General features: G+C 38.8%; 2 protein-coding genes across 4 annotated transcripts; one reads left to right on the top strand and one right to left on the bottom strand.

Moving 5' to 3' along the window:
• The first annotated feature begins 5,168 nt into the window (after positions 1–5,168).
• LOC125101176 (proteolipid protein 2-like) lies at positions 5,169–13,697 on the top strand. The gene is given in 2 exon segments (XM_047731793.1): positions 5,169–5,210; positions 13,194–13,697. Coding segments are annotated over 2 exon segments (546 nt in total).
• Positions 13,698–21,194: 7,497 nt separating this feature from the next.
• Positions 21,195–101,567, bottom strand: GPBP1 (GC-rich promoter binding protein 1). Of its 3 annotated transcripts, none has more exons than XM_047731766.1 (13): positions 101,549–101,567; positions 99,038–99,999; positions 65,211–65,330; positions 52,515–52,638; positions 52,162–52,385; positions 47,449–47,515; positions 46,333–46,392; positions 39,743–39,927; positions 39,004–39,144; positions 37,528–37,695; positions 36,678–36,865; positions 29,200–29,302; positions 21,195–24,008 (listed from the first exon to the last, which is right to left on the bottom strand). In XM_047731766.1, the coding sequence occupies exons 3-13, from the start codon at positions 65,271–65,273 to the stop codon at positions 23,850–23,852; spliced, it is 1,482 nt and encodes a 493-aa protein (XP_047587722.1). In that variant the 5' UTR covers positions 65,274–65,330; positions 99,038–99,999; positions 101,549–101,567; the 3' UTR covers positions 21,195–23,849. The 3 variants fall into 3 exon arrangements, with proteins under 3 accessions (XP_047587722.1, XP_047587721.1, XP_047587723.1); XM_047731765.1 differs by lacking the exon at positions 101,549–101,567 and adding an exon at positions 101,256–101,458; XM_047731767.1 differs by lacking the exons at positions 46,333–46,392; positions 101,549–101,567 and adding an exon at positions 101,256–101,453.
• Positions 101,568–111,335: the final 9,768 nt, after the last annotated feature.

Genomic DNA, 111,335 nt, shown 5'->3' with positions numbered 1-111,335 from the left:
TTTCTGCAAAGAAGAGCTCCAAATGGCCAACAGACACATGAAAAAGTGCTCCACATCACTCAGCAGCAGGGAAGTACAAATCAAAACCACAGTGAGATACCACCTCACATCAGTCAGAATGGCTAAAATTAACAAGTCAGGAAACAATAGGTGTTGGCAAAGATGCGGAGAAAGTGGAATCCTCCTACACTGTTGGTGGGAATGCAAGCTGGTGCAGCCACTCTGGAAAACAGTACGGAGGTTCCTCAAAAAGTTGAAAATTGAGCTAACCTATGACCCAGCAATCGCACTACTGGTATTTACCCTAAAGATACAAATGTAGTGAACCAAAGGGGCACATGCACCGGAATGTTTATAGCAACAATGTCCACAACAGCCAAACTATGGAAAGAACCTAGATGTCCATCTACAGATGAATGGATAAAGAAGACATGGTGTATATATATACAATGGGATACTATGTAGCCATCAGAAGAAATGAAATTTGCCATTTGCAACAACATGGAAGGAACTAGAGGGCATTATGCTAAGCAAAATAATTCAATCAGAGAAAGACAATTATCATATGATCTCTCTGATATGAGGAATTTGAGAGGCAGGGTGGGGGGTTGTGGGGGGTAGGAAGGAAAAATGAAACAAGATGGGATCGGGAGGGAGACAAACCATAAGAGACTCTTAGCCTCAGGAAATAAACTGAGGGTTGCTGGAGAGAAGGGGGTGGGAGGGATGGGGTGGCTGGGAGATGGACATTGAGAAGGGTATGTGCTATGGTGAGTGCTGTGAATGGTGTAAGACTGATGATTCACAGACCTGTACCCCTGAAGCAAATAATATAGTTAATTAAAAAAAAAACTCTCAGCATGGCAGTGTCGGGCTCCTCTTGGCATTCACTCTGTTAGAACTTGAGGAACTAGAGCAGCTGGTAACTCAGGAACAGCAATCCAAGAGCCCCGGACCCCTCCTTCTAGGGACAGCAGGGTGCTGGCCAGTGTGACTAAGTGTCCTCCTGCCACGGCAGCGGTCATGCTACCCTAAGAAGTGGGCATCAGCACCATTCACTTTGCTCCTTCAGAACTCGAGAGCACGTGAGGGGAGCAACACACTCCCACATTTTGTGGGAATCACTACAAGAAAAAAAAATGGAGATCCAGGTGAATTATCTCAGTGTCGTTTATTCACTGTGGTTTATTACTCTGGAGGTGTACAGAGAGCCAGACATCAGTTGTTCATCTGACCGATTTTCCCCCAAGGGTTGAGTGGGACCTTTCAACGCAAAAATATCACACAGTCTTTATTTTGTGCTCAAGTCAAGACACTTCCTGTGAAAAGGAAAGCCAGTGGAGAAACAGGATTCACAACATAAACAGAAATTTCTCACCCCAGTTTTTTGTTGTATTTTAGGGAAAATACAGTATCAACATGAAGCCGAGCTCTGGTAAAATAGAGTAAAATGGTCATTTTCAGTGCTAACGTTACAGATGTCAGCTTTCAGCTGATGACTCGATAAGAATGATTCAGTTGTTTAAAACGTCTTACTAATGTGTTCTGCTCAGAGAACATGTCACAACCTAAAATGTCACCAGAAATAAGATGATCTAGGGGTGCCTGGGTGGCTCAGCGTGTTAAAGTCTCTGCCTTCAGCTCAGGTCATGATCCCAGGGTCCTGGGATCAAGCCCCACACCGGGCTCTCTGTTCAGCAGGGAGCCCACTTCCCCCTCTCTCTGCCTGCTTCTCTGCCTACTGGTGATCTCTGTCTGTCAAATAAATAAATAAAATCTTTAAAAAAAAAAAAGAAAGAAAGAAAGAAGATGATCTATACTAATTAAAAGGAATAGTGCTCTTAGTCTGAGAGAAAATTTAGGATCTCTACAGGGAATAGGTGCATGTACTGAATGCATCCTTCTTGTTTCTTAGTTTTGACCAAAGAGTTTATTTTACATCTAAACATACCCCTGATGTCCTGAGATCTTAAAATTTTCTGTATATTTTAACTAGAAAGAGAAACTAACCAGAAATAAAGAAGAGAAACTCATTGACTCAACAGATTCTTATTTTCCAAGCAAAACTACAGGCAAACTATAAAAAGGCAGAAAAAGCAAAAAGCATGTAACTTTTGCAGTTCCAACTCACCTGAACAAGTACTGGTGAGAGAAGGAAAGTCTTGCCATCGACTGAAATGAGCAGGTGGCTCAAAAGTTCTACCCTGACTTCCAGTTTGGCTGGACAGGACACCAAAAAACCTTCACTGTACCAGGGACACAAAATACCTTCACCGTAAAGAACTGGCTGTCAGTTGGGATTGGCAGCCTTTGGCTCACACTTTCATAATAGCGATGTTTTGTTCTAAGAGGCCTATGTGTACTACACATTTTATCTTCCTGACGATTCCATGAGGTCGGCACTGTCACTGCCCTATTCTATCTGCTGGTTTGGAGACTGAGGCACGGAGTCTGAGGGACTGACTACCACAGCCACACAGTCGTGGGCCCAGGCCTGGAGAATGCCAGTTTTCAAAGTCCTCCAGAGCCCTGCTTCCCAAGGTACTGGCCATACAGGTGTCCTGGGAGGAGAACCAATTCAGGTAGCAATAGAAAGTAAGTCTTCAGAAACATTTATAGAAATCTGACAGAGGAGTGTCATATCTGTTAAAATTGTGAGGGACTAGGAATGTTTTTAAAAGCTGGTCATCCCCCACAGAGGGTATGAGGAAAATTGATCTGTAGCTCAGAAAGCACCCCAAGCTCAGTGCTGATGAGAAGGAACCTGACTCCCCATCTGTCTTCATCTGGGAATCTCTGTTAGTGGCAGAGCAGGTGTCCTAGGAAGGAGACACCCACCCTCTGAGAGTGACCCCCCCACGGAGAAGGCAGGGCCAGGGGAGCTGAGAGTGCAGGGGTACAAAGCTGTTGATCTCCAGAGTTTTCTTGGGTGAGCCCAGAACTTCCCCCCACCACAGCATGCAAAATTAGGAAGAAATCGTGCTGTCTTTAGTGCCTTGCAGAGACTTAATTAGAAATGTAGCATTACAAGAAATCCTGATAAGGTCATCAAATGCCTCCCCTTCCCCCTGAGGAAAGAACTATAAGGGGACAGGTTACCATGTTCCGTAAGAAAAATAGCACTGTGTCACCTCCACACCCGTTTCCCTGGTCCATCTGATTCCAAAACACCTCTCCCAGTAAACAATGTACTCCTTCCCCCTTGTAAAACAGGACACAAATGCACCAACCCCTCTCCTCACTCTACAAATAAAGAAGAAGCATGGAAAAGGACTCTCAATATCTGAAGCAAGAAAGGCTTAACCTGAAGCCCAAGACAGGGATGGGAAAGGCCCCTGCCCCTCAAGGGAGGGACGAGGAGGACAGTGCAAGACATGCCTGTCAGCTCTTAGGCTCACTCAGCTCCGATTTCTGGGAAAGCCCATCCCAAATAAACTAAAATGGAGCTTTTGTATCTCCAAAGCCACAGTTCACCACCAAATCTAACATTTACAAAGAAACTAAAGGATCCAATGGAGGAGGCTTCAGCTGAGGTACTTTGGACCACAGGGCACATTATTCTGGCGGAGGAGATGGAAGCTGTGTGAAGGGAGCTGCAGGGAGGAGTTGCCTGAGGCTGAGTACAAGAAGACCTGGGTTGTTGTGATTCACAGAAAGGAAAGGAGAGAAAACCCAGAGAGATCGCTCACCGTGTACAAGCTAAAAACCTGTCTTTAAGAGATGTGGGTTGACAGGAAAATTCCCACCACTCCTGCTTGAAAGAAGAGGCAATGGCAATATTATTATTAAGGCTTAGGGCTTTTATAGCCTACAAAGTGTGTTTGCACATGTAATCTCATTTTTTTTAAGATTTTTTATTTATTTATATGTCAGAGAGAGAGCGCGCATGAGCGGGAATGCCCAAGGAGGGGGAGAGGCAGGCAGAGGGAGAAGCAGGCTCCCCGCTGAGCAAGGAGCCTGGAGCAGAATTCAATCCCAGGAGCCCAGGATCATGACCTGAGCCAAAGGCAGATGCTGTACCGACTGAGCCACCCAGGCATCCCAACATGTGATCTCATTTAATCCTATCCCTCATCCCAGGCAATAAACAGTAGTTTTTATAATCCCCTTTGGAGAGTAATAATCAATAAAGATAAAGGAACTCAAGACATTTTGCCCATATCACACCACCATGCATCAGCTGCTGAAATCCATGTCACTCATTTCCTGGTTCCTATGTCCTAGGGGGGTTCATTTCATCAGCTACTATTAGGTCACTGAGATTTAAGCAACAAATAATATTGTTACCTAACCAAGTGCCCATTACTATATTTACTGGAACTCTGTGTGTGTGTGCGCGCACATGCACGTGCACACACGCGTGTGTGTGCCCATGTACGCGCCATATAATCTTCCTGGCAATTTTTTAGTGGATCCGAATTTCAAATGGACTCATAAAGACCTTTACATCAGCATATTGGTGCTGAATTTTTGGTGAATAAAGGAACAAGTAAATGAAAGACAGTTGGCTACAAGGAATACTTGGAATGTCCTAGCCCGAAGTTTCCTCCCCTGGGAGTTAACCAGGACCACTTGCAGTTGAGTTCCCACTCTCCCTGACCTCACCAGCCACATACACATGCCAGGGGCCACTTCTGGAGACTGTGATTCTGTGGGAGAAGATGAGGCCTGACGCTCTACATGCTTCAAACCAGACCCAAAAACGCACACTCCTAACGATGAACCACCTTCTAGACTAACTCCTTCCTTTACAAAGAGGGAAATCAAGGTTATGTGACATGGTCAAGGTCACACAGCTCATGGAAGAGAACACCATAACCCAACACTCCAGGCTCTGGCAGAACCTCCACTAGGAGTACTTACTGGAAAACACCATATGGTACCAAGGCCCCTGTGAGGGCTAACTGAAAAGCTTCACCTTTTTACCAAAAATAACCAAATTAAGGCCACTTAAACAATCAAAATGCAGCACATCTTTTTTTTTCTCCTGCTTGAATGGACTATGGAAAGATCTAGTTAGGAAGATAACCTGGGTAACAACTCCTAGAGTTAGCAGAGGAAACAGACTTAAGTGGTATAGAATAAAATAGCTAGCCATACACCATTGAGCTTTTGGCTATACGGAATGTCCCTTAGCACAGTGCAAGGTGTCAGGATCATCCCTGAACATGGACACGCCTGACCTGGTCTCCCCGAGTCCCATCACCTGTGTGAGGGCCTTAGTGACTCTGTTTTGAGAGACCTCCACTTCCTCATTCCTCAGGAGGCAGGCAATGAACACTCCAGCTGCTTCTGTCTGGGAGAGGTGGTGTGTCCTTGGAGGATCAACGTGAGGACCCCTTGGGAAAGGAACTAGGGGGGTTCCCTGTGAGGGCCCCAACGTATGGAAACATGGCAAGCGTCCACTATCATACGGGAATGCGCTTCTTGAAAACATATGGGGATAGCGGGATAATGTGGAGGGAAACCTTGAAAAGGTTGAAACTACCCTTCAGGGAAGAGTGGCTCTGACATCAGGGCCACCTTTCTTAGAAGACCTTTAGCAAACACATCACATTTTTAAGAAAACAATCCTTTTTCCCTGCTCCATTTGGTGCAGATGATCCTCTGAACGGTGCTTTGCTGCCCCCTCGTGTTCATTTTCTTTTATTAAAAACCTAAGGATTTAGGGGCGCCTGGGTGGCTCGTTGGGTTAAGCCTCTGCCTTCGACTCAAGTTATGATCTCAGGGTCCTGGGTCAAGCCCCACATGGGGCTCTCTGCTCAACAGGGAGCCTGCTCTCCACCACCGTCTGCTGCTCTGCCTACTTGTGATCTCTGTCAAATGAATAAAAATAAAATCTTTTAAAAAACAAAAATGTAAGGATTTGTTAATCCTTACAACAATCCTTATTAACTTTTCATTTTCCTTTCCTTCCCAGTCTTTCCAAAGAAAATTATCCCTTGAATGTCACTGAAATAGCCAAATTAAATCACAATTAAGTTAAAGAAAAGGGTCTTCTTACCACATACATGACAGCTGCTTAGAACAGAAACCCGATTTCTGCTTCTCTTCCAGTTGTCACTCATGAACAGGGCCATCAACAGGTTAGGAAGGACTCCAAAGGACCATGTGACAAAGGTCATCACCATGTCACTTCAACAGGGTCTCTTTAAAGAGAGGTTAATTCTCTGCCTGAGAAATGCCAGGAGCTACCCCAGCACTTCCCAAATCAGGCTGGGACTCTGCAGAGCAGTGTTTAGACTCCTGGGCCTCACCTCCCAGGACTTCTGAATAAGTAGAGCAGAGACAGTTGGGTTTTTTAAACTCCCCAACTACTTACACTATATTTTCAGATTTGAGAGCCACTGAACAACTACATGAGTGAGGGCTGACCTTTATAGAAAAGACCTAAAGGACAGGATTTAAAAACAAAACAAAACAAAACAAAAAACACAAGTTTTTTGATAGAGCTGTGTGCAATGACGCACATGGGAGTTTAGAATTTTGTCTGGGGCCAAGAAGGGGTCCCAACAGGGTGATACTGGGATCTGGGAGAGGGCACCCGAGGTGAAAGGGGCCTCATTACAGGAGGGGCGGGGCCCTGGAGACAGAAGCTTCTGTCGCTTGTCTGCCCTGTTCCCTCTTTGATCCTTTCCTCCACAGCCAGGCAGGCATCACGTTCTGCTTGTTGTCCCCTGTCAAGCTCTCCAAAATGTGACCCTTCCCTGTCTATAGTTCCCACTTTAATTCTGGTAACAAAGAAGGGGCAAGGTCAAAAGAGAAGGGGGCCTTTTCTAAAACATCCCCCTTATAAAACCATTTACTTAAAGGTATCCTGCCGGTTCTGTGTTTCGTATTTCCTGCAATGTTTTCCTCAGAGTCACACCAGGCCCTCTTTCAGGAATCCTCTAAAAAGTAAAGGGACAGAAACACTTGGTTGACTGTGGCCAACCTAACACCCATGTTATCTCCTCAGTCTTTTCAGGACTTCACTAAAGTAATAGGAAGTGCATATGAGACCTATAAGACCACAGGGGCAGATTTACGGGGAAGGCTACAACAGCTGATGAAACGAGGGACAGGGGCAGCAAGTGGGAGAGAAAAATATTTTTCACTAAGAATCCTTCTGTACTTTTAAAATCTGTACTTTGAGGTTGTACTATTAAAAAGATACATGTTTAGGGCACCTGGGTGGCTTAGTGGGTTAAAGCCTCTGCCTTCGGCTCAGGTCATGATCCCAGGGTCCTGGGATGGAGCCCCACATCAGGCTCTCTGCTTAGCGGGTAGCCTGCTTTCTCCTCCCTCTCTCTCTCTCTCTCTCTGCCTGCCTCTCTGTCTACTTGTGATCTCTGTCTGTCAAATAAATAAATAAAATCTTAAAAAAAAAAATACACTTTTTTTCCCAAGGCAAAAGAAACAGGAATTGAAAATGGTTGCCCCTGGGCAATAGAACTGGAGACAATGAAAGGGTGGAGAGAGTAGGGATATTCTGTATCATTTTCTATTTTTATATACAATAAGATTTGTTGTTAATGTTTTAGTATTATATTTTTAACAATATGCATATGTTATTCTTTGTATAAAGTTTTAATATCTTTTTTTTTCTTTTCTTCTTCTTCTTCTTTTTTTTTTTTAATTTTTTTATTTTTTCAGCATAACAGTATTCATTATTTTTGCACCACACCCAGTGCTCCATACAATCTGTGCCCTCTACAATACCCACCAGCTGGTGCCCCCAACCTCCCACCCCCCACCCCTTAAGTTTTAATATCTTTAATGAAAGCTGTGGTGTTGCTTCTTGGACACCAAAGTTTAAACACTGTATAGGCGGCACCATCAGGCAAGAAAAGGTGATCCTGACCAGCATTCTGGAGCCAGGGAGCTTCCCAGTCATGGAAAGTTCTTTGGCCCCCTCTGCTGGTAAGTGATACCCTTATTGACAAATATGAAAGTACTTGCATGTCTTTGCTGAGAACCTCTTTCTTGTAAGCTAACAAATTCATTAGCTGAGTGGTTTCATTTCTATTAAAAATCCCATTAAATTATCCAAGTATGTTCTACATTCACTGGCGATGTCACAGAAGGAAATGTTCCCATCTCACACTTTCTGTGAATTCCAAAGAACTTTTTCCCCCCTCAGCCATTTTCACATACTCAAATAAAATTCTCAGGGTGCCTGGCTGCTCAGTGAGTAGAGCATATAATTCTTGATCTCAGGATCATGAGTTCAAGTCCCACATTGGGGGTGGAATTTACTTTAAAATTTTTTTAAATAAGGGGCACCTGGGTGGCTCAGTGGGTTAAAGCTTCTGCCTTTAGCTCAGGTCGTGATCCCAGGGTCCTGAGATCAAGCCCCACATCGGGCTCTCTGCTCAGCCGGGAGCCTGCTTCCCTTCCTCTCTCTCTCTGTCTGCCTCTCTGCCTACTTGTGATCTCTGTCAAATAAATAAAAATAAAAAATCTTAAAAAAAAAAAAAAGAAATCCTTCCATAACTTTCTCTATGCTCATACAAAAATATACAAATACACAGGCACACGCACCTTTTTCTTTTTTTAATTTTCCAAAATAGGGTCAAACTACACATAATAGTCTATAATTGGGTGCCTGGGTGGCTCAGCCAGTTAAGTGTCTGCCTTCAGGTCAGTTCATGCTCCCAGGGTCCTAGGATCCGGCCCCACGTTGGGCTCCTTGCTTCTCCTTGCTTCTCCCCCTGCCTGCGACCTCTCCCTCTCTTTGACAAATAAAATCTTAAGAAAAAAAAAAGTGCAACTCAAATGCCCCCCAATTGCGGTCTTAATTCCCTTTTGCTATGTGAGGTAACATAGCTACAGGTTCGTGGGATTGGGACATGGACATCTTTGGAAGGCATTCTGAGGTTACCACAGAGGGTGTCAGCCTGGACCGCTCTGCATCAGGTTCCTTCACATCCACCCACACCCACTTCCAAAGGAGGAAGCTATCAACAAACAGGACAATAAAGGGTAAACCTCAGGAGACAAGGCAGGGTATGTGTGGGAAAGAAGGGGAAGGAAGGGGAGAGAACCCTCACAAGTCCTGGTGACAATGGGTTGCTGATTACTCCCATTCTTCCTCACTGTTGATCAAATTCCGTTTCTGCTTGACAAGCTTGAATTCAGTTTCTGTCACTTGCCACTAGCAGAATCCTGATTAATGAAACAGTCTTTATTGAGAGTCTACTATATGGCAAGGCATTCTGTGAAACACTTGCACTTTTCTACTCCTCATAACCACATTGTAAAATATTAGCTTTTGTTTTTAAAAATGAAGAACCTGGGACACCTGGGTGGTTCAGACCCTTGGTTTTAGCTCGGGTGATGATCTCAGGTCATGATCTCAGGACCCTGGGATCAAGCCCCCACTCAGGTTCCGTCCTCATCAGGGAGTCTGCTTAAGGATTCTCTCTCCCTCTCCCTCTGCCCCTCACCCTGCTCATGTCCTCTCTCAAATAAATAAATAAATCTTTAAAAATAAATAAATAAAGATAAAAATGAAGGACCTAAGGCTTTATGGATTGAAGTACCCCACCCCAGGTCAGCCCCTACGGATCCAACCTAAGTCTGTCCAACAGTTTATAGACAGAGTTTGGAGCTTTCCTTCTGTGGGTCATTTCCTTCTGGAAGTCACCCCTAACTTTCTGTCATATGGTCCTTCACCCAGAAAGGTTTTCCACTGGTGTTTTAACTGTTCCTAACTAGGTCCTGACTCAGGCTAGAAGGCATCAAAACAGGAAACTGAGTCAGTTCCACTCATTTCTTCCAAGATCAGTCCCCCTCCAGATTTCACTGGCTAGTCTCTCTCTGGTGACCCCTTTCTGAACTCCAAATCTGTATGAATAACTGCTTTCTAGACATTACCAATTGAATTCCTCAAATTCAACATCCAAGGTAGACATTCTTTTTCTCTCAAAATACACTCTTCCTTCTCAATTTCTTTTATTTTGTAAGATTTTTTTATATTTTTTACTTTTTTTTTTTTAAGATTTTATTTATTTATTTGACAGACAGAAATCACAAGTAGGCAGAGAGTCAGGCAGAGAGGGAGGAGGAAGCAGGCTCCCCGCTGAGCAGAGAGCCCGATGCAGGGCTCCATCCCAGGACCCTGGGATCATGACCTGAGCCGAAGGCAGAGGCTTTAACCCACTGAGCCACCCAGACGCCCCTATATTTTTTACTTTTTAATTAAAGATTTGTTTTATTTTTTAATTTTTTTTAATCTCTACACCCACTGTGGCGTTCAAATTCACAATCCCAAAATTAAGCATCACATGTTCTTCCAACTGAGCTAGCCAGGTGCCCCCTCAATTTCTTTTCTTAAGGGATGACACAACCATCGAAGCCAAGCACAGAGCAGATAGCCTTGACCTCTTGACTCCCTTACCAAAAAAATCCTAGCAACTCTCCCCCTTTAACACCTCAATTTCATTCCCACTACACTTGCCCTTAGTTCAATTCTTTTCCATTCTTTGCCAGTATTATTGCAACAGTTTTAACTGTCTCCCTATTTCCCAGTGTATCCCCTTCCCAGCTTTTCTTTACACTGTGGCCAAAGTGATCTTTCTAAAATATATAGATCTGCTCATATGACTTCTCTTCAGTAATTCCTCATTGCCTCCAGGACAACATCTCAGATATTTAGTTTGCTTGTCAAGATCTCCGTCTGCTAGAGTGGCCTTTACTTATTTCTCCTCTAATACTGATCACACACTAGCCCCTCTGTTGAAACACCCTTTCCTCCATCATCCAGCTAACATTTAATTACTTGTCAAAATAAGGAGGAGAATTTTCCGTATTTGCAGGGAATTTTCTGAAATGCCTTTCTGCAGGTCATAATGCTATCTTGGTTTTAACTTCACTCTTTCCTCACTAGGTGAAGAACTTCATGAAGGATGGGACTCCGTTTTCAATATCTGCGTTCCCAGAGCCCGGGACAGTGGCTGATATGTATTAAATTCTCCATAAGTACTTGTTGATATCACGAAACAACATATTTAAATTAAAGAAGAATAGTCATGGGGCACCTGGGTGGCTCAATGGGTTAAGCCTCTGCCTTGGGCTCAGGTTGTGATCTCAGAGTCCTGGGATCGAGCCCCACATCAGGCTCTCTGCACAGCGGGGAGCCCACTTCCCCCTCTGTCTCTGCCTGCCTCTCTGCCTACTTGTGATCTCTGTCTGTCAAATAAATAAATAAAAATCTTTAAAATAAATAAATAAAGAAGAGTAGTCATATTGTAAATATACTTTGGGTATGCCTCTCCCCTAGAGTTTTCCCTAGGCAAAAATTTTAATTCTTCCAACCTTCCTTTTATTCACTTTTATATCTCCAAAAAGAAAACAACAAACAACAACACAAAAAACACTCCAGGTTCTTCACAATGAATTGAACTTGGACTGGGCATTCCTAAAGCAAGTATCTCTCTTCAGGTTCTTTTCACTCCTGGTTCTTTCTACTGCACGAACCATCAGGTAATTGAATGATCTCAAAGTATTTTTAACAATTTTAGTAGTAAAAGGAACACAATACACCTCATGTCATGTCATCAGATTTGCCAAATTCCTTAATAATAACTGGGAAAAGCACCCACATTTTCTATTTACCTAAGAGTTTCCTGTGAATAGGCAACTTTGGATAGAAACTCACGAACCTACAAATTGACAAAGCAAAAATTCATCTGTTTTGGAAGAGACAATAACAAGAAAAAATATAAAGGAAGATACAAAAATACTCTGTACATTCCTAATATGAAATAAATGTCTCTCTCAAAAGAAATGCACAGCCATAAGAAGGTTAAATAGTGAAGAATTGAATCAAAGGCAAAGGTAGCATAAGAATACAACCCAAAAAAAGGACTCAAATATACAACTCACCTCTCTAATGTGAACCACTTGATTTTTCTTGGCCACAGGAGAGCAAGAAATGGTGTGGTATGGTAGATTGGTCAGCTGGATAACTGTACTGAGCAACTACTTAACTGTATCAACATGAAATGGGAAGTGTGGATGGAATATATCCAAATAATTTGTTTGACTTACGCAAGATAATTTGGAGTGGAAGAAAACACTTATTAATACATAGAGGAAGCGAGGGGTGCCTGGGTGGCTCAGTGGGTTAAAGCCTCTGCCTTCAGCTCAGGTCATGATCTTAGGGTTCTGGGATCGAGCCCCGCATCGGGCTCTCTGCTCAGCAGGAAGCCTGCTTCCTCCTCCCCCTCTGCCTGCCTCTCTGCCTACTCATGATCTCTCTGTCAAATAAATAAATAAAATCTTAAAAAAAAATACATAGAGGAAGCGACCTGAACTCAAACTGGGCTCAAGATTAAAAAATACTACTACTGGGGCGCCTGGGTGGCTCAGTGGGTTAAGCCACTGCCTAGGGCTCAGGTCATGATCTCAGGGTCCTGGGATCGAGTCCTGCATCGGGCTCTCTGCTCAGCAGGGAGCCTGCTTCTCTCTCTCTCTTTCTGCCTGCCTCTCCGTCTACTTGTGATCTCTGTCTGTCAAATAAATAAACAAAATCTTTTAAAAAAAAATACTAATACTGCCGCTAATAAAAATAATACATGTAGCATTTTTCTAAATTGCTTTGCAATATTGTGCCACCTGAGGGCACCAAAGACTTAAAAATATTTTCATGTTTTCTGCTGAAATAAAAAATTCCTCAATTTTTTTCAATGAACTTTTATTGAGCATTGTTTGTATTTTAGGAATAAAGAGATGTAATAAGGACACAAATACAAATTAAATATGGTCTGTAGACTTGGTGAATGGGTGGGAGTGGCCTTAGTGCAGGCTGCAAAGGAGAATGTCATGTTTCACGTTAATTACGGTCATCTGGTGTGGTGGGCCCACAATTAATGTCATTTGGTATAAACATATTCAGTCTGTCCTTGACATTGCTTCTCTAATTAGGGCTCAGATTCCTAAGAGTCTCTGAGACTCTTTCAGGGTTGGTCCAGTTCACACTATTTTCATTATAACACCAACATGTTTTTACTTTCATCATTTTCATTTTCTCGTGCATCTGTAGTGTTTTCCACTTCATGACATGATAATGTTATTGCTCTGCTGACTTATAAAATGTGTGTGTATATCGTGTTTTTTAAGAAATTTCTAAGGTAGCAAGGTGATTAGAGCTCACGGTGTGCAGCGTTCCTGAATCCATGAGCAAGTAAGGAGATTCTCTGTGCCCCTAGGGGCCCTGCCCCACCACATGGTACATTCCCAGCACCTCTCAGCAACCCCGCAGTTACCCCTCTGTCATCCCCTCCTCCTGCACCAACTTTTCATACACTGGAAAAGAAGTTCTTCAGTTTGCCGAGATTACATCTTGGCTGGTGATTCTGACCTGCTCCAGCACCTCCACACCAGTATCCTCCTGCCTGCTGGTGGTTGAGATGATCCTTGCCACTATCTTTTTTGCCATCAACATGTGTGACCTACAAACCAAGATAGAAACCATCAACTGGCCTTGGAGTGATTTCTTGCAGACCCTCACAGTGGCCATCCTCTATCTGATCACCTCCACTGTTGTCCTTATGGAGAGAGAAAACCACTCCCAAATTGTCACAGGGTTACTGGGCCTAATCGCTACCTGCTTCTTTGGCTATGCTGCCTATATGATGCCTATGATCACCTTACCCTAGAGACAGTAAAGACATACAGCAGCCCCCACTGACCTTGCAGATGGCGTAGTGTAGCTGAGCTCCATTCATTTCTCTCTGTAGCCTGCCCAAAAAAAAAAAAAAAAAAAAAAAAAAAAAAATTCCATGGAAATAACTCCTTCCTAGCCATATAACACTCCTGGCCAACTCCCAGCCCCTTATTGAAGTAAAAGTACCTTTATCCTGAGACTCTGTCTTCTGACCTGCCTCCTGGCATGGCCATCTTTATATATGGGTGTGCCTATGTCCCTCCCCCTTACCCCCTTCCTTCTGCAGTACCCAAAAGGAGACACCTGTTCTGCCTGGACTATGTACCTGGTTAAGCCACAAAATTATGGAGGGAGCCTTGGATTTCAGATTCTAGGCCCCAGGTTTTGGTTCTGTGGAGGGATAAATAAACAGATTGTTAGAATATATGATAATGAAGAAATGAGTCCTTTGGTCAAAAAAAAAATTCTAAAGTAGCTGCTTTAGACTATAAGTTTGTGCATTTTCAGATATTAACTCTGTTCTCTGGGCTCTTTCTGGCTATATTCAGTTCTTCTTGCTATGGTCTCTGCTCAGTATGCAGTAATCATGATTTTGGAGCCCACAAGGTTTTCTTACACCTCTATGGAAACACCACTACTAAATATATTCTGATATCTTATTTCATGATATTTTTAAATTCTTGGAAACTTTTTCTAGATTTTGTATCTAAAATATTATTTTGTAACTTAATATTTCATCCTAAAATTAACTATGTATTTTTGTCTAAGGGTAGTTGTCTTAAGATAGGGATATTAAGAGACTGGTTTTCACAGTCCACAGCTGCACCATCTACACATAAAGATGTTGAAAGTAATGACCTCAACGGAAGGAAGGAATCTATTCCAGAGAAACTGCACAAAGCTGTAAATAAACGAGAGTATAATGAAAACATCTTCACCTTGGCTTTATGGATGTTCTTAACTTATTGTGCCTTATGCAAGAGAACACTTCCAAATAATTTTAAAGTGTTACTTAAATGGCAGCATCAGTTTGAGACCCCAGTTTAAAGAGTTTAAAGAAAAAGGAATGCAATAGTGTACTGAGTTGAATTGTGTGCCCAAAAATTCATGATCACCCTGAACCTGAGGACATCCCTTTATGGAAACAGAGTCTTTGCAGATGTAATCAGCTAAAATGGATCATACTAGATTTGCCCCTAATCTGATGACTAGTGTCCTCAGAAGAAAAGAACGCAGACATACAGACAAGCACAGGGAAACACCCATGTGAAGATTGAGGCAGGAATTAGGAGTTTTATTGCCACAAACCAAGGGATGCTAAGGATTGTTATAAACCACCCAAACCTAGGAAAACTGAAGGAAGGATCCTTCCCCAGAGACTTCAGAGAGGGTGTGGCCCTGCCAACACATTGACTTAATAGGCTCCTGAAATGTGAAATAACAAAATTTCTGTTGTTCAAAGCATAGTTTGTGGTACTTTATTAAGCAGCCATATGAAACTCATATATTTTAAACATCGAAGTCATGAGCTCTTTAAAAGCCAAAACGGGGACGCCTGGGTGGCTCAGTTGGTTGGACAACTGCCTTCGGCTCAGGTCATGATCCCGGAGTCCCGGGATCGAGTCCCACATCGGGCTCCCAGCTCCATGGGGAGTCTGCTTCTCTCTCTGACCTTCTCCTTGCTCATGCTCTCTCTCACTGTCTCTCTCTCAAATAAATAAATAAAATCTTAAAAAAAAAAAAAAAAGCCAAAACGTGTTGGTCCCTGGTTTTCCCAAGCCAGAAATATGGAAGCCACTGAAGTTTCTTTCAGATATTTCATATTGTGCTGCCTGGAGAAAACAACTGACAGGCTAAGAGGCTAATTTAAAGCCTTGGTACAACTGACACTGCTGAATAACTAAAAATTCAGTATAGAAGTCACAGGAGTGCCATTTTCCAATGTTAAGGTTATTCATCAAGTTAAGAAAAATTTTGTTTATTCATTTGACAGAGACAGGCAGAGGGAGAGGCAGGTTCAGAAGGGAGTTAAAGGCGCCCCTCAAGTTAAAATTTTAATTGTAAAAATTTAATTGTAAAATTTAATTATAAAATTTTAATTTAAATTGTAAAATTTAATTTAATTGTGAAGACTGAATTAACAACTCATCTTCAAAACTGTACTTGCCTGGGGCACTTGGGTGGCTCAGTTGGTTAAGCATCTGCCTTCGGCTCAGGTCATGATCCCAGGGTCCTGGGATGGAGTCCAACATTGGGCTCTCTGCTCGGCAGGAAGTCTGCTTCTCCTTCTCCCTCTCCATTTCCCCCTGCTCCTGCTCTCTCTTAGAAATAAAATATTTTTTAAAAGACTGTACTTGCCTTACAGATGGATGAATCTATAGATGTGAACTTACTATTTTGCTTATATTCATTTGATAATTAGCACCAATTAATTATCAAAGAATATCTTCTTTTTGTGAATACCTGCCAAAAAACACAAGTGATGCTGAAGCAGTCAAAGCGCTGGATAACTTTCTGAATCACAGAGTTTATACTGCAACACTTGTGTTGAACATTTGCACTGATGGTACAAAAGAAATGGGTAAACTACTGGTACTTCACTGTGAATCAAGATGGTGACACCAAAGAGTATTAGTAATTATTCAATTTTTTAAATTCCAGTAATTATTCAATTTTTAAAATCCCATTGCTCAGAATAGCCTGGCCAGAAAGCTGGCCCAGAATCCTTACCTAACAGTAAGGGGGAGAGGGAGCAACAGATTTGCTTAAGAATGTTCTGCTAAAGCAGTAAAAGTTACTGATTCTACTAGATTTCAACCCTTGAGTATATGTCTTTTCAACAGACATGCAATGTCTGTGATGCAATGGGACATATACCTAAGGCAAAATATATCAGGTCATGTTACCCAGATTTTGCCATCAGAAAGTATAAGGCAAATAAATTACACAAAACATCTAAGTCAGAGCAGCTTAAATTATTTATGACTTTGAGATGAGTCACAATGAAAAATAATGAAAGTTTTAAAAAGTATTAACTAACAAATTTAATTAAGACAATACAATCTAAGTCAAAAGGACCATACAATCATCTAGGGCAAGATTCTCCCAAATGCAAGAAGTCCTTCACAGTATCTATGAAAACTGGTCACCAAGCTCTTGTTTGAATACAGCTACTGCTCACTTCCACTTACAAGCCATTTTGTAAACTCTAATAAAAGATTTTTCATTCAGTGACTGAACTCTGCATCCCCCAACACCCTTGGATTAGCCCTAGTTTCCTTATTAGGGTAGCCTGATATAGTAAAAAGCACATCGACTTGGGAACTTAAACCTCATTCAAGTACCAGTGTACTCACATACTCACAGGAAGACTTTGGACAGATTACTACCTTCTTGAGTTTCAGCTTGTACAAATGGGGAGTACTCACGCTTTCACTTCACTCCAGCAAATGGTCTAAGGTTCTATAAGAATATGTTTAAAACTTCTTGATAAATATATGTTTATCCATGAAATACACATTTAAAAAATTATCTTGCTAGAGTTCTTTCCATTGACATACACAGAAAAAAAAAAACAAAAAAACAACAAAAGCTAATATTGCTGAGTGGACTATGTGTCAGGCTCCCGTAAAGGCTTTTCATGTATTTTTTTGAGATCATTCCAAATACTATTCCATTTTACACTTAAGGAAATTGAAGCACATACAAGTTAGGTAATCCAACCAACATCACACAAAAACTAACCAATTAGGGGCGCCTGGGTGGCTCAGTGGGTTAAAGCCTCTGCCTTCGGCTCAGGTCATGATCCCAGGGTCCTGGGATCGAGCCCCACATCGGGCTCTCTGCTCTGCAGGGAGCCTTCTTCCTCCTCTCTCTCTCTCTGACTGCCTCTCTGCCTACTTGTGATCTCTGTCAAATAAATAAATAAAATCTTAAAAAAAAAAACTAACCAATTAATCTCTTTTCCTAATAATACTTTAAATACTTGAAGACAGCTTTCCTACCTGCTCTCTACTTGCCTTATCTTTTAGGCAATCTTGCACACACACACAAAAATCCATTGTTCAGAATAGCCTGGCCAGAAAGCTGGCCCAGAATCCTGGATTCAAAGCAATTGATCAGTGGACCTTCTGAGACCCAAGAATGCCTATGCTAATCTAGAGCAAGACAAATACCCCTGAGCAGCCACTCAGCCTGCAATGAGAGACATTCCAGAAAAATCTAACCTCTTTTCACAATTATCTTCAAGTCAAAAAGAACAGCTTGAAAATTTGTCAGTTAGCAACTGGAATTCCTGTAGATCTCTTCTCTACCAAATCAATAGCTAAAACTCAAGGTAAACAACTGATATTACTCTCAAATTTTTTCACTTATGTCACATCTTAGAAAAGATTGATTTTTATGTCTTAGCAGACAGACACAGTGGAACTGCACCATCCAAAAGACTAATGTTCCCTTCAGAGTAGTCACATTGGTAGACTCTGTATTCAAAAACATGCAGGACAATGCTAGGCACTGAGTAGGCAGGTGCTCAATGTGTGAATTATTTTGGTGATGCTGCCATTGCTTAAAGCATTTTTAGAATACTTTTGGTCCTCCTAAGTCAAGATCTATGTTTAATTATCTTTGACAGTAGCTCTTCTTAGCCTTTGAGGTGACTGTTTAAAAAGTTGTAGAATCCGGGGCACCTGGGTGGCTCAGTTGGTTGAGCGACTGCCTTCGGCTCAGGTCATGTTCCTGGAGTCCTGGGATCGAGTCCCACATCAGGCTCCCAGCTCCATGGCGAGTCTGCCTCTCCCTCTGTCCTCCCCTCTCATACTCTCTCACTGTGTCTCTCAAATAAATAAAAATTTTTAAAAAAAAGGTTGTAGAATCCCTTCTTCCTCTCAATTGTGAAATAAAGCATACAAAAATGCATAAACCATGAAGAGTTTGAATACATTTTAAATGTAAATTCAGTATATTTTTAGAAATGCCTATTCAAACAAAAATTTTTGAAAAATAAATTTTTTTTTCAGGTATTCTGTAATGTGCCTAGCTATCTGTGCAAAGAATCCAAGACTTACTTTCCCTGGACTGTTATATAGACAAACATATATAGGTTAAATAATCATGTTTCTTGAGGAAGGGCCACACCTTTTTATCTTCAGGTTTCCTCATTCACTAACACTACATTATGTTTATGGCAATTTCCCAAAATTATTTTAGTAAACTTTCAGATTTACTTTGGACACAGAAAAAAGGCTTACTTATAAAAGAGAAAAATTACTTCTTAGAAGCTCATTTTTCTTAAGTCATTATGGAAGGTATTACTGATGGACTGCCTTGGGGAATTTCTCTAAGGCAGGCCACTTTCCCCCAACATGCCAGCAACAGTTGGCATTGCTAACACACACTCCTTTACCTAGACAACTCTTCAACTAAAGTCACACCTGGAATGAGGCATTCACAAGTTAACACTTCCACCTGTCCCTGTGGGGTTTTATTATTATTATTTCTATTAGTAATCTTTATGCCCATTGTGGGACTCGAACTCAAGACCCCAAGATCAAGAGAAGCATGCATCCAACTGAGCCAGCCAGACGCCCCCTGTCCCTGCAGTTTTAAGCAATCATGTTCAAGGATTTTTAAACCCAAACAGAAGGAACACTGAGTCTGGCGGTCCAGTTTTAATGTCTTTGAAGGTTCCCCCCTGCCTGCAGGGTAAAATCAAAGTTTGGTCAGCATGGTCAACTAGGTTCTTGGTGATCTGGTCCCTGCAGCCTTACCTCCTTCTCCTGCTCCTATACTTATTACTTAACTCCTGAAGGTTTCCTGAACGTCTTTGGCAGGAGGATGCCCTTGCACAGGCCAATTCCTTTGCCTAAAATTCCCTTCTGCTCTCTGTGCCTTAGTAAACGGTTCATTTGTTAAAACCAAGCTATGAGGGGCGCCTGGGTGGCTCAGTGGGTTAAAGCCTCTGCCTTCGGCTCAGGTCATGATCCCAGGGTCCTGGGATGGAGCCCCACATTGGGCTCTCTGCTCCGTGGAGAGCCTGCTTCCTCCTCTCTCTGCCTACTTGTGATCTCTGTCAAATAAATAAGATCTTAAAAAAACAAAAAAACCAAGTTATGATGTCCTCTGGAAAGCCTATCTTAGCCCTCTGACCCTGCCCTACACTAACCCTATACATTACACATACTTGAAAACTAATTTGCCATGGTTTTCCTACCAGGCTGTGATCAACTTCAGCACAGGGGTTTTTATTCTTTGTATTTTCAGCAGAGAGCCTGGCCTAGCAGGTCCTCATTTTAGTCTATTTATGATTTAACCTGAGAAGTCGCAGATTCAAGAAATACTAGTCATTGGTCATATTTAAAATGTGAACTAGTGTAGGCTTCATATGTACACTTATTCTCCACCTTCAATCAGATCCCTTCTTACCCACGTTGGATAAAGCAGGCATTTTGAACTTCGGATCCAGTTAGAAGTGGTTTAGCCCTGCCTCTCATTATGTATAGTAGAGTTCTCAGTCCTAACAGCAGCAACTTATTCCTAACTCTATGGATTTACAGTCCATGCGGCACCTCTGGTGTGCGTTAACATTAGCACCTTGCAGCTTCACTAGCTGAAAGATGTTTCTGGTCTCTAGTTTCTGGGTTCACATTGAGTACACTGATTTTACTGCTTTCCCTATCAGACCCGCGAATCCCTCATCTCCACTCCAGAACATAATTTCAGTAATACCCTCTTCTCTGTGCCTACTTAGCCTGAAGTATGCACTACTGAGAGATTTAACTTCCCCACTTGTTGCTTTTTGTTACCTGAGCTTTATCTGGGCTTTGTATTGCTGGCACCCATCAGACTTCAAAAATCTGATGGGGGCGCCTGGGTGGCTCAGTGGGTTAAGCCTCTGCCTTCGGCTCGGGTCATAGTCTCAGGGTCCTGGGATCAAGCCCCGCGACGAGTCGGGCTCTCTGCTCAGCAGGGTGCCTGCTTCCCTTCCTCTCTCTCTCTGCCTACTTGTGATTTCTGTCTGTCAAATAACTAAATAAAATCTTTAAAAAAAAAAAAAAAAGAAAACAAAATTCTGATGGGGACCTGAGGCCTTGGAAAAGCAACTTGCAATACCAAACCTTGGACACTCACTTATTTCAAAGCTCTTGTTCCATTTTGTTCAGTTCCTGTTGCTGGTAAAGAGATGCTTTTGGTTCTCACTCAATTCACATTCAGAACAAAGAGATGACATACTCTTTACCAAATACTTCTCCAGTACTTTAGAGAAAAGTTCTAGTTTCCACCACAAGCAGGCGCTTTCTTAGAATTAATGGTCCCTATTATTTTTGGCACAACCCAAATGAGAAGATTCAAATAAAAGCACTTAAAAAAACATCTTTTATAAAGTTAGGAGAAGGAGATTATGGAGCATCCAAATAGAATGTGACGTCAAGTTAATGATGGCTTTTTTTGAATCAAAAGCAAGTCATTTATGACATGTTCCTAAGTTTAAGATATGTTCTTATAACCATATTCTAACAACAGTACAAAATAAACACTAACAAAAGGAATTTAAAGTTTTTGTTTATAGGAATCAGGCCCTTCAAGACACTGAATTTTTAATAGTTAATATAAATCTGGTGTTATCAAATCAATCTGATTATTTTCAGGTTAACACTTCTACATTTATTTCAACTTTAATAGAAATAGATTTATGGAAATATAAATAATTCTAATCCTTATCTTAATATAAAGCAAATTAAGATACAATTTTTGAAATACTATTTTAAACCCATTACCGTAAGATTTTTGCTCATTTATTACATTTCATACCAAAAAGAGGGGAGGAAGTGCTGAGAGGAGGGAGGTAGTAATAAGAGGGAAGGATTACAAAGGAAGGGAAACCAAAAAACTTCTGGGGGTGACAGGTATTGTTCACTACCTTAATTGCAGTGATGGTTTCACAAATCAAAGTTTATCAAATGATACCTGTAAATGTGTAGTTTACGTTAATTTATACTTTAGTAAAGTGGACTGTAAAAAATAATCATAATAATCTGCTGTGGAGAAACGGAGTATGAAGCATCCCAAAGTACTTTTTTTTTCAGACCTCCATTATGGCCTATTTTTGTGTTCAACAATTCCACACTAGTTGTCCAATTTAACTAGTACTTATGAGCTCCCTTTCAAACAATATGGTCCAAACTCTTTACCAGCTACCCATTATTCAGAGAGCAAGTTAAAATTATGCTAAGATGTAATGGTTCTATTGAAATACTTTGTATGGATCCACCCACTCAGTAACCAAGCTTGGTGATACTATCATTTAGTAAGGAGAATAAACCACACCACTGTACCTCACCATGCTTATAAAAGGTAAACTAAAACACAGTCCATTATCAATGCCATGAATGCACAATAAACATTACTTAACTGATAAGAATTATTATAAAAAAATTTTATCTGAATATAAAGCAAAAGATGCCAGAAAAATTTTCTTAAGAAATCTTTTCTGAAAGCTCTTCAGTAGAAAGTTAGATTTTTAATGTAAACCACATTTCTCAGGTCCCTTTTTAGCTTATGTTAGCAAATACATTTTACATCTGATAGATTTCATTAATCTGTTAACCAAACAGTGAAATCTAAGAGTCCCCCAAACATTTCGTTATGTGATACTGACAGAGCTTTGTCAAAGCATACTTGGGATGTGATAGTACATTTAACACTAGGTGATTAGATTGCATTGTGGTGTATTTGAAGAATCTATTTAAAAAGATAATTTTAAGATTTATTTAATACTTTGTTACCACTCTAACTCATCCTTAGTTTTGTGGGGATAAAACTGTGCTTTTGGTTTTTGTTTTTTAATTTTCCCATCACCACCAGTCTCAGTGTGAACAAAAAAATCTGGCTTCTCTTGAAAGCTGTGAAGTTTGGGCAGGACCTTGAGGTAGAAACAGCAAAACCACTGCAGCCTTCTGAGAAAATACAATTTAAAAGAAGATAAAACTGACTATTAGCTTAATCTAATGGAAAACCTACATTCTTGCTGAGATTAAACCCTTTACAATCAGCATATATATAAACATGGACGGAAATGGGATGAGGAAAGCTATAAGCAAATGCAGGTAAACAAAACAAGAAACAGCAAAATACAAATATACAGAGCTAAATTACTCTTCCAGTCAGCAATGAAACAGTAATGATTCTAAAATACGCAAGTGAAAAATAAAGTGACTATTTAACAACATTCATTCAATAAACTTAAGCATTTGATAATAAAAAGGATATTTTCCATAACTTTTTTTGTAAACTAAGAAAGTAATCACTATCTTTAATAAAGAAAGTATAACTTTGTTTTAATACGTAAATAAAGCATTTTGTGTTTAGAAACCAAAACCTCGAACACTAGAGAGAACAACAATATTCTGAAAATCCAGTTTATTTTCCATGTGTGGACAGATCCAGTCAGTGTGATCAGTTTTTCTGCATGTGTAATAATTTATCAAAATAAGTATTCCCACAAGACTCTTCCATCATCTCTGAAAGTCCTGGTCTGAAAACATACCCAAATAAAGTTCTTGAAAATCACCTCTTAAAATTTGGAAGAAAGTGTGTCAAGTCTTTCCTGTAACGTTTACTGAACTACACATGGCTAAAGAGCAATTTAGGTTTTAAAAGGTGACTAGTACAACACTTGAGTTCAGGAAATTAATGTTTTAGTGCACTTTGCTCCAGTTTTAGCCAACATGCTACATTGTCCTTTTGGGGGCGGGGGGGCACAAAGTGGACTTGAGGATTTCCATTGTACGAAAGAGATATGACTCTGCAAGCAAAACAGTGTAAGCTGCCTTTTTTCTTAAGACCTGGACATTTTAAGACAGAAGCTTTGCAAAACATTACACAATTTTTTATTATTAAATGAGAAAATCTCATTTGTTACATCGTCACATTGCTAGTCAGAGAAATGCTGCAGTGATGAAGAAAGTCAATGTTGGATCAACCAAAGTCCTCATTTCTACAACATTCATTTACAAAGAAATAATGTTCAACACAGCCCAACACAACATTCTTGGTTTTCTTCATAGTGAAGTCCCTCAAAAAAATCATCTTCTAATGGGGTATTTTACTACATAAATTATAGTTCTTCATTTTTACAATTCACCCCAAACTGTATGAGAGATGTATCACACTAAAATTTCTAAAGCCGTTAGGAAATCCTTCACACATCATCATCATCTGATGTGTCACTGCTACTTGTCTCTGTGTCATCATTCTCAATAGTGGGTTTGAAAGTGCTGTTTTTCCAGGGTCCAAACTTGAAGTCACAGATCAGGCCATTTTTCAAAATACCATTTTTCCTCAGACCATTCTTCTGTAACTAAAAGATCAAAAATAAATATATTAAATACATAATCTATCCTCCTCCAGGGGTTACTTATAAATTAAGAATACTGTAATAATTCAATGTAACCATGACTACATTAAAAAACTGTCTTCTACCCTGAAAATTCCAGATGATATCATTTCTGGAAAACTAGTTAAATACAGTTAATTGATTCAATTGTCCTAACAAATTATTCCCTAGGAATAAATCCTTACCTTTTAGAGAACCACAATTAACACCTACCAAACCAGAAAGTAGATAAATAAAATTAATGTTTATTATTAGCATAGTGAAAAGAGCATAAATTGTCAATTCAAACAGAGTAGGTGTGGACATAACCCTATCACTTGTTAAGGTACTAAATAATCCTTTCCAAATTTTCATTTCTTTAAATGAAAGTTGTACTAAATACCTTCAGTGCTAACTAGAATAAAATTAGCAGCCATTAAGCTTCAGCTGTTATTTTTATTATTCTGACCAAACTGAACTATTAACACACCCCACAAACTGCTTTATTCACACACTACAGAGTAAGTAGAATATAAACCATTCCAGTAGGCAAGTATTCAAGTTATGTCCACAAAATAACAAAATCAAATACAGCCTTTGCTTAACTGCAGAGATTCTAATATTGGGGAAAAAAATAGTCTTCTGTTTCTGAAAATGAGAAATCAGAACTAAAGGGGTTAGATGGTAGTAAATAAGAACTGGGCCCAAAGATCACAAATTGGGGGGGGAGGGTGCTGATCCAAATTAGAAACAATTTAAAGACACAAAACTAAATTACATTAATAATGGTAACATCATAATCTCTAATAACTGTGGTCCTTTGAGTTTCTTTCATGAAAAATGAGTCTCTAGTCATTTACACCAAAATCTCTAAATACAACCTTCTGTAAGACCAAATCCACCCCTATATTACTATTTGGACCTGTCTAGGAGCTTCACATTCTAGAGGGTTTTCTCTCTTTTTTTTTTAATCATTAAATCTTGAGTGTTAAGGTTATGATACAAATGAAAAAGCTGCTTACATCACAGCTAATTTTGTTACAGACTTTCACAAACAAGAAATAACAAGTCTAGAGTCTTAGCCCTCAATTTTCCTTTTGCCCTTCCTGTTTCTCTATTTTCCATAACAGATTTCCTTTTCTAAATTATACAGTTTAAGCTACCTCCCCTTCACTTTGAATAAATGACCTCATACCACCTTTACTAAGAAAAACCAAAGCACATGTATGCATCCCCTGGTGTTCTCAGCCACTGTGATGAGTACAAACACAACCTGACCTTTTCTTAAAGGTATATCTTTACCACCCCCTAAAGTTCTATCCTTGCTTTTCACATACTTATCATCAATGCTATCTCATCTTTCCACAGCCCAAAATCAGCTGGAGAACTTACTGATTTTAAAGAAGGGGGAGGTGGCACCTGGGTGCTCAGTCAGTTAGGAGTCTGACTTCAGCTTGGTTATGATCTCGGGGTCCTGGGATGGAACCCCCTATAGGGCTCTATGTGCAGCACGGAGTCTGCTTGTCCCTTTCCCTCTCCCCCCATCATGTGGACTCTGTAATAAATAAAATTTAAAAAAAAAAAAAAAAACTAAATTTTTTTCTCTAAATGTCTGCACTGTCCCCACAAATATCTAACTTAGCATGTTCTTTTTAAAAGCCTCCTAAAAACTAGCTCCTCCTGTATTTTTGTTTATAATGATACAATTAGCAGTTCAGAGCTTAAAATTTTCAAAATCCTACTGATTCTATTTCAGATCTCAGTCTCATCAAGACCGTGTTTTACTATCATTTCTCCCTCCTCTAATTATTACAATATATTCCCAATTAATCATCCTGATTCTGGTCTTCCAAACTGCCCTTCCAATGTATACTTTATACTATACCTTTATTCCATTATGTACAAATGACTGTTTCACATCCCTTAAACATACATACACACGCACACACACACAAATACCTCCAGCTCCTTGATCTCCTGCACTCACCTTATTTTGAAATCACATTCTGCTTTACATGGAAATCCCTCTAACCATATTAAAATGTTGCTCTATGAAGGACCTCATCTATGTAAAAGTCCGTAATATCTTGGGCAAAATTTAAAAAACGGGAGTTTGAAATCAGAGTTTCCTCTGTTAACATTTAAAACATAAATCCTTTAATAAATAGCATCAAGCCCTAATGATTTTTCAGGTACTTGTGTCAAATGGTATGTCTTCATTAATATGGACGTATCCATGTTATTAGTTTAGGATAATCTGGACATTATACTTACATGCCACCGCTCTCCAACATACAGAATGCACATTTTTGTATCACTCTAGGATTTTATCTACCTGCCCAGTTATCGTGAAGGTGAAAGCCAACTCTCTTTGTCAGATAAATATTTATGTTCTTTGGAACTACTACCTTATGGTAATGGTACCTGGTGGCTTTCTTTTGATGGCTTTCACCAGATTCAGAACTGTTTAAACAGATTTACAAACTGATAAATCCATACAGTGAACTACTAATCACCAAACATGGATGAGTTTCAAAAGCATAAAAGCAGCCAAATCTAAAACTACACAGTACTTGGTTCAATTATTGAAACATTCCAGAGACATATTATGGTGACAAAAACAAATCAATGTCTGTCAAGGACTATAGCTGGGAGTAGAAGAATTAAATGCCAGGGGGGATGATTGTTATACATCTGTCATCTGTCAAAACTCATCCCACTGTGCACTTAAAGTCAATGTTTTTATGTAAAATATTAAGTATAAAACACAAGACCCAAAAAAAAAAACAACCTTAAAACTACTACACATCATTAACTTCACAACCATGTTATCAAAAATAACATGAGGCACTAAGAACTTCTGAATAAAAAATTTAAGCTGGGAAGGAAGAAATGTGAAATTGGAGAAAAGTAAAATTATCTGTTCACAGATGACATGACCTTAATATGTAGAACACCCTGAAGATTCCACATAAGAATTAAGAACAAATACAGCAAGGTTGCACACTGAAGATCAACACACAAAAGTCAGTTGTGCTTCCTTAACAACGAATAATCCAAAAAGGAAATAAGAAAACAATCCTATTTACTACTGCATTAAAAAGAATAAACACTTAGAAATAAATATAAGGAATAAACAACCAAAAGAGGCCAAAAATTTCTACAATGCAAACTATAAATCACTGCTGCAAATATTTAAAGAACACCAACGTATGTAAAGACAGTCCATACTCCTAGACTGTGACTATTACATCCAAAGCAATCCACAGAATAAATACAATCCCTACCAAAATCTCAAAGGTATTTTCTGCAAAAGTAGAAAAACCAATCCTAAAATTCATATGGAATCTCAAGAGTTTCCAAATAGCCAAAATAATCTTTAAAAACAACAACTAAGTTGGAACTTCCATGCTTCCTGGTTTCTAAACTTATTTCAGAGGTGAAGTCATCAAGACAATGTGGTACTGGCAAACACACACACACACACACACACACACACACACACACACACACACACACACACCACCCCCCCCAGTGGAATACAAAGCCCAGAAATAAACCCTTTCATATATAGTTGATCCCTGAACAATACAAAGGGTTAGAGGCACCAACATGCCCCCTCCACTCCATGTAGTCAAATATCCATGCATTACTTTTGACTTCCCCAAAACTTAACTACTAACAGTCTGCTGTTGACTAGGAAGCCTTATAGATAACAGAAAGCAATTAATATATATTTTCTATGTTATATTTATTATATACAGCATTCTTAAAGGTAAAAAGTGAAAATGTTAAGACAATCATAAGAGAAAATACATGTACAGTACTGTAAAATATCGGCATCTAAGTAGACTCATGCAATTGAAATCTGTGTTCTTCAAGGAGAAACTCAAATGATTTTTGACAAAGTTTTGACAGATATATCCACAAGAATGAAGGCAGGTCCTTACAACACAAACAAAACTAACACAAGTGGATCAAAGACTTAAACCTAAGAATCAAAACTACCGATCACAGATTTAAGAAAACACAGGGGAGGGGCGCCTGGGTGGCTCAGTGGGTTAAAGCCTCTGCCTTCGGCTCAGGTCATGATCTCAGGGTCCTGGGATCGAGCCCCACATCGGGCTCTCTGCTCAGCGGGGAGCCTGCTTCCTCCTCTCTCTCTCTGTCTACTTGAGATCTCTGCCTATCAAATAAATAAATAAAATCTTTAAAAAAAAAAAAAGAAAAAGAAAACACGGGGGAAAAGCTTCAGGACGTTCAGTTTGGTATGGATTTCTGTAATACGACAATAAAAGTAGGGGGAACTAAGGAAGAAAATCGGTAAACAGGACCCCATCAAAAATTTAAAACTTTTATGCATCAAAGAATATAATCAAAAGAGTAAAAAGGCTATCTGTGGAATGTGAGAAAATATTTGTAAATCATGTAGAAGCAGGAGTTAAAATCCACAATATATAAAGAAATACCACAACTCCACAAGAACCTGATTAAAAATGGTCAAAGTACCTGAATAAATATTTCTCCAAAGAGGTACACAAATGGCCATTAAGTACAAGCAAAGATTCTCAACATCACTATTAACCAATACTGAAGTGCAAATTAAAACCACAGTGAGATACCTACTTGGCAATCATTAGTATAGCTCCTATCAATAGATAAGGTAAGATAAGATAAATTCTTGAGCATCACTGGTGGGGAATATAAAACGGTGCAGCTTCTGTGGAAAAATGGTTATGGGTGGTTCCTCAAAAAGTTAAAAACAGATGACCATATGATCCAGCAATTCCAATTCTATCAAACATTTCCTAATACTCTTTCAAAAAGGAGACTATGGAAACAAAAAGATGTTTCAGAACTTGAAATATACTTATGCAAGGAGAAGGATAAAAGGTGAAGCTACTTGGAAAGCTACTGATGCTTTCTACTTATCCCCACACTATTTAAAAAAAAAAAAGTCAGAAACATGACAAATCACAGACATATTATTTATACTAATTCCTAAGCATTGCAGACTGGTTTAAAACAAAAGGCAATTCTGACATATACTGTGGTGTCTAATAAATTCCTAAATAGAAAGGTATAAAACCTCCCTTCGCTTAAAAAATGCTTAATATGTTGTTCTGATTAAGGAAAGGCAATGTAAAGTGAACTTGTATGATACAGGTCTTCTCACCTGTTCACTAATAACTTGGAATTCTCTCATTTCATCCTCAGTTAAGGGAGCACATGTTTCATCATTCTCACTGTCTTCTTGCCAGCCCATCTCCTTTAACAATCTGAAAAAAATAGGGAAATAGGTAAATTTAATTTAGAGCTTCACCCAAGTAGGATAATACCATTTACACTGTGTGCAAGAAAACACCATCCACATCCATTTATAAAAAGTCCTCGGGACACATAAAAAAACTTTTTTACTCTATGCTTTCAATCTTTCTGAAAATGAGCAAGTAAGATTAAAGCCCAATAAACTGTGTTAGTTAAGATTTAGAATGAACTGTGCAACTGCTTTAAACTTTGTCAGAGTTTCTCCAGGCTGGAAATTTGCAGAAGGGTCTCTAGCTCAGAAACTAAAATAAAAAACTGCTAAAAACGTAAACTAAAAGTAAAAGCAATATTCCTCCTGGTTTTCTTGTTTGTTGTTTTTTTTTAAAAATATTTTATTTATTTATTTGACAGAGATCACAAGTAGGCAGAGAGGCAGGCAGAGAGAGAAAGGAGGAAGCAGGCTCCATGCGGAGCAGAGAGCCGGATGCAGGGCTCCATCCCAGAACCCTGGGATCATGAACTGAGCCGAAGGCAGAGGCTTTAACCCACTGAGCCACCCAGGCGCCCCTCCTCCTGGTTTTCTTTAATATCCCCACAGTCTATCATATTCTTAGCTACGCATTACTTTTTTATTTTTTTTAAGATTTTATTTATTTGACAGACAGAGATCACAAGTAGACAGAGGCAGCCCCCACCCCCCGCAGGCTCCCTGCTGAGCAGAGAACCGGAGGCCAGGCTCAATCCCAGGACCCTGGGATCATGACCTGAATCAAGGCAGAGGCTTTAACCCACTGAGCTTCCCAGGTGCCCCCACATTACGTTTTTTGCTTTGAACAACTGAGCTATCTTATCCCCACCTAATATTTACTGTGTATTTACCTGTTGATATTACCTCTCAGGTGTATCAACCTCAACACATATTTCAATGTGAAAGGGGCACTGTGTTCTACAGTAACAGAAAGACCACTTTTTTAAAAGTTCTTAACTAGGATCTAAGTAAATGAAATAAATAATATGGCTATTCTGTTTTCTTTCCAATTTTTAAGAGAATACCTCCATCTTAGGCACAGAGAGTCTAAGGAAAAAAAAAAATCATTAGCAGGGACCAATGACTTTTCTCCAGTCAGACAAATATGAAAATCATAGTCACAGCTGATGCATTTGACTTAACTATTTCAAAGTTTGTTTCTTATACAGCTACATATATTGTATTGGTCTGTCTGTATTCATTTTTTAATAATTATCTCTCTTCAAATAAATAAATAAAATCTTTAAGGGGTGCCTGGGTGGCTCAGTGGGTTAAGCCTCTGCCACTGGTTCAGATCATGATCTCAGGGTCCTGGGATAGAGCCCCACATTTGGCTCTCTGCTCAGCGGGGAGCCTGCTTCTCTCCCCCGCCCCCACACTGCCTGCATCTCTGCCTACTTGTGACCTCACTCTCTGTGTCAAATAAATAAATAAAATCTTAAAAAAAAATTATCTCTTTTACATATTTGTTATTCTATTCATACCTACTCATCTTTCAACTTGAGCCTGCAACAAAGGTCTTGTACCTTTTCAAATAATCTCACAGAATATCAGTGCTCAGAGAATCTGAATAAAATTTAACATAACACCCATATTTTACATATAAAGAATCAAGATAATATAAGTAAAATAACTGGCTTACTTGATGGCAAAGAAGCCAAGAGAATTCTGGTTTCCTCCTTCCAAGTTAGTTTATACTGCACCAAACCCTCTAGACCAAAATGTCACAAAATCACTGTCAATTACTATTTCTCTCATTCCTTTTAATCGTTTAACACTTTTTTTTTCCAACAGTGTCTTCACTCTTCAACTCAGACAGCTTCTTATGGAATGGCATTTCCATTCCCAATGTCACTTAGTTCAGAGCCTACAGATCTAGATAGGTAAAACAATCTAACTGCTTTTGCTAGATCCTTTAGTTAACTGCAAGTTAACTAAACAAGAAGGCAAATGAAACAAATTATTTCAAATTGTATAAAAGACAAGCATTCCTAAATGTCCAATCTCACACATTTCCCCTTCCTTCCAGTGGGTATAACTGTTAACTTTCTGGAATAGCTTTCAAAACAAATACTTTGCTCTACAGTTAGTAACAGACTGTGACAGTGATCTGGACACCTTTGCTTTTTCAAACTATTACCAAGTCACCCATACACCACCTTACACTTTCATAATACTCTGCTGAGTGTTTCCAATTGCTTCCCACTTTCTAAAGAACAAACTCCTTAATACCAATGACCACAAATTCACATTTCTTACATTCGAAAAAGCATAGGTTTAGAAGCAGAGGACTTGGGTCACAATTCCTACTCTATCACAAACAGGTACAAAAGCCACTTCTCTGAACTATTTCTTCATCTCAAGCAATGAAGAAGCTTGAATAGTTCTCAAAGGCCCTGGCTCTTCAATTTCATTCTAATTCCATTAAGGACTACACACTCCCTCAAGACACCTCACTCACTGGCCCTAAACAAACCAGGTATGTATTTAACTCTAAATATCCATTTCACACCCCCTTCTTGTCTAATAATGTCTCACCTTTAAAGATTTAGCTCTCAATTACTCTGACTGGTACTAAAGTCAGGAGATCATCCCAAACTCCCTTGAATTTCTTTGGCACTCATTTGATGCTTTCAACAACTATCCCCCCACCCTTAACATTCAAGCTATCCTATGGTGATGATATACTGAAACTTGACAACAAAACTAAGATTATATGTGTTTGTGATATTTTATGTTTCATGTATTTTTCATTTTATATTTTAGCTTACACATACGAACTAAGAATTGTCATCCTTGAAAACTGTATCACTGACACCTGCTTCATTAAATTCAACCAATGTTAAGTACTTAATATGCACATAAGTTAAGAATTACAAAGTTTATAGGAAATCTGAAGCCACAGAGAAGAAATACCACTCCATTTTCAGAGAAATAAAACCCAAAATCTAAAAGAAGGCATTACCTTTGCTACCTCAAAAAAACAATGTATTGTGTATCTGTAGAACACTTACATACACTATACAAAGCAGAAAGAAAACTCAAGCTAAGAAATTTAAATTAAAATGGTTATGGCGGGGGCACCTGGGTGGCTCAGGGGGTTAAAGCCTCTGCCTTCGGCTCAGGTCATGATCCCAGGATCCTGGGATCAAGCCCCGAGTCGGGCTCTCTGCTCAGCGGGGAGCCTGCTTCCCCCTCTCTCTCTCTCTCTGCCTGTCTCTCTGCCTACTTGTGATCTCTGTCAAATAAATAAATAAAATCTTTAAAAAAAAATAAAATGGTTATGTCCTCTTTTTATTGACTTGGAATCCTTTTTAACATGTGCAACATTAAATATAAAGTTAAAAAAAAGATATATATATATATATAATGAAATATTCATTCAGGTAGTCAACACTGATAATCTCTTCATGTAGCATGGGTTCCTCACCAACCCCCCTAAAGTTTATTCCAATTTTAGATCTCCTCTTCTTGGCTCTATTTGGCTTAGTTCCCAAATTCTATTCTCTCCATTTTCTCCCGTTAATAGTCAGCAGAGGACCAAAATCTGTCGAGGTATGGAATTGACAAGTCTGTTCTCCCTGTACCTCCATGAACCAAAGAAGAAACCACCAAAACACTTTCTACACTATGTCTGCAGATGAAGAAATAACAACACTAAATCATTCATTATCAGTATTAGGGTCATAAGAATACTTTCTAAGTAACTGTGGCTCAACCTTCTTCTGCTACAAAATACTAAAGGCAAATGCGAAACAAAAAGGTACTAAGTTTCAACTTTACTATTAAGTTTCAACTTTATTACAGCCTTAAGAGTTTCTACAAGTAGGTAATTTATCTTTATTCTTTTACTGCCCACATGCTGTATCTCCTAAAAGAGAACTCATCTTTTACTACCATTAGAACATCTGGTTTGTACACTTCTTATCTGCATAAGACTTGTTCTCTTCTATCAGCTGTCTGACTTGAAACATTTAAATGACTACTGGTGAGAATGGGAACTGGAAAAACATATCTTTGGGTACTAGCATGGCAGAATCTGATTATTTTAATTATGTGTGCCATCTGACCAATCAACTTTCATTCCTAGTAGTCTGTTTTATAAACACACTTACACAAATGTTTAAGGATATAAATACAAGGATGTTCATATGGGTACTATTTTTTTTTAAGATTTTATTTTGAGAGAGAAAAAGAGTACATGCAGGGGGAGGGGCAGAGGGAGAGAAAGAATCTCAAACAAACTCCTTGCTCACCGCAGAAATCAACAAGGGTCTTGATCTCACCACCCTGAAATCATGACCTGAGCCAAAATCAAGAGTTGGGACACTGAACCAACTGAGGCACCCAGGTGGCTCACACAAGCACTACTTGTAAAAAAAGAGACACAGGGAAGGATCCCTGGTCAGTAGATAAACAGTTTTCATTAATTATATCCATACTACAGAATAGCAGCTTCAAAAGAGGTATACAATATTTCTATTAGAAAAATACTGAAATGTCTATTTATGCCTATCTTTTTTAAAAGGAATTAAGGTTTACTAGTTTTTGCACATATGACACTACAGCCAGTATTCAGCCTCCAATAAGAGTCACAAATCATAAACCGTAACATGAGGTAAAGGAATCCTACCCTTTGGGCGGAAATAAAAAGTATGGTTACTGATCCATTCATACTAAATGCATAGTAAGAAAATATAGTTGCCCAAACAAGTAAATTTAAAGATACTACCTAGTTAAGTTAGCTTAAAACTAATCTAGTTAAATTAACTCTCATCAAATGGGCATTCACATTTATCATACACCCAATAAATTATTTTAGGTAAAAGGAAACCCAAATTAATATAGGAGGATTACAAAATTTAAAAAAATGCCTGTATTCTCATACACAATAGTTATAGCCACATCGAAAAAGAGCAAGACATAATCTGGTAAAGGGAAACAAAAACCATCATAGAAATTAAGAATAATGTATGAATTGGGCCAGAAAGACAAAGACATAAAGGGGTCTTTAATATAAAATTTTTTAAAGTTATTCCATAGTAGGTATAGCCTACATCCCCACTGTCTTTTTTTTTTTTTTTAATTCTTTTTTTTTTTTTAAGATTTTATTTATTTATTTGACAGAGAGAGATCACAAGCAGGCAGAGAGGCAGGCAGAGAGAGAGGAGGAAGCAGTTTCCCTGCTGAGCCGAGAGCCCGATGCGGGGCTCGATCCCAGGACACTGAGATCATGACCTGAGCCGAAGGCAGCGGCTTAACCCACTGAGCCACCCAGGCGCCCCACATCCCCACTGTCTTAGAATTAAAAGAAGTTCTAAAAGAAATGGCACTGAACTAAACAGAAAGTCAAATCAACCACAGAGGCTGTTAAGTATCACTCCACACTGAGCCTGGTCCTAAAGAACATTTAAAAAAAAAAAAAAAAAAAACTTTTTAAAGATTTTACTTATTTACTTGTCACAAACAGGGAGCAGCAGGCAGAGGGAGAAGCAGGTTCCCCTCTGAGCAATGAGTCCGACATGCGATTCGATCCCAAGACCCTGGGATCATGACCTAAGCCAAAGGTTTATTTCAAGACCACATGAAGAGTAAATCATTTCTACCAAAATACCGCTCTTAATTTTAGAATCATGGGAGGAACAAAACATAAAAGTTCACTCTAGACTTTAATACTCTTCAATTCTTAGACTAACTCATTTAAGAGTTCCCCCATTTAAAAACTGTTTTAAGACTATATTAACAGAAGCACAAAGTGCTCTTGAAAGTTTGCAAAAGGGGCGCCTGGGTGGCTCAGTGGGTTAAGTCTCTGCCTTCGGCTCAGGTCATGATCCCAGGGTCCTGGGATCGAGCCCCACATCGGGCTCTCTGCTCTGCAGGAAGCCTACTTCCTCCTCTCTCTCTCTGCCTGCCTCTCTGCCTACTTGTGGTCTCTGTCTGTCAAATAAATAAATAAAATGTAAAAAAAAAAAAAAGTTTGCAAAAAAAAAAAATCACATATTGAGACAATTGGATATCCACATGAAAAAAGATTAAGTTGGACCCCTATACCTCACATCATGCACAAAACATGCAAAAAGGAATAAAAGGGGAAAAACTGATAAAAATGATTCGTTAAAAGTTCAACTTTTTGCATTTCAAAAGGCACCACTGAAAAAGTGAAAAAACAACTCAGAATGGGAAAAAAATCTGCAAATTATATATGATTAAGGACTTGTATTCAAAATATACACAGAACTTTTACACAAGTCAATAATAAGACATATAATACAATTTAATAATGGGCAAAGAATTTCAACAGATATATCTTCACAGAAGACATACAAATGGCTAACAAGAACTTGAAAAGATACTCAACAGTCAACACTAATTTTTAAGGGAAATGCATTATTAAAAACCACAAAAAGATACCACTTCATATCCATTACAATGGCTTAGTCAAAGACAGATGGTAACAGGTGTTGGTCAAAATAGCAGAAACTGGAACTTGTTGATGATAATGTAAAATGGTACAGCCATTTTGGAAAATAGCTTGGGAGTCTCAAAATGTTAAGCTTATGTCCTAGCAATTCTACTCCTGATATCCACTCACCCAAAGAACCAAAAACAGGTCCAAACAAAAAGTTGTACATGAATGATCCTACAGTAGCATTATCCAGAATACTCACCAAATACAATCAACTCAATACCCATCAAAACTGAAGAAAATGTCATAGAGCCATACAGTGTACTGTTAGTAAAGACACACAAGGTAGTGACACATGCTACAACATGAATTTGAAAGCATTATGCTAAGTGAATGAAAGAAGCCAGACATAAAACACCAAATACATGGTTCTATTTATATAAAGTATCCAGCAAAGGCAAATCTATAAAGAAAATAGACTAGTAGTTGCCTAGGACATAGAGGAAAAGGGAGAAATGCAAATGAACACAGGTTTTTCTTTTAGGGGAGACAGAAATATAAAATCAGAATGTGATGACAGTTCCACAGCTCTGAATACACCAAAAATCTTTTTTTTTTTTAAGATTTTATTTATTTGACAGAGAGAGATCACAAGTAGACGGAGAGGCAGGCAGAGAGAGAGAGAGGGAAGCAGGCTTCCTGCTGAGGAGAGAGCCCGATGCGGGACTCGATCCCAGGACCCTGAGATCATGACCCGAGCCGAAGGCAGCAGCTCAACCCACTGAGCCACCCAGGCGCCCTACACCAAAAATCTTAACTGTACACTTAAAATGAGGGAAATTTGTGGTAAATAGCCCAATGAAACTGTTAAATAAATTTCAACATTTCTATACTAATCTCAAAATCCTAGATGTAAAACATGCAGAGAAAAAAAGTAAAAATGAATACTAACCTGTGTTCTGCCTCAAGTGAACTGGAAAGAACATCAGTTTGTGGGAAGGTTGAAGACCGAATGATCTGCTGGGAAATTACTGAGGCATTGCCATTCTCCTGTGGAATTTCATTTTCATCAAAGTTTCGATTTATGTCCCTTTCTTGGTGAGTACTATTGCTGTTATGCAAATTAAATGAATCATCATCCTGATTTTTAGGGAGTTAAAAAAAAAGAATGAGTTAGAAAATACAGCTGTCGAAAACCATAATAGATTTTGGTTAGATTTCCAGATATAATACATAACTATTATAATCATTAAATTTAGGAGAACTTCTCAGAAGATATAAAACTAAGCTGTGAAGGATACCCACAGTTTTCTGACTCTATGTCTTCACTTTATTCAACAAAGGCAAGTCAAAAGGATGAAAGTAGGCAAGACGGACAACAAAGAAAACATTTTTGCACAGAACAACAGAATGATAAAAAGCTGCTTCAGAAAAGAAATCATTCCTTTTTTTTTTTTTTTTAAGATTTTATTTATTTATTTGACAGAGAGATCACAGGTAGGCTGAGCAGCAGGCAGAGAGAGACAGGGAAGCAGGCTTCCCAACTGAGCAGAGAGCCCACTGTGGGGCTCAATCCCAGGACCCTGAGATCATGACCCAAGCCAAAGGCAGAGAGAGGCTTAACCCACTGAGCCACCCAAGCGCCCTAAAGAAGTCATTCTTTATGTAAATAGTAAACTATCCTTGCTTTCAGGGAGATGACCATTTTGATTAAAGTTTGTTCAAAGGTCTTCAATGGTATCTGCCCAAATATTTCAATGACATGTTAATGTCCAACAGAGAGTTACTACTAGTTCAATTACCTTCTCTGAGCCAGCATGACTTTCATCTTCATGCTCCTCTTCTACTCTGTCCCTTTTCAATGCTTTCAAAAATTCACTCTTCTTATCAGTGCGCATACGTGTCAGTTTGGTTAGACGAGGCTGCTGATTAAGTTTGTCAACAGGTGAAGAGGAATTTGAGCGATTACACTAAGAAAAAAATACAGAAATATTAATAAATATACAGTATCAATAACTACCACAATTTCCTATTTCACCCTATTCACAATACAAAATTGATTTTAAAGTCTATTTTTCTCTATCCCTGTTTTATTTATCCCACTGAATGAGTAAACAAAAGAACTTTCTTTAAAAAAAAGATTCTTTTTCTTATCCCATAAAACAATTAAGGTCTGATATTACTAACAACTATTATTCTAAATTAAAAGCTTAAATATAATTTTAATAAAACAAAACCCAAACCTATTTAAATATGCCCATTAATACATGAGTGGTTTTTAAATCTGTGTTCCACAGAGTTCTAAGGCTCTAGTAACTCCAATAAAATCTATTTTATAATTATTTACAAAGAGATACACAGAGAGTTTATCAGGTAGGATTTCACCAAGGAAAATGTTTGCGGTAGGGCAGGAGGGAGATGGGGAGGGACATGTACTGGAGTTCTTTGTTTTTGGTGTTTTAACAGTGGAATACAACAGAAAATAGAATGTTAAAATCTCTGTGTCACAGAGATTTTTTGCCAAGGAAAACTACCATAATGCATGTTGGCAATAATGTCCACAGACCATAAGGAATCTATTACCAGCTGAGAAAGCTGGTCCTCTCATCCTAGTTCTAAATTTCTAAATTTACTGGTTTACTAAAAACCAGTAAATGAGAGGCTTCGATGTTCCAATATAGTACACAGAGCAATTTACAGTGGAGCAACATAGAAACAAATGCCTTCTGAGCATGAACTAATTGGGGAAGTCCCTGGTCTAGAAGCTTCAGAAACTTGGTCAAATGACAAACAGATACTTAAGCTACCTGACATTCAAAGTCCATAAAATATGCATCTTTCCCTTCCTCTTCTGTCTGGCCCCTTGAGTGTTAACATTAATAAAATGTCCATCATCCCCAAAATATTGTATGATACAAATCCTCATTTTCAGTCAAGATTTAATCTTACAGCATAGCATTAACTATCACAAATGTCAAAATTCAAATTGTCATAATTATTTATAAATCTGTGCTTGTGGCTGATGATTAAGTGGGCATTTCATTGTATTATTTTCCCTATATTTTAGGATACGTGTGAATTTTGTTTTAAAATATTGGAATTATTCCTACTTAAAGTGCAAAAACAACTAGCACAAAGTATCTGAACCAAGTCTTCTGAAAGAACGGAAAAAATCTCATTTTAATGTATCCATTTAATGAATCTATACCTTCTGTCCACTGTTAATTATCATGATTAAAATATGTTGCATTCCTCGGGAATAATTTCAGATGACATACCTCTTTCACTGAAGTTGTTGATGGACTAAAATTCTTGGCAGCTGATTTAAAAGCATTGAAGTTGCCAACGCCATATGTAGACTCATGAGGGTAAGAAGTCCCAACTTTATTTTCTTTAGTTTGGCTTTTCCATTGTGTAGGCTAAAGAAACACATACAAACATTAATGTGTTTCAAAAACAGCTTATACGGAGAACAACAAAGTGAACCCTATTAAAAAAATGACTACATGCAACTCATAAAACAATTATCTTCATATTATATCTTAATCATTCCTACATATTTCTTTTATCTTTTTCTGCAAATAAAATCAAAGCCTGGCATTCAGATAAAAACATCTGGCTGCACTGCTATTTTTTCAAAGTTTTATTAAACTCAAGTTAGGTTTGCTTTGTCTATTATCAGTAAAATACAAGTGGGAGCACAAAAAACCTAAAACTAAACACCAAGGAAACAGCACTATATATTATTAAGTACACATATCATAGATTTATCTGGCAATACAAAATTTTAGATTTCATTTACTACTAGTGAAACAAGAAACATATACATGGACAAACACACACACCATTTAAAAGGTAACTAAAATTAATGACACACAATGAGCCAATTCTTTTTACCTGAAGTAAGTACCCCACCAACAACCCCCTCACTTTGGTGTAAAATTTTTAACATTCTTTTCCTAAAGTAACTCAACTGGTATCAACTTAAAACTTGCATTTTAACAATTCAGAACTTACTTTTGTAGGTGGAGCAGCAGGTTTAGGGACTAAGCCTTTATAAACACTTGGACCAGTCCCGTTCTTAACTGGTTGTGACTGAAGATTTCCTACCACTGGGAATCCAGATAGCTGTAAGTCTTTTGTATTACCTTTCTTAATAACCAGCATCCTTGGAGCTCTAGATTTAGGATTCGGAGGATATTCTGCATAAATAAAGCACGAGCAAGAGTTACACACATAAAATTAAACCACCAAAAAAAAACAACATTCCAAACCTTGATTATATTTAAAAATAATAGCTGCTGCCTGGGTAAAATAATTAAGCTAAATAAGTATGAGCTATATTCCTGTTTCAGAAATAAAGCTATAACATAATCAAACAGAATATAGCAAGAATTGAGCAATGTCAAGTAACAGATGATTTCAGCTCAAGACTGGCCTCAAATGTTAACTATGACTAAACCAAGATTAATGTACACTCTAACATATTTTAAAATTTTTTAAATGCAAATTTCACCCTAGTTGCACCTAAGATTTGGGAGATAAAGTACATTATATTTTGCCTTCTCTATTTTAAAAAGACATTTTTCCTAATTCCTTCTCATTCTTATCTCACTCATATAGTCATTACCAATAAACAAGGAACTATAGTCCCTCTAATTCTAAATTTCTACTGTTATGACTAACAAAAAACAGAATTCTATTTTCACAATACTAAGTCATTCAAATATTTACTGGCCACCTAACTACAATGAAGGTATTATGCAAAAGTTACAGGGCAATGAATTCAATCCTTCTGAAGCTAGTACCAGGGAAAATATCTGCTAACTCAAAGCTTTTTCTCAAGAAAACTGCAGCTGTTAAAATATGAAAAACTGCCCACAAAGTTTAGTTTATACATACCCCTAGAGTTCAGTTAGTGTAGGTATTACATGTGAGCATGTTCACAATTACTGTAGTGAAGATGTCTTTCCTCCCTTAGAAAAATTCTCAAAGTATCAGTTTCACAGTTGGAGAGTTTAGAGTAAAAGAATGAATTTAAGGGGAGAAAGCTGAGAAAATCTAAATCAAAATTAGCATAATGTATTATTAAGTAAGACAGATCCTGTGAGATGTTGAGTTGCCTACATGTTTGTGAGGATACCCAACCTCAAACTAAACCAAACTTCCTACTAAATTACCTCAAAAATTGAAATACACAGGGATGGGTAAGGACACGAAGCTCATCTGAGGCTTCAAACTCCTCAAAATATACAGCTGGTATGATACTTCATTTATTTTAATGGTTAAGTACAAAAGAACAAGTACCAAAAGCAAAGAGCAAATCTTCCCATAGGTTAAACACATGGCTCACCTACTAAGGCAAACATTTCAACTTCTTGGAGGCCTTACAAGGCCTAAGAAATAAAGGCTAAGAAAGAAATCTTCAGGCAAGCAACACAGAAATTAACTCAGCAATATACAGGCTTTTCTAAAGAACATACACAAGGCAACAAAACATAAATTAAGAATAAAGATCTCAAACAGGTGAATCCAGAATGCTAGAAGTAACACTAAACAATTTAAATTTTGCAATTATTGTTTCTGGTAAACACATGACGACAGTGTGAATTAAACTGTTAAAAAAAAAAAGATTACTTAAATTAGCAAAACTTAAAATTCAAATTTAAGAGAAATTCTTAACAGCCTGGTACTCAAACTCTAAATTAAATTAAATTTGGGGGGTGCCTGGGTGGTTCAGTGGATTAAGCCTCTGCCTTTGGCCCAGGTCATGATCCCAGGGTCCTGGGATCCAGCCAGCTTCGGGCTGTCTGCTCAGCAGGGATCCTGCTTCCCACCCCCACCCCCGCCTGCCTTTCTGCCTCCTTGTGATCTCTGTCAAATAAACAAATAAAATCTTTAAATTAATTAATTAATTAATCTCAGAATCAGGAATGAATGGTGCTAGAAAATGCAAAAGGTATGAAAGTTTCCAAGATCTTAGAGAAATTCAAGTGTTAAAGCAAAGGACACTTCTATCAGTACACCGCAAATAAAAAAATTCAAACGTGCTGAAAAGCACTTCCAGTTCAATATGGCCCATTAAGCACACATTTCTCTTCTTTACCTTATAAGTAGGTCCTTATGTTAAAATTACTATAACGAAGGAAGAAAACAAAAACAATAGGAAAAGGGTCATCTGCAAGGGGTGATGTTGACCCAAACTTCCACAGAAATAAGTAAAGAAAAAAACTTTAGAGTATCCACAACAGAACCTAAATGCTGAAGATGGGACTAATCAACCTTACAAAATCTTGGATTATAAACAGGACTTGAAAAAACCATCATGGCAGAAGGCAGAAGTGAAAATTTGTTCAAAGATCAATCGCCACAAAAAAAAAAAAAAAAAAAAAAAAATCAGTCGCTAAGAAAAGATCCCTACTAAGGAAAACCTAAACAATATACTGCAGGCAGAAGGAAAATGATCCCACATGAAAGGCTGAATGTTCAAGGGGGAAAAAAAAATTTGCATAAACAATCAAAATTAAAAGGTCAAAGAGAAAGAGAATAGATAAGCAAACAGGTGTATTATCTTTAAGCCTCAATGTAGTTCCTAACTACAAAATTCACTTCCCTGAATTTGGATTCTCACACATCTAGAGCAAGAAATATTCCGGATTCTTCCCCAAAATGGCCTTCAGTGCAAAGGCAGAATACGCTATTAAAAAAAAGAATGTGGGGGCGCCTGGGTGGCTCAGTGGGTTAAGCCTCTGCCTTCGGCTCAGGTCATGATCTCAGGGTCCTGGGATCGAGCCCCGCATCGGGCTCTCTGCTCAGCAGTGAGCCTGCTTCCCCCTCTCTCTGCCTGCTTCTCTGCCTACTTGTGATCTCTCTCTCTCTCTCTGTCAAATAAATAAATAAAATCTTTAAAAAAAAAAAAAAAAAAGAATGTGAAGGGATGCCTGAATAGTAGAGCGTGCAACTCTTGATCTCAGTCCTGAGTTCAAGCCCCACATCAGGTGTGAAGCCTATTTAAGGGGGTAAGGGGGAAGGAGAAGAAGAAAAGTGAAGCCTAAGAAATAAATCACAGAAGGCTAAGTAACAAAGTAAAAGATGATAAAGGTATCTAAAGGAAGATGATAGGGTTTGGGAGGGAAAAGAAATAGACACAGTGCTAATGCACTGATTGGGCGTTCTTACTGAAATATTATAGTACAAGTTAAGAACAAGTACTTTGTACCAAATTTATAGAATCCTGCTCTAATCTTATGAACTTTCTCATCTATAAAATGAAAAACAGTTCCTGTTATAGAGTTACTGTGAAGTTTACAAGAATACAACAAATATTGGCTTCAGATTTTCATACCATCATTTTCCAGTATCCTCACAAACTGTAATCTGACAAAAACTGACCTTAAATATCCTTTTATTATCTTGTTATTTATGCTCTCCTAAGATCTATGAATAGTCTTTTTCCTTAAATATAAAGTCAATGGTGGGAGGAGGACTAGCTCAATTCTTAGGAGAAAAAATTGTAATTAAAATAGTGCTATCTGTAGGACAAAATAATTTGGAAACATGTACAGTTAAGAGAGGACATCTCAATTTTTCATCCTCTTTCACTACTCTCCACGTAGGTATCTTGTATAGATTTTCTGATTCAGTCTATTCTTTGATCTCTCACTTAGAAATTCCTTTTGCTGGGGCGCCTGGGCGACTCAGTGGGTTGAGCCTCTGCCTTCGGCTCAAGTCATGATCCCAGGGTCCTGGGATCGAGCCCCGCATTGGGCTCTCTGCTCGGCGGGGAGCCTGCTCCCCCCGCCTCGTTGCTCTGCCTACTTGTGGTCTCTCTCTGTCAAATGAATAAATATTTTTTTTTAAAAATTCCTTTTGCTTTTTAATAAATCTATTGGAATATGCACTGCTTACTAGATTTGAACATTACTTAGCTAATAGTCATTACACATGTAATGTGATCAAGGATTTTATACAATAGATTGATTTTACACAGTTTAAATATTTTATCCAATATTAACAATGCTTTTTTTCATTACAAATTATTGTGATCATCCTCATCTCACAGAAAATTCACTCAGATTAAGTCATCTGCCCAAAGTCTGAATAACCATTAGGTAAAAGACCTATTGTTTGGACACAGGTCTATCTGATTCAAAGCAAATACCCTTAACCACTATATTATACTAGTGGAAAAGATGGAAATTAAAGTACGACTATGCCAAATACTTCGAAATGTTTACCATCCCCAACTAAAAATACTACAAATAGGCCTATAACTAAATGTTCAGAATGAGAAGCCTGTTTTAAGTGCATACTACCAAATGAGGTCAAAGTCCACTGTTTCCTGATGCCAAGTTACTGATTTAGGTTCCTTATTATCTTGATCTAAGAGGCAATTTGAACAAAAGCAAAAGAGCCAAATGGGTGAATTACATGAGAATTAAATTTTCACACTAATCTGAAGAGGAAATTTAGTCACATAAAACACAATAATACACAAATATCAAACTCAATCTATACCACAGCAAATTAAGACAAATTCCTATTGTGAACACTAATTTTAATGCAGAAAAATCTGCTTCTGATTTATATAAATTGATGCTATTTTAATCTTTTTGGTTTTCAACTTTTTTAAATTTGATGATTTGATTTATAGTAATATGAGTTTCAAACAAATGAGATTCATTAACTTATAATTTATGCCAAGAGCAGGAGTATGGTGTTTTACCTTAACAAGGTCCCCTACATTACTCACACTTCTCAAAAGAGTAACTTACAGGATAAATAAATATTTCTAACTCTGACCCACTGAAATTTACTTCTGTCAAAATGTCTAATAAAATCTACTAATTTTCCCTTCTCAACCTTGAACATATATTGCAATACCTTTTTCTTCTTCTTGTTACAGTTTAACAACTATTTTCATATAAAGATATTACTGGAAAAGTAGAGCCATTTCTACACATAAACTACCAACAAAATGCTTTTACAAAGAAATTCAAGGATTATTCCTTTCTCTTAACTCTATTTACAAAGTTCATTAAAAAAATAAAATAAAACTTACTGGTTGTCATCATGATCTAATTCAATATAATTATGTTACCCAATCTGATGCTTTTGGCTAATATCATTGGAATTCTCTAAAATTCCATCACAGTTTTTTATACTTATTATATAGAAAATAACCTATCTTAAGAAATAGTCACTAATTTGCTTTTAGAAAGCTAAACAAAAATGCTTAAAAATGAACCTTGGTACTCTTAAGTAGTATTATCAAATATGAGCAAAAATCAGGAAAGATCAAGTTATCAAGGAACAGAAACAAAAATAAATACTGGGCGGAAACAAGACTATGCTTTAGCTAATTACTAGTGAATGAAATTTTTCATTATTTAGTAACTAAGTACTAAATGTTAGCCTCTGCCAGTAATATATTGCTGACATAATTCATCAACACAAAAATAGCCAGTAGGACCTCTGAAAACACACATATCAACAGTCACAAATTGTGTCTCAAACAGCATACAAATACACATCATTTTTTCTCTTTCTCACCTCCCAAATAAGTCACACAACTTAATTTTTTAAAACTGTCACAGGCACACTCAAGTACCTTTTTCTTTTAGTTTTAAATTAATAAGGACCTAAAGATAGATTAATTTAGTAAGCATTAATTTAGGCACCTAAGAACAGTGATACTAATTAAGATCAGAACAATAAAGAAGTCACAGATAAAAGCTACATGAAGGTGTTTCCAAAAAAGCTAATTAAGTTCTAAGTAGAATTAAACTTATGTAACTGTATTTTAAGCAAGATAATTACTTTCCCTCAAGGTGTGTTTTTTTTCCCCCCCAGTTGGGATACTGTTTACTCTTGCAATTTCTGATCTACGAAAGGACAGTTTCAGGGACAAACTAGTTTGTTTTTTATTACATATTACATTCCATTATTAAATTTTTACTTACCTGAAGAAGTAGCACTAGAAAAGTTCTATTGAAGTCTTTCCTAAAATTCTCTCATGTCTTCCTCAGGAACATTGTTATTTTAAATGTTGCAATGGGGAAACAGTATTTGGGAACCCCGGGGGGGGGGGGGGGGGGGAGTGAGAAAGGAATAGTAAAGTGTAATACAATGAAAATGTCATTGTATTCTATGGGAAGTACTGGGAATTTAACAGTTGATCAAGACACAATTAACCATTTTCTTTTTTCTAATGCAGACACACTTCTTAGTTTACCTAAGGCACAGTAAAGAGTACATCTTCCTTTTAAACATCTTTTCAACTAGTCCTCAAAATCCTTAGACCAACCCTGAAACAGTAGAACCAAAATCTTTATATTAATACATTTTATTTTCAATATTTTCAAAGATGTATTTGCCTTTAAATCATTTCTAAAATTATTAAATTAACCAAGGATCAGTACCAATCGTATCTACAGGTAGTTTTATATGACAAATGCTCACTGACATTGATTTTTTATTTACTTTCATTCTAATCAAATCCAAATTATTCCTAATTTCTTAGAGATTCTATTTAACACCTTCCAGGTGGTTCTATATTCTTAAGCAATCAGCTGTTCCCAGAAAAACTGAATAATAAGGAAACATACCTAAGAGAGGAGCTTGGGAGATTTTTTTGGTTGGGTATGTGTGTGTCTGGGCGTGTAGGCCTGGGGAGAGTGGTAGAAATACTAATTTGCAATACAGAAAAAACAATGCCATTCACATGGTTCTAACAAAGTGTCCTGCCACCCCCACCCCCACCCTCAAAAAGCCCTTAAATAAATCGGGAGATTAAAAGAAAACAAAGTAACTCCCCAGAGTATCACCCCATAAATACAATAAAGAACAGCAGAGGAAGTGGCAAAGTTTAAAATAATGCCTTCGTCATTAGGACTAGTATGCTATCACAAGCCACAATCCTTTTGTTTTGGTAAGTTGATAATTTTCAATAGGAAAAATACAAATGAACATGTGTATAAGTTCCAAAGTGGATTCATCACCTTTGAATTTGGCATCAAATAATTAATTTTTCAGGTATCAAATCTTCGTATTTAAAATTTTTCCATTATTTTAAACTTCACTTGAATCTTTAAAAAGCTGTCTGATTTATACTATGAGTGCAGTTTAATCTTCTTTAAGATGCTATCAAATTAAACTCAGCAGTTTTAATGAAAAGGGAGTTATTACCCAAAAAATGTCATTAAGCTTTGACAATCAAAAAGGCAAATAATTTCAAACACAGATTAGTTCCATAGGCAAATTTATACAATTATTTAATACTCTCTATGTATAACCATTTTCTTAAGTAAAAAGATTAATTTTATGTCACACGATTAGAAGTACTTATCTTTCCAGTTAAGTAAGTTTTCAACTGTGAAAAACTAAAAATTAATTTAAACTAAGTTTTTTGTTTCCTTAGATTATCAGGCTGCTCTTGAAATGACATTGATTACATTAACTTACAACCCTTAAAAAGAAAAGCTAAACTCACGAGTATACTTAATGGTATTAATATGTGCAAATTAAGTATTTCAAATCAAACTCTTTCTATCCCAGTATCTTGTTTGTAAAAGATTAAGTGCTACCTTTTTATGTAGCTGAGCACTCAAAAACATACTTAAAAGAGTAAGTTAATTCCAGCCTATAAATTTTTAAAAATACAAAAAAGTAAAACCTACAAGTAACATTTTATACCCCTCAAAGATAGATTAAAAATCACTTACCCCATACACCTGCAGCTAAAGATTTATTCTGATTTGGTTCTCTCTCATATTCAGGATTTAAAGACGGCTGAAAGAAATCAGAATAAAAAGAAAACAAATAGTCACAATGCCCACATTTTTTTTTAAAGATTTTATTTATTTATTTAACAGAGACACAGCGAGAGAGAGAACACAAGCAAGGGAAGTAAGAGAGGGAGAAGCAGGCTTCCTGCTGAGGACACTGAAGACACTTACAGACTGAGCCACCCAGGCGCCCCTCTGCCCACATATTTTAAAATTAAACCTTTTAGGGGCACCTGGGTGGCTCACCTGGTTAAACATCTGCGTTGGGCTCAGTTCATGATCCCAGGGTTCTGGGATCCAGACCTATGTTAGGATCCCACAGGGAGCCTGCCACCCCCAGCTTGGGCACGCACACTCTGTCAAATAAATAAATCTTTAAAAAAATAAATAAATAAACCTTTTTTTTTTTATTTATTTTTTTTTAAGATTTTTATTTATTTGACAGAGAGAAATCACAAGTAAGCAGAGAGGCAGGCAGAGAGAGAGGAGGAAGCAGGCTCCCTGCTGAGCAGAAAGCCCGATGTGGGGCTCGAACCCAGGACCTGGGATCATGACCTGAGCCGAAGGCAGCGGCTTAACCCACTGAGTCACCCAGGCGCCCCTAAATAAACCTTTTAAAAGTAATCTCAAAACCATACTGAAGGGGCACCTGGGTGGCTCAACTGGTTGAGCAACCAACTCAGTTTCAACTTAGGTCATGATCTCATGGGTCCCAGGATGGAGCCCCACGAGGGCCCTAGCACTTACTTAGCAAGGAAGTCTGCTTGAGATTCTACCCACCCCAGTCACTCCCCATCTCAGGCACACACTCAGCACATTCTCTCACATAAATTAATTAAAAAAAAAAAAAAAAACCACATACCTGGTATGCACAATCAACACTTAACTATTAAAAGACTATTCATAAACCTTACTTCCAGCTTATTCTGCTAACCATCAGAATGTTACTATCCTCACTTGTAGAGGGCAAACAAATATTCTTATCCTCGGGGCACCTGGGTGGCTCAGTCAGTTAAGCGGCTACCTTCTGTCTGGGTCATGATCCCAGGGTCCTGAGGTCAAGCCCCGAACTGGGCTCCCTGCTGCTCCCTCTTCCCTCTGGCTTGTTCTCTCTCTTCCTCTCTCTCAAATAAAGTATTTTTAAAAATAAATATATAAGGGCGCCTGGGTGGCTCAGTGGGTTAAAGCCTCTGCCTCCGGCTCAGGTCATGATCTCAGGGTCCTGGGATCGAGCCCAGCGTAGGGCTCTCTGCTCAGCAGGGAGCCTGCTTCCCTTCCTCTCTCTCTCTGCCTGCCTTTCTGCCTAATTGTGATCTCTGTCAAATAAAAAAATAAAATCTTAAAATAAATAAATACATACATACATAAATATTCTTATCCTCAACTATCTGAAAGGAATGTGTGAATTTAAAAAAAAAAAAAAAACAGCAAACATAAGACAATGTGATCTTTGCACCAACTAGAAAAATTATCCTCTCAGCCTAAGGTTAAGAGCAAGGAAGAGAAAAATCATACTACTCCCCAACAGTTGTTAGATTTTCACTGCTGGATACACTAGTTAACACACTCAAAGTACAAATTTTTATTTCGACAAGTAATTCACAGGGTATTAAAAAAACTGAGTTGAGCACTGAATGTGCTCTCTAAAACTAATTTTAGAATCGTAAATTTCCAGTCAGATATTTTCCATATTACCTAGCAATACAGGCTGTCTTAAAGGTACTTAACATGCTGCATAAAAGGAATCCTAATGTGTTTTCCTTACCCACAAAAGTGAACTATTAACACTATTGACATTACTGTAAAGTCCCAGAAGAGTATGCATGCATACTAGTATGATTTCTCGATACAAACTAAATAAGGTATCAGAAGACTTTGGTGGAAGCTATAGGTGATATCTAAAAAATACAGCATTAGAAATTACACTGTAAGTCTATCTATCTTCAGGGCTGGGATCACCGTCTCCGAAGTGGGGGTGAGACACTAATGGCAGCAACAAGGTTTCACTGAATGCTTGTTGTGTGTCACAACCCTGTTTTGAAGTGGTTTACTGCATTATTCATTTAACTTTCATAACACTGAGAGCATACTATGGTCACTCCTTATTTATATTATAAAAATTCTATCTTATGGAAAAAAAATGAACCACCAAAATGGGAAGGCATAACAATTCCAAAGTTACTTCATTACAGTACCTCTGAATATTATTTTGTGGCTCTCTTTCTCTCACCACTCCCCTGCCCAAATCCAATCTATCAAATTCTTTGACTTGCTTCTACCCTCCACCCAAACGAACATCAAAACATAACCAAAATATTATTTTCATTAATCATAGCTACCCAAGTCAAGGCATCATCAACCACTTCCTAACTGGTCTCCCTTCTCTCCCTGTAATCCATTCAAGATCCAATAACTAAAACAGTCTTCTAAAAACTTAAAATGAGATCAAATGATTTTCTTCCAAAAGGGCTTTTTCCTACTGCATCTGTAATTAAACTGAAAGTCCTTACCTTTATCTGCCAAAGTCCTAATCAATCAAAACCTCTTGCTACCTCTCTAACCTGGTTTAATAATCACTATCCATTACTGACCTAACTTTTATCCCTTGAACATTACAAGCTTGCTCCCAACCTTAGTTAGGCCTTTGCACTAATTCTTCCTCTTCCTTCCAGTTTTAACAAAGCTCACTCCTTAAAAAGTATATCCCAGGTTAAATGTCACTTCCCTAGAGAAACCTCTCCTGACCTCCCAAGTAGCCACCCAGTCACTTCTTACCTAAATTCTCCACAAAATACTTCTTTTTATGTCATGAATATATCTAATAGAATAGAAATTCAGTGAAATTAAGTAAGCACCTTGCTACCGTGTTCCATGTATTGACAGCTGGATTCAGAGCCACTCAAATAGATACAGAAAAATAAATTACCAGGGATGAACCACAAAAAATACTAAATAAGATTTTACACTAGATCAATTTTTTACACAACTGGAGAAGTACAGTGTTTAGATAGCCACTCACACAGTGAGACTTAAGAATAAGGAAAAATTAAGAAAATTCTGTCTCTGAGTAGTTTATACTTTTTTTTTGAAGATTTTATTTATTTATCTGAGAGAGAGAGAGAGCGCACTAGCCAGGGGAGGGGCAGAGAAACAGGCTCCCCACCAAGCAGGGAACCCAAAGTGGGACTTGATCCCAGAACTCTGGGATCATGGACCTGCACCAAAGACAGACGCTTAACAAGTCTGTTAAGTCACCCAGGCATCCAGTTCATACTTGTTTTTAAGAGTGGAGTTAACATTTCTTGCGGTTTGTTTTGTTTTGTTTTTTGTTTTCAAGATTTTAGAGAAAGCGAGCGCGGGGAGAGGGAGAGAAAAAAGCACAGTCCCCGCTAAGCAGGCACACCAACGTGGGGCTCGATTCCAGGACCCTGGGAATATGACCCAGGCGGAAGACAGATGCTCAACCGCTCAACCTCAATCGACTGAGCCACCCAGGCACCCCAAGAGTAGAGTTAACATTTCTAATTATATCGAACCTAGGCCAACAATTAGTTTGCCTTCTCTGACTATTAAGAAACTTTGGAATAAAGTACTTTAAAGATAAGGAGAGTTATCGCGGAATTAGCTTAAGAGTAATGTATGAATAATCAAGTATTATTTAAAAAGAGAGAGTCTAAACAAAACATACTGGTAAAATATTCTTTCCAGGGCACCTGGTTGGCTCAGTGGGTTAAGCCTCTGCCTTCAGCTCAGGTCATGATCCCAGGGTCCTGGGATCGAGCCCCGCATCGGACTCTCTGCTCAGCAGGGAGCCTGCTTCCCTTCCTCCTCCTGTCTCTCTGCCTACTTGTGATCTCTGTCTGTCAAATAAATAAAATCTTTAAAAAAAGAAAAAAATTCTTTCCAAAAGCTTAAAAGCTTTTTAGAAATGAAAGTTTTTAAAAGATCTTACCATAAGACACAACACAGGAAAGTAGGAGGACAAAGAGAAAAATTATATAAACAAAGAGCCTCACAAAGGTAAGGATTAAAAATAATTGAACCTGGGGGAGAGGAAGGGGGCCGGCAGGCTGGGTGGCTCTATCAATTAAGTATCTGACTCTTGATTTCAGCTCAGATAATTTATCCCAGGGTCATAAGATCCAGCCCCGAATCAGACTCACGGTCTACAGGGAATCCACTTGAGATTTTCTCCCCTCAGCCCTTCACCTGCTCCTACTCAAGCATGCATGCACCCACCCACTCTAAAATAAATCTTTAAAAAGTAAATAAAAACTTAAAAATAAAAAAAAATAATTGAACCTGACTGGTGTGATTTCTATGAAGAATGAACCATAATGACAAAATCATGAGAAAGCCTTGATACTAAAATGGCACTTGCGGGGGCGCCTGGGTGGCTCAGTGGGTTGAGCCGCTGCCTTCGGCTCGGGTCATGATCCCGGAGTCCTGGGATCGAGCCCCACATTGGGCTCTCTACTCGGCAGGGAGCCTGCTTCCTCCTCTCTCTCTGCCTGCCTCTCTGCCTGCTTGTGATCTCTCTGTCAAATAAATGAATAAAATCTTTAAAAAATAATAATAATAATAAATAAATAAATAAATAAAATGGCACTTGCGGAAAGCTCGTTTGTATTAAAACTACAAGAAACTTACAAAATCCTCAGCCTCAAACTGTTTGCGTTCTCTCTTGTCTTCTTTCCGCCCTGTTTCATTGTCAGGTATGCTGTTTTCATGTAGTCCTTGGCTTTTTCCAGAATGGAAAATACTGCTACGAGAACGGGAACTTCCACCATGGTATCCCCCTCGATGATTTATGTTTTCAGTACCATTTCTTCCATGCATCCGCCATCCACTTTTTTCTTTCCTTCCAAAATTACCTTTATTTAATAATGGTAAAGTATTATAAATTCAAAGATGGTTTTACTTAAATACTGAATCAATATCAACATTCTTAAAAGAACATGTAGAAAATTATCCTTAAACTTTTATTTCTTAGCAAATTTTACCTCCATTAGGACGTCCAATACCAGAATCAAAGCCATCTGAAGAGTTGTGTCGTCGACGATTCACATCATAACGATTTTCTGTCCATGAAAAGTTTTCAGAATGCTTCTCAAAATTTATTGACGACTGAAACAAAGTAAGCCCACGGGTGAACATATGTATAGAACCTGGCTTAATTTCCAAAATTCTAAATGGTTAAGAACGTTCTGTAGTTACTTTCAATGTATTTGATAACTGGTAACTTATTAAGATAGATTCCACTGCTGGTTTATTTTGTCTAATGGAAATCATTCTAAAAGAGCTAAACGACATCTACTTACCCAAAAACTTTAAAAATAAAATGCTACTCTAAGGGAAACAAGGCAAACATAGTGTACTTCTCTTACATAACAAAATGTAAAAACTCTGTATCATATATTACTTGATTTAAATAGCTCAAGGTTTTCTTTAGTATCAGAAAGTTATGGCAAATGAAGCTAAAATTCTAAGTTCTTTAGATTTATTTCCAAACTCCTCTTCCCCAAAACAAATGTTTTTTTTAAATTATCAAAATATTATATGGAGGCACCTAGCAGGCTCAGTCAGTGGAGCATGCAACTCTTGATCTCAGGGTTCTAAGTTTGAGTCCCAGGCTGGATGGAGGAATTACTTATGAATAAAATCTTAAAAAAAAAAAAATGTATAAAAACTATTTTTAGGGGCCCCTAGATGGCTCGGTTGGTTAAGCATCTGCCTTTAGCTCAGGTCATGATCTCAGGGTTCTGGGATCAAGCCCCACATTGTGTGGGGCCCCTGCTAAGCAGGGTATCTGTCTGCTTCTCCCTCTGCCTCTCCCTACTGCCCCTTGCTCATGCTCACTCACTCAAATAATCTTTTTTTTTTCTTTTTAAGATTTTATGTATTTGTCAGAGAGAGCGCGCAAGCGAGCATGCACGCACACACCAGCTAGGGGAGCGGCAGGCAGAGGTAGAGGGAGAAGCAGGCTCCTTGATGGGCAAGCAGCCCAACCACACGGGGCTCAATTCCAGACCCTGGAATCATGATCCAAGCTGAAGGCAGACACTTATTAACAGACTGAGCCACCCAGGTGCCCCTAAATAAAAGCTTTTAATAAAATAAGTAAATAAAAAACTATTTTTAAAAATTAGCAATCTATAAAAACCATGAAAGTTTTTATAACAACTTTTTATAAAGGTTGCTGTTCTTTCAAAGTATTAACCCATTAATCTGATAAGATCATAACCAAAACTTCGGACCTTTTCTTAAAGTGCCCTGACTCTGGGCTGGACTTATTTACAACCACCTCCAGAACAATGAGCCGAGTTTCTCTGTTGCAATGTAAACCCACTGCACATTACCATGTCATCCATCGGGCTCCTCCACACTGATACTGTGGGACTTGTTGGTGCTGCTCCCGTACTGCCCCCAACCTCATCCTCGTGCTACTTATTGTGCCATGAAAAATAAAGTCCCCTTGATTATCTCATATCTTCACCCAGTATCCATGAAACAGTAACATGTTACTATGGTAGGCCTTCAAGTAAGGGTAAATGCAAACCATTCACAGACCCCTAACAGTCTGGGTGGTGAGGATGTAACGCTAACAGAGCTTAATTTTCTGGAAAAAATAAATACAAGGGTCTCCAGGCTGCATTAGGGCCTAAGCAAAGACTCTCAAGATTCTGGCAGCAACTGCTGTCATCCAAGTCATGAATGAAAGTAAGGGTCCCTCAAAGTAAGGGTCTACTCAACTGGCAAAGAGTAGAACTGAAACAAGGTGTCCAAAAGTGTTTTAGGTTTGGTAATTCTCCCAAGTAAAAAACACTGGGATTTTTTTATTATGACAATGGGGTCCCATCTGAAGGGCAACACGGCTGTGGCTGCTAAGCCAAGACAACTCCAAAGATTAAACAGAGGACAGCAATGAGGTTACAGAGTTTTAGAAAGATTAAAAAGTCATCAGAAGAAAATTTGTTAAGGCTACGGCCTACCTGGAAACAAAATAAATACAGAACCTAGCTTCTGGAGTGGAAGTGTTCTGTGCCCTTTGTACTCCCTGATCCCTCCCCTCCCCACAATATCAACCTTAGCAGCTTTGACAAGAATGTCAAGTATGCTGATATTTAAGGAAAGGGACAAACTTTTATAACTCTGTGAGAAACACATGCTCAAGTCATCATCTACCCACTCCCAGAGGAATGAAACAGTACTAAGCATGTGGTGCCTGAAAATATTGAGGAATATGGGAAAAGATATGTCAGCATGGTACATGAGGGCAGGAAAGGCCCTTCTGTGCTGAAGTCAGAAGGCACACAGAAGAAACAACATCAACCATGGGTTGAAGAATCCGAAGAGAAACAATAAGCCTACAAACCACGCATGCAATCCCCAAAGGAGTTATCTTCTCCTCCACCCTGCACTTTCCCACATTCACAGATGAAGAACTCATGTAATCTCCCAAAAGCTTGGATTTTAACCCTGAAGTGCTTGTACAAAACTTCTCAGTCTGTGCCTCTTACTGTAGTAAGAAAAGGTGCCCCAATTTTTGAAGAAAATTCAGCAATCGGAAAGACAAATTTAAGTGATCTTGCAGGTGAGGCTTTTAGGGCAATTCAATGTACTATTGCTTTTGTGTTTTAACCTTATACTAACTGTTACATACTTATACTGAAAATGCTCAAAATTCTTCCATTCAGGAAATACCACAGGATGACAGGTGATTCCTGTCCCCTTCCAGGTAGTCTAGCAAAAACATTATAGGCTCCCCAGAAGGAAGAACGTGGAGGGGGGTCAGAGATATAGTTGGAAAATATGATGAGTAGTGGAATATTCAGAGAGGCTATTTCCCAGTACAGCAGTGCCATGTGCCTGCCACGCACACCCCTTTTTTAAAGGGTATATGGTTCCTGCCCTACTGAGCTCTTAAATGAAAGTGAACTCAAACTAAGAACAGAAAAGGGGGACCATTAGAGCTCTTGATCAAATGGAAAGTATTTGAGCATGCAGCTGACCTGGCCACTGGAACATCTGTTTTTCATGAAGTGGCAACTGCCTTTTGGGGGGTAAACCCCTCCCTAACAGTATAACAAGCTCCTGGTTCAATAATGCTCTCAAATCATAGTCCCCTAAATGCCTAGGTCTGGTTCACTGCCGATTCAACTGCATTAAGAGGAAAGAGAACAGTGTCCACTGGGTGGCAGCAGCCATCCGGCCTCAACAACTCTGGAAGACCAAGTGGATCAGTGTCATTTGGCACAATGAGCTAAAATGAAAATACAACACTAGCCTTAGGTTAAGTCTTAACCACCAGACGTTTTATGTTTTTTCTGCCTCTTGGACTCTTGCCCAATGTCCTAAGTCATCTGGTAGATCACCTGAAAACTAGAGACTAGCATAATAAAAGTAATTCTTTGGGATTATGAACTTTGAAGCTGCTGCTGCTGCTGCTGCGAGAATCTAAATCACTCAGATGCTTACAGTAAGATATGCTGGCATAAAGAACAACTAAAATTAGAATATTGCTTAAGTCCGTAACATGCTACCTAAATCAATCATCACACCAGACATGTAGACCGATCACAAAATAGACCACTTATTCTTCCTGATGCATAAGCCTTCCCTGCATGCTAACCTGTGAGCCTGCCAAAAGTTGGTCCATTTGTCCCACTGAGAAGGAGGCCACATTATACAATACACATCAAACCTTTGATCACTTCTTGAAGCTATCAATAGTGTTTCATCACTGTTGAAATTTTTTTAGGTTACAGTGTTGCTATTGCAAGCTGACTGGCTAACTCTGGTCACATGACTGTGACCCCTGAAATTAACCCATGTCATTTTTTGCGACCATCAATATTCCACTAATAGTACATCTTTTGTCATGAAGGTCAACCTGTAATGGGTCAATATTCAAGTACTACTATTCAACATTCTACACCTCCTACTATCCGAACAACAGGAATTGTCTCCTCAACACTCAATTCAGAACGATCTGTAACTCTACATTCCTTAACTCTTCACTTTATTTTTTAAAAATATTTTTTATTTATTTGACAGAGACACAGAAAGAGAGGGAACACAAGCAGGGGGAGTAGGAGAGGGAGAAGCAAAGCAGGCTTCCTGCTGAGCAGGGTGTGGGTATACGGGGCTTGATCCCAGGACCCTGGGATCATGACCTGAGCTGAAGGCAGGCACTTAATGACTGAGCTACCCAGGCACCCCTCTTCACACATTTTAATGAGACACTCTGGTCAACGAATGCAGCATACCCAAAAAGAGATCATCTCTTCTTAGCCACTTCTTAGGTAGTAATTAGGATTAAAAAAATTTTTTTAAAAAGTTATGAATTATACAGACCTATTTTTGAAATACTAGGATTTTGCCTTATCTCTTGACATGATATTTCTTCCCCCTAAGAGAAACTGCAGGCCAAGCTACCTCTCAAAGTGATGGTCTGGTCAAAATGAAACCTAATGAATTCAATCTGGTTTGGGCACCTGGATTCGCTTTTTGGTGGGACATGGTCCTATATAGGAAAATAGTGACCATTTGCTTCAGTACACTTCTCACCAAGTACTCAGTACAGTGTCCAATGTGGACTAGGGTGAGTATTATAATTGGTCACTGCAGTTATGTAAAAATGTCCTTATTCCACTTGGATCCAACTCTTCCAGATAAAAAATATGGGTATGAGTACAGAATTTTTCTTTAAGTGAAGTCAGCTATCCAAATAAAATACACCAATTTCATGGGTATAGAAAGAAAAAACTCTAGCATCTGTAGAGGGAATATCTTTGACTCCAGAAAGTACAGGACGTAAAGAGAACAATTAATGCTCTATCTCCTAGAACCAGCACCACCGCCTGAATCATACAGAAGCTGGAGAAAACACTGATGCACTGCTAAATGTGCCATCCTCATATACTCCGAAATCAGAAAAATTCATGTGACCATAAACAGTCCCTAACTATTCTCCTGTGCTTGATGTCAAGAGCAGCTCCTGAAGGTGAATGTGTAAAAACACCTAAACCAGCACAACCTGGGGGCAACTGGGTGGCTTAGTCAGTGAAGTATCTGCCTTCAGCTCAGGTCATGATCCCAGGGTCCTGGGACTGAGCCCTGCATCAGGCTCTCTGTTCAATAGGGAGCCTGCTTCTCCCTCACCCTCTGCCTGCTGCTCCCCTTGCATGTACTCTCTGTCAAATAAATAAATAAAATCTTTAAAAGAGCAAAACCAAACAAAACAGCACAACCTGACTGCATTCTGAATAAGTCATGATTCTCCTAACACCTAACAGGTCTAGTTATGCTACATATGGCAAATGATGCTGCAAGTAATGGTGACAATGTCCATGATTCTTGACCAAACTAATGTAACAGTAATCCAAATCATGTTTAACAACAAATCCCCAACTAAAATGAGCTGTGCCCCTTCAGATGCAATGTTTTTATGTGTGGGGAAAATAAGCCACAGGCTAGCTTCTAGGAGGTTGAGAGCTGGTTTTTGGCCCATCTATTGTCCTTATAATTGTAGGTTAATGATACCAAAAATCAGGTCAGTTTAAACTCTCTTGAGTGGATTTTAATTGGTAACAGAGAAGCCTTAGACCACACACTGGCTAGCTGGAAGAAGAAGGAAAAAAAAAAAAAAAAAAAAACGAAGAAACACCTACCTGTCCCCTCTAGGATCTGCTCATGACCAGCTAGATCCTGGCCTTACCCTGCTATTTGGGATGTTAACAGAAGCCTTATGCTGTATGGTTTTAGCCTTGGTTAGAATAATCAAACAAACAATTAAATGGATTTGGTTTTAGCCTTGGTCAGAGTAATCAAAGTGGCTGACAGAGTGGTATAATCATATGAAAATCCAAGTTTGGCCAAGAACATGTAGGCCTGATGGGTTCATTGTTGGGACAGGCAAACCATCAGGGGCCCTGAGCATTTCCTTCCAGTCTTCTTGTATGCCAGGAATGAAAGGCCTTCACTGCTCTTTGTATGGCCCATTTCTCAAGTTTATGTCTGCAGTGAGCAACGTTTGAGGGATTACAGGTAATATCCTTCTCTGGGACAAAAAGCAGGCTTATTACAAATGCAGAAGATTTCCCCATGCAGCACCAAGGGTGGCATCCACCTGGACCCTTCCATGTCAACTACCAAAGGTTTGGGGGGCATGAAAAACCAACATCATGCTTATTCTGTTTGTCATGCTATTAAGTAATGAAGTTCTTGGCCCTTGATCCAAGAGTCTCGTGTCTCCTGCCAGCATCTATGTTAGCTTGGTAGTAAGATAAAACCCAGACCCTTCAGAGATTGACATATACACAATAACGTAAGAATAAGAAATAGAAGAAATAAGGCTAAAAAGGTAGATCTGTAACAAAGACTTAATAATAAAGCTTTTTATTATTTTTTTAAGTAAACGCTATGCCCCATATGGGGCCTGAACTCACAATCCTAAGATTAAGAGTCCCATGCTCTACCAACAGAGCCAGCCACTCACCCCAGTAACAAAGCTATCACTTTGAGGCACTCGACTGGCTCATTGGTTGGAGTTTAAGACCCATGCTGGACATAGAGTTTACTTAATAAAAAATAAAGTAAGTAAGTAAGTATCATTTAAAACAGCCAACAAGTACTACAAAATACTTGAATACACCCAATGAATTATATATGCAAAACAAAAAACACCGTAACTTTAAAGATGTTAAAAATGATGTATGTGCATACATATATGTAATACATTTATACATATATAGAGAGGTATATTGTCCTGATGTGAAAAGAAAAGGAATCCAAAAGAAGTAACAAAGATGCAAAGTGGCATTTCACAGAAATGTAACTTGATGTTCAAGAAAGAGTGAAAACACACTTTATGACAAAGATTGGCGAAAAAGTTAACTGTGATAATTTAACAAAGTTTTGGCAAGCACTTAAAGTAAAGAGAATAGTTATATAGAGCATTCGGGAGTATAAGTCAGTACACCATGCAGATGAGGAATTTGGCAATATCTAATGAAGTCTCAGCATTTTTTTTTCTCAATCTACATTGGGGACTTCTGCTGAAACTGTTGTCTACAAACAAGCAAAATCAACATCACTTTGAAGACTGTTATAACTTGGGCCCTCTCCAAGAACTAATGAAATGAGAATCTGCACTTTAACAAAATTCCCAGATTATTTTCTTATCCATTAAAGTGTGAGGAGCAGTGGCCTAAAAAATTCTTACCCATGTGTACAGGGAGATATATCATAAGAATATTCAATGCAAAATTTCTCTATAGTAGCCAAAACTTTAATATTATAAATAATCTAAACTTAAAAGAACAAATAAAATGTAGTACAGATAAACAAAACAGGATACCACAGAGGTTTTTTGTTTTAACCACACAGAGTTTTAAGATGGTTACAGAGTTTACATTTGTAGACATCAACATGGGGCAAGAAAATCTCAAAGACACATGAATTTAAAAGATAAAACATACATAACATTACTATTTAGCATTCACAAATGTAGTTATAAGAACACATACCCTGAGAATACCTCCGGGGAAAAATGAAGAGAAAGGACTGTGAAGAAATAAGACACTAGACTTCAATATATACATAATGCTTTACTTCCAGAAGAAATAAAAGCTAATATAGAAGAATGTTAAGATATGACTATCTTGATGTTTAATGAGCATTCACTTAATTATAATCTATCCTTCTTTGTAGGTTTCATTAAAACTTTCAACAAGGTTTTGTAAAGAATCATCAAAACATGTTGAGAATTGCTGAATCACTACATTGTACACCTGTAACTAATGTAACAATGTATATTAACTATACTGGAGTAGAAATCAGAAACTTTAAAAAAATTTACCAAAACAAGCAAATTACAAATTACCAAAGCAAATATATTTGCAATATATATAGCAAACAAATTTCCCAATGTGAAAAGAGCTATTATGAAATCACTAAGAAACATCACATGACAAGCAGTTAAGAAACCTAACACCAAAATATACTCAACCATTATTTAAAAACGCAAAATAATCAAGTACCATTTGTCATCTAACTGCATAGATGAAAAAAGGCGAAAACATCCAGTATTGCCAAAACTGAGAACATGAGCCCCCTCCTAAAATTCTGATGGGATTATAAATATGTGTAACTTTTTTTTTTTTTTTTTTTTTAAAGTAGGAGCCCAACACAGAGCATGAACTCAGGACCTGGAGATCAAGACCTGAAGATCAAGACCTGAACTGAAATCTAGAGTAGGACACTTAACCAACTGAACTACCCAGGCACCCCAATACAACCTTTCTGAGAGCTATTAGACATTACCTACCAAAATGTACAAATCCTCTGATCCACTGACTCTAAGAATTTATCCTACAAAAGTATTCAAGAGATGCATGGACAATCCTGCAGCTTAGTCCATTAACTGGTAAACTAAATAATCCATGTAGATCCACTCAATAAAAGATTACACATGCTGAAAAGTTAGATCTGTAACCAGTGATGATAGATACTGGAGATGCCATCTCTAAAGTGAAAAAAAATTTCATTTATCCAAACCAGGATAAAAATACATTCTGTTGTATGCATAAAAGCATCCTAAATTCACTTCTGAAAATCAATCTACTACCTAACAGTTGAGAAAAAAAATTTATTAAATTGATAAACATTAATGTCAGGCACACATGGATTCCTATCCTAGCTCCAGCACTTTGGAGCACATTACTTACCTCTCTCAACCTCAGTTCCCACCTTTGTATATGGGAGACAGAAAACAAAAAATTTACCTCTTGTGTTTTTTGTTAGCACTCACATGAACTGTTTTATACAATCACTGGTACATGATGACTCAAAAAAACAGATTATTACCATGAGCAAGAAAGAGACCCTCTCTCTATTCCTTTATTGTCTTTATCCTTTTACATACTTAAAATCTTTTTCTGGATTCCTTTAAAAAATAATTCAGCATTTTTTCTTGGATGCCCGCAGTATGAATCTCTATTTAACAAAAAACTCTATGTGTACTAAACAAGAAATTTCAATGAACTCCACTACCAGTGCTGAATGAATTTTCAGATCTTCTCTTAGCCTGAACTTTAAATACACTTTTTCAAAGCAAGCCAACACTGTTTAAACATTATTTTTAAAAATGTGGCAAAATATTAATTACTATTTTTTAGATATTACCTTGAAAGAATCCGTAATGCACTAATGCTACACTCTAGCCATAGAAGTAATTACTGAATACTGAATATGAGTATGAATTTACTGTAGTGGAACGTCATCATAACAGGTCTGTATTACTATGTACTTAAAAAGAATAAAAATTTCTGTATCTTCTATGTCGTACAACACACATATTTGCTCTTTTAGTATCATGCCCCTGGAATCAACCACCTCCCCCCTCCCTTTTTTTTTTCTAAGTAGGCTCCACACAACCAATTTGGTTGGGGCTTGAGTTCACCACCCCAACACCAAGAGTTACAAGCTTTTCCAAATAAGCTGCAGGTGTCCCAGGAATCTTCCTTCTTCTAACAATACTATGAAAGGATACCTCAACCTGATACCTAAACCTGATTACAAGAATCGATTTATCACCCTTCCGAGGGTAAGATGGCCAAAAGGAGAAACATCTAAAATGAGGTTATCTAAACTTTTCCAGTACCTACAACCATTTCAGTTCAGTATTGCTTCAATAATAAAAATGTTATTACCGGGGCGCCTGGGTGGCTCAGTGGGTTAAAGCCTATGCCTTCGGCTCAGGTCATGATCCCAGAGTCCTGGGATCAAGCCCCACATCGGGCTCTCTGCTCCACGGGGAGCCTGCTTCCTCCTCTCTCTCTCTGCCTGCCTCTCTGCCTACTTGTGATCTGTCAAATAAATAAATAAAATCTTAAAAAAAAAAATGTTATTACCCAAAATGCAACTTACGATCTATCAAAGGATGATAGTATCAGTAGCAATTTACATTTCCTAATAGATTTATTTTTTAAAAAGATTTTATTTTTAAAAATAAATAAATAAATATTTTATTTCTTTATATGAGAGAAAGAGAGAGATCACAAGTAGGCAGAGAGGTAGGCAGAGAGAGGGGGAAGCAGGCTCCCTGCTGAGCAGAGAGCCCATCAGGGCTCAGCCCCAGGACTCCTGAGATCATGACCTGAGCCAAAGGCTTTACCCACTGGGCCACCCAGGAGCCCCTCTACTAGATTTTAAATAGAAGACCACACAAGAAAATATCAGATACCTATGTGTATACAAAATATTATGTAAAGTTTACTTCTTTAAAAAAAGAGTTTATTTATTTGACAGAGATTACATGTAGGCAGGGAGGCAAGCAGAGAGGGAGAAGCAGGTTCCCTGTTGAACAGAGAGCCCGATGTAGGGCTCGATCCCAGGACCCTGAGATCATGACCTGAGCCAAAGGCTTAACCCACTAAGCCACCCAAGCGCCCCTAAAATTTACTTTTTATTAGGTAACAGCTCAAATGTCAATGCCCTATGCCGTATATAATCAACTACATGCAGTTTAAAATTTCACCACATGATGGGGCTAAAACACACCTCAGAAAACTACTAAAGTGCACTTCTAAAAGTATTTTTACTTTTTATTTCAAGTCCTCATATCTTCAAACAATAAATAAAGACTTCCATTACGTTGAAATAGAGAACCCCACGGTAAATTAATGTCTGTTCCATTTACTCAGGTAAGATTAAAAGGGCCCTAATGGAAAACAAAAGGTTAATTATGAATGAGAACCTATGAATAGTAATTTGGAGACATGAAAGGTTAAGAAGGAAGGTGTAAGAAGTTATTACTAAAAAGTCTGTATTTGTCAAAATTACATTGGGTAAGGTCTAAAGAAAGAATTTCAAATACGTTAAGAGTTCAAATAAATACCATTTCCTGTAGGTAATTTAGAACAGATCAGAACAGATTTAGAGGTGGCAATCCCAATTCTCAAAATCATCATTCATGAAGACCTACATCCAGATCAAGGGTCATCACATTCTGGAAATAAGGATTTCATCACATAAATAGTTAATCTTAAATCAACAGTACATCTTAATCAACCTCAGATTAACATCTGAATGAAGACAAAAATTATTCTCAATCTTATGTTTTGTAACCAACTTTCCATGTATTGCTAATTTTTTATCTACTTGAAAATGAAAACAAGTCTTCTACCTATTTCAGATAAAGTAGACAGAAAAAAAGAAAGGCGGGTAGCAGGAAACTCATTTAAGTCAAGCTCTTAAGTAGGCCTGAAAAAAATATAAGCCTGCTAGAGGGCTGGATTAGAGCAGCTTGGTTTACAAGGAAATCAGGAAGGGGAAGTAAACTGCAGAGACCTACACCTAAGGGGTAAAAGGAGCAACGAGAGAAACTCTAAGAAGTCATCTCAGCAGTTTAATCAATATAAGTCACCATTTTCAAACAATTTCAAATCCCACTGCACAGGCTATGAAACGAGATATTTAATCATTTGACAGCATTCCAAAATGAGTTCTATGTAAAGAGTACAGAATAAGAAATGCATCCTGGATTCTAGTTTAGGCTCACAGTAATTCTATGAAAAACAGGCAAGTCAATTAACCTTCCAGAGAATCCATCTGTACAAAATTATGGGCCAAAACTTGGGCCAATTTATTATGATCTGACAAGTCCTTACTGGGGAAGGACTTTCCAAATTATAAAAATTGTTCCCTTAGGAGTTGCTTTTAACAAGCTTTTTCTGTAAGAACTGCCTACCCCCAAAAGATCCTAAATGAACTCTTTAGCATGGTAGAACATGATTAATAGGCAAACAGATTAGGACACCTGGGTGGCTCAGTCAGTTAAACTGCTGCCTTCGGCTCAGGTCATGATCAGAGAGCCCTGGGATCAAGTCCCGCATCCGGCTCCTTGCTCAGTGGGGAGCCTGCTTCTCTCTCTGCCTCTGCCTGCCACCCTACCTGCTTGTGCACTCTCTATCTCTCTCTCTCTGAGAAATAAATAAATAAAGTCTAAAAAAAAAAAAAAAACAAAAACAGACAAACAGATAATCAAGACTCTCCCTTGATTCCTCTGCGCTATGTAAAAAACAAAGTCAAAGATAGCTATTAAGCCAGTTAGATGGAGTTTAACCAATTCAAGGTCTCTGTCTTAGCAAGTCTTTAAGTGGAAGATAACTGCAATGCTTAGCAAGTCTTACACAAACTACTGCTTTGATTTTCAAGTAAAATGAACATTTATTAGATTACTGAGGATTGATTTATAAAAATGTTGCAAAGTTTTCATCACTCCTGAAATTTTAATGATGTGCCATTCAACATCTTATTTGTCTGAAAAAGAAATCTTCTGGGTAGAAGCAAAGACCTCAAAAACCCTTGGAATTTTCTTTTCATGTATTACCTACAGAACAGGAAGTAAACCAAGTTATTATCTGAAGAATGGTATAAAGTTAAGATGCAATGTATCTAACAGGTTTGCATTGGTTTTGCAATAAAATGTGTGAAACTCGGTTAGTACAAAATACAACTGAAATAAATGGTACACTACGGTGATGGAAAAAATCAACTTTTATAATAACTTAAATAACTTAGATAATACAAGAAAATTTTCTCTACAAAAATATTAAGGCTTCATGTTTCAACTACATTTGTGTACAAGAACAAATGAGAAACAGACACAAAGACAAAAATACAAGAAAGAGTACCTTTGTTGATGATGGTGGAGTAGGAAAATTAAGCCAGGCTGGAGCAAAGTCATGCTGCGCCATTTAGGTCCAGTCTCTCCAACTCAGTGAAACAAGGCTTCAACACCTCATGGCAAGTCCCTGTCATATAAAAATGTAATGAAATTAGACCTGGAGCTCCTTGCCAAAATTATCTTCTCATGCTCTATCTCTTCTAAATGACAATGATTTTACTACTCTAAGATTCCAATTATAATGAAATTCTAAAATAGGCAAAAAAAGAGCAAAAACTAAATCACTGGAGTGCACAAGGAGGGGAGAGAGCCTGTGGGCTAGGGGTATGAATGCAAAGGGAAGGTTATTCTTTTTTTTTTTTTTTTTAAAGATTTTATTTATTCATTTGACAGAGAGAGATCACAAGTAGACGGAGAGGCAGGCAGAGAGAGAGAGAGAGAGAGAGGGAAGCAGGCTTCTTGCTGAGCAGAGAGCCCGATGCGGGACTCGATCCCAGGACCCTGAGATCATGACCTGAGCCGAAGGCAGCAGCTTAACCCACTGAGCCACCCAGGCGCCCGGGAAGGTTATTCTTGAGGTGATGGGGCTTTATCTTGATTGTGGTTATCAAAATGTACACATCTGTCAAAAATCAAATTGCTGGGGCGCCTGGGTGGCTCAGTGGATTAAGCCGCTGCCTTCGGCTCAGGTCATGATCTCGGAGTCCTGGGATCGAGCCCCGCATCGGGCTCTCTGCTCAGCAGGGAGCCTGCTTCCTCCTCTCTCTCTCTGCCTGCCTCTCTGCCTGCTTGTGATCTCTCTCTCTGTCGAATAAATAAATAAAATCTTTAAAAAAAAAAAAATCAAATTGCTGGGGTGCCTGGGTGGCTCAGTGGGTTAAGCCTCTGCCTTTGGCTCAGGTCATGATCTCAGGGTCCTGGGATTGAGCCCCGTGTCAGGCTCTCTGCTCAGCAGGGAGACTGCTTCCCCCCTATCTGCCTGTCTCTCTGCCTACTTGTGATCTGTCAAATACATAAATAAAACCTTTAAAAATCAAAGTGCAGGGGCGCCTGGGTGGCTCAGTGGGTTAAGCCGCTGCCTTCGGCTCAGGTCATGATCTCAGGGTCCTGGGATCGAATCCCGCATCGGGCTCTCTGCTCAGCAGGAAGCCTGCTTCCCTCTCTCTCTCTGCCTGCCTCTCTACTTGTGATCTCTCTCTGTCAAATAAATAAATAAAATCTTTAAAATAAATAAATAAATAAAATTAAAGTGCACACTTAATATTGGTTAATTTCACTACAAATAGTCTCAGTAAGCCTTATTTTTTTTTAATTACAACAGTTTCATCACAAAGAGATATCAAGTGTCTCTAGATGTGACAAATTAGGATGCACATTACACCATCTATAATGTATCCTCACCCCCACCCCAGATGGAACCTGGAATCTGATCTAACTTTCACAAAGTTCAACACAGAGAAACAAATTAAAGGAAATCTGAGGGAAGTAATCCAGCAAATCCATATCAGAGGATACTTGACAGATGAAATGATCGTTTTTTTCCCCTCAACAAATAAATGGCTTTCAATACGCAGATCAAACACATGTGGGCCTTACAGAGATCCTTACTCCAATCAACCAACCTTTAAAAAATGAAAATTAGGAAACAATCAAAAATTTAAACATGAACAGTACACTTAATGACATTAAGAAATTATTACTCATTTTAGATGTGACAATGGGAGTGTGATGATGGTAAATAAAAGACTGAAGCCTTTACAATTAAATTACACTGACGTATCTGGAATCTGTTTTAAAAACCAGATAATGCTAAACGGGGATAACTGAAAAAAGACTGCACATGTTATAAATGATAGTACAAGGAGATGCGTAAATACTCTTTTCTCTAGTTACATGTATGTCTGAAAATTTCCATAATGAAAAGGTTCATTGTTTTTTAATTATAATCATCACAATGGGTATCAAATATTTTAGGCACTAGAGCTTTTCTGCATTCTAAATTTAACTTTTTGGGAACTTCTATCAACTACATCAGTAAGTTTCAAATTTCTAGCCCAATCTTAAACAGCAACTTCATAGTTTTGTTTTTTTTTTTTTAAGTAAGGCAGAAGCCAACTGAACAACTATACTCATTTTTTTTTTAAGATTTTATTTGTTTATTTGAGGAGAGAGAAAGTACAACCACGGGGAGCAGCTGGCAGAGGGAGAGGGGGAAGCAGGCTCCTGGGGAGCAGCTGACAGAGGGAGAGGGGGAAGCAGGCTCCCAGTGAGAAAGAAGCCCAATGTGAGGCTCGATCCCAGGACCCGGATCAAGACCGAAGCAAGAGGCAAACACCTAACTACTAAGCCACCCAGGCGCCCCAACAGTATTCATTTCAATACAAAGCTTAAGACTATCAGTCAGTGAAGGAATCAAATTTTCTGTGCATTGTAATGTCTGAGTTTATTAGTAACAAATATTTTCTATTTACAACTGCGTAATCTCAAAAGTGAAATTTTAAAAAACAAAATAATGCCATTGTTAATCTTCCCTTTTCCAAATTCTTTATTTTTATTTTAAAGATTTTATTTATTTGACAGAGAGAGACACGGCGAGAGAGGGAACACAAGCAGGGGGAGTAGGAGAGGGAGAAGCAGGCTTCCTGGTAAGCAGGGAGCCTGATGCAGGGCTCCATCCCAGGACCCTGCATCATGACCTGAGCCCAAGGCAGACGCTTAACGACTGAGCCACCCAGGCGCCCCTCAAATATTTTCTATGACACAATCCTTTAACATCTTACCAACTTGCTAAAATACTTCCAAGAAAAATTCTCAAATATTATAGAAATATTCTATTTATACTACCCCAAACCACAGAGATCTATTTAACAAAAGGTTAAAAGAATGGCCGGATACAAAAGGTTAACTAAACATGGTAATGAAAATGTTTAAATGGTATATAAGCTTATATGAGCCATGAGCAGGTGGGAAAACTTTGATACAATCTGAGTAACCTGAGACAACCAATTCCAGTAATACATTTATGAGACAAATGTTGAGTATACCCAATTAAAATAAGCCACATAAAAATTCAGGCACTCTATAAGCTCTAATTCTACTACCATCTTACACTACATTTTGAAGTCTTCAGAAATTAAAATGGAAACTAAATGTTTCTGAATGAATAAAGGATTTTCATTATCTTTTGACATGAAATTACTAAGCTCCTTTGCGATGTATGTAATAGGATGTCACTCTTCAACAAGTTTTTGTTGGAAACTCTTAAAATAAGTTTCAATAACTAAATGGAAATGGAAAACCGTTTTTATAGTTTGTACGAAATAAAAAGACAGACATTGATGAGATTCTAAAATAAAGTTTATCACTTTAAACAAAAGTCAAGTGATAACTTATAAACTAAAAACAATCCCTAGAGTCAAATCACTAATATTACCTATGCATTTCTGCAATGTCTTTAGAATTTTTAATTTAAATTTACTTTTGGAAAAAATAAAGTATGAATAGCTAATGGGAAAAGTTTTCATGTTCTGAAAAAAAGTAAAGAACACTATTAGCTAATATTAAGGCATTTATAGTGTGAAGAAATCACCACAGGGCACCCCAAAATATGATACTTTAATGTAAGAATAGTTTTGAGCTGAAGGCATTTTAATTTCTGCAATTCCTTATCTATCAAAAAGCAGAGCCTCCAAAAAGAATTTATCAGTCTCCTCCCCCCCAAGCAACTCTTCCCTACAGATACACACACAAAATCAGCACCACACCCAGACATTGCAACAAACTATCATTTCTCCCATCAATTCTTCTAAGGGCCCATTTACCTGTACCTTTCCAAAAAGTCATCTGTTTTTCCATGAAGTGCCCTTCCCTGCCCCCCATGTAATTAGGTAAAGAGTTGGCAAATTCTAACCACCCCTGAGTTACTGGGAGGTGGTAGCACACTCTAATAAACTTCTATTTGTTTTTTCTTGTTTAATCTTTCTTTTGTCAGTGTAATTTACAGGGCCCCAGGCCAGGGAATCTAGAAGGATAAAAGAAATTTTACCCCTTACCTGTATAAAGCCAAGTTAAACTTTGAAAAGTACCACCCTATCACTTTAACTACACGTGGTGCCAACCATATTCTATCTTCCTTTCCCTGTCTAATATTAGGAGAACTGTGCCCCCCCCAACACACAAATTCATAGATCCAGGTGGCAACTTCCCCACCTCTGAACAGAACCATATTTGGAGATAAAGGCTTTAATGAGATCATTAACTTAAATGAGGTTGTCAGGAAGGGCCCCATTCCAATCCTATGTCCTTGTAGGAAGAGGAAATTGGGACACATTAAGGCACCAAGACTGCACAGAAAAGAGACAACGTGAAGAGGTAGCAAGCTAAGGAGAGAGGTATCAGAGGAAGCCAACCATGCTGTCATCTTGATCTCGGAATGTGAGCTTCCAAAACTATGACAAAATCAATCTACTTAACCCACTCAGTTTGCAGTATTTTTTTACGGCTTCCCTAGAAAACGTTAAACAAAACAGAAGGCCCAAAACTGTGTGACCTCTCCTAAGCCCTGCATCAACCAACCAAAACTTAATACCTAATCTGATTACACTTTAAGACCCTCCCAGAAAAAGGGGCACATGAGTGGCTCAGATGGTTAAGCATCTGCCTTCCGCTAAGATCATGATCCCAGGGTCCTCTGATCCAGACTTGTGCCCAGCTCCCGGCTCAGCAGGGAGTCTAATGCTTCTTCCTCTCCCTCTGCCCCTCCCCTACCGCTCCCTCACAACAAGCTCTCTCCCTCTCAAATAATTATTAAAAAAAAAAAAAAAAAAAAACCTACAACCCTCTCAGAAATGAAATCTTAACTGGTCAGTCTGTAATTTCCTGGTCAGCAGTAATGAGGTAATCACCTGACAGACCCCCTCCACCATTTCCCAATGAAAGATGAGGTAATCAATCCACTTCTTCCTTGTCCCTGGCCCCTTCTGCCTATAAAAGCCTCCCATGTGTACAGCTCCTTGGAGCTCCTTTCTATTTGACAGACAGGATGCTGCCCCATTCATAAAACATTGAATAAAATCAATTTGACCTTTAAATTTACTCGATGAGTTGTTTTTTAACACAGACTAATACAAACAAGAATATTAGAAATACACTCATCAAAAATTTGTATGTATCAAAAAAAAGTTGTATGCATCAAAGGGGACTTACAGGAGACAGCCAGGAAGGGGGGGTGCAAATTAGCAGTCCTATTAACGGTAATTCCAGGTTATTAGGAATCTTCCACCAGATTCTGTTATAAGGTCTGATGGTACCATATGGACATAAACAATGAAGATTTTAAATGCTGATAGCATGAAAATCCTAATTTCAATCTCAATCTATTTACAACCCATTCATGAATAAATGCTTGAAGTCTAAAACTCAACCATAAGAAAAATTCCTAAGGGGAAAACTGGTTCTGAAAAATACTGTACATGTGCACTGTACAAGTGCATGTGCCTCACTTAAAAAAAATCACTGGTTAACTAAAAATCCAAAACAGAGTTCTTCAGATTGAAAAATGCACTTTGGGATGCCTGGGTGGCTCAGTTGGTTAAGCGGCTGCCTTCGGCTCAGGTCATGATCCCAGGGTCCTGGAATCGAGTCCCACATCAGGCTCCTTGCTCAGCAGGGAGCCTGCTTCTCCCTCTGCCTCTGCCTGCCACTCTGTCTGCCTGTGGTTGCTCTCTCCCTCTCTCTCTCTCTGACAAATAAATAAATAAAATCTTTTTTAAAAAAAAGAAAGAAAGAAAAATGCACTTTGGCAAAAAGTACACGAATTGTAAGATATTTATTTCCTATAATGTTTTTACTTCTGAAGCCACGAAGTTTGTGCCAAACGTTTCCAACGAGAAACTCAAATTTCATCAGAATGAACATCAAACATTATATTTATAATGGTTTACATTTCAGATACCAAAAACTTTTAAAAATCACAAAGCCCATCAAAAACATACATCATAAACCAATAGGTTAAGGCATTTTAACTAATTAAGGCAGATTTTTATGAAAGAACAGGCTTCAGAGTCCAATGGTCCTGGATTCAAACCAACTCAACCAGTTACTAGGCTGGATGACTTTGACAAGTTAACATCAGACTCTCTTCTCTTCACTAAAATTTAGAAACTACTTACCTTTCAACTTGAAAACTATTAAAGTTCTAAAAAGACAACTACCCTTGCTTGCCAGACTATCTACATAAAATCCTTTAAAAAGGTTGTTTTTCGGGGCACCTGGGTGGCTCAGCGGGTTAAAGCCTCTGCCTTCTGCTCAGGTCATGATCCCAGGGTCCTGGGATCGAGCCCCACATCGGGTCTCTGCTCAGCAGGGAGCCTGCTTCCCTTCCTCTCTCTGCCTGCCTCTCTCAGCCTGCCTCTCTGCCTGCCTGTGATCTCTGTCTGTCGAATGAATAAATAAAATCTTTTAAAAAATAAATAAGGGGCGCCTGGGTGGCTCAGTGGGTTGGGCCGCTGCCTTCGGCTCAGGTCATGGTCCCAGGTCATGGGTTCGAGCCCCACATCGGGCTTTCTGCTCAGCGGGGAGCCTGCTTCCTCCTCTCTCTGCCTGCCTCTCTGCTTACTTGTGATTTCTCTCTGTCAAATAAATAAATAAAATCTTTAAAAAAAAAAAATAAATAAAAATAAAAATAAAAAATAAATAAAATAAAAATAAAAAGGTTGTTTTTCATTTAGCCAACCTGCTCAAAATCCTTCGTAAGTAAGAACCAGAAGACAACTATTCAAATTCAACTTTAGTTCTCTTGAAAATAAGCCTGTGAAATGCTCCTTTCATATAAGAGTAGTTTAATGTATTAATAGATTTCATTTAAAGTGGGTCTTCCTCTTCCTGATTCAGGACTAAAGCCATTTACATAAGGAAACCCAAGAGGATTCCAGACTGTTAAAAGTCAGAGCAAGGATGAAAGGGTATCAGCATCTGGGAGTGGCCCAGCACAAGATGTCAGCGTCAAAGCAGGGTAAGGAAGGGTATTCAGGCAGAGGGACAGCCAGGGATGGGGCACTGAGCCCAAAAGAGTGAGAAAGGCATCCACGGGGGGATAGGGGGAACCAGTGAGAAGAGTCAAGATGCTAAGCAGGGAGAGATGGGTGTCCACACGTGATGGTGGCAGGGGCTACAACAGAACATCGATTATATACAGGGGAAATAATCAAATAAGTATTTAGAATAATGAAAGCTAAGTTTCATTCTGTCAAAGAACACAGAAGGAACAAAAAGGGTGAAAAACAGAGCGAATTTTGTGGTATTGTACTCTATCAGTAAAATTAATGATTAATTCACAATCATATATTAATAATATTAAAATACTTACATTCACATATACCACAAAGGTAGTATTTATTTACATATATATACCTCTCCCAACTCTGCAGTGAGAGGGTATGAGCATAGTGACTCCAATAAATAAGCATACTTAACACAGAATCTTGGCTTTTTTTTTTTTAAGATTTTATTTATTTTAGAGAGCAAATGCACGCACACAAACAGGGGGAGTGGCAGGCGGAGGGAGAGAAGCAGGATCCCCGCTGAGAAGGGAGCCTGATGAGGGGCTCCATCCCAGGACCCTGGGATCATGAGCAGAGCTGAAGGCACACCCTTAACTGACTTGAGCCAACCAGGAGCCCCTCAGATCTTGACTTCGAAAAACAGATTTCCACTAAACCAAAATCAGGGCTTTGAAAAATTCAAATAAGCCTAGAATATTTTATCTTAGCTAAAAGCAAGGAAATGTCCAAATAATGATTATGAGGTGTCAAAAGGGCATAGAAACCAGCTTGAATGAGTTGCCCAATGACCAAATCAGGCACAATCTAAGCATTAAAAATGAGAAAACACATGTTTAGGCCATTAACACAAAATAGTGAAAGAAGGAACTCCAAAGAGCCTACCCCTTCACAGTAACAGCAAAACTCAAGCACAATCTGTCAGAATTAGCTCTGTCAGAACACTGAAACAAAGGCTTACAGCAATCAAGCACAATAAACCCAGAAAACAAAACTTTAAAATGGTAGGAAAGCTTTGTAGCATTTTTACTTGCCCTTGAGCCCCATTTCTCCTGGGCACAGTGGAGGAGGTCCCAAAAAGCCAGTGTGGCACCCAGGTCTCTGTTTCTGGAGTGAGCCCTGTAGAACTTATTCTCACAGAATTATGTTTGTCTGTATAAAACCTGTCTGGGGGCTACCTAAGGAAGGGCAAGAGGTACTGTTTTCCCTAACATGGAAGGAAAAGCTGCTATGCTAAGGGCATTTTCCTTCAAAACAGTCTAAGGTGCATGAACCTCCTCCACCTCCCTGGGACAAAGGTTTATAACTGAGTAAACAAGAGTACACCCAAAGCATGGAAAGAAAGGCTGAGAGACAATTTTCTTTGGGAAATTATGACACTGCAAAGAACTCCCTTCTAACAGGAGGCTTAGAAAACCACACATATGCCCAGAACAAGACACATGCTAAAAACAAACAAAAACCCTGAGAAGACCCTCTACTTTCACCTCAGATTGATCCTAAGAGTCAAAGAAAACAGGAAATGAAGACTAAGACCGTTATAAACACTGTGGCTAATCATTGAAGAAATGCCCTAACACAGACCTAATGGGCAAGGACAGGGAGAGTTACATTTTAACTTTCTATCCCTTCTTGGCTGGGGGCATACATGGGCAACAAAACAAAACACATGGGCAACAAAACACTAGAGGAACATGGTAAAGGTAAAAGTGGGATCTTGTTCCAAGAGCTCTCAGAGCAGCAGTATCCATGGACAACAGAAATAAAACTGCTATTGTACTGCACTGAAATTATTTCTGTAACATTTATGAACATTTAGTCAAGGTCTTATAAAAGGTTGCAACCTGTCTCAGCTGTGCTGTGAGCACTGAGTTGGTTCCTTGTTTGACCCGTGTTTGAAAAGATCTGTCATCTTTAGACAACATACTGATCCTGATGATAAACTTTTATATTTTGTTCATCATGGATTTTGCATTAACTTTTAAATTTTACTAAAATATTATTTGAAAAACCCAACAAAAAACAATAAGCTAAGGGACTACAAGCTAAGGGACAGGGACTTCAAAGACTACCCAAGACAAAGAACACAGACTTTACAAAAATAGTTTCAAAAAGTCACTGAACAAACATGCAACTACAAACCCACGGGAAGCAAACCCTGAGGATATGGTGAAAACATTCGGTTCCCACAGTCTCTAAATTACAATATTAAAAATGCTCAATTTTCTACAAAAAAAATTACAAAGCATTCAAAAAAATATGAAAGTATGACCCACTAATGGGGGGGAGGGGTTTGAAATTATGAAACAGTCTAATGAAACACAGACATCAACTGTCCTAAATACAAAGAGCTAAAGGAACAGAAAGCAATGTCTCAGAGAACAAAATATAAATAAAGATAGAAAGGAACCAAACAAATTCTTGCACCGAAAAGTATAATAAGTGAAATAAAAATTTCACTAGACGGCTGCAGTGGAAGACCCTGAGCCAACAGAAGGAAGAATCACATTAAGTGGAAGATAGGTCAATTAAAGTTATCAGCCTGGGGCAGGAAGGGGAAAAAAACTAGAGTCAAACCTCAATTTTGACCTCAAACCTTCCAGCTGTATTCTTCTTTCCAGCTTGTCTCTAGGCTCAGTTGAAAGACCCTGAGGGCAAAGCATACCCAGAAGGGAACAGAAACTACCCTCTCCGGCAATAAGGACTATTCTGAGCTAGCAAGACACCTCTGTCAATGAACGACTCCTAGATAGTGATCAATTTGATCTTCACTGCCTACCCTACCTGCACGTACCCACTCATCTTTGCCACACATTTTTCTTATATAAACCTGGAAGTATTTTTGGCTTTTTGGAGACAGTCTTTGAGTCACTAGTCCACAGTCTTCCTGGTGTTGGCCTCACTGAAATAAATCCCTTCGTTTCATCACTATTCATATATGCCTTTGGATTCTGTCAGCAGCAACTAGGTGAACCTAGTCTGTTTTGGACCCCCAAACAGCTGCACCCCACCTACAAAAAGACCTGTGGGACATCATCAAGCATACCAGCATACAGATAGTGAAAGTATATAACATATACATACTACCTATTAAAATTCCAACATCTTTTTTTGCACAGAGAAGCCATTCTCAAATTCATCTGCAACTGCAAGGGATCTCAAACATCCAAAACAATACTAAGGAAAATAAAGTTACAAGACTCACATTTCTGTGTTTCAAAACTTAATACAAAGCTACAAAAAGAAAATCACAATGGCATAAGGATAGATACATAAACCAATGGGATGGAACTAAGAGTCCAGAAATAAAGTCATGCATGTATGGTCAGTTAATTTTTTACCAAAGCACTAAGATCATTTAATGAGGGAAAGAATGGTCTTTTCAACAAATGGTGCTGAGACAAATGGATATTCAATGGACTCCCATTCAGAACATGTATGAAAATAAACTTCAAAATGACTCAAAGACCTAAGTATAAAAACTAAAACTACAAAGCTAGGGCGCCTGGGTGGCTCAGTGGGTTAAGCCGCTGCCTTCGGCTCAGGTCATGATCTCAGGGTCCTGGGATCGAGTCCCGCATCGGGCTCTCTGCTCAGCAGGGAGCCTGCTTCCCTCTCTCTCTCTCTCTCTCTCTCTGCCTGCCTCTCTGTCTACTTGTGATCTCTCTCTGTCAAATAAATAAATAAAATCTTAAAAAAAATAAAATAAAATAAAACTACAAAGCTATCAGAAGAAAACATGGAGGCAAAGCTTCATGATCTTGAACAATAGATTTTTATATATGACACAATAAAAAAAAAATTATTTATTTAACAGAAAAAAAATGGCCTTCATATAAACTTCTGTGGCAAAGGATATTACCCAGAAACTGAAAAGACAGATAAATGAATGAATGAAAAGAACTGCGTAAAGTATTTGCATATCATATCTGATAAGGGTCTATTACCAAGAATATATAAAGAACTCTTACAACTCAACAACAAAGACAAACATCTTAATTTTAAAATGGGCAAAGGACGTGACAGACACCTCCCGCACCCGCACCCCATCCCCGGCCACCACTAAAAAAGAACAAGGAAAAAAAACAGTATATAGCAAATACTGATGAAATTATGGGAGAAACTGGTACGCTTGTACATTGTTAGTGGGAAGATAAATTGGTGCACACACACTTTGGAAAAGTTAACTCCTTAAAAAGTTAAATATACACCATATGACCCAGCAATACCATAAATATACATACATGGATATATACCCAAAGGAAGTGAAAATGGGTATTCAAGTATTTGTACACCAGTGTTTAATACCAGAACTATTCACAATAACCAAGAGGAGGAAGTATACCAAATGTCCATCAATACATCAACAAATAAACAAAATGTGGTATAGATATATTCATTATAAAGGAATGGTAAAGGGTTAACCTCAAAAACATGCTAAGGGAAAGAAACCAGACCAAAGATCACATATTGCACAATTCCAATTATATGAAATATCCATGAGTAAATCCAGAGAGATGAAAAGCAGACTGGTGTTTGCTAAGGATAGCAGGGAAGAGAGGAATGGGGATTTCTGCTAAATGGATACAGATTTTTCTTTTTCGGTGACAAAATGTACTGGAATTTAATAAAGGTGGCTTGACACCAGTGTGAATGTACTAAATGCCACTGAACTGTATGTTTTAAAATGGTTAACTTCATGTAATATGACTTTCATTTAAAGAGTGTTGTATTATAACCCCCGGAATCCAGATATAAAAGCGTACATACACTGAAAAGTTAAAGGAAGAGGTGGTTATTTATACAATTTCTAAGTACCTCCTACACCCCTCCAAGATAAAAAGAAAACCACTTACTACAATTTTGCAGTGAAATAGCCAGGCAAATACCCTGGGAAATCCTTAATGAACAAATCAAAGTGAACATCATTAGCTACAGAACAAACTGAAATCATGTGCCAAGTGACAGAACGCGATGAGCAAAGAGAGCACTGCTTTACTTCTGTAATATTCTAGCCAAAGATGCATAACCCAAAGCAGCACAGCCTGTCTGAACATGAGAAATGCCATCTAGAGAGACATTATACCACAATAACTGGCCCATAATCTTCATGCATCAGGTTATAAAGGGAAAGTCAGTTTTAAAAAATGATCAGTGTGTAACACATGCTCATCCTAAATCTTTTGTAAGTCACATTTTATCTTTTGAAAACTATATGACATTTTGTTCCACTGAATTTTGTTTTCATTGCTGTAATACCGTAATGAACCTCTACTAATATTTAGTAGACATGGGGGCGCCTGTGTGGCTGTCGTTAAGCATCTGCCTTCAGCTCAAGTCATGATCCCAGGGTCCTGGGATCAAGCCCCACATCAAGCTCCTTGACCAGCGGGAAGCCTGCTCCTCCCTCTCCCACTCCCCCTGCTTTGTTCCCCTCTCTCGCTGTGTCTCTGTCAAATAAATAAATAAAAACCTTTAAAAAAAAAAAAGAGTATTTAGTAGACACATATTAACTGCTAAGGGATTTACAAACCTTCCTAATAAAAACTAAAAGAGGGATGCCTGGGTGGCTCAGTTGGTTGGACGACTGCCTTCAGCTCAGGTCATGATCCTGGGAGTCCCGGGATCGGGTCCCGCATCGGGCTCCCAGCTCCATGGGGAGTCTGCTTCTCTCTCTGACCTTCTCCTCGCTCATGCTCTCTCTCACTGTCTCTCTCTCAAATAAATAAATAAAATCTTTAGAAGAAAAAAAAAAACTAAAAGAAGCCCATCCCCTGTAGATTCTGATTCCACAGGTCTTAAACAGGACCTAAAATTCTGTTTTGTTTTGTTTTGTTTTTTTAAAGATTATTTATTTGACAGAGAGAGAGAGAGAGATCACAAGTAGGCAGAGAGACAGGCAGAGAGAGAAGAGGAAGCAGGCTCCCCGCGGAGCAGAGAGCCCGATGCGGGGCTCAATCCCAGGACCCTGAGATCACGACCTGAGCCGAAGGCAGAGGCTTAACCCACTGAGCCACCCAGGCGCCCCTGTTTTTATTTTTTTTTAAAGATCTTATTTATTTGATAGAGACACAGTGAGGGGGGAACACAAGCAGGGGCAGGGGGAGAGGGGGAGGGAGAAGCAGGCTTCCGCTGGGCAGGGAGCCCGATTTGGGGCTCCATCCCAGGACCTTGAGGATCATGACTTGAGCCGAAGGCAGACGCTTAATGACGAGCCACTCAGGTGCCCCTACAATTCTGATTTTTTTTTTTTAAGATTTTTTTAATTTATTTATTTGACAGACAAAGATCACAAGCAGGCAGAGAGGCAGGCAGAGAGAGAGAGAGAAGATGAAGCAGGCTCCCTGCGGAGCAGACAGCCCGATGTGGGGCTTGATCCCAGGACCCTGGGATCATGACCTGGGCCGAAGGCAGAGGCTTTAACCCACTGAGCCACCCAGGCAACCCCTACAATTCTGTTTTTTTTTTTTTTTAAAGATTTTATTTATTTATTTGACAGACAGAGATCACAAGTAGGCAGAGAGAGAGGAAGGGAAGCAGGCTCCCTGCTGAGCAGAGAGCCCGATGTGGGACTCGATCCCAGGACCCCGAGATCATGACCTGAGCCGAAGGCAGCGGCTTAACCCACTGAGCCACCCAGGCGCCCTACAATTCTGTTTTAAACCAGCATTTAAAGTGATGATCATCAGGAAAGGGTGGTAAATACTGCAATAAACATCAATTAAAAAAAATCCTTGCCTAAGGAAATAGCCGCTAAAGGAAAATATTCTTTTTTTTTTTTTTAAAGGAAAATATTCGGGGCGCCTGGGTGGCTCAGTGGGTTAAAGCCTCTGCCTTCAGCTCAGGTCACGATTCCAGGGTCCTGGGATTGAGCCCCACATCGGGCTCTCTGCTCAGAGGGAGTCTGCTTCCTCTTCTCTCTCTGCCTGCTTCTCTGCCTACTTGTGATCTCTGTCAAATAAATAAATAAAATCTTTAAAAAAAAAAAAAAGGAAAATATTCTATTGCTTGGCTAATTGTTTATAGTTTGGACCATGAAACAAGGTCCAGTATCTTCTATTATCAATACACTTAAAATTGCAGATTAGACAAATATAACGTTGGGGCGCCTGGGTGGCTCAGTCGTTAAGCGTCTGCCTTCTGCTCAGATCATGATCCTGGGGTTCTGGGATTGAGCCCCCAATCCGGCTCCCTGCCCAGCGGGAAGCCTGCTTCTCCCTCTCCCTCTCCCGTGTCCCCTCTCTCACTGTGTCTCTTTCTGTCAAATAAATAAAATCTTTAAAATATACATATATGTAACACTAATAAATTCCGCAAGAAATCAAGAATATTACAAATTTCCATCCTTTAAGAAGTTTCATCTTCATATTTAACCTGGAATTTTCTTAGACCATTTTCCTCCTCAGTCTGTCCTTTTTAAAAAAATATTTATTTATGGGGCACGTGGGTAGTTCAGTCATTAAGCGTCTGCCTTGCATTCAGATCATAGATCAAGCCCCACATCCTGCTCCCTGCTCAGCAGGAAGCCTGCTTCTCCTTCTACCATTCCCCCTGCTTGTGCTCCCTCTCTAGCTATCTCTCCCTCTCTGTGTGTGTCAAATAAATAAATAGAATCTTTAAAAAAAATATGTATTTATTTGAGAGATAAACCATGAGAGCAAGTGCAAGAGCAAATAGGGGAGGGGCAGAGGGAGAGAATCACAAGCAGACTCCCAGCTGAGTGCAGAGCCTGACAAGAGGCTCAATCTCAGGACCCTAAGATCATGACCTGAGCCAAAATCAAGAGTGGGATGCTTAAACAACTGAGTCACACGGGTGCCCCTTCAGTTTATCTCTTAAAATTATTCCAAGTCTATCCACGCTTTGCTTACCAAAAAAAAAAAAAAAAAAAAAAAACTGTGATCATTAAACTGTTACATATAAAAATTGCTATGTTCACCCTCCAAAAAGAATTTTAAAGAGAAAAAAGCATTACTGGAAAAAAGATGCCTCTAATTCTCAAGTTTCTAGACTACTAAGGTAAAATGTAAAATACACAAGGTAACTCACAAGAGCTGTGAAACTTAAAATGAACAGACTTAATGTTTATATAAAATTCACTACCAAAAAATATAAACCCTACTCTATAAACAAATTTTTACTCAATGAGCTTCTCTTTCCTTATAAAACTGAACTAGGTTAAGTCATCCCTGAAATTTTTTCTAACTCAGCTTATGAGAGACCCTTTTTCTTATAAGGGTTGGTAACGGTACATTTTAATTAAGAATTATACTGCAAACAAATTGGGCTCAATTGGAATAAAACTGAATTCAAATAAATACATTTATTCAATAGCCGATGTGGTCAAAGCAAAGTGCTAAACAGTGAAGATTCTTAAAAAGCTCAAGAGGGCAGTCCCCCTAGGAACATTCTAAGGGAGTTAATAATTGTTAAAAAGAAAAAGGAAAAAAGATGCACCCTCAAATCCATTATCAGGAAGTTGAGGGATAGCAAATTATTTACCTGAAGTATATACCAAGAGAAAAATACCAAAGTTACAAGGGTTCAAAAGAGGTAAACAGATACACTTAAAAAAAGAACAAAAGATATACTGGGATCAGCTTAAACATGTTCTCTGAAAAGAGGGCAGATTCACCAGAGATAAGTAATTTACCCCTAAGCTACAAAGCCAGTAATGCCAAGACCTGGACACAAAGAACTCTGGACAGAAAGAACTCTAAATCCTTCTGCCTCAAAAGCCATGTTCTTCTGTTCACTGTCAGTATCTCTCATGTGCTCCCACACAAATAACTGAACTCATTCTCCTGCTCTGCCCTACTCCCACCTCCAGACCCCATCATCACCCCAAATATATTTCAGAAAGTAACCAAAGTAACGTATCTTCAAGTTGCATTTTACTTTATAAACTTACGAAGATTCTCCTTCCCATAAAGAAACATTTCTGATATATTTATTTGCTGAATGACAGAATTCATCAACAAACATTTATGGAGCAGCTACTCTAAGCCAGCACTTTAATTCTCCTCCACAAGAATGTATACCATTATGAAGGAACAGAGGGAGGAAGAAACTGAAGAAAGTAGCACGATTAGCTCATTTTTCCTGGTACCAGAAGTGGCAATTACAGGTTTAAAAAAAAAAAAAAGCGAGCCACAATTAATGGTAAGGATCATCCTCAAACTACTACAATGTGAAATGCGGCAGACTAAATTATGATAATATCAAATTAATTCCATAATTGGTTACAGTATGCTGAAACTCCACATTAGATTTATTTACAAAGAACAGGAGAAATCCTGAATTTGAGGACTGAAATAAACAGAAAATCACTAACAAAAGTTAATTGTAAGAAAGAGAAAATGTGGGGGGCGCCTGGGTGGCTCAGACGGTTGAGCCTCTGCCTTCGGCTCAGGTCAGGATCTCAGGGTCCTGGGACTGAGGCCTGCGTGGGGCTTTCTGCTCGCATGGGGCTTTCTGCTCAGCAGGGAGCTTGCTTCCCTCTCTCTCTCTGCCTGCCTCTCTGTCTACTTGTGATCTCTCTCTGTCAAATAAATAAAATCTTTAAAAAAAAAAAAAGAAAATGTGGGAAAAAATTTTATTATCACAGAAGGGGGAAGGAAAGCCTTTCTAAGTCAACACACAAAACAAATGATAAAAATATATTTATATCGCAATTGTAAGCACAAACACAAAAAGCATTCTACATCGACAAAATTCACAACCAAGGTCAAAGAAAACCACATGAGGGAAATGCTTATCACAAATAGCACATAAAAAGGATTGACTTCCCTTCATACATCAAATGTTCCTACATATCAAGAGAACAAAAAACTTTAAAAAATCATATAAAGAGTTGACAGAAAAGGGTCTTACATATGAATATTTTCATTCTAATTCAAAAGAAAAAGGCAAAATGCCCAAGTAAAAAGTCTGATACCACATTAATGCTAAACTGTTAAGTTGGTATACCTCTATGGAGAGCAATTTAGCATAGCTCTCAAAATTACACTCAGAAATTCCACTTAGAAGAATGTACCCCAGGGCACCTGGGTGGCTCAGTGGGTTAAGCCGCTGCCTTCAGCTCAGGTCATGATCTCAGGGTCCTGGGATCGAGTCCCGCATCGGGCTCTCTGCTCAGCAGGGGGCCTGCTTCCCTCTCTCTCTCTCTCTGCCTGCCTCTCCGTCTACTTGTGATCTCTCTCTGTCAAATAAATAAATAAAATCTAAAAAAAAAAAAAAAAAGAAGAAGAAGAAGAATGTACCCCAGGTAGGTCTAGGTGGCTCAGTCAATTAAGGACCTGCCTTTGGCTCAAGTCGTGATCCCAGGGTCCTGGAATAGAATCCCACATCTGGCTCCTCACTCAGAGGGAGCCTGCTTCTCTCTCTGCTTGTGCTGGCACCTCTCTCTCTCTCTCTCACAAATAAGCAAGTAAAATCTCTTAAAAACAAAAAAGAAAATGTACCCCACACTTACAAGGATACTAGCATTGTTTCGAACAGTAAAAAAAAAAAAAAAAAAAAAAAAAGAAAGAAAGAAAGAAAGAAAAAAAAGCACAGCGAAAGAGATCTGGTTAATTAGATAGTAAGCCACCAATATAAAAATAGGGAAGCTTTACATATATAAATATGGAATGACCTTCCAAGATATGTCCTTAAGTAAAAAAGCTATAGATCAAGGTGGACCTCAAGTTACTACTTATATTAAAAAGAATAAAATGTGCTTATATACATATAAGGTCTCTCCAGAAAAATACATAAACTTAAGAGTGATTTCTTCAGGGACGCCTGGGTGGCTCAGCTGGTTAAGCGGCTGCCTTCGGCTCAGGTCATGATCCCATGGTGCTGGGATCGAGTCCCACATCGGGGTCCTTGCTCAGCAGGGAGCCTGCTTCTCCCTCTGCCTCTGCCTGCCACTCTATCTGCTTGTGCTCACTCTCGCGCTCTCTCTCTCTCTCTCTGACAAATAAATAAATAAAATCTTTAAAAAAAAAAAAAGAGTGATTTCTTCAGCTAAGAACTACAGCTGGGAAATAGGCATGAGGGGGTGACTATTTTCTAAAAACCCTTGTACTTCTTGTAATTTGCACTGGGTACATGTATTCAAAGTAATTTTAAATACTCTTTACTCTGACTCAACTTTATCATTTCTTGAATCCTCTAACATTACCAATCTTTTTCTGAAGTAAGACTAAAAGTCAGCATCCCAAAGGCAGCAAACAAGCTTCAACAAATGAATTTAGAAAATGTGCCTAACATTACGAACTAGTCATTTCAGAAACAGTCCAGAGACAGGACCCTTGATTTGAAATGAAAAATTTGGAAATTCAAGTACCTTAACTTTTTGATTATGAAGACAAAAGCCTAAAATATATACTGAATACATAAACATGCATACACAAACACACACATGCTATTAACTAGGCAATTTGTTTAGGGCTTTGGTATAATCTCTTCAAAAAACAAAACAAAACAGCAAAACAAAACAGAACACCGGGTTTTTATACAGGGGCACCTGGTGGTTCAGTTGGTTAAGTGTTTGACTTTGGCGCAGGTCATGATCTCTCAGGTCTTTAGATCAAGCCCTACATCAGGCCGCCAACTCAGTGGGGGAGTCTGCCTTCTCCTTCTCACTCTGCCCCTCCCACCCCTCATGCGCATGCACACACGTGTGCTCTCTCTCAAATTTTTAAAAATCTTTAAAAAAAAAATGGTTTTTATACAGATGTGAAACACATTTTAAAGTTCCCAATGTCAAGAGTGTTAAGTGAAGCTCTTAACCACTAAACACATACAAAATTACTGTAAACTAACGGAGAATATGTTAGGGTAGATACCTTACCTTACACAACATATTAGCCTTAATAACAGCTATTTAGGTAATTCTCTATTTTTTTTAAAGATTTTTTTATTTATTTGATGGAGAGAGAGAGAGATCACAAGCAGGCAGAGAGGCAGGCAGAGAGAGAGGAGGAGAAGCAGGCTCCCTGCTGAGCAGAGAGCCCAATGCGGAACTCGATCCCAGGACCCTGAGATCATGACCTGAGCCGAAGGCAGCGGCTTAACCCACTGAGCCACCCAGGCGCCCCTATTTAGGTAATTCTCTAAATTCTGAGTCTAAGTTTTAGTTTCACATGTTAGGCACTGCCCTGACCTACAGCTATAACAAACCTTACACAAAATACAGATCTTAATCTCTCAAACACAGAAGAAACACATTCTCCCAAACACAGTTTGAGCTACCACTGCAATCATAACTTGCTTTCTACTAACCTAAGCCAACTCTGTTCACAAAAGACTCTGCCCTCTCATCAAACTGTCCTTGAAGATCCTAATTTAAAAGACTAAGTTGAAAACGTTTTCACTCACATTTTCCCATTTCCACAATGTCCCTATAAGAACTCATTTTAATGGAAGAGACCAAAGGGTAATTCATGTGAAAAATCTGAAAACTACCAGTTGATTTAGAGGGAAAAACAAAGGCAACTAAGTTACATATGGAAAGTCCTTAAGACATCTCACTATGCATTTTTCAAGTAGTTTTCAACTTAGCTAGTAGTATTCCATGAAACAATTATTTCATCACTCACTGTAACAGCCTCAAGTTTAGCATCCTTGTAGAGCTTTAGTAAATAAGGCCCGTTGTAAGAAACCTTTAACATGCTCTTCTTAAAAAGAACCAAATCAAGATCACACTGAGAAAATTTGTAATATCAAAAATAACTGAAACTCTGTGGGCACAAATGTCTTTTGTATATTTGAGGAGTAAAGATTATGTCTCCTCTTCAAAAAAAAATTAGTTAATATAAATGAATTCTCATGGCCTTTCTCATTTCTGAAAAAGAGGAGCCAAAAATCCTTTCATTCACTTGTTTCAAAGTTACTCCTTGAAACCTAAAGTGTTTCATCTTTTTAAACCTGAGAGGACAATTTCACTAGGTTTTAATCCCTCCAACTCAACAGTTCAAACTAGGAAGCATTTTTATTTAAGATTTTTTTTAAAAGATTGTATTTATTTATTTGACAGACAGAGATCAGAAGTAGGCAGAGAGGCAGGCAGAGAGAGGGGGGAAAACAGGCTCCCTACTGAGCAGAGAGCCAGATGCAGGGCTTGATCCCAGGACCCTGGGATCATGACCTGAGCCAAAGGCAGGAGGTTTAACCCACTGAGCCACCCAGGCGCCCCTAATTTTTTTTTTTTTTAAATAATCTCCACATCCAACATGGGGCTCAATCTCACAACCCTAAGATCAACAGTCAACACTCCCTACTGACTGAGCCAGCCAGGTACCCCTAGGGAAATTTTTTTTTTCCAGATTTTATTTATGTATTTGACAAAGAGAGACACAGCAAAGAGAGGAAACACAAGCAGGGGGAGTGGGAGAGGGAAAAGCAGGCATTCTGCTGAGCAGGCAGCCAGATTTGGGGCTCCAATCCAGAACTCTGAGATCATGACCCCAGCAGAGCTGAAGGCAGATACCTAATGACGCCCCCCTAGGGAACATTTTTAAAGGCAAGGTCATAATGAATAAGCCCTTATCAGTCCCTTCAGGATGCTAACAGCAAATCCAAAACCAGTCTTTATAATCTAGCAACCAGACTAGAAGCTCGTACAACAAATTATTTAAGTCTAGGCAGATAAAACAGCTTCTAAATAATGTGACAACGAATCAACTAGACTATAAATAATCCCCTAACAAATTTCTCCTAGTCCCCAAACACTTAAACTGCAGTTCTATAATAAAAATACTAACTGCACATACTCAATTCTGGGGGAAAAATAAGTCAACCTAAATTATCTAAGATGTTAATTCTTTTACTCTGCAAGTAAGTGTGCTAAGGATATAACAAATAAATGAGACAAGGTCCCCTGCCCTCAGAAGAGTATGTGGTAAATATGAGTGAAAGTAAGCCAGATAGAGACTGTGCACTCAAAGAAATAAATAGGATAATCCGTTAAGAGAAACCAAAGGGTACAGGAAGGAGGGCTGCCCACTTTACACAGAATGGTTAGAGAGTCACCTAGAATCTAACACATAAACTAAAACTAAGCCAACAAAGGGAAAGAATAAGCAAGCATAAAGGCCCTAAGACAGGAAGGAAAATGGGCAGTGTGTTGAAGGAAGAGAAAGAGGGCCCTAAAAGGCAAATGGCCTAAGAAGAAATGGAGGGAACAAATAATTCTTACAGGGTAGAGTCTGCATGTTATTCTCAGGTCCAGTGGGAACACCCTGCTCTGTGAATAATAAACTACAGGGGTGCAAGAATGGCAGAAAAACAAAGTTATAAGGCTACAGCAATAGAGAAGATGGTGGCTTGAACAAGTACAACGGCAGTGGAATAAAAAAGGACTTATTTCAAATAGATTTGCTTAATGTTTAGACAGGAGGAAAAGTAGAAATCAAAGGTAATTTCCAAGTTTTTCAGCTTGAAAAGATGAACTGTGATGCTATTTACTGAACAAGGAAAAAATGGAGACAGTGTGGAGCTAAAAGACTCAAAAAGTGCAGTTTGGGATATACTAAATTTGTAAAATAAGTGAAGAGGCCAAGAAGGCCGTTGAATTACAAGAGTAGAATATGGGAAAGAGAGGACTGCAGATTTAAATTTGAGATCATTTGCATATAATAAACTATAGTACCATTTCCCAGGTTACATAAATATTACCTCAGAAAAATGTAACGCATTCTGTTTTCATCAATTTTTTTTAAAGATTTTATTTATTTATTTGACAGAGATTACAAGTAGGCAGAGAGGCAGGCAGAGAGAGAGAGAGAGAGAGGAAGCAGGCTCCCTGCTGAGCAGAGAGCCCAATGTGGGGCTCGATCCCAGGACCCTGGGATCATGACCTGAGCCGAAGGCAGAGGCTTTAACCCGCTGAGCCACCCAGGCGCCCCTGTTTTCATCAATTTTAAACATATTATAAAATGCAGGGGCGCCTGGGTGGCTCAGTGGGTTAAGCCGCTGCCTTCGGCTCAGGTCATGATCCCAGGTCCTGGGTTCGAGCCCCACATCGGGCTTTCTGCTCAGCGGGGAGCCTGCTTCCTCCTCTCTCTGCCTGCCTCTCTGCCTACTTGTGATTTCTCTCTGTCAAATAAATAAATAAATAAAATCTTTAAAAAAAAAAAAAACATATTATAAAATGCAATCTAAATATATCTGATTTGGGGTGCCTTGGTGGCTCAGTTGGTTAAGCATTTATCTGCCTTCAGCTCAGGTCATGATCCCAGGGTCCTGGGATTGAGAGCACCACGTCCTCACATTCTCTATTTCTCCTTCTGTCTTTCCCATCCCCCTTCTCTCTCTCTCTAATAAATAAAATCTTTTTAAGAATAATAAATAAATAGGGGCGCCTGGGTGGCTCAGTGGGTTAAGGCCTCTGCCTTCGGCTCAGGTCATGATCTCAGGGTCCTGGGATCAAGCCCTGCATCAGGCTCTCTGCTCGGTGGGGAGCCTGCTTCCTCCTCTCTCTCTCTCTCTGCCTGCCTCTCTGCCTACTTGTGATCTCTCTCTGTCAAATAAATAAATAAAATCTTTAAAAAAAAAAAAAGAAAAAAAAAGAATAATAAATAAATAAAACTGATTTGTTTAGTTCTATCCTTTCAATTTACATTTACCTATGTTCTCACTCCAGTCTTATTCCTCCTGGCTGATCATAATGGCCCTCAACCACTACTTATCTAAGGGAGGCAGCGGTAACAATACTGCTAAATAAAGTCTGTATCATTTTACAATTTCAAAGCACTCAGCACTTGTTATTTAACTTGAGTCTACGGATAACCTTGTGAAGCAAGAAAAGAACCAGTTTTATTAGGGCAAGAAATAAGAGTCTTACAAAGGCTGCCCTGGCCATCATCAAATAGCTATTATTTACTAGAAGGGATGAAACCACAACTGAAATTTAAAGACTCTTTTTACTCTGCATTCACAGAACAGAGCAAACCAAGTAAAGTTCAGGAATCTTACATTTTTGCTTCATTTGCTACTAAATGCTCAGCACAAATGAAACAGCAGGCATACAGTAGGCATAAAAACATCTACTGAGGCAATGAACATCTTCTCTAGCAGACTAACACTCAAGAAATCCCAGAACCTCTGGTGAATCTAAGTTTTAAAGGTCAATTAAGTTGCTAGTCTGCATCCTCCTTTCTCACCTCCAACAGAGAAATACTGTCATTTATTTCAAAGTATGTTCAAGTATAAATTATATACTACCTAACACCTCAAGCCACACAGACTGTCTTATCAATTCAAGATGGCATTATTTTGCAACAGGTCTTACTTCACAGTCCCATAAAAACAATTCAAGTCCTCATTTCCTATAAAAGATTTTTTAAAAAACGAAAGAGGTGGGACGCCTGGGTGGCTCAGTTGGTTAAGCAGCTGCCTTCGTCTCGGGTCATGATCCCAGCGTCCTGGGATCAAGTCCCACATCGGGCTCCTTGCTCGGCAGGGAGCCTGCTTCTCCCTCTGCCTCTGCCTCTCTGTCTGCCTGTGCTCTCTCGCTCTCTCTCCCTCTGTCTCTGACAAATAAATAAAATCTTTAAAAAAAAAAAAAACGAAAGAGGTCATCAGGATTTTAAAATAAAGCAGAAAAAGTCAAATGCTAGCATCCATATTTATCAACTAGACTTAAAATATATAGCAATGACAGTAAGTACACCAATAGTTCCACACAAACAGGCAACTGATTTTCAACAGACGTTATTCTGAAGTGATTGAAGGGGTAACAAAGCTTTCTCAACAATAACTGGGACAACTGGACATTGTCTACAATATTAAGAAAAAGAAAAACCTCAAACCTTGCTCACACCACACACCCCCAAAAAAAAAAAAAAAATCATTCAAAACACATCACAGACCCAAAAGTATAAGCTAAACTACAAAATTCCTATTGGAAAGGAGGAGAAAATCCTGTGACCTTGGGTCAAGGAAAGATTTTTTAGGACACACAAAAAAAAAAACAATTTTACTTCAAACTTTAAAATACCTATTCTTCAAAACACACTATTAAGAAAATGATGGCATGGAGCCTGGGTGTCTCAGTCAGTTAAGCGGCTGTCTTCTGCTCAGGGCTGATTCCAGAGTCTTCCCATCAAATCAAGTCCAGATTCTGGCTTCCTGCTCAGCAGGGAGTCTTGCTGCTCCCTCTCCCTCTGCCCTTCCCCCATGCTAGTACATGCTCTCTCTTAAATAAAATCTTAAGACTTAAGAAAGAAAATGATGGCAAAACACAGACTAAGAGAAATTATGTGCAAAACATGTATCTCATATACATGTATCCAAAATACATAAATAATTCTTAAAATTCAACAAGACAATCTCATCGTTTTGAAATGGGCAAAAGATCTGGACACCACCAAAACACATCATTAGGTAAATAAACTAAAACCACAATGCAGGGTTGCCTCGGTGGCTCAGTGGGTTAAAGCCTCTGCCTTCGGCTCAGGTCATGATCCCAGGGTCCTGAGATCCAGCCCCGCATCCAGCTCGCTGCTCAGCAGGGAGCCCGCTTCCCCCTCTCTCTCTGCCTGCCTCTGTGCCTACTTGTGCTCTGTCAAATAAATAAATAAAACCTTTAAAAAAAAAATTACCCACAATGCAAATTCAAATCATATACTCACTCCACAGATAAAATTGAAAGACATCAAATACTGGCAAGAATGCAGAACTATGTAACATCTATTGCCGTGCAAATGCAAATGGTTTAGCACTCTGTTAACAGACACTGGCAAGTTTTTAGCAGTCAAATACACAAAATTCATACGACCCTGCAATCACGTTGTTGAGTAATTTTCCCAAGAGAAAGGAAAACCCTTCTCCTCACCAAATCCGATATGCAAATGTTCACACAAACTCTATCCACAATAAGTCAAACGCTGGAAACAATCCAAATGTCTAGCAACCAGAGAATGGATAAACATTTATTGTGTATCTACACAAGAGAATACCACTTAGCCATAAAAAGTATGGATTATAATACATGCAACAATATGCATGAAAGAAGCAAGAAACAAAAGTATACAAGTGTTTGGTCCCTCTATAGGAAATTCTGGAAAACAATTCGCAACACAAAAGACAAGAAAAACAGGAGCGCCTGGGTGGCTCAGGTCATGGTCTCAGGGTCCTGGGATCAAGCCCCGCGTCAGGCTCTCTACTTGGCGGGGAGCCTGCTTCCTCCTCTATCTCTCTCTGCCTACTTGTGATCTCTCTCTCTCTGTCAAATAAATAAATAAAATCGTAAAAAAAAAAAAAGACAAGAAAAACAAACGTGGTTTCTACAAAATAGGGGTGAGGGACGAGGACGGTCTGTAAAGGACAACAGGGTAACTTTCTGGGTGATGTAAACATTCCACATTCTCAGGTGGTGGGATTACACAACTGATATGTTTTTTAAAAACCTTCAAACTGTACACTTAGAGTGAATTTACTGTATGTAAATTATATCTCAATATACCTAGTTTATTTTTTTTTTTTTTAAGATTTTATTTATTTGTCAGAGAGAGAGAGTACACACAAGCAGGCAGAGAGGCAGGCAGAGAGAGAGGAGGAAGCAGGCTCCCTGCCGAGCAAGGAGCCCCACACGGGACTCGATCCCGGACCCCAGGATCATGACCTGAGCCGAAGGCAGTGGCTTAACCCACTGAGCCACCCAGGCGTCCCTCAATATACCTAGTTTAAAAATGGGTTTGCAGGGGCGCCTGGGTGGCTCAGTTGGTTAAAGCCTCTGCCTTCAGCTCAGGTCATGATCCCAGGGTCCTGGGATCGAGCCCCACATCGGGCTCTCTGCTCCGCAGGGGAGCCTGCTTCCTCCTCTCTCTGCCTGCCTCTCTGCTTACTTGTGATCTCTGTCTGTCAAATAAATAAATAAAAAGATCTTAAAAAAAAAAAATGGGTTTGCATTCCATTAAAAAATGAATACACACACATTCTTTCATAGAAACCAACTACTAAAATGTTAATTTTTTTTAAAGATTTTATTTATTTATTTGACAGACAGAGATCACAGGTAGGCAGAGAGGAAGGCAGAGAGAGGGAGAGGGAAGCAGGCTCCCCACCAAGCAGAGAACCCAATACCTTCAGTTCGTGGTAGAGAAAAACTGATAATTACTTTCCTTTTGATCATTTCTACAAGTACCAAATACTGTCACTACATTATGATAGCTTTAATGTTGGCTAACTGCCCATTCAACTGAAATGGCAGTTAGTATTAGAAAGATAAATGAAACATACTCTAACCAACATATTATTAATCCACCTGACAGACTTTTCTTCCTAAAAGGACAGAAATACTTAGGAACACCAGTCACTTGTTTCTTTTAAGAACGCCAAATAAGAGTGTTTTGGAAATCTGTGAGAATGTTTTGGAAATATTAGTATTCTAGAACTGTCACATCTGTGCTACTACATATTAAAATTCATTATTTTAACCATCATATCTTTTTTACTTTAGAAGCGTATATGATCTTATGTGCATAAAATTTTATGTCAGGTTAATAAAGGGGACTTTTAAAAGTACTTGTTATAAAAGTTCTATGGATCTGACTGATTCTGTATCACTGTCTACAGAACTATGCTGTCTAATATGGCAGCTAGTAGCCACATGCTATTGTTTAAATTTGCATTAAAATTTAACTTAAAATTCACTTCCTCATCTGCACTAGCCACATTTCAAATAAGGACATATGTCTAGCAATTACCATACTGAACAGTGAAAACATAGAATGCTTCCCTCATTTCACAAAGTTCAATTGGACAGTGCTATACCAGAGTAAGATCTACTTAGAACACTACAAAAATTAACTATAAAAAAAGGATACAGATAACAAAATTCAAATCCCAACTCTGTCACTTACTGATAACCTTAGGTAAATTAATTAATCTCCAAGTTTCTTAAAATCACTAAATGGAAATAGCACTTATTTCACATGGCAACTGGGAAAAGCAATTCCTAATCTAAAATACTGTGAACATTGGTTATTAAATGATCCAAAAGGAAGATATTCCTGAATGGGAATAAACCCATGTTAACAATGTATTATTTTTTTAAAAAGTCACAACTGTATCTCACTAAGGAAAAGAAAAATTTAATAGCTAGCTAAGAATAAAATACCTTCTCAGTCGTGAAACAGAGTATGCCTTCTCTACACTTTCCTCATAAAAACTTTAACTATGAGCCATCATAGTCAGAAGTCTAGGCTCTAGATATACAGAATATGTAGGTTCAGAAATACCACTTACTGATTGTGTGACCCTGGTGACTTAAATCTCTGTGCTTTCATCTTCTCATTTGTAAAGTAAGAACAGTAAGACATTCCCACCCACACAAACTATCAGGATTAAAGTAGTTAATTCAGGGACACCTGGGTGGTTCAGTGGGTTAAAGCCTCTGCCTTCAGCTCAGGTCATGATCTCAGGGTCCTGAGACCCAGCCCCAAATCGGGCTCTCTGCTCAGCAGGGAGCCTGCTTCCTCCAACCCCCCCACTTGTGCTGTCAATAAAATCTTAAAAAAAAAAAATAGTAGTTAATTCACTTAAAGGGCTTAAACAGCCAACAATGTGGTAAACGTTGATAAATAAGTTATCAAAATCGAGTCATCGTGACAGGTGATTTCCAGAATATATCAAGAACTCCTAAAACTCAAATTTATTAACAGTTCAAGACCTTATATACACCTTTCTTCAAAGAGAAAAAATGGCCAATAAGCAAATAAGAAGACATCAATAATCATTAGAGAAACGCAAATTAAACCCACAATGAGATACCACTTCATAACCACTAGGATGGCTACTACCAAAACCATCGAGAACAACAAATGTCAGAAAGAATATGGAGAAAATGGAACCCATGTGCACTGCTGGTAGGAATAAAAAATAGTGCAGCCTTGATAGAAAACAGTATGGTGGTTCCTCAAGGAATTAAAAATAGAATTACCATATGAACCAGCAATTCCACTTCTGGTATATACCCAAAAGAACTAAAAGCAGGAATTTAGAAAAAAAAAAAAAAAGGGCAGGAATCCAAACAAGTATTTGTACACCCATGTTCACAGCAGCATTAGTCATCATCTCAGAAAGGTAGATATAACCAAAATGTCAGTTTACAGATAAATGGATAAACAAAATGTGATACATACACACAATGGATTATTCTTTTGTCTTAAAAAGGAAGAAAACTGATTCTACCACATACTACAACATGGATGAACCTCGAAGACACTATACAAGCTGAAATAAACCAGTTACAAAACTAATACTGCACAATCCCACTTATACTAAGTACCTACATCAGAAATTCATAAAAATACAAAGTGGAATAGTGATTGCCAGGGCCGAGGGAGGCTGGAAATGTAAAGTTAATGGTTAATGGGTAAACAGAGTTTCTATTTGGAAAGATGAAAAGTTCTGGAACTGAAAGGTAGTCATGAATGCACAACAATGTGAATGTACTCAACACCACTTAAATATACATATATGGGTTTTCTTCCGCCATGATAAATTTCCCGCATTACAGTGATTGGAAGATTAGTATGAAAGCGGAAACAAACCTCATCTCCAAAGCTCAGACTGTGACTATAAATGTACAAAGATTTAAATCTGAATTTATATAAATTTAGAATATGCTTTCTTCTCTAACAGCCCAACCTACTAACTGTAGAGTAAAGACTGGCTAATTCTAATTATGCTGACAACTACTGGTTGGGAAAGATTTCCTACTGTGGTTTTTGTGAACATGTCCACAAATTCTTTTGAAAAAAGACGAATCCTAACTACACTCCCTTGGTTTCGAGCTAGACTTAATGACTTGCCTGGAACAAAAAGTATGTGGCAGAAATGACTTCTGGAACAGGTCATAACAGATAGGCTTCTACCTATCTCTGAGATCACTTGCTCTAGGAACTACAGCTGCCACATTTTAAAGAAACTCAAGGAGGGGCGCCTGGCTGGCTCAGTGAATGCAACTCTTGATCTTGGGTTCTGTGTTCGAGCCCCAAGCTGAGCGTACAGATTACTAAAACAAACAAAAAAAAACCCCAAGGAGGTGAAAGGAGATCCACCATGTGGTAAGGAACTTTGTCCTCCAGACAGCCAGCATCAACTGCTTCCAGGCCAATGAGTAGTACACTATCTTGGAAAAAGATCCTCCAGCCCCACTCAAGCCTTCAAATATCAGTAGCTCTGATAACCATATCAGAGACTTTATGGAAGACCTAGAGGGAGCCAAAACCACTCCAGTAAACTGCTGCCAAACTTCTGACCCACAGATATCACGTGAGATAATAACTATTACTTTTTTTAAACTCACTCATTAAGAGAGTATTTATACTCATTGAAAAGCAAACTAATTTCTTTAACTAGTATGCATTTGTAAAGACAATTTTTCAGTTTAAGAATTTTTTTTTTTAGTAGGCTTCATGTGGAGCCCAACACAGGGCCTTGAACTCAATACCCTGAGATCAAGACCTGAGCCGAGTGCCTGAGTGGTTCATTCAGTTAAGCATCAGAGTCTTCATTTTGGCTCAGGTTATAATCTCAGGAGAGCCTGAGCTGGAGCCCAGCAAGGAGCCTGCTTTAAAGTCTCTCTCGAGGAGTGCCTGGGTGGCTCAGTGTTGGTTAAAGTCTCTGCCTTCGCTCAGGTCATGATCCCAGGGTCCTGGGATCGAGCCCGGCCTTGGGCTCTCTGTTCAGCGGGGAGCCTGCTTCCCCCTCTCTCTCTGCTTGCCTCTCTGCCTACTTGTGATCTCTGTCAAATAAATTTCTAAAAAATCTTTTTAAAAAATATATAAATAAATAAATAAAATAAAGTCTCTCTCTCTCTCCCTTGGGACACCTGAGTGGCTCAGTTGGTTAAACAATTGCCTTCAGCTCAGGTCAAGATCCTAGGGTCCTGGTATCTGGCACCACAGCTGGCTCCCTACTCAGCAGGGAGCCTGCTTCTCCCTCTCCCTCCGCCACTCCATGCTTGTGTGCTTTGGCTCTCGCTCTCTCTGTCAAATAAATAAATAAAATCTTAAAAAAAAAAAAAAAAAATCTCTCTGCCCCCCCTTGCCTCTTCTCGCTGTCTCGCTCTCGCCTTTAAAAAAAAAAAAAAAAAAAAACCTGAAGTGTGATCAAGAGTCCAACATTTATACAGACTGAGCCATCCAGGCATCCCTCAGTTTAAGAAATTCTTAAAGTCTATTTTGCAAGTTCTGAGTTTCAAAGGAAACATGACATATTTAACAAACTGAAAACTTCTTGCTAAAAATAAGTACGGAAAAAACCTTTTAAAAAGGTTTCAAAAAATATAATCTGTAAACTGAATTAAAGGGCAGAAAATTAAACACCAAAACAACGTACTCACCAAACTCTGAACAGAAAGATGACTCAAGAACAAGAAAATGAGTGGGATACCTTGTATAAAAAGATGCAAAAACTAGCAATTAGTTGAAAGGATATAGAACAAAAGCCTGTAACTATTCTTGTGGGTGTGGCAGCTAACAAAAAAGGGGAAAAGCAAGCAGGTAAAACTGAAAAATATCCAACCACAAAAGGTTTATCAGTAATTCTAGCATTTTGTTTCTCATGAGGCTCCTATGCCCAGTAATGGGCCTGCTCCCCAGAAAAGTATATAGGCACCCCCAAAATGATGGATTTTGGAGTTTTCAGACCAGTCTCCCACACCCACCTATGCAGCCCAAGAAAACTGACGTCAGGAAACCATGACATATAAAACAGTTAAAAAGGGGGAGAAGGGGACAGGGAATACATCTCTTTCCAACCCTCTCTTCCTAAATACGCCAAATCCACCACCCTAAGTGCTGCTGAAGTATTGAAACCCAAGAGCTACACTTTAGATAGATTTCTCTGGCCACGTGAGAGACTACACACAAAAAAAGAGAATGGCGTTAAGGCAAAGAGATGAGTTAGTTCGGTACTTTCCTCATCTAGGACCAAGCTAGGATAATAAATGAAACTGGAAGTGGGGAAGGACAGGGCATGAATGGAAGAAACAACTTCAGACTATAACAAATACTGACCTGACATGTATATATCAGAATCTCAAAATACTGGAAATCAAAATAAAACATTACACCTATATTATACTTCACAATTAACCAAAAGCCTTCATATAAATTATTTCCATCAGGTTTCTGGAAAACCCAAGACCAAAGAGATTAGGTAAATACACAAGGTTACATAGGCCCCTTTCTAGATCTTCCAAACACTAAACCAAAAGTCTCCCTTCGGACTCCCAGCCATTTCCCTTTTTCTACATTGCTACCCTTACCTGGATCTAAATTGTTATCTAAAAATTTTTATCAAAAATTAAACAGACAAAAGGTGGTTATGTCAAAGACAATCTGGCCTGGGTTTCAGCTATATCCTCACTTGCTAACTTTACTCTCAGACTAAAAGTTCCCATACTTATTCCCTCTTAACTCTCCAAATTTCGTTTTTCTTTCTTCTTCTGCTCACTCCTGTTATTGCCTTACTATTCCTCCCTTCCTCCATTCTCAAATGTTAGGAACTTTAAGCACAAAAATCTATGGACTCATCTCAGAGAAAAAGTAAAAGCTAACAGGCATTCAGCTTCATACCTGTGCAAAAAGGATTTAGCTTAACTTCAAGTTCCACTTGTAATCAATATTAACCAAAAAGAAGCAGTATATAGAAGAAAAAACAAAAATATCAGAGATAACGCCCAAATCGGAGTTAACAAAGTACAATTCACAAGAAAGCAATATAGCACAGTGATTAAGAATATGGAGCCCTCCAGTCAGAGTTGGAGATTTGGTCAAGACTTCTACCTAACCTTGGTCCTAACCAAATTACTTTCTCCTAGACTCAATCTCCCAAAATCTTAATTCTCTCACCTGCAGAACCATAACTATAATAGCACTTTCTTCACAGAATTATTCTAAGAGCTAAAGTGTACTATGTAAAGTTCACAGTAAAATACATGACACAATCATCTATAAATGTTAATTACCATGATTATTATGTTTAAACCTACAGTCTAGGCACAGGAGATAAAAAAAAAAAAAAAAGTAGGGTAGATAGGAGGAAAAAGGTGCAGGAGAGGTTGGGGAGAAGCAGCCTAGTAATTGTTCCAATTACTATTGCTATCTATTTTGATGCCAAGAATATAGTATTTATCAAAACATTCAAGTAAGTAAATCTGTCCATGAACAATTGCTGTAAGCAAAGTTCACTAATGTTAGACTATTCAAAGATTAACGTTAATTTTGGGGCGCCTGGGTGGCTCAGTGGGTTAAGCCGCTGCCTTTGGCTCAGGTCATGATCTCCGGGTCCTGGGATCGAGCCCCGCATCGGGCTCTCTGCTCAGCGGGGAGCCTGCTTCCTCCTCTCTCTCTGCCTGCCTCTCTGCCTGCTTGTGATCTCTCTCTGTTAAATGAATAAATAAAATCTTAAAAAAAAAATAAAAAAAAAAAATAAAAAATAAAAAAAAAGATTAACGTTAATTCTTAAAAACCCTGTCTCTGGAATTATCTTGATCCTGATATCATGGCTTTGGGTGACATCAGTAGGAATAATTTAAAGGAAAATAATCATAAATAATGTTCTTTTCTATGAAAAAAGACCATTTATTTCCACTTCAACTTTATTATCACATTTAAGAGGCGTATTCCTAGACAAGTAACTTGAAGCCATTAAATTCAGAAATGCATATAATAGTCTCTGAAGCGAAAAGGTGGAGAACGGTCTCGCCATTTTTTTTATATAAATCAAGGTAGGCGCTCTATGAGAAGTACTACACACAGCTCTGACAGACAAAACACAAATAACCCAGTCTATTTTAACAGAGGGAATTACTTAATTCTAATCTCAATTTTAGATATAAAATATAAAATAAACACAGAATACCTACAATCTTCTGCTCTAAGTCAGATAAAAGGATTCAGTAGCATAGAAAAAAAAGTTCTGTTTTGGAATAAAGAGAGCAACTGACAAGTTATAAAGCCATCTTTGTAAGATGTTCAAAATTATAATTGTTTATCCAATAAAGATAATTAAATGAAATAAACTAATTTTAGCTACACTGATATATCACTAACAGCGTCTAAAAAATAAATTTTACTGGTTTTTTTAGTAACAAACATTCCTATGCCTAGGAATCACTGAAAAACTATATAATAACTAAGTTTAACTAAAAACACTACTATTCAATACTGAAAATTTTAAGTAATATTAAAATATAATCCTTGTTTTTCAAAGGATCTACTACAGAAATACTCCCAACTTTTTAAAAAAGTTTTGTTTATAAACTTGATCAGCATAACCTTCCAAAAAGAAAATATATCAAGTTATTTAAAAGAATTATGAATTATTATGAAAATCAGGCTTAAAAACCAAGTCATACATTATAATTTATTCTAAACTACCAAACTAAACAGCAACTCTAAACTCACTTTTTAGAAAGCAGCCTCAACTCACATTTAGAAAGTAAACTAGCTAGTAAGACACATGAAATATTTGTTTTTTCCTAACCTTTTTACCAATCTATGAATCCATAAAAATTAAGATGAATACTCACAAGGATTTTCACTTCATAAGCACAAAAACGTAAAAAAAAACTACTGTGTGATCTGAAATATTCTTAAAATTTTAACTCTTTTTTGCATTTCAATTTACTTAATGGTAGTCTTCAGACTGTCCAGGAAATTGTAGCCAAACAGTATTGTTCCAAGAAACTGAAAAGCTTCCAAACAGAATAAACTTGACTCTCATTACAGTTACAAATGAGTGTATGATTTGCTCACCATATAATACTTACAAATTCCAACAGGACTGCACAGGAAGGTGTTGGGTTTTTCTCTGTAATCTTTATGTTTTCCAGTTTGTTTTTTTTATTTTGTATCCTCTGAAATAATATCCAAGTTCTTTGAAGATACTTAACCTGTGACTATTTGACATAGAGTTACTTCAAGTCAGCTACCCATACTTCTGTTTTAAAGTTTTCATATGGCTATCTCCAGAATTAGCCAAGTTCCTTGGATTTAAGATTTTAAAGTCTTCTTTATTATTCCATGTACTTTTCACTGTTGTACTTATCCACTCCAGATGAAATATCCAATTTATGAGCAAAAAAGCAAAAACAAAAAGAAAATTTCACATCTGAAGAGCATTCCTAAACATCAGCATATAGAGAGACATAGCTATCTCAATACTACCATGCTGCTGGAAAACTGCAACATCTTAAATTTCCTTGTAAATAAAAGATAAAACGGAAAAAACTCTGTATTCTTTCAATGTCTTCATTTAGAAAAGCTGTCCCATTGTGACATGAAAAGGGCTGAGGTCAAAAATTCCTAAAATTTTTAATAAAGGTAAAATAAACTGCCAAGAAACTTCAGCAATATTTAAACAGTAATTTGAAACTGCCGAAACTATTCAGTACACAAATCAAACATATCTTACAGTTTGGGCTAAAAAACAACTAAAGGAGAGGGATGGGGGTAGGGGGAAGAGGCAAAAATACCACAGCTGAAATAATTTAACCAGTTATATAATCCGTTTGAACCAAAATACTGAAGAAATGCCTGGGTCTCTTTAAGCAGATTGTAGAATTGTTCAATTACTATAAATTCACTTCAGAGATGATTCTTGCCACTTTTAATAAACTTCTGGGGCAAAATAATCCAAAAACATTGTAATCCCAAAATGGCCACTTCAAATATCCGGGGCCTTTTACACAAAATCTAGAAGATGATCTTCATATATGAGTAATTCAATCACCTGTAAAAGTTATAAAAAAATAAAAAAATAAAAAAACTTAAATTACACACTGAATTTTAATTTTGAGCTAAAAATTAACCCCCATCTTGAAGAGTCAACTTCTGGAGAGAAACTCACTTCTACAAAATTCTACTGGGATCTGAAAAAAGGCTCAGCCCAAGCAAGCGCCCCAAAACAGCCTACTGGATGAAAAAGACTTCAGAATAAAGAAAAGGTGGGAGATAATGTTACGGAGAACAAGGAGTGATTTCAATAGGGAAGAGGGTGCGCATATAATACAGGAGAATTACATAAACTTCCTACACTTTTCGCGTAAAAATTAAAAACTATGAAACTGCCCCACAACCTTAAAAAAGATTTTCTCTATTTTCAGTTCACTGGGCCCGAAGAAAAGAACAGGCCGGTTTGGTGCCATGGAGCATTAGTAAATACAACTTGGGGAAAAAGGGGGATATAAAGAGAAAGACGCTCTCTCCAAATCAGAAATGTCTAAATGAAAAGACGTATTTTCCCCACGAAGTGTAGAAAGTAGGGAGGTGAGAAATGGGGCAAGAACATTCCTTAAACTTGCCTGAGGGTGAGACTTCCCGGCTTCTGTGGCATAAAGGTGTCGGTCCCCATTTCCTTGAATTAAAACAGGTTTCTCCCAACACTGAGGGGGTGGAAGATACCAAACCCTGCTCGTAAATCCCATTTAGAGTGGTTCTCTCCAAAACCAGAATAGGTCCCTTCAGGCCCCACAGGACTCCGGGGTACATGGTAGCATCAGACTCAATACACAGCAAGGACCACGGACCCGGGAAGGGAAAGAGCGGGCGCGCTACTGAAGAAACAAGCGAAGGCCACAACTCGGCCTCGACTCCCTCGGCCCTCTGAGAGGAGCAGTAGCGCCAAAGGAGGCGGGCGTGTGCGAGAGGCCGGAGGAAGGAAGACCCAGCACGGAAGGCGTCGGATCCGTTCTCAGCCTCTGCCAAACATCCCCCAGCCACCAAGCCTAAACCATCCACCCCCTCCCCACAACCGCCACCCCCACTCCACCGCGGCCGAGTAAATATCTAAAGGGGCCTCTCTCAGTGCCGTCCTTCCGTCTCTCTCTCCTTGCTCTCCGCCACCCACCCCCCCACACACACCGCGTCCGCGGGGAGCCTCACACCTCGCGCCGCCAACGCCGCTCCCGACCCCTCAAACCCCAACGCCGACAGGGGCACCCCCTTCTTCCCCCAGACTCCAGCGCGGAGCAGAAAGAACGGTGTTACCTTCTGCCACACCAGAGGTGCCCCTGGCCTGGGGGTGCCGCTGCGCTCGATCCCGGGAGGAGGTTTTCGGTACTTTGAATAATCCCCTTTTGCCGCTTTTCCCTCCCCCACAACCAGTCTCAGTCCCAAAATGGCGCCGACCCGATCCGCAATGTTCTGGGTCAAGTCTCGCGAGATCGTGGAAGGTGGCGAGGCGGGGAAGGAACTAGAGGGGTTCAGGAGAAGGGAGGGGAAAGGCGGGGCGAGGAGAAGGAGGAGGGAGAAAGGGTGTGGAAGAAGCGGTGCGAACGAACCTACTGGGCGGGGCAGCAGGAGGAGCAGCTCCACCAGAGAACCTTCTGGCCCAAGCAACCGCTCACGCTCCGGCCGAAAAAGCTCCGCCCTCTACGTCGGGCGGCTGGGGGGAGGGGAATGGGGCGTGGCTACGCCTAGGGGCGGAGCGTCGAGGAAGCCCCGGAGGTAGGGGCGCGTGGGGGGCGGTGGCTCCGTGCAGTGACGTCAGGAGCAGCTGGAGTCGGGGATTACCCCCTGCTGCTGACGTGAGGACGGTGAACAATCGGGAACGTTCGGTGGAAGGGGGAATTCCCCGCCGCTCCCTGAGGAGCCCCTCCTCCTTCCCCTCCCCCGTTCGGGGCCGCCCAGGAGCCTGGGATGGTGGGGCCTCTGGGAAGGTGAGAGAGGAAGGCTGAGCTGGGAGGCACCCGCGCGAGCAGGAGTAGCGCGCGCCGCGGCGTCTTCCCTGGCTGGACGCTCGGATTCGCCGCGGCGCGCTGTACTCGCTGGGTACCGCGCTCGGGGCCTGGGCGGAAGGGAGATCACATGCTCGCCAGTACACTTCCTACACCGCGGGAGCGCTGGCGGTGCCGGCGCACGGCGAACTGGGCGCCAAGAAGCAGTGGATTCACATAGTACGCAAATACGAGCGTGTCGGAAGTAAATAATTCTACGCGAGGGGGTAGCAAGGAGACTTAACTCGGTGGCAACTAAGCCCAGATTCTCAAAGGGTAAAAATGGCTACTAGATGTGATCGTGCCAATCGTTTTTCTTCCTGCTAAGTCTAAGCGTACAGGAGGTGAGAATTATTTCAACAGTGTCTCTGGCCCACGCACTCCACACAGTTTTGGTGGGTTGTTTTGTTTTGTTTTTTTTTTAATGAATTTCATGGTATTCACAGTTCTCTAATTGCGATCGTTTTTCGCTTTGTAACTGAAGGCTCACTTTGAAACCTGTGAAGTTAGCTTTCTAAGAGGAAGAAGAGTAACCACATGTGCTTAGGGGAAAATGGAAGGAGGTATCTCAACGAGAGAAAATCCAGTAAATAATAAGTCCATGGCTCTCCGCACTCCCCGAAGCCACAAAGGCTTCATACACAGAAACTTTATGGCCCTTTTATATGCATTATGGGGTTTGTAGTTTAATAGACTGATTCTAAAAGCTCCCTGATAGAATGTTTGAATGTAAACTCAACAAAAATTATACCTCCCAACCTTTTTTAGTTTAGTCCGCATCAAAGAGATAGACACTTCTGGCAATTAATACCTCGCCGAGAGGAAAGAAAAGAGCACTAACACAAGTTGGATGCCTTGTCTGTGCTAGACATTTTGTCTTTATACCAACCTAGGAAGTGGGTGTTATTTGTCGCATTTTGCAGACAAGGAAACTGGTTCAGGTTAAGTAATGTACGTAAGGTTGTGCAACATGGAAGCTTGACTGTCCATCTCAAATGTGCTGGAGTCTTAACATTTTTTTCCACCACACCACAGTGCTTCAGTATACATAACTTATGTGTTGGGACAGGACCTGCTTCTCCTCTATTTCTAAGCATGATGTGCATTCAAGAAACAAACAAAAAACTGGTAATATGCACACAAGTTGTGCCTTTCCAATTCCACCAGACAAGTCAAAAAATAACAAAATGGAGAAACAATTGTAACATTTACAACAAACTGCTTAATATTTAATTATACGTACTCAGTTACTACTCCTAATATCTAATAATGTTCGATTTACATAATAAATATATCAAGAGCTCTTACAAATCATGAAAGAAAGATAACCATACTATGTCTTAGAAAGTCAGAGGACTGGGGCGCCTGAGTGGCTCAGTGGGTTAAGCCGCTGCCTTCGGCTCAGGTCATGATCTCGGGGTCCTGGGATCGAGCCCCGCGTCGGGCTCTCTGCTCAGCAGGGAGCCTGCTTCCTCCTCTCTCTCTACCTGCCTCTCTGCCTGCTTGTGATCTCTCTCTGTCAAATAAATAAATAAAATCTTTAAAAAAAAAAAAAAAAAAGAAAAAGTTCTTTAAGATACCCTTTGCCTGGGATGCCTGGGTGGCTCAGTCGGTTTGGCGGCTGTCTTTGGCTGGGGTCATGGTCCCAGCGTCCTGGAATGGAGTCCCGCATCCGGCTCCTTGCTCCACAGGGAGCCTGCCTCTCCCTCTGCCTCTGCCTGCCGCTCTGCCTGCCTGTACTCTAATCTCTCTGACAAATAAATAAAATATTTTAAAAAAGAAGATACCCTTTGCCTATCTACTCTACATCTTAGAGTTAATTTTAATAAAATAGTGGAAAAGGTGTCCAACAATTTTAAAGACATTCATTGATATATTGCTTATAACTGCCAAAAAGAATTAACGACCTGAATTCATATTAATGAAGAGACTGAGTAAATAAATTATGGTATAGCACATCCATATGTAAATACAAAGCCATTAAAAATGATGATGTATGGGGTGTCCAGGTGGCTCAGTCATTAAGTGTCTGCCTTTGGCTCAGGGCATGATCCCAGGGTCTTGGGATCAAGCCCCACATGGGGCTCCCTGCTCAGTGGAAAGCCTGCTTCTCCCTCTCCCACTCCTCCTGCTTGTGTTCCTTCTCTCACTCTCTCTGTTAAATAAATAAAATCTTAAAAAAAAAAAAATGGGGGCGCCTGGGTGGCTCAGTGGGTTAAAGCCTCTGCCTTCGGCTCAGGTCATGATCCCAGGGTCCTGGGATCGAGCCCCACGTCGGGCTCTTTGCTCGGCAGGGAGCCTGCTTCCTCCTCTCTCTGCCTGCCTCTCTGCCTACTTGTAATCTCTGTCTGTCAAATAAATAAATAAAATCTTTAAAAAAAAAAAAATGATGTAGGGCTACCTGAACCACTCAGTTGGTAGAGCACGTGACTGGATGTCAGGGCCACTAGCTCAAGCCCCATGTTGAAAGTAGAGATTATGTATAAATTAATAAATATCATTATTTACTTACTGTTAAAAGAAAATGGTTGGGAAGCCTGGGTGACTCAGTTGGTTGAGTGTTTGCCTTTAGCTCTGGTCGTGGTTTCAGGGTCCTGGAATGGAGTCCCTCATCAAGATCCTTGCTCCTTGGGGAGGCTGCTTCTCCCTCTGCGGGTTTCTCCCCCTGCTTGTGCTCTCTGACAGATAAATAAGATCTTTAAAAAAAAAAAAAAAAAAAAAAAGATCATATGAAATAAGTTCACAGCATACCAATAAAAAATAAAACGTTATAAAAATACCTAATGTTCTATTTTTGGTTAAATAAAGTATGAATCAAAGGACAAAGATCTAACTGAATAGTTAACGAAAATGTTAACCATGCTTATTTCTAGGTGGCAGGATAATAGAGGATCTTTATTTTATTCTTTATACTTCATAAGAGACTATGTTACTTTACATTTTCTTTAAAAATTTTATTTATTTGAGAGAGCATGAGTGGGGGAGAAGGAGCAGCAGACTCCCCACTGAGCAGGGAACCCCAACATAGGGTTCAATCCCAGGACCCTAGGATCATGAGCTGAGCCAAAGGCAGGTGCTTAACCCACTGAGCCACCCAGACACCCAACTTTGTTACTTTACTATCATTTCTTAAAAAGCAAACAGGGGCGTCTAGGTGGCTCAGTGGGTTAAGCCTCTGCCTTCGGCTCAGGTCATGATCAGTGTCCTGGGATCAAGCCACACATCAAGCCCTACAACGAGTCCCCATCAAGCTCTGCTCAGCAGGGAGCCTGCTTCCCCCTCTCCCTCTGCCTGCCTCTCTGCCTACTTGTAATCTCTTTCTCCGTCAAATAAATAAATAAATAAATCCTTTTTTTTTTAATGAAATAAAATAAAATAAAAAGCAAACTGAACAGGGGATGCCTGGGTGACTCAGTTGTCTAGCATCTGCCTTCAGCTCAGGTCATGATCCCAGGGTTCTTGGATGGAGTCCCACATGGAGCTCCATTGCTCTCTCCAATGCTCAGCAGAGAGCCTGCTTCTCCCTCTGCCTGCCACTTCCCCTGCTTGTGCTGCTTTCTCTGCTTGTGATTGCTGGCTCTTTCTCTGACAAATAAATAAATAAAATATTTTTTAAAATAATAAAAACAAAAAATAAAAAGCAAACTGAACAATTAAATATAAGAACCTATCTCCAACCAGCATGTTTTCTATAATTTTATTCATATAGTGAAAACTAACAAAAGGATTTATCACATAATTATTTTAATTTATTAATGAACATAACATTATAGTAGTTTAAGAGAACATCTCTTTAGCCAAGCTCTATGCAAGAAATTTTTAATTAAATAAGAAAATTATGGGCTCCTGGATGGCTCAGTCATTAAGCATCTGCCTTTGGCTCAGGTCATGATCCCAGAGTCCTGGGATCAAGCCCTGCATCAGGCTCCCTGCTCAGCCATCCTGCTTCTCCCTCTCTCACTCCCTGCTTTTGTTCCCCCTCTCGCTGTGTCTCTCCCTGTCAAAAAAAAAAAAAAAAAAAATTAAAAAATTAAAAAATTAAAAAGATAAAAAAGATAAGTAAATTAGTTTGATAATTCTCTCAATAATTTTGTAGATATCAACCACAAAGAGATTAAGTAATTTGCTCCAAAGTAATATAAGTCCAAGTATGCAGTAATGTATAAACAAAGGTATTCAGTTCCAAAGTTAAGTGTAATAGAGAAAACTAGAAAACTTAAATTATCTATCAACGGAGTACTGGTTAAAAAACTAAGGTACATCCATACAACAGAATACCATACAACTCTTAAAAAAGAATATGGTGGACTGGTATAAATTGATGTGGAAAAATGTTCAAAATATTTTGTTAAGAGATAAAAGGGTAGTGGAGCGCCTGGGGGGCTCGGTTGCCTAAGCTTCCAACTCTTGATCTCAGCTCAGGTCTTGATCTCAGGGTCATGAGTTCAAGCTCCACATTGGGCTCCACACTGGGCATGGAGCCTACTTAAAAAAAAAAAAAAAAATACTGAGAGAGAAAAGTGTAGCACAACTGTATGTATCTATATGTATGATGAATCCATCATCATCATGTTGCTTAAGGAAAAACTAATGTTCTTTAAATCAGGATTTTTTGTTTTATTCACTGCTATCCTATCTGAATATACTATATTATAATAAGTTAATGTTTAAAACTTAATTACCCAAAACTCTGTAACAGCTGAGGAACATTTTAAAATATTTGTGTTGGCAACCTTGAATTCTTCAAAACTATATCCAGTGTCCCTTTTCTGTGTTTCCATTGTACAATCCTATGCTTACCACTTTAATTAATCATCTACCCATTCCTAGTTCTACCTTGATCCTGAAGAGGTGTCCAGGACCTTCCCTATCATTTCTCCTACACTTACTGGATTGTTAATTGCTGATTTTATTTCCTATTTCTACCATATTTAAGAATATCCTTGAAAGCAGCAACCATGCCTTTTTCTTATTTATTCATACCAACTAGCAAAGTTTCAGCCATGATATAAATTCTATAATTTTTGTTAAATGCATCACTTCTCCACGTTTAGTCTTTGTTTTAGCCCCATACTAAGTGCTGTTCTCAGAATTTCCCTTGTTCTTTAACATTTTATGCAAATATTATTCCTTTTAACTAGGTTGCTTGTCTCCTCCCCACTCTCTGCTTTGCAAATTCTTATTTCTTGTCCCTGAACACCCTGTTCAAATAACACTCAGGTAAAACACAATCAGGTAAAGCTCAGAACTTCCTTCTCTGGACTCTCACATGTATATGCGCTCACTTGTATCAGCATTCGTTTTCCTGTATGATGTCCCCCTTTCTAGATGGTGTGACCCTTGTCAGAGACACTATTCCACTCATCCCCTTTCCTGAAACAATGCTCAACCCATAAAAGGTCCTCAGTAGACATAACTTCAGACGGATGACTGAAGCATGCATAACCCCCTTACCTGTTTCACGTCACTGCCTAGGTACAGAGGTCCTTTCTTGTTCTCTGATGACTACCACTTGTAAGTGATACTGCTATTGCATTCTGGTGGTTCATAGACAGTAGGAGTTGAGGCTCAACTACCTAACCTGGAAAAAATCAGAAACTCACAAAGGCCTTCTCTTTGGTATTAAAAACAAAACAAAAAACTTTAATGCTCCTTTCCTTCCTAGCAAGTTTCACAGTTTTGTGCGGATCCATTTAATGAGTCTCTCTCCTCAGAGAGAGGAGCCTATGCCCATTTTTTCCTTGCTATATCAGTACCTGGCACAAGGCTGGGCACTAAGTACTCCATAAATACTACCTGTATGAAGGAAGAACTGATTAATGAAAATAAAAACATTTTTAAGAGGAATATTTCAGAAACAACCCTGCTCTATAAGAAATAGTTTTTTTAAATTAAGAAGTTATGTAACAGATGAAAAATGATAGATTATAATTTTAACTTTGAAATGATCTCATCCTTAATTATGATGACATGTAATGACAAATTAGATCAATAAATTTGGTGTTCAGTCATCTCAATTTTTTAAGTATAAAACGGTATATATTGTAGAAAGCTTAGCAGACACCAAAGAGTATAAACAAATGAAAATCGCCTGTAATCCACTCCCCAGAGATAATGAGCCTTAAATATTAATGTATATCTATCAAGCATTTGTTCTTTGCATGTTATATCTTTGTGTCATAGTGTATATATAGTTTTATATTCATTTATTATTTCATATGTTCTAAAATACCCCATATTTTTAAAAGTCTTCATTTTGGGCACCTGAGTGGCTCAGTTGGCTGGGCAACTGCCTTTGGCTCGGGTCATGATCCGGGGATTTCTAGACGGAGTCCCACATCAGGCTCCCAGCTCCACAGGGAGTCTGCTTCTCCCTCTGACCTTCCCCCCCACCCATGCTCTCTCTCACTGTCCCTCTCTCAAATAAATAAATAAAAATCTTTAAAAAAAAAAAGTCTTCATTTTATCTATGTTTCATTTTAAAGGTTAACTTAAGATTTTATTTCTTTTTTTTTTAAAGATTTTATTTATTTATTTGACAGAGAGACACAGCAAGAAAGTACCACAAGCAGGGGGAGTGGGAGAGGGAGACACAGGTTTCCTACCAATCAGGGAGCCTGATGTGGGGCTAGATCCCAGAACCCTGGGATCATGACCTGAGCCAAAGGCTGACACTTAATGGCTGACGCACCCAGGTGCCCCAAGATTTGATTTCTTAATTTAAAACATTTTATACTAGTCCTATTATCTCTTTATTTGAAGCTTTAAGGATGATTACTATTTTTGAGCTTCTTTTCTAACCTTTCCAGTAGAAAAGTTTCCTGATTATATTAAGGTTTCCTCAGTCTAATAACCCATGATTATAAATTTAAATTTAAGATTTTCTCTCTTTGAGCAGTTTTTAAATTTTATATAGGACTGGGGCACCTGGGTTGCTTAGTGTGTTGGGTGTCCGACTCTTAGTTTCATCTCAGGTCATGATCTCCTGGGATCCAGCCCCATGTCAGGCTCCCCACTAAGCAAGGAGTATGTTTGAGATTTTCTCTTTCCCCTCCCTCCGTCTCCCCTCCCCTCCCCCCTCGTGCTCACATGTTTGCTCTCTCTCTCTCAAATAAATTAATCTTTAAAAAAATAAATTTCACATAGGACTAACACTGGAAAATTGACCACTTACCTCCTTTCTTTCTTTTTTTTTTTTTTTTGACCACTTACTTCTTTAAACAAAACAGATACATAGGTTGACAAATACTCCACCAGGCTTCAGTTATGGATGGCTCAATTTCCCTAATTGGCATGTCTACTTCTATGCTCCTCCCTCTATACAAGGAGGTATGGAGGAACACCATTAGCATGAACACAAATTATCGGCAAAAATGTTTAAGTGTTCTCTACCTGTATTTGACCTCCAAAACACAGCCTTTTCTTATACAACTTTTATAATTTTAAACCTACAGCTGGACTATAAGCATGTAAATTGTTGTAGATAAGGTGAAAATCACATTCTACAATATTTTAAAAAGATTTGTGGTCTATTTCAATATCCTGTATCCTTTATCATCTCTAGAAATGGAATACAATGAACCCTGGAGTTGTAGTTGACCCCATCCCCTGCACCTTATCACAGACTGTGTAATATGTGGAGAAACTGAATTCATACTGGGTTACTTTGCTACCTCTTTTTTTTTTTTTTAAGATTTTATTTATTTATTTGAGAGAGAGAGCATGAGCGAGGAGGAGGTCAGAGGGAGAAGCAGACTCCCCATGGAGCTGGGAGCCCGATGCGGGACTCGATCCCGGGACTCCGGGATCATGACCTGAGTCGAAGGCAGTCGTCCAACCAACTGAGCCACCCAGGCGTCCCTACTTTGCTACCTCTTGATTATAGGGACAATAAACATGCACAATACTGCTTGGGAATATTCTCTGTGGTTCGATTCCCCAGGTGTTTATCCTCTTAGGTTTTCGAGTTCATTTTTGGATACCATCTTACACGTCTGACTCTGCACACCCATTTAATAAAAAGAAATCCGCCATATCCATAAGAAACTTTACCAGATTAGTCAGTAGCTTCCCAAGTGCAACCGAGTGGCACCCCTCCCAAATCATCCTACTTAAATGCATTAATGATTCCCATAACACTGAACGTAATTACCTAATTAGCATATAGAGATAGAAACAGAAGCAAAATGCCATGATCAAAACCCAATCAAAGGAAATTAGAGATGGAAGTAAAATCCAAAAATTTCTCCTTCTGTTACCTATCATTAAGCCTTTAAATTTCGGGATTAGAGTAATCCTAGATCACTCTAACTTTACTAAGACTAGAAACTGTGTTCACACTAACTGACTCATTAAAATTCATAGGAATTTAAGTAGTAATGGTTTATATTATCAGCATATTTTTGATTATATTTTTACCTTTTTTCCTTTTTAATTATGAAATAATACAAGCTTGTTATAAAAATTCAAACAATACAAAAATATGTAAATTAGAAGTAAAGTCCTAGTATACCTCTAGAGTGAAACTTTAGTGAAGTTTTTGTAATCCTTCTAGGTTTTTTCTTATGCATGTCATACACATATATATTTTAATACAATTGATCTATACATACTATTCTGTAATTTGTTTGTTCCACTTAGTGATATATGGACATCTTTCCATGTCAGTACACTTAATACTAACTTATTTTTAAGAATTATGTAAAGGGGGGCCTGGGTGGCTCAGTGGATTGGGCCTCTGCCTTCAGCTCAGGTCATGATCTCAGGGTCCTGGGATCGAGGCCTACATAGGGCTCTCTGCTAAGTGGGGAACCTGCTTCCCCACCCCACCCTTTGCCTGCCTATCTGCCTACTTGTAATCTCTGTCTGTCAAATAAATAAATAAAATCTTAAAAAAAATTATGTAAAAATTTAAAGATTATGTAAATAATTTAAAATTTTAAAGAATTATGTAAAATTCACATTTAAAATGTAATAACCCTTTGAAAGAATTTACTTTGGGGCTCCTGGGTGGCTCAGTCGTTAGGCGTCTGCCTTTGGCTTGGGTGGTGATCCTAGGGTCCTGGGATCAGGCCCTGCATTGGTCTCCCTGCTCCGCAGGAGGCCTGCTTCTCCCTCTCCCGCTCCCCCTGCTTGTGTTCCCTCTCTCACCGTGTCTTCTCTCTGTCAAATAAATAAATAAAATCTTAAAAAAAAAAAAGAAAGAAAGAATTTACCTTATCTAACCAATGCCTTCTGGAAAGACATTAAGGTTGCATCTAATTTTTCCTCCTGTAAACCATATAGTAATAATTGTTTTTGAATTTAGAGTGTGTTTGGAAAGGAAGTAGAAGGAAGTAGTGAAAAAATTATG

Source organism: Lutra lutra, chromosome 5 (genome assembly GCF_902655055.1).
Source record: "Lutra lutra chromosome 5, mLutLut1.2, whole genome shotgun sequence".
Taxonomy (NCBI): domain Eukaryota; kingdom Metazoa; phylum Chordata; class Mammalia; order Carnivora; family Mustelidae; genus Lutra; species Lutra lutra.
This window is presented reverse-complemented; position numbering and strand designations above follow the sequence as displayed.

What these genes read in the sequence shown, in the direction of transcription:
- GPBP1 (XM_047731766.1), bottom strand. Translation starts at nt 65,273, where the DNA reads ATGGCGCAGCATGACTTTGCTCCAGCCTGGCTTAATTTTCCTACTCCA. An exon ending in CTCCACCATCATCAACAAAG is followed by an intron (nt 52,639 to 65,210) that starts GTACTCTTTCTT and finishes ACTTTGTTTCAG; the next exon opens with TCGTCAATAAATTTTGAGAA. An exon ending in TATTGGACGTCCTAATGGAG is followed by an intron (nt 52,386 to 52,514) that starts GTAAAATTTGCT and finishes TATTAAATAAAG; the next exon opens with GTAATTTTGGAAGGAAAGAA.